This window comes from Aristolochia californica, unplaced genomic scaffold (assembly GCF_029961685.1).
Source record: "Aristolochia californica isolate CCGP_79_NKW_82.1479 unplaced genomic scaffold, dmAriCali1.0.hap1 SCAF_12, whole genome shotgun sequence".
Lineage (NCBI taxonomy): Eukaryota > Viridiplantae > Streptophyta > Magnoliopsida > Piperales > Aristolochiaceae > Aristolochia > Aristolochia californica.
Window position 1 is genome coordinate 29635582 of NW_027181793.1, and position 136526 is coordinate 29772107.

At 38.8% G+C, this 136526-nt stretch overlaps 19 protein-coding genes across 23 annotated transcripts in view; 10 read left to right on the forward strand and 9 right to left on the reverse strand.

Annotated features, from left to right (window-relative positions):
- Positions 1-259: 259 nt before the first annotated feature.
- LOC137946360 (thioredoxin reductase NTRB-like) lies at positions 260-8847 on the forward strand. Its single transcript, XM_068792626.1, has 2 exons — positions 260-1448; positions 8501-8847. Exons 1-2 carry the CDS (start codon positions 401-403, stop codon positions 8569-8571), a joined length of 1119 nt encoding a protein of 372 aa, XP_068648727.1. The 5' UTR covers positions 260-400; the 3' UTR covers positions 8572-8847.
- A 4254-nt stretch (positions 8848-13101) lies between these two features.
- LOC137946150 (AT-hook motif nuclear-localized protein 25-like) lies at positions 13102-14299 on the reverse strand. Its single transcript, XM_068792353.1, has one exon. It carries the CDS (start codon positions 14289-14291, stop codon positions 13419-13421), a length of 873 nt encoding a protein of 290 aa, XP_068648454.1. The 5' UTR covers positions 14292-14299; the 3' UTR covers positions 13102-13418.
- Positions 14300-26505: 12206 nt separating this feature from the next.
- On the reverse strand, positions 26506-29738 carry LOC137945666 (3-hydroxy-3-methylglutaryl coenzyme A reductase 1-like). Its single transcript, XM_068791631.1, has 4 exons — positions 28650-29738; positions 27993-28174; positions 27214-27560; positions 26506-27132 (listed from the first exon to the last, which is right to left on the reverse strand). The coding sequence occupies exons 1-4, from the start codon at positions 29525-29527 to the stop codon at positions 26890-26892; spliced, it is 1650 nt and encodes a 549-aa protein (XP_068647732.1). The 5' UTR covers positions 29528-29738; the 3' UTR covers positions 26506-26889.
- Positions 29739-33546: 3808 nt separating this feature from the next.
- LOC137945768 (cinnamoyl-CoA reductase 1-like) lies at positions 33547-37164 on the forward strand. Its single transcript, XM_068791784.1, has 6 exons — positions 33547-33748; positions 35173-35342; positions 35524-35709; positions 36106-36268; positions 36688-36877; positions 36960-37164. Exons 1-6 carry the CDS (start codon positions 33634-33636, stop codon positions 37096-37098), a joined length of 963 nt encoding a protein of 320 aa, XP_068647885.1. The 5' UTR covers positions 33547-33633; the 3' UTR covers positions 37099-37164.
- A 3221-nt stretch (positions 37165-40385) lies between these two features.
- LOC137945769 (uncharacterized) lies at positions 40386-46233 on the forward strand. The gene is made up of 8 exons (XM_068791785.1): positions 40386-41090; positions 41550-41673; positions 42497-42629; positions 42920-42956; positions 43076-43313; positions 45047-45177; positions 45277-45374; positions 45906-46233. Exons 1-6 carry the CDS (start codon positions 40860-40862, stop codon positions 45145-45147), a joined length of 864 nt encoding a protein of 287 aa, XP_068647886.1. The 5' UTR covers positions 40386-40859; the 3' UTR covers positions 45148-45177; positions 45277-45374; positions 45906-46233.
- Positions 46234-46930: 697 nt separating this feature from the next.
- LOC137945333 (brefeldin A-inhibited guanine nucleotide-exchange protein 1) lies at positions 46931-60772 on the reverse strand. Of its 2 annotated transcripts, XM_068791178.1 has the most exons (11): positions 59605-60772; positions 55694-56011; positions 53329-53662; positions 52785-53207; positions 52393-52685; positions 51913-52186; positions 51005-51510; positions 49573-49894; positions 49122-49479; positions 48319-48989; positions 46931-48018 (listed from the first exon to the last, which is right to left on the reverse strand). In XM_068791178.1, exons 1-11 carry the CDS (start codon positions 60639-60641, stop codon positions 47410-47412), a joined length of 5145 nt encoding a protein of 1714 aa, XP_068647279.1. In that variant the 5' UTR covers positions 60642-60772; the 3' UTR covers positions 46931-47409. The 2 variants fall into 2 exon arrangements, with proteins under 2 accessions (XP_068647279.1, XP_068647280.1); XM_068791179.1 differs by lacking the exon at positions 59605-60772 and having other exon boundaries at positions 53329-53672; positions 55694-55821.
- A 1110-nt stretch (positions 60773-61882) lies between these two features.
- On the reverse strand, positions 61883-67881 carry LOC137946057 (uncharacterized). Of its 2 annotated transcripts, none has more exons than XM_068792229.1 (9): positions 67310-67881; positions 66700-66761; positions 66310-66424; positions 66098-66221; positions 65599-65679; positions 65105-65437; positions 64785-64969; positions 63868-64706; positions 61883-63788 (listed from the first exon to the last, which is right to left on the reverse strand). In XM_068792229.1, the coding sequence occupies exons 1-9, from the start codon at positions 67645-67647 to the stop codon at positions 62311-62313; spliced, it is 3555 nt and encodes a 1184-aa protein (XP_068648330.1). In that variant the 5' UTR covers positions 67648-67881; the 3' UTR covers positions 61883-62310. The 2 variants fall into 2 exon arrangements, with proteins under 2 accessions (XP_068648330.1, XP_068648331.1); XM_068792230.1 differs by having other exon boundaries at positions 67336-67452.
- Positions 67882-68648: 767 nt separating this feature from the next.
- Positions 68649-74845, forward strand: LOC137945509 (glutamate--tRNA ligase, chloroplastic/mitochondrial). Its single transcript, XM_068791433.1, has 13 exons — positions 68649-69009; positions 69601-69719; positions 69992-70113; positions 70227-70409; positions 70606-70724; positions 70831-70879; positions 72340-72441; positions 72570-72672; positions 72791-72854; positions 73062-73176; positions 73352-73452; positions 73607-73763; positions 74193-74845. The coding sequence occupies exons 1-13, from the start codon at positions 68708-68710 to the stop codon at positions 74421-74423; spliced, it is 1767 nt and encodes a 588-aa protein (XP_068647534.1). The 5' UTR covers positions 68649-68707; the 3' UTR covers positions 74424-74845.
- A 1408-nt stretch (positions 74846-76253) lies between these two features.
- LOC137946322 (psbP domain-containing protein 3, chloroplastic) lies at positions 76254-78434 on the reverse strand. The gene is made up of 10 exons (XM_068792564.1): positions 78347-78434; positions 78174-78240; positions 77974-78068; positions 77810-77875; positions 77468-77548; positions 77308-77390; positions 77137-77212; positions 76934-77052; positions 76783-76827; positions 76254-76574 (listed from the first exon to the last, which is right to left on the reverse strand). Exons 1-10 carry the CDS (start codon positions 78429-78431, stop codon positions 76548-76550), a joined length of 744 nt encoding a protein of 247 aa, XP_068648665.1. The 5' UTR covers positions 78432-78434; the 3' UTR covers positions 76254-76547.
- Positions 78435-80135: 1701 nt separating this feature from the next.
- Positions 80136-85372, forward strand: LOC137945337 (AT-hook motif nuclear-localized protein 10-like). Its single transcript, XM_068791184.1, has 5 exons — positions 80136-81504; positions 82133-82185; positions 84224-84355; positions 84469-84630; positions 84795-85372. Exons 1-5 carry the CDS (start codon positions 81015-81017, stop codon positions 85056-85058), a joined length of 1101 nt encoding a protein of 366 aa, XP_068647285.1. The 5' UTR covers positions 80136-81014; the 3' UTR covers positions 85059-85372.
- A 22-nt stretch (positions 85373-85394) lies between these two features.
- LOC137945338 (expansin-A20-like) lies at positions 85395-86933 on the reverse strand. 2 transcript variants are annotated; one of them, XM_068791187.1, is made up of 3 exons: positions 86636-86933; positions 86145-86463; positions 85395-85870 (listed from the first exon to the last, which is right to left on the reverse strand). In XM_068791187.1, the coding sequence occupies exons 1-3, from the start codon at positions 86763-86765 to the stop codon at positions 85567-85569; spliced, it is 753 nt and encodes a 250-aa protein (XP_068647288.1). In that variant the 5' UTR covers positions 86766-86933; the 3' UTR covers positions 85395-85566. The 2 variants fall into 2 exon arrangements, with proteins under 2 accessions (XP_068647288.1, XP_068647287.1); XM_068791186.1 differs by having other exon boundaries at positions 86597-86933.
- A 383-nt stretch (positions 86934-87316) lies between these two features.
- LOC137945925 (uncharacterized) lies at positions 87317-90760 on the reverse strand. The gene is made up of 5 exons (XM_068792026.1): positions 90352-90760; positions 89699-90041; positions 89219-89490; positions 88844-89040; positions 87317-88114 (listed from the first exon to the last, which is right to left on the reverse strand). The coding sequence occupies exons 1-5, from the start codon at positions 90539-90541 to the stop codon at positions 87674-87676; spliced, it is 1443 nt and encodes a 480-aa protein (XP_068648127.1). The 5' UTR covers positions 90542-90760; the 3' UTR covers positions 87317-87673.
- Positions 90761-95981: 5221 nt separating this feature from the next.
- LOC137945200 (uncharacterized) lies at positions 95982-97869 on the reverse strand. The gene is made up of 2 exons (XM_068790976.1): positions 97436-97869; positions 95982-96317 (listed from the first exon to the last, which is right to left on the reverse strand). Exons 1-2 carry the CDS (start codon positions 97762-97764, stop codon positions 96095-96097), a joined length of 552 nt encoding a protein of 183 aa, XP_068647077.1. The 5' UTR covers positions 97765-97869; the 3' UTR covers positions 95982-96094.
- A 1050-nt stretch (positions 97870-98919) lies between these two features.
- On the reverse strand, positions 98920-107485 carry LOC137946210 (uncharacterized). Its single transcript, XM_068792427.1, has 16 exons — positions 107292-107485; positions 106338-106502; positions 105682-105765; positions 105510-105581; positions 105342-105413; positions 103960-104196; positions 101944-102054; positions 101743-101853; positions 101296-101421; positions 101020-101088; positions 100803-100909; positions 100600-100683; positions 100418-100505; positions 100094-100213; positions 99601-99785; positions 98920-99492 (listed from the first exon to the last, which is right to left on the reverse strand). Exons 2-16 carry the CDS (start codon positions 106449-106451, stop codon positions 99198-99200), a joined length of 1875 nt encoding a protein of 624 aa, XP_068648528.1. The 5' UTR covers positions 106452-106502; positions 107292-107485; the 3' UTR covers positions 98920-99197.
- Positions 107486-107845: 360 nt separating this feature from the next.
- Positions 107846-113675, forward strand: LOC137946515 (uncharacterized). 2 transcript variants are annotated; one of them, XM_068792846.1, is made up of 4 exons: positions 107846-108877; positions 109155-109292; positions 111718-111966; positions 113304-113675. In XM_068792846.1, exons 1-4 carry the CDS (start codon positions 107999-108001, stop codon positions 113415-113417), a joined length of 1380 nt encoding a protein of 459 aa, XP_068648947.1. In that variant the 5' UTR covers positions 107846-107998; the 3' UTR covers positions 113418-113675. The 2 variants fall into 2 exon arrangements, with proteins under 2 accessions (XP_068648947.1, XP_068648948.1); XM_068792847.1 differs by having other exon boundaries at positions 107848-108877; positions 111727-111966.
- A 704-nt stretch (positions 113676-114379) lies between these two features.
- On the forward strand, positions 114380-118014 carry LOC137946962 (beta-mannosyltransferase 1-like). The gene is made up of 2 exons (XM_068793250.1): positions 114380-114929; positions 117619-118014. Exons 1-2 carry the CDS (start codon positions 114750-114752, stop codon positions 117790-117792), a joined length of 354 nt encoding a protein of 117 aa, XP_068649351.1. The 5' UTR covers positions 114380-114749; the 3' UTR covers positions 117793-118014.
- A 792-nt stretch (positions 118015-118806) lies between these two features.
- Positions 118807-121546, forward strand: LOC137946854 (exopolygalacturonase-like). The gene is made up of 7 exons (XM_068793142.1): positions 118807-118936; positions 119705-119772; positions 120019-120159; positions 120289-120462; positions 120585-120874; positions 121008-121236; positions 121322-121546. The coding sequence occupies exons 1-7, from the start codon at positions 118807-118809 to the stop codon at positions 121544-121546; spliced, it is 1257 nt and encodes a 418-aa protein (XP_068649243.1).
- Positions 121547-128075: 6529 nt separating this feature from the next.
- Positions 128076-135455, forward strand: LOC137945870 (damage-control phosphatase At2g17340-like). The gene is made up of 12 exons (XM_068791939.1): positions 128076-128484; positions 129632-129697; positions 130296-130362; positions 130515-130583; positions 130690-130830; positions 133692-133820; positions 134031-134117; positions 134186-134260; positions 134455-134532; positions 134680-134757; positions 134885-134947; positions 135053-135455. Exons 1-12 carry the CDS (start codon positions 128315-128317, stop codon positions 135134-135136), a joined length of 1107 nt encoding a protein of 368 aa, XP_068648040.1. The 5' UTR covers positions 128076-128314; the 3' UTR covers positions 135137-135455.
- A 242-nt stretch (positions 135456-135697) lies between these two features.
- LOC137946855 (pentatricopeptide repeat-containing protein At1g79540-like) overlaps positions 135698-136526 on the forward strand; it is a 2235-nt gene continuing 1406 nt past the window's right edge. Inside the window, exon 1 of the mRNA XM_068793143.1 lies at positions 135698-136526. This exon is cut by the window's right edge and continues 1345 nt beyond it. Coding sequence (XP_068649244.1) covers positions 135976-136526 — 551 coding nt within the window. The 5' untranslated portion in view covers positions 135698-135975.

The window sequence follows — 136526 nt, forward strand, 5'->3', positions numbered from 1 at the left end:
CGATACGTTTCTGTTGTTTTTAACGACGTTGGTTTCTTTTAATTTTTTATAAACTTTGGAATAGTATGCTTCAGATTCATTTTTAAACTTCTGAGAGAGGCTAGGCATCGGTTCGTTGGCATCCTATTAGGAACAATCGGAACAATAGCCATGGATGCATCATGCATGAACGCAACGGCCCTCTTACTTCTTGTCAATTGCTGTCGCAGACGCAGTTTTGAACGTCAGACTTGGGGACTGAGTCACAGGCACGGTTGAAGCGGCCTGCTACTCGGTTTGAACCAGGCAACCGGCGCGGTGAACCGGACGAAGAGGTGCTTAGCGCGGGCGATTTCGCGCGCTAAACACCGCGTCCACAGGACCACGGCCGAAGCAAAACCAGGTTAAAAACTGGGCGGCAATGCGCTGCTGTTTAGGCTTCCTGTCGTTTCTCCGCAGAGCCACCGGCAGAAACGTTGCGACCATCTCGTCTGCCACCGCCGCCGCTGCTTCCGCCGAAGTTCACCGACCCACTATGGACGGCCCACAAACCCTACGGACGCGCGTCTGCATCATCGGCAGCGGTCCTGCCGCTCACACTGCTGCTATCTATGCCGCACGGGCCGCCCTCTCCCCGGTTCTCTTTGAGGGTTGGATGGCTAATGATATTGCTCCCGGAGGGCAGCTGACGACCACCTCCGACGTCGAGAACTTCCCTGGTTTCCCCGATGGCATACTCGGCATCGATCTCACTGACCGCTTCAGGAACCAGTCGCTGCGGTTCGGTACGCATATCATCACCGAGACTGTCACTTCCGTTGACTTCAAGTCCCGCCCTTTCAAGGTTGTGTCAGAGAATCAAACCGTTGTTGAAGCGGATTCTATCATTGTCGCTACCGGGGCCGTTGCCCGCCGCCTCAAGTTCCCCGGTTCCGGTGAAGGAGAGGGGGGATTTTGGAACCGTGGGATTTCTGCTTGTGCTGTGTGTGATGGCGCGGCGCCCATCTTCCGAGACAAGACTTTGGCCGTCATCGGTGGAGGGGATTCCGCCATGGAGGAGGCGAACTTCTTAACCAAGTATGGGTCTAGGGTTTACATTATCCATAGGAGGGATACTCTAAGGGCTTCGAAGATTATGCAGGAGAGGGCAACGAAGAATCCGAAGATTGGAATGATTTGGAATACGGAGGTGGTGGAGGCATATGCGGACGAGACGAAAAGGGTTTTGGGAGGGCTGAAGCTCAAAAATGTGAAGAGTGGGGGGATCTCGAATTTGAAGGCTTCCGGGCTATTCTTTGCCATTGGTCACGACCCTGCGACCAACTTTCTGAACGGGCAGCTGGAGCTCGATTCGGAGGGATATATTGTTACGAAGCCAGGGACGACCCTCACGAGTGTAAGGGGAGTGTTTGCAGCCGGAGATGTGCAGGACAAGAAGTATAGGCAGGCGGTTACAGCTGCAGGCTCAGGTGAGAATTATTCTTTCCCTTCTATAAATCTCTTATGAGCGTTACCAACTTGCACCATGAGTATACTTTGCTTCAGTTTCGTATCATTGCTTTCAATTATCGTGATAAATTGGTTATTGGCAGAAAACGATGCGTCCAGGAAGACGGTTTAGTAACTTTAGTTAATTGTAATACTTCACACTATTAGAGTCTGATTGGAACCCCTAGAAAAGAAAAGAAATATAAAAAGAAAAGAAAAGAAAGATGAAAAGAAAAGAAAAGAAAGAGAAAAGAAAAGAAGTTTTTTTTTTCTTGTTTGGATGTCCATGGAAAATAAGAGAGAAAACAAAAGAGAAACTTGATTTCTCGTTTGGATGCACAAGGAAAATGGAAAAGAAAAGAAAATTAATAATTTTTTATTCCAAAGATATGGGAGTACCATGATGTAAAGGTTTTCCACAAACTATTCCTAGAGAGGATCAATCCTCAAAAACTGCATTTTGCTATCTTTTTGTGTGGATGGGAGTGCAACAAGGTTCAAAGAGAAGAGGAAATTGGGATGCTTACAAGAGCGGTACATTCGCCAGCAACAAAAATGTTGCCGGTCACGTAAGCAGACCAATCATGAATAAGAAATTGAACAAGAGATTTCAACAGAGGATCTGTATAGCCCCAAGTTCTTACTCTACTGCTCTTTAAACCCATTCTTTTTGCAGAAGCATCTCCGTTATCTCCAACCTGAACAAACTTGGAGCTATCGAGTTCATTCTGATCTTGTGCACACCCGACTCCAGCGCCATCACCTGTTGAGACACAACGCCTCAATCTCTCAAAAACCATTACAGGAAGAAAAGACCCAATTATAGGCCATTGAAGAGATGAAGATATTAACTTACCTGGGTCATTAAATCCATACCAACTTTTGATGCGCCATAGGCGACCCCTCCGAGTGCAAGGCCACGACCAAGAGCAGAAATAGAAGAAATATTGACGATTGAACCTTCCACATTAGCATTATGCATGCTACTGCAGACAAATTTTGCGGTTTGCCATGATCCGGTTAAATTGGTTCTGAAAACTTTGTCCCACTCCCCTTCTGTCAAATCCAGAGTAGAACGAACATTGCCTGGTATAGCTCAAATGCTCAGATCAACAAGAGAAAATGAAATAATCTAACACCTTTGTCGTGAGATTTTAGGAAAAAGAAAAAAAAGTTCAATCCTTCCAAAGGTGTCCCATGCTTTCTGCACAGTAACATCGATGATGAGTTCTACTGTAGTCACATCGAGCTGCAGCGCAAGGGAAGATCTCACCGTGGGGCAATTTGGGGTAGACGAAGAAAAGAGTTAAATTGACCAATCTCCTTGCACAAAGAGTTCAGTTTATCTATTCTTCGAGTTGCGACTATGATCTTGCAACTGGCCTTTGCAAAGTCCAAGTAGAAGTCTCGATCGAGGCCGGACGAAGCTCCGGTAACCATTACCACCTTTCTCTTACTCGTCAAAGGGAAGGGGCTTCTCTTACTCGTCAAAGGGAAGGGGCTTCTCTTGCTCGTCAAAAGGAATGAGCTTTCTCTTACTCGTTGGAGGGAAGGAGCTCGGTTGAGGATGATATAGGGCTCAACGATAGAAAGGGGACGGATGAAATGTCTAAGATCTCAAATCACCCCGATAAAATTTTCTCCCTACTCTCTATTTCTTTTCTGTTCTCTCCAAATTCTTTGATTCTTTGAGAGAAAAATACTAAAAGTGAAAATGGTTTTCCATATTTTTTTTCTTTTCTCTCCACGATTCTCTGCTGCCTAACAACAAAAAATTATTTTCTTTCTTCTTTTCTTTTCTAGGGGATCCAAACAGACCCTTAGTGGAGAGGTCTCGTTTTCTTTTTCCGTACATTTGGGCAATGGCGTAACTGGTGAATGATTTGGGTTTACTGTGCTTAGAAAATATAGCTCACTTGGACATAGTTGACACCTTCCTCAGTCATCATCAAAGGACTTATGTAGAATTTGGGATTCGTTTCATGTGAAAGTTTCTCATCGTGTTGTTTGTAATGCTCTGGAAGTTTATTTGTGCTTCATGTCTCAGGAAATAGTACCTTTCTTGAGGATTAGTTTAATATTAAATGTAGTTTGTCAATGAGTCTTAATTAGGTTCATTTGGCCTATGTATGCAGCAGAATTGATGCTCATAGTTCCTCAGATTGGGAATCCATACCTTATCAGTTATCTAAACTTCCTACGATATAATATGGGTAGCATACCCAGTATAGATTGGTCTGTACAACCATTATGCTCTCCTAATAGACTGTTGGCTAATAAAACTGAGATGTTAATCTGTGAGCAAAGTACCTGGAATCTTCTACTGATCAGCCCATTTGATAGATTGAATAAGTACTCTTCCTTGGAGTTTGAATTATCTAAGGATTTTAAATTTAGAAAATTACTTCATTTTCGATAGTATTTCTATCTCATTTTCCTTGATCTACACAATTCCTTGCAATTTTCTTACACCCCTCTAGAAGTTGCTGTAGCTTTCCTTTTGTGCTGCTGATGTTATCAAATGGTGAATTGGTCAAGTCCAGATTGCAAAATTTCACTTATGAACCCGTTTTCTATCCTGTAGATGTAGGCTGCTGCTGTTGGCAGTTTTCTTTCAATTTCATTTTTAAACATAATATTCTATTTAAAACAGCGGTGGGTGTATTAATGTTTTGTACTGTGTAATGTCCAATACATCTCGCATTTGCAGGATATCATTATGTTACACCTTCCAGCTTAATCAAGTGTCATTACCAGTGTAATGTAATGTCTGTTATGTTTTTTATTCGGATTTTGGACAGTCTGATACTGGCGCTGGCAACACTACAACCACCCTTGTGTAAAATTTGAATACATTAAGTACTGGTTTTTTAGTTTGTGAGGTTGATTGAAGGAGAGAATATGATTACCATCAGGGAGAGGGAGAGCATCTAATATGTTTTCTATGAACATCTGTTTGGTGGCTTGTAGGAATAGCGTACTTGTAGTCTGTCAATATAAAAAGTTAATCAATACAATTGAAAACCAGAGTTGAAATTCAATCAGCCAACCCCTGCTATTGGAATGGAAGACACTTTCAAAATTTGCTATGCATTTGTAAATCTGTCAAATTCTTATTGATAGAACATGTGTTTTTTTCAAGGGAAATCATGGGGATTCTATTAACAAAGCAGGAAAAGCAGCTTTGGATTTTTTTTCTTCCAGTTGTGTGTGTCTCAGATTTCTGAGACATCTTGTCCACACCAATATCCATGATGTCTGAGGTGTCTGGAGACTTCCCATTATGCCAAGAGTTTTTTATACTGGGGGTGAGATGTCTTGTTCCCCTGAAAATCCAGGGCATCTCAACTGATATACGAGATGTCTTGGTGAGAGAACCACCCCTGTTGCTTTCTAAGTTGAGTTTTAGAATACTACTTAACATGTAGAACAAAACTCGTTGTAGAAATATGTTTCTTTATTGTAATTGCTTGTCTTAGTATTGGTTTGGTAATAGCATCTGAATCCAGTATACTTCAATTTTTCTAGTTAAATAGACAAGAAAGTCGCTATATCATGTGGTTGTGAGTATCTGCATGCTTGTTATTCTCACCAACTTGAATTTTAAAGGAATTTGAGCACTAACAAATGTGAGGCAATTATCGTCTCATTTTCAGATTTATGTTTTCGCTCTTACATTTTTTTTTTAATTCTCCAAGATAACAATATTTTATATTCAGGAGGCTTTTATGTGCACTTTTGTTGGGATAAATCTTTTGGGAGCATGCTTTCTTCTTTTTCCTTTCCTTTTTTTCATGGTCCTTATTGTATCTGGTTTCCTGGAAAAGGGCCCAAAAGAGCTGGAGACTTTTCTTATGGCTTTTACACATACTCCATCCCTTAGAAATGATACTTTTCCTTGATGGAATAGCTTCACAATGGCAATGACATTTGTCTTTGTGTATATTTTTTGGATCAATTTTATGCCTTTACTTTGTACTTTTAGAATATCATCTCGTGGTTCCAACTGTAGGGTTTAGGGCGATTCCTGCTTGCCATTGGGACCCTGCAGATGCTGAAAACTTTGTTAAATCATCTGCTTTGCTTCATATTGAGTGGTACTGAAGGTGTATGGGTGCAAATACAATTTAGCCAAAAGCACACTATGAAATTCTGAAGAATTAACCAGAATATAAGAAAAATTAACCTGAACTAAGCATACAATGCGTATACTACTGGCAAAGGCATTTCCTATTGTAATCAGGTGGCTATCATAGCACTATCCTCAGTCTAGGAGGCTATGATATGATTTTATGAAACTGTAGCAGATGGCTCGAGAATAGATGTAGTTTGGCTGCACAGTTTGAAAGCTGCCAATATCATTTCTGATAGTCTTGAAAAGGATGGTGTGAACCAGTGTTGTAATTGTGGTGGAATCTTCCCCCCTTCTTGGGTTGAGGCTTGGCCTTTTCCTGGTGTTGTACTATTCTTTAATTGATTTAATGAAAAACTATGTATTTAAAAAAAGAAAAAGATCTACTACGAGCAAAGGTATTGGTTTGCAGAAGATAATTAATCCTATAGATTGGATTAATATATTCAGTTTTTTTTTTTTTTTTTGATAAAGATGTAATCCATTAAAAACAAAAAATTACAAAGAGATAGGGAGCATATCCGTAACAACAAGATGTTGAAGAGATGCTCCCTGTTTGGCAAGCACATCTGCTGCCGAATTTGCAGATCTCGGAGTGTGAGACCAAATATAAGAAAATAGTGAGGTTATCTCTAAAATCTCCTGGAAAATTTCCCAATGCCTCCTTGGCGGAAATGAGGTGCCACGGCCCCATCCAATGACTACCTTGGAATCCCCTTCAATGTGAATTGGGCCACTACATTTATCTTTGAAAATCCGGAGCCCGTTGAGAAGACCATGAAGCTCTGCAGACGTTGAGTCGGAGATGCCTAATGGACCCGCATAAGAAAACCACTGATTGCCAAATGAGTCTGAAATCACACCTCCGAAACCTGCGATCCCCGGATTACCGAGAGAAGAACCATCGAAATTCAATTTTAAGTAGCCAACCTCTGGGGGCGCCCACTCTTTCATAACTTGAGTCTTGGTCCCCAAATACATCCTTGCTAGATTGCTCTAGTTTTCACGAATAGAAGTACCCTTGAAAGAACTAAAAGGTTTTTTTGTCAAGAGCCAGATGGATATTTGGCCCATCACTTTGTCCGCTACATTTTTTTCAGATTCAAATTTAGCCTCGAACCGCCTCCTATTCCGTTCATTCCAAATCCCCCATGGCAAAAACTAGCACATGCCGATAGCATCATTTTACCGAGCCCAGGAAGGGGATAACCATAAATTGACTTGCTAAAACTGAACAGATCTGCAGAGATACATATTTGCAAGTCGAAATTGCAAAAGATAGAGGACCAAACCTTCCAAGAATACGGGCATAATAACAGGGTATGGCTGGCGGATTCTTCTTCAATGTTACAAAGAGGACATAGCAAGTCTATTGAGGGGTGACCCCTTCTTCGAAGCACATCCGCTGTAAGGATCTTATTTTGGCAGGCACTCCACATGAAGAATTTTACCTTTGGAGGGCAACAAAGACGCCACACAAAATAAATATCAAGCGCACTATGCGTTGAGTCCCAACCATTAATGTGTCTGTATGCAGATACAACTGAGAATTTTCCGCTTTTGTCAGGCCACCATATGAGCTTGTCTGCATTAGAAGGCCTCATCCTGACACGATTCAAAGAATCTAGTAAGCGGCTTGCTTCCATCACTTCTACATCAGAAAGACCCCTTCTGGGATGGAGACTCAAAACACCTCCCTCGAAAGCATCTGCTACTGTTATCTCCCTTTGAGTGGAGATGAGAAATAGACTGCTAAAAGAGTTTCTCAAAGGTTCCTGTCCTGTCCACCAATCGTCCCAAAATTTAAGAGACCTGCCGTTACCCACAAAGAATCTACAAGCTGAGGAGAAAACTGGAAGAAGTAAATGAAGAGATTTCCAAATTGATGATAGCCTTCTTCGATTTCCCCCTGACATCCACCATAAAGAATTCCAACCCAACTTGGTACGAACCATATCCTTCCAAAGGTTTGATGAATTTGTGTTAAACTTCCATATCCACTTAAGAAGCAAGGCTTTGTTCAGTTCTTTTGATTTTCGAATCCCAAGTCCACCTAATTTCTTAGGCAAACAAACTTCATCCCATCTAACCAGGTGATATTTAAAGGAATCACTCGAACCTCTCCAAAGAATATATATTCAGTTTTGAAAGTTTATGACCTGATAGAAGCTGAAATTATTGCTTAAAAGATTAAATTTTACTCATCAATTTGGATTATATGCAATCAATCTTGTGGGTTTTATTGAATTAATGATTTCACTGTTCATCTTAGCTTGATTTGTCCGTCACTTGAATAGTTTGAAAAAACGTCACTTTAATCTTACTGATGAAGTTATTGTTGGCTTTGTTTATTTATTAAAACAAAAACTCAATAACAGTTTTGTCTTTTGTTAAAAATAGAATGAGAATATGGGTATGGTTGTTGTATATATTGAAAGAAAGTAGTAATCTGGTGAATGATACATGTTTTTAAAGAGTCTTTGTTTGAGGTGCATCTACTCTCTCTCTCCCTTTCTCTTGTCTGTGTATCCTTTTTTCACCATTGTCTGCTTTGATGAAATGATAGAGGTTGATGAGTTATTAATAGGCTAGGTGCATGATAAATGAAAATAGAGGAAACAATTCAATTCATATGGCAAAGCTGAGTATAGTTGGGATAAGTCTTTGATGGTGCTGTGGTGTGCAAACCTTATATGTAATCCTGTCTAACTACTTGTTGTAAATGCAGTGAGTTCTCATTATAATTTTTTAAATGGTTAAGTTACCCACATCCAATCCGGCAGTACGAAGGCGACACTGATAGCCACTAGAAACCGTTAATATGAGATTAAACACCAAACATTTTGTTCTATATCATGCTCATGATAAAGCTAATCAGCTTACTATTTTATGAATGTGCAGGATGCATGGCAGCCTTGGACGCAGAACACTACTTGCAAGAGATTGGAGCTCAGGAGGGAAAGACCGATTGACTATGGTTAGGCTCTGCCGAGGAATCAATGACAAGAGTTAAGACCAGTCTGTAGAATGAAAATCATAGGCTGGACATCCATCAATATTGATTTGGTAGTAATTATTTGGATGAATCTTACAAGTTTTAGCAGGTCGTCTATTTCAATTGATCCGCCCATTTGGTATAGCAGTCGTTCAAATGGGTGGATTTCCATTCGTCTTCTACATTCACATCTTTGTTCCATTCACTCTAAACGAGTGCTGCTGCACCGACCCATAAAAATTTCAATTTCCTGCTTTATGTGTGAGTTAAACTGCTACCCATCGGCCCAATTTGATAAGTCTGTAACAAATGCTTGTTCTGAAGCATTCGAAATTCTGTTCCAGGATCCCTCTAATGGCAATCTTGGCTAAGCATTTCTAGATAACTATCGAATTGGATCTTAACTTTCTTATCATGATACATGGTGGGGAACGGGCGCATTGCTGAATTGGTAAATTCTGTGCAAAGTGTTCGGTTTTCTACGTCAGAAACAGCAAACACGTCTGCTGTTTTACTCCCTTGTTTTTTTGTTCTTGCTTGAGGCAATTGGATCGTAAAAATGGTGGAATTGCTAAAATGATCGGAACCTGGTTAATCGAAGAAAATAAATAAGGACATCTGTATGTATCCAATCAATACAACTTATGGAGGGAAATTTACAGTTTGCGGATGATTCAAGAGGATGAGTAAGAGCCAATGCTGCCAGAGCGACAAAGACAAGTTTGTTGAAACGCAAATCAAGTATGAGTGAAGTAGGTGTAATACATAAAAGCAGGGTTCTCATACATGAAAATAAACCTAAGTCTATGGTGGGTGGCAGATATTTCACTGTTTAGAAGCCTAATTCTAGTTTTTGCAAATAAGAAAAAAAGGGGCTTAAATATTAAGAGTTTCAAGTGAATATGATTTCATCAGAATACATGATTCCATGAGTGTTATGATATGAATTGAAGCTTTCAGTTTCTGCTCTTACTGCTTTTCATCGTTTAACATCTCTAGTTTCAAGGAAACCTTATAACATTTCACGCATTCCCCTATCTGCTCATGTGAGATTACATCTCTTTGGTCCCTTCAATTACTCTGAAGAGAATATATGAACATTGTCGACATTGAACATGCAAATATTTGAGAGAATAGAAGAATTTACTATTCTGAATCTTTATAGTGAATGCTTGTTAAGTGCTCTATCAAAGGTTTTGGAGGGGGGAAGAGAGGAATTATGAGACTAGCCCCATGCTTATCCTTGAAACAAACAGATCTCATCTAGCAAGTTTGTCCTCTACCTGTGAACTATTAAACAAAAACTAAAACTGCTCCTTGCACCAAAATTTACAGCGAAAATATGAACTGGAGCTGTGACTATGTACAGCCACAATGTTGAAAGGAGCTGATAAGATTTGAATCATGGAGCTTTTAAATTACTCGTTTCTCTATTTTTCTGTATCATTTGTTGACTCCATTGCTGCATCAACTTTCTTTCAACTCACTTTTTATCTCTTTTATGAATCAAAAAAAGCTTAAAACACCATTTTCATTGCTGATTCTTATTTCTGATTTATTCCCGTTAATTTTAACTGCTTAATAAGTTCATTTCTTATTTGTACATTCACGCAATGATCTCTGCTTTCTCATCACGACTTGCCTACATATTCTTTCATGTTCTTTCATGGCCTTCCATTCTGATCCAAGAGCCTTTTTTTTTTTTTTTTAAGTAGAATTTTGCCGTTACTAAAGTTAATGGATTGGGTTGATTCCTGTCAGTGCAAATAGGAAGTTAATGCAGGGTTGATTCGAGTTGTTAATTTATTCTATGTGCCTGATGAGTCCCTTCTTTAAAAGTAAGATATTAGATAATAGGAGAAAAAATAACTAAATATTTACACAAAATCTTCTAAATCAGTAAGTTCTGCTGAACCAGTTTTGTTGCGTTCATTCGTTATTTACTTTTAACTGCTTATAGTGTCTAAAATGAGTTGTTTTTTAATGTTCCTTTAAACAATCTGTTAGGAATTAAATACCTTAATTCTAAACTAACGAAAACAATAATAATAATCACAGAAGAAAGGAAAAACAAGTATGAAAACAAACAACAAGATTTATACAAATTTGCCTCAAAGTGAGACTATGTCCTGTCTTCCACTGCTGTAGTAATCCACTATGAAGATGAAATAGTTTACAATAGAAATCACACACTTATAACTGTTTCTCTCTAACCTCTCGTGCTGCAACTCGAGATGCTCCTCGGATTAATATGATAAAACCCCAATAGTGGTGGTCCTCAATTATAAAGAGAAAATTAGGGCAACCGCGATACGAGAGTAAAATTCCAAAATTGCCCTTAATGAAACAACAACCAATATATCGTGGATCGAATGGGGGCTTCGCTCCCGCACTCCCAAGGGGGGACTTCCCGCCCCCCATGGTGACCTTACCGTGAAGGTCAATCCGTGACCAACTCAGCATAAGGCGTTAATTAGATTCCACAACTTAACGCAATCAAGCATACCCAATAACTTCAGTCCAACACCTTTTCAAAGAGCTCCTAGGGAAACAAATCAGGTTGATGATCTGCGATAAGAAGATTCATGTAACTCTGGGAAAACCCATTCCTTTTCTTTCCTAGAATGTGAGTCATTAAGAAGATTCATATGTTTTTGGTTTGTGATAAGAGTGTAGAGTGATGAGAGCTAATGTTTTTCTTATTGAGGAATGTTGAGAACATTTACGATAATATAACTTGTTTCTCTGAATTTCAGTGAGCAAACTTGTTAGCAATGTAATTAGATGCAGATTTGCAGGTCTGAATCATCAGCTAAGCAGAAACAAACTGGGAAAGTTTAATGTTTAATCATTCAGAAGTTTAGCTGCTCAGTTCTCTTGTCTTCCCTTACCTCTCTTCCAGAAAATCAATTGATTCATATTGATATCCTCAACTAAATGGTTAAACAAACAGTTCTTTCGAAATCAAGTTTTTCCATTTCAAGCAAGCATAAAAATTCTCCATCATATATATGAGAGCACTCTACCAGTTATGGCTTCCAATGGGAATGAATCATCATCTTGAGTTCCTCACTCAGCCTTGTCCCTTGCTATTGAAGTTTCAATCAACCCAAGGCTGGAAATGAGACAAAAGAAAAGGAAATAAAGAAAATAAAACTGGAAAAAAGTTAATCTGGTCCATGATTTGCATCTCGGGAAAGATCACTTCGTGAAGAATCAAAGATAAAACGACATTGCAGATGATGAAAGATGGAGAGAACTTACATTTATCTTTCATGTGATATATGCGTCCATCTTTCACTTCATGCATGCATGAAGACATGCAAGTATGGGTGTGGAGAGCTGTTGAGCTGCAGCAATTTCTGCCAATAGAATTCCCCAGGACATAGACTTTGAGAGTATCAAGGATGCTGAAACGCATACTGGGGAAGGCAAGCAGAAACGGATGCCCACGTACCCAGAATGAAACAGCAAGCCAGGTTTGGATTTGAGTGATTAGTGGATATAATCAAAGTTTTTAGAGCGGAGGAAGAGACAAGATGACCCTGATTAATTAAGAGAAATTCGTGCTTAGAGAAGTGAAGATTTGGTAGTCAATAAGTAGCAGAAGATAGGAAAAGAGGAACTCATCCATTGAATTTTTCTGTTTTATTTTTTTTATTTTTCTCGTTTTTTTTAATGAGAGAGAAAGAGAACTCGTCCTTGTGAATTTTCAAGTTCCAAAGTTCTTGTTGTTTTAAGTTACTGGCGGGTTAGGGCTTGCTTTTCAGAACTCCTGTTATTTTCTGTAATCAGGAAAAGCAGGAAATTCTTTTGAGAGACTGACACAAAATTCCCTTTTCCTATAAACGTAGTCGAATCGATGGATAACAGATGAAGAAAATCATGCAGTCTGCTGTAAATGTTTTGACGACAGTTTCCATCCTAGTTAGGTAAATGACAACGGAAGTTTCTTCTTTCTCTGTAGTAACGTTTGGTCAGCAAATTGGAGCTCCGCAGAACTGCAGACAACTCCAGTTCCCTTTGCCTTTGCTCCTCTCTGTCACGAATATGCAACCGGGACTTTTTGCAGGGTGTGGGAGAAGAGATGCAGGCTTTTTGGAGCTTGTCAAGACTGTTAGAATAAGGAACTTTTGTTTTCCCATCAGATAAATAGGCATTTTTTTCTTCGACCGATGAGAAGAAATTGATTAAAAAAGGGGAAAGAAACACGTAGTTCATGCAAGGAATATCTACAGTGTAGTAGTTGAATATGAAATTAAGATTATCAGTGCTGACTCTTTGAAATCGAGATTTAGATGCTAGGAGCAGAAGCCTGTAGTTATGTGTGTGGGAATACAGAAAGAGTACCCATCATCAGCACAATCTTCTTCTTTCCGCGGTTTGGTTTCTTCTTTTCTGTGTTTACAATTAGAAATTCGCAAAGTAGTTGTTGCTATTGAATTGAGAAGAGATTTTACACTGAAGTGCTACATAAGAGAGAGGAACAAGAGAGAATATTGGAAATGTGCAGACTGCACGATTTCAAGAGGAAAAAGAAAGAAACAATGACAATGATTCTTTACATGATTCATGAATTCACTGACCTCAGAGATCGGCTGAGTTCTTGTTTGCCTTTTTATTCCTCTTCTTTCTTCTTCTTCAGTCTCTTTCTCCGACTTCATCTTCAACATCCTCAGCTTTAATTTCTTCCTCTTTTCTCTTCCTCCTCTTAAAAACAGCTTCTCCTTGCTGCCGCCACTGGTTCAACAAATCATGGCCTAAATTCCAAAAGAAACCTTCTCGAATCAACCCATCATGCTATCACAATCCTTTTAAGTATCATCAAAAGGGCGACCTCGCGGCGTTATTCCCCCACCCAAAAACATCTCCTGGGAAAGCGTAACTCGGCACATTTACACCCAAATTATAGAAAGAAACTCCGCCGGGGCCGCCTCCACCTTCACCCAGCTGCCCCGTGCCACCGACGCCGCCCGTCACTCCAGAGGACTGTGAAGCTGTGGGACCCACCTGGGCCGCCGGATCCTCTTCTTCCAGAGGCAGCCGTTCGAAGACGGCATTAGCAAAGGAGGCTGCCATCAAGACGACAGGTCCCGACGCCATGAGAGAGCCCACCACATTTCCTCCCACCACTTGCCCCTGCACCCCTGCGAGGAATATCGTCAGCCCGCCCGCAGCGGGCGGTGCCGGAGGTGGAAGCACTGTTCCCGTGAGAGACAGAATCTCAAACCTTCCGGGTAAAGTCGCGACACTTCCCGGCGGGGTTCCTGGCTGTCGAAGACTAACATTCACCACCGTGCCTCCGCCGCTGAGAATACACACTCCCCGGCCCCGTCGCCGCGCATAAGTGGATAGACTCTCCATGATGTCGGCGCCGGTTGAAACTTCCAGCACGTGGGAGCGGAGGGCGTTTGGGCTGTCTCTAGTGATTATGACGGGTGGCTTTGCCTTGTTCTTGGAGCCGGGCGGTCGGCCGCGTGGCCGGCGGCCTGATGACGGAGCTGCCCCGGAGCTCGTTGTTGCAGTGTCTGCATCAGGCTTTTGATCCATCTCGGGGGAGTCACTGTGATCCTCCATCTGGGTCGCATATTGCTGTTCATGCTGCTCCGGCTGAGGCGGTGACCTTTGCAAGTGCAGTTCGGGTCTGAGCAGTTGATGGAAGTAGCAAGAACCTGGACCTGGTTCCATGCCCGCCATCGCCACATCTACTCTCTCCCACCACTTGCTTGCCAGCTTTTTCTTCTTTTTTAACAATCACTCTCCCACTCCAACAAGACCTTTCTAAATTAAAGAGAGAAATCAAATAAACTAAGAGGGAGTTGCATCTGACCTTGGTTTCTTTAATTCTCCTTTCTTAATTTACGCAAGAATAAATCTTCCACTACTAAAATTTTCTTTTATTGACGCAAATCCCCAACCAACACAGAGAAAAATATAAGAGGAAGGAGACTGATACAACCTCAAAACAACAACAAGTCTCCCTTTAGAACAGCTCCAATCTTCTTTCCCTCGAACTTCTCTCAAGCCTCTATGATCTCTTTCACCTCCCTCTTCCCAGTGATCTTATCGTTATATGACCCCAAAACCCAAATAACTCAAGCATCCAAAAATCCAATAGCTAGATCTTTAGCATACACTGAACATTCATTAATCTTCTACCTCCGTGAGCCTCTGCAACCCGTTATTTCAATTCCGAAAAAAAAGGATCAATCGAGCAATCGAACCAGAGTCCCCAAAACAAGACTACAGTTGTTGAAACAATCCAAACCATGAACCCATGGATCCCTCAAAGGTACAAAGGAAGCTAAACGAACTCGAATTCTTTGAAAACCCGATTCCCATGCATCTCATCGACCAGGTTGCAGATCTCGGCATACTGCAGAAGCGTAGGGAACTACACCGAGATCTACACTAAATGAAAGAAACCCAAGAAACCAGCAAAGCCGATGAACATGAGCAACCAGTGCGAAGTGCAGAAGGTATAGAAAAGATCAAACAGCTTAAAAATTCAGTCGTCATCGGTGTCTGAACGCGAGGGCGAGAGAAGGTTGAGAGGAGGAGGAAAAAGGGTACAGACGGTGGAAAGCTTGCACAGGAGGATTGAAGGCTGAAGCAACTACAAAGACAAAAGCATTGGCATATGCGAAGAGAAATAAAATAATGATCAAATTGTTTAATAAAGACACTAACATGGATCTGTATATGTAACCGAAACGAGCAGCACCAGATCAGCGTTCATCGCCCTCTACATTCTACATACGTTGGATACGTACGTTACGTTCGCTCATAATGCATCGATGGTTCTAGCGTTAGGGTTTTCACTTTCAAATAATGTTGTATGCGGGGCCCACTTCTGACAAATTCCGGGCCCGCCAAATAAGACCGCTCCATGCTGAAAGTGGTCCGAACCCTCTTCTCCACCCAACCCAGCTTTGGTCTGGTCGTTTTATTTCGTGAGTTCGTTTTTCAGTTTTCTCTTGTGAAGGAGAACCGAACCGAATCGCCGAACCGGTGGGGTTTAGATAGTATAAATGGGAGAAGGTGGACCGGAGGCGAGTGCCGGCGTTTCCTACTGCCAGATCCATGCGCACTGGAGTTGTCTCCTGGAGAAAGCTCAGCGTCACGTGCGGTCAACGAGTCAAAGTAAATATTAAGCACCGTACAGCTGTCAGAGATGTCAGGGCATCGGAACTTGGTCAACCTTATCTCTGTGCTTTTCTACTCGGCCCCTCCATCTTGCTCTCTCCTATTTCATGCATGTGTAACCCTAGCGGAGGCCTAAAACCTCCGCCACTTAATAGCGGCACTCTTGTCCTCATCAAACACAACCTCCCCCTTGTCCCCACCCGGGGGAGACCGTGGTCCCTCTACCACGTTGGTCCGAGCACGTTCGCCTCCCAAGAACAGGTGACCGTAGCTGTTAGTTTTCTTTGATACCCGCAGTATGTTCTTCGTTTTCCTTAAAAATCCAAAACTGCTGCGTCATCTGTAAACTATTTAGTTTATTTGTTTTTTTTTTTTTGGTTCTTGAAAGGTTCATCTATCAACCGCGCGATCTGTTCATATGGTGCTTGATCTGACTGAACGATTTATAAATTTCTTCTACGCTCTACGTACTTGTAGCTCTGGAGTTGGAGAGTTTAGGTGATCCAGGGGAAGACGATGACAAAGAAAGAACAATGGAGTCGTTTTGCCACCCTGAACGTTCTCTTCTTTCTCTCTCTCCTCAGTCTAATACCGAAAAACTATTTTCATGGAAACCTAGTACATAGGAAGCAAATTCCATCGTGCCACCTTTCCCGTCTTTCTTACATAATTTATCTCTTTTCTGTGGGGATAAATTAATGGACATTTTCCCGTCCCCTCATAAACTAATGCTGCGAGTCCCCGCAGACTTTCCCATGTAAATGGTTTGTTTAAGAAAAAGTAATGCAGAGAAATCCCATCCAAACGAAATATTTTTATATTTTTGTCTATTTGTTCTCATTTTCGTACCCAACAAAAGTCTAAAATAAGTCGATTTGATGCTTCTATTCAATCATTAAAAGGTTGACGCCTCTGAGTCCTGAGAGATGCACAGCCACAGATTTATTCTAGTTTTTCTTCTTCCCAACTTCAATGTCCCTTAAAACCAAAAAAGAAATACAAATAACCATAAGGCAACATCATATTCTATTCCTGTTTTTTTGGAGACTTCTGGGTTTGGGTGCTCTTGTATTTAACTTTTAAAAAAGCCAATCAGATTATCTAATCCATGAACTGAATCTCATTTCATATCAGCAAATCCTGTTTTTCTTTTCTTTTTTCTTAAATTATAGCTTCGCCTGTTTGAGCTTCATGTTTCTTTAGATGAATGAAAACTACATTCCCCAGACATGAATAGATAAAAACATCCTGTCCATCATGTCACCAGGATTAACATCAGTTTGGTTTGGTTTAGATTTTTAAGATTTAAGTATGTATTATCAGCTTTTTAGCCGAGAAAAGACACAGAACATTAAGAATACTAAACTAGTTGATAAACAGTGGAAAAAAGTGAAGGTGTGGAGAATATCTGAAGAGGTTGTTTTATAGTTCCAAAATCTAAATAGGTTATCATTAACACGATCATCAGATCGGCGGTAGACCCAACTGGGAACCCACTCTTGTTCTTAATGGGTGCTTTTGGCATAAGCTAATCAAGTTTCTGTAGATAATTAACAGTGACGAAGCTAAAGCTAATTATTTGACTTCAAAGTGACAAGTCCCATGATTTGAAATGCATATGTGCACATAATGGAATTGCTCAACACTGGAATAAACTTGAGGGATAGATTGGCTTTCCTGTAGGCAATGGGACTGGTTCATTCAAACCTGAAAGGTTGAATTGGAACTGTAGGAAGGGGGAGGGAAAAGATGATGCACCTTAGACTTGACAAAACCCTAGGGACACGAAATGACCTAATTATCAAATTAAAGCCTAACCAAAGTTGTGCATGACTTTTAATAATATTTAGAGAGGCCGGTGCTAGGCCACATCAGCATCGACCCATGGCCATGATACCGACCCACTTGTCCTCTTCTAGGGATATAAATTTCAACGGGACACAATCCCCGGTTCCGAGACCTTTAATTTGGCTGAATGTAACCTAATTCCCCCATTATTTAATCTAATCTGTGGATGGGAATGGAGGGAAATGATTGCAACCCCCTCCAGTGAACGCCCTATTCACCCCTGTTTTTTTAATCCTTTAGTTAGGTATGTACTAGTAATCTGTGTACATCTTAGCAATCTTTAGTTACTTTTTCTAGGCCCACATTGGACTTGGGTGCCGGACGTGGTGGCCCACCACGGAAAAAGAGGACGCAGAGTGGGAACGCCACGTGTCAGACCATCGCACGGCGCGTTCACGTGAACGAAGCTGCCACGTCGGAAGGGATCGGCGATCTAGGTGAGATTGCGTGAAGGATCGGAGTGGGACCGGATTCACGTGCTTGGGCCGGGGGGTGGGGGCCATTAAGAAAAGCCACGTGAGCCGCGCCGACTTGACTTTATCGGTGAGAGATGGATGGAGAAGTCTGACGTGGCGCGACTATTTTAGCTTTAGTGGTTGCGGCACCCAATGGCACGTCCGAGGGAGAAGGAAAGGACGAGGTTAATGTCCGAGGGTGAGAACATCATGGGCCGTCCAATTAGTGGGCCCTAATAAAAACGTAATGACCAATCATCCATCTATAACTTAATTCTTCCACTTGTCCGACATGGCATATCACATGCATTCCTTTCCCAGAAACATAAAATTTACTTTAAATTTCCATCCAAAAAAAAAAAAAAAAAGGTTTATCTACCAAAGTCTAATAATTAAAACATACATCGGATTCGGTTTGGGTTCTTGAAATCGATGCTACATCTTCACATGAGAGTCCTTCTTCCTCTATTCTGATTTATGATACGGAGATCTGCTATTTAATAGGACTCTTTCACACCTTTCGTCACTGCTTCGATCAATATCAACTCCCACCTTCCCTCTAATTCTTGCAAGTCAACTTAAAAACCCTTCACACGATGCCCGAGCCATGTTAAACATTTCTCTCTTGCTTCTCAGCCAATTAGTAATTGTCATAATTGTGTCCTTTTTCACTTTCTTCTTCTAAATCTGACCAAAAAATCCTCTCTATGCCATGCATCTTCTGCAAATGACCACCCTTCAGTGCGTTTGTATTCAAACAAATCTTTGGGAAACACCCAACCTCTAGAGTTTGGCATGGTGATAGGTTTTAACTTCTTGGTACTAAAACAAAAAGGGGAAATTTTTGTTCCCACAATTGGCTTCAAACACTAAGCAGGAACTGCCCCGCTACTACAGATAGGAGCATGTTAGCAGTTCTTGCTTTTCAGGGACAACCATTTATCCCTTTAAGAATTAAGCAATTCCTGTCTTTTGATGGAAAAAAACCGACTTAAGAAATTTGGATCTGGTTTAGCAGAAGTGTCTGTGACTTCTCCATCAAGGAACTTCTGAATAGATGAGACACTTTTCTGCAACTTCTGGAATTTGAACGTTCAAGCTTCCGTTTATATTCTGATTATGTATGATAGAAATCCATTTCTTACAGAGCATTCACCATTCTGAACCACAAAGTGCCTGGTTTATCTACCAATTTATAAAAGATATCTATTGATCCATCTTAGAATGTCGATCACATAGGCACTAACAACAATGACCATCTTAACATCAAGCATTTATTCCTTAACCAACACATTCAAATCCAGCTCATTCTGAATATAACGTTTACAAGTAAAACATTTAACACCTGCAAAGAGACTGCAAGAAGATCAGAACAGTCGAATGTATGAAAAGGCAATTATAAGTTTGAGGTCCAAAACCTCCAAATACAGAATTACCTTGAACCTTTTTAACTTACGAAGCATGACTAACAAAATAATTGGTGAGACTTTGTTTTCTAAGCATCTCTTCAATTTAGGAAAGTCTCACCTCCTTTAAGTTGAATATTTTGTGTGCTTCGTATTTCAATCAACCCATACATCTCACCCACCAAAACCCAAGAAGTCCAAAATTTTGGGAACAAATTATTTTTCATCTATCTGCTGTGTCAATGAGTTTACCGTATCTGAACTTTTCCCCAATAAGCATCTTCTGAAAATTCCTGAATCTTACCAACCTGCCCACGGGAAGTGCTTGGGCTTGACAGGGAGCCATCACCAGGTCTTCCAGCTTTGGATACAAATCCAAGTCCCAAAAAACAGAAAAACAAGATGACAAAGTCTAACACCATGTTAGATCTTGGCAGGGCACACTTTAAGGATTTTAGGAGAAGAGAACCGAGTTCTCCTTCAGGTGTCTTCTTAAGGACTCTTATTTCTCCTTGTTTCAAAAGTGAAATTGAAAATGGTATATCTTGCAAAGCAATATTTTTTATTTGTTGTTTCTCTCCAATGAAAACTAAATAGCAATTGGCCTGGCAGGGTAATAAGGAACCAGCACAATTTTTGAACAACCCATCAGGGCTTGCATTAATTTGATCACAACCTTTACAACAAAGAAAAAAAATAGTCCAAAGCATTAACACTCATCTAAGTTGCATACCACAAAATTCAGGTTACTGGGGATTCTTTGAAGCCGCATCTTCAAGAAACATTAAGATTAATTGGAACAGTACAGCAATTGCATCTGGACATTTTGATAACCATGGAAATGAAACGTCTGTTTAGAAGTTTCACATCTGGATCAATTCTAGAAACCGCTAAACTAGTTTTTATAGAACAAAAAAAACGACCAAGAAGGGAAGCTACCAAAAGTTAAGGAATTTTTGAATGATTTTACTCCTCTTTCCATTTTAAGGATCAGTTGCTAAGTGCACTTGCAACATCAACCTGTGACATGTTATCCGATATGCCAGCCACACATGACCCTATCTGGTGCAGTCACACCAAGATTAACTCCCCTTCCACGACTCAAGCAAAGCTTTAGTGGAGGAGAGCAAGTATCCCTCTGTGCCACACCTCCCTGCCAGTGAGGATGGGGGCAAGTCCTTTCCCTCACACCATCCAACAAGAGTAAGCCAGGGAGGGCCTTGCAGTCCAGAGAGGAAACAGAAGGCAGGGCTGCCTGCCTGTGCAGGGAGGGCTAAAGCTTTCCCCTCTCCCTTCTCCCTTCTATCTGTCAAGAAGGGTGGAGCAACAAAGCACAGAGATGGCAGGACCACGGCATTCCCTTCTCTCCAGCCTACAAACAATTAGGTGGGAGGCCCTCAGCTCTCCCTCCAATCCGCTGCTGCCGCCTAGAAACCGGAACATGGGAGAGCCACAGTCCCCCCCACCCTGACCTCCCACAGGCCAATGGAGATGCAGAAGGACATCTGCCCTTCCCTCCTGCTTGCTACCAGGTGAATGGGAGCATTGTAGCCCTCCCTCTCTGTCTTCCTGCTTGCTGGAGGGCTTGGCTGCCCTTCTTTACAAGCAACCAAGAGATATCCCTCTCCTCAATGCCATCACATCTGTAACAGGGGTATAGATGGCGATTGAAGCAGATGACAGGGTGGTCTGCCCCTCTCTCTGCTCATCTTTTTGGAAAGAAAAACAAAAATAAAAAAATTGACATGGCATACCACATGGGCAACTGCATCATCACAGATAAAATTTTTTTACCTGCTATAGAAAAGTGCACTAAGCATTTTTCTTTTGGGGTTTAGACTATGGATTAACCAACTTTACCCTGTCTCGTACTTCCTTTTTCAGTGTACCCATCACCTAAAAACTCAAGGATCTTATAAAGGAAAGAAAGAGGCCAGAATCTGTGTCTTTCTACATTAGACAAGACATTACCAGCACAACTTTATTATGCAACCAGACTGTTTGCTAACAAGATCAAACACATAAAAAACAGGAATTCAAACGCTCTTTCAGTGAAAAAATGTAAAAGTTCAAGGTTCCAAACGTTCATTCAAGTATTAACAAAATCTAATCAGTCACAGAACGCATACAGCCTAATCAATGTCTGTAATTGACAATTACTGTAATGCATAAAATCTTTGGTCATTACATGGCAAAGATGACTTATGCAAACTTCAGATGGCATAGGATGATTCAGCCATACCCGGCTTAGAATAGGAGTAAAGGGAGAGAGTGCCAAAGTACATCATTGAGAGTGTAAGATACCCAATTTGATGAGTAGTTTTTATTAGTTTGAGGCTTTTGTCACACGGACTAGCACGATTCGTCTCCAAGAATAAGATGTCATATTTCACATTAGAAAAGCATGGCTAACAGATTTAACAGCGTCCAACAAATAATAGTAATAAAACAGATTTCAAATAAAACCAGATGCTCCTAAGATCAGCAACTATTGGTGTCATCAATCTTCTGATTTCTCTACATCTCTTCTCTTCCCATATATTAAACCACCCTCCTGTAACCACAAATTTAAGTTTTTCATAATTACAAAAATCACGAATTATAGAAAATAAAAAAAAAGGTTTGAAAGAATTCAGGGGAAAAAGACGATATTACCTGAGGATCTGGAATTGGTTTTCTCCTCTCGACGTAACGGAATCTATCCGAAGCTGCCGCCAAAGCTGCCTTTTCCTAAAATCCATTAAAACCAGATTCTCTAAACCCTACACTCCCAAAACAGCGACCAAAAAAAACTAGATAACTGAAGAAATAGCAAAGTGAATAACAAAGGAATTATGCTACCTCCTGCTCTTTCTTGAGATCTTGAGCTGGTTTGACCCAAAGGAAATAAGCTAGAGTGCCAGCAACGACCCAAGAAGCTATATTGCTCCCTCCTCTCAAGCCACCCAAGGAATTGTTGACGAAGGATCTAACGTTGCCAAAGGATCTTTTCCAACTACTCGTCATCATAACAAAATTACAGGGATACCAAGGGTTGCGAACGTCTTAGAGTCTTCTCGAGTCTCAACAGTTAACTGTTCAGGAAAGACGCACGGAAACAAAGAAATTGTGGAGTTCTTGGACCGAAGGATCAATATCAGTCCGTGGAAGTTCGTGCCTCGTGGGTGTATGAAAACCGGGCAAGCGAGCCGCTATTGCAAATTCGTCGGGCGCACACAAACGAATTATTCCATATTTTGTTCTATTTATAAACTATATATCCCCGTATAGAGATTTATTAGTATAAAGGATAATTAATTTATTTATCTATTTGTCATTAAAATGTATAATAAAATACTTAAAAGTGTTAAGGAATAATCCCACATAGATTAGTGATTACAAAGATCTTGAGTTTATTAGTTGGTAAAAAGGTTTCCTAACTTGGGTAGTCATTTTGGGATAGGGCTTTGGATCCAATCCAACTTAACATGGTATCAGAGCAATAACGCAAGTCTTAGGTAAGTTTCTTTGAATTTTATAAATCTTCTTTCCATTTTTAGCAATATCTTTGAAGGTTTTTCCCACATTTATGAACTGATAGGGTAAAGTTTTCGTTTTTTTCCTTTTTGTGCCTATCTTAGCCTATTGGGTAATGATTACTGTTTCTATTTGACTGAGTGTTAAGTTTTAAAAGTATTTAATGATCCTAATTTAAGGAAATTTCTCAAATCTGCCTGTGTCGTCAACTTAATGCTTGCATCATCATCCATATAGCCTACACTATCTTGATTTCTTGCAATTAGGTCATTTTTTCATTGATGAATGGTCTCACTTGTTGGAATTGATCACTATTGGTTCTAAATTGAATGAATAATGAATTGGGTGTTGTATTGTCCTAATTGAATTCAGTGTGGGGCCCACTTGACCACACAAATATTGAAATTTGGGGAAAGTGTTTTCCTTTGGTTAATTGACGATCTAGTGTACTGAAGTTTGGTGTTTGGTGATATTTAATGTCTGATTCCAACACACAGGTTGTTGTCCAAATGACCGCTGAGAACTCAGATGTGAAATTTTCTCAGTCTATTCAAATAACTACAATCCGATTGAATGGATCGAATTATGTAAACTGGTCTAGATCAGTTTTGATGTATTTGATGGTCATAAGAATGGCAAAATATATAAATGATGATCCCCCAGTACCTATTACTGAAGATTGGGTGGCAGAAGATAATTTAGTAATGACCTGGTTAGTAAATAGTATGGAATCCAGATTTAGTAATCAGATTTTGAGTTACAATATTGTTAAGGCAATGTGGACTACATTGGCTTCCATTTTGTCTCAAGAAAGTAATTTATCAAGGATCTATGAGTTATATGTGAAATTATTTAATATGAAACGTGGAGGTAAATTAATGACAAATTATTTCACTGAGATGAGGGGAGTACTACATGAGATTAGTACATTCCATCTTTTGACTATGAATGTTGAAGACATCCGTAAGAAAGAAAATCAGATTCAAGTAGCCCAGTTTTGGATGGTTTGGGGCATGAGTATGATGCTATTAGAGCTCAATTGTTGGTTAATGAGGATGTGACCACTCTTGAGTAAGCTTTTAACAAAGTTCTTCGAGCTGAAAATGTACTTGAAAATAAGAATGAGTCAGGTGGAGCGCTCTCAGAAGCAGTTGCTCTTAACCTTCAATCTTCTACTGGTAAGCCCGACTGTCAGTTTCATGGTGGTAATAATAGAAGTAGAGGTCGCTCTTACACAACCCATGGTTGTGGCCGAAATGGTTGGGGGGATCGAAAATGTGTTTATTGTGGTAAGACTAATCATATTTTTGAGAAATGTTGAAACAAATTTGGTAAACTTACTTGGGCCAATTCTATAGTCACAGATAAGGACACCTCCTCATACACTGGATCGTATGAGGAAATTCAACAGTTATTACAGCGACTGGGTCAACTGACTGTTTCATCTATTACTTCTCAGATTACCGCGACTCTTCCTTCCTCAGCGAGTGCCACGATGGCTAGTACAGGTATGAATGCACTAAATGTGTCTCATTCCCCCTCTTGGATCATTGATTTAGGAGCCTCTACACACATGTCAGGTATGCTCTCTCTATTTCAGTCCATTAGTCCATCTCATTCATATCGTCGAGTTACTTTAGCTGATGGGTCCACCTCTCCCATGTAGGGGGAGGGTATAGTTCGCACTACTCCATAAATATCCTTAGATTCTGTTTTATTTGTACCAAAGTTTCCAATTAATCTCTTGTCTGTGAGTCATATAACTAAATCATTAAACTGCTCAGTAACCTTTTATCCTACTTCTTGTATTTTCCAAGACTTACAGACCAAAAGGACGATTGGTTCAGGACATGAGAAGGGAGGGCTCTACATGCTGGATGATGTATCAATTTCTCGAGTTGTAACTCTCATTACTACAGATTCTTCTTACTTGTGGCATCTGTGCTTGGGACATCCCTCACCAGCTAAGTTGCGTTAGTCTTTTCCTTCTCTCGTTTGATTGTGAATCCTGTCAGCTAGGAAAACATCGTCGCTCTAGTTTCCCAATTAGTTCTAGTCAAAGCACCAAGTTGTTTGAATTAGTCCACTCTGATGTATGGGGTCCATGTCGAGTTCCTAGCCCATTTGGTTTTAAGTATTTTACGTTGTTCATTGATGATTTTAGTAGAGTCACTTAGGTGTATCTCCTACGGGAGAAGTCCGAAGTATTTGATGTATTCTTCAATTTTTTCAATGAAATAAAAAATCAATTTGGTGCACGTGTTCATGTAATTCATATTGACAATGGTTTGAAATATCTTAACCATAAATTTTCAGTATTTTGTGAGTCTCATGGTATTACTCATCCAACATCTTGCCCTTATACACCACAACAAAATGGGGTGGTTGAACGTAAAAATAGACATCTCTTTGAGGTTACAAGGACACTATTATTGCACATGAATGTTCCTAAATCTTTTTGGGGAGATGCAGTTTTAACTTCTTACTACTTGGTTAATCGTATGCCCTCAACTGTTTTGAGTGGTCAAGTTCCACTTTAGGTTTTAAAACCCAATTGTAAATTGTGTGGTGTGGTTCCTCGTATTTTTGGATGTACCTGTTTTGCTCATATGCTTGGAACTTTGGTCGATAAGTTGTCACCTCGGTCTGTCAAATGTTTTTTTTTTGGGATGGGGCCTTGGACCTAATTTAACATGGTATCAGAGCAGGTACTCATATATGGGCCTACACCTAAAAACTAAGTACTTGTTGAACCACAAAAAAAAGAGCCTACACCTAAACTGTCTACTCCTAAATTATCCACTTGTAGAGCCACAAAAGAGGGTCTACACGTGAGGGGAAGTGTTAAGGAATAATCCCACATAAATTAGTGATTACAAAGATCTTGAGTTTATTAGTTGGTAAAGAGGTTTCCTAAGTTGGATAGTAATTTTGGGATAGGGCCTTGGACCCAACTTAACAAAAAGCATTGTTCCCCAACTTGCCAATTTGACTCACAACTCAGTGATTCAACTAGCAAACCAATGAGTTGGCTCCCCTTTTGAAGTTGCCGAGTAAGGTTAGGCGTGGAATCATTTTTTCTGTTTTGGGTGGTTTGTTTTTAGAAAGCTGCTGCCTTTATTTGGTCAGTCTCATAGGATTCGGCTCATCATCTTCTAATGAAATTTGATAGTTCGGGATAACTAGGTTTTTCTAGTCTTGCCATTTGCCATGAGCCTTCCCTGCTCGGATTGCCAAGCTCGCGGGGGAAGAGACTTTCTGAACTTGAATTTCAAGGTAACGGAATTAAGAGTCTGAGCCGGAAAACCGTGCTTCTAACTGAATCGCAATTCAGCTTTCCGTAAGAAGGGTTTTGCTAGAAAACCCAGTGGAGCATGTCAAGTTGATGGGCTCAGATTCCTCTTGTGCATACTTTAATTACTGTTAAATTATATATACTTTTAATTAATTACTTCCTAATTGACTCACAGTGGAAGAAGAATTAGCCTTCCTCTCCACACGGGATCGCTGAAGGGTGATGAAGAATTAACATAAAAGCTGTTACAGTAATCAAATTTAAGATTTAAATAGAATATAAATGGATTGTCAGGGAAATACAAGAAAGTAATTAGTAGTTCAACAAATTTCAGCAATAAGGTCATAGACAGAGAGATCCAACAGAGGGTGTAGAGATAGCTTTCTACTTGCTCAAACCAGCCGAGGATGGTTCCTCTGCCTTTACATACACAACCTACCAAACATATCAAGAGAAAACAGAGAAACTCCCCCTTTCGCTACATAGAAAATGCACAAGCCCCCTGCTCTGTTTTTACCGGTGGAAGCAGACAAATCCTTTATTTTGGCTGGTTTCACCTCCCCCGGCTTCTGCATCTCACTGCCCCTTTGTCTCCATTAATTTTTTGTTAATTTGTAGCTTCCTTTCGGTCAACAGGCCGCTGTGCATACGTCCTTGCTAGATCTGTTGTATTTCATGTGGCTCTTCACCAGCTGCCCCGCTGCAAGAGCAGACATCAAAGATAACTCTCCAGCCAAAACTGCACCGGCGACTACAGTGGCCAACAGCTGGGCATTGGCTCCCGGAGATTCCATGTTTGCACCCTTCACCCCAAGTAGATTCAGGCATGCCGACTGTGAAGGTAGCTGCGTCCCGCCACCAACTGTACCCACCTGAGGAATAAATGTTCCGTTAGCCATTGAATTTCAATAACCTTCGTTCACATACATAAATTGAGAGGAATAGTGTATTACCTCGATGGAAGGCATGGTCACGGAGATATGAAGATCTTTTCCATCGTTAAGAGGCTCCAACATAGTAATGCAGTGAGAACTCTCAACATTCTGGGCTGGGTCCTGACCAGTGGCGATAAAGACAGCTGAGACTATGTTGCTTGCATGTGCATTAAACCCACCCAATGAACCAGCCACAGCAGAACCTGCAAGATTCTTCAGCATATTTAGCTCCACCAATGTGGAGACGGAAGTCTTTAGCACCTTCTTCACCACCTCCTCCTTGATGATGGCTTCACAAACTACAGATTTGCCACGCCCTTCAATCCAATTTACTGCAGCAGGTTTCTTGTCCGAACAGAAGTTGCCTGCATGGATCCAATAATCTAATCAATCAAACCGTCTGATCTAGCGAGAAACAATTGATAACTAAATTTTCCTGGATCTCAACTTGGACCAGAGGGAAGGCATGCAGAGAGGGAAAGAGCAGACGGAAAATATTATTGAAGAAATAAATGGAAGCTCTTAAATGACAATTTAAAAGAGACCAAGAACCAAATCTTCTCATAACAGACAAAACGAAAAATAGAATTAAAAAGCTAGGAGGAGAATAGAGAAATTGCAGTTATCAGAGAGAGAGAGAAAGAGAGAGATGATTCATAGAAGACTGCACATCCCTACAGAGGTCCCACAAAAGAAGAAAAACTGATGACAGAAATAGGTATTACTTTCATGGAAATGATGGATTTCTATGAAGACATGAACTTATTAGCCAACGACTGAAGGTGGGGAATAATGACCTGAGATGCTAACAATCTCCATGTCCGGGAAATCCGCCTGGAGAAAATCCAATACATTTTGGACACCTTTGGAAACCATGTTCATCCCCATAGCATCCCCAGTGCTGCAACTAAATCTCATGTACAGATTCTTTCCTGCAAGTGAGCATCGGATTCCCTGAAGCCTCGCAAATCTGCTTGATCTGCAACCAAAAAAGACAATCAACTAAAGGAATCCAGGAAACAATAAAAACCAAATGGGAGAAAAGCTTAACGTCTATTTGAGAGGATCCAAAAACAAATAGAGGAATAGAAAACACAATACCCAATAATTAAGAAACTACAGGGAATATTTAATACGAGTTATGCTAGACCAGCAAATCAACATCAGACCTATACAAACTCGGAGACATATAAAACACCGAAATACAGCAAACAACTATGCACCAAGTGTACACTGATTAGGCAATTACTGTAAAAAATAAGATACTAAAAAAAAAAAAAAAAACAGGTAAGATGAGTAATGTCCCCCATCTTGTGGGTAAAACTTTTGAAACTCCAGTTCAGGCAAGAAATCTACATCAATTGAACATTTTCTCGATCCGTACCAGGGTAACCCGAAAACTCGTTATAAGGCAAAGGATTCAGCGTTTGAGTTGAAAGGGAAATTCCACCAACCTGTTAAATACCATAGCCAATGTCTCGAAATGAATTGGATCCTCCATGAAAAATTTCAGCTCTGCCGCCCTCTTGGCTGTACCAAACCTCACCACAGGGGCCCGTGTCATGGCGTCTCTCATCAGGACGCTCGTGGCCCCACCCGACATATTGATTGCTTTGCATCCCCTGTTAGTGCTTGCCACAAGACAGCCTTCGGTAGTCGCCATTGGCACGGAAAACTTCCTGCCGTCGAGCAGGAGGGGGCCCGCAATTCCGACGGGAATCTGAACGTACCCGACGGGCATCTCGCAGCACTGTCCGAAAATGGAGGCGTAATCGAACCCATCAAGCGGCAGACCATCGAGCGAGAGTCCGGTGGTGATCTGAAGAGCCTTTCGTCGAATAGATGCAGCGCGATAGCAATCCCCGAGACGGGACTCGAGCGAATATGAAGGAACAGTTCCGGAAACGACGGAAGCGACAATCTCGGCATCCTCGCCGGTGATCTGAGGGGGAGGAAGCGGGGGAGGGGTATCAACGACGGGAGGACCCACCGGGTGGCTGATGAATTCATCCGGACGAGAAATCAACGACTGAACGAAATCGATCCCGAAGAAGCCGAGGAGGTAGATAATGGAAGAAAGGAGGGAGAAGATTGCAAGAATCTCCCACATGTTGAGCACGTGAAGAGGGGTGGAGGTACGGATCTTCTCCCTCCAGCGGCCCATGAGATAATAGGCGGAGGCGAAGAAGAGCGCGAAGAAAACCTTGTTGGTTAAATGAAGCGGGAGGAGGAAGGCATCGGAGGCCTGCGCCGGCGGGAGCGGATGATCCACCCCTTTGGCAATGGTCTCCTTGCGGGATGAGGATTTGGGGAATCTCCGTCGAACGTCCATCGGGAATTTGAAAGGAGACAAAACTCTGCAAGTCAGTTCCTCTCTCCCACTCTCTCTCTCTCTCGCTCTCGCTGCTCTCCTTCCCTGAGTCGGGGAGAAACAGGGGTATTTATAGAGAAACAAGGTATCCGACCGGAAAAAAATAAAAAAGGAGAAAAGATGAAAAAACGAAAAACGAGAGACGAGAGAGAGGCCTTCTTAGAAAAGGAAAAAGAGAGGAAGGCGAGGAAGAGGAAACCTGCGCACTTTGTAAATGTACACCAAAGGTTGAGGGGCGCGACGACCCAGGGGATGCACACGCTCCCTACACTCGCCCGATTTCACACGCCTGACACAACTAACTACGTGTTCTACCAGTGAGGCCTTCTTCCAATGAGCCGATGAATCTGGGTTCACATTTAATCCCCCCGCCTCACCTCGACTAGCCGCCTCGTCGATTCAATGACAGGGGCTTTTTAGGAAACCAAGGGCCGGGATGTTCATTGGGAGAAACGATCGACACGTGTCGAGCGAGAAACGAGAGCTGAAATCACGTGCAACGCGTCGGGTTCCGAAACTGCGGAAATCATGTGCAACGTGTCGGATTTCGAAAGTACGAACAGTGGCGGTCGTGAGAGAGACTGTTGGCCATCCTTCAATTAATCGGCAAAATTTACCCATCTGAATAGATGGATGCCAGCAAATGGTCCCTGCCATGGTCCCTAAACTGGTTGCGCCCACCACGTGCATTGTGACAGCTCATTGCGAGACGATGACAGGTCCCACCACCCTACACGAAACGCAGGCTCCGGTAGGGCTGCGCCACTGTGATTGAATGTTGTTGCATTGATATAATACCGTTGAGAGATCACATGGAACAATTCCAATTAGGCTACATCAACACATTAGTTGACGGTAATAATCCCAATTATTAGGAATTTAAAATTATTTATTTATGGTAAATAATGAGATAGCATTGGGAATCCACATTAATTAAGAAGGAATTGTCACATATAATAAGGATCGTTGGTACGACCATGACTGATTTTCATATTCATCTTCAAACGTTTTTAATATTTTCCATATATAAAAAAAAAAAAAAAAAAAAAAAAAAAACTCAACATCGCCGGTGAAGTTTTCCAATCGCAGCAGCGTCAATTGCCTCACACTTACGGAAGAGTTTAGAACTAGACAAGAATTGATCGCTGTCCAATGACATTTTGATCCAGCAATTGAATCCGATAAAGATTTTTCAAATTTGTCTTCGTCTTGACTGTGGACTAAGAAGCACGAGTATTTGAATAACCAGCGCTCAGCGAAGAATTGGTGGCTATGCAATACATGGCCTTGACTTGATGAGAAAAATGAAAAACTTTCCCGGCGTCTTCGTCCGCCAACGAGGAAGAGAATGACTACTACACAGGGGAGCAGTAATTCTTTTGCAGCGATAGTGGAACGAATCATGTCATTTTGAGATGAACAAGTCTTAATGAATCTTTGTCAGCACGATCAAACGGCGAAATGGGTTATCCGAGACCAATTTAAGAATCGTGCTTCACGTTTCTTCAATGAAAAAATGTTTTTTTTTTTTTCCCATAAAGAATATATATCAGATGAATTCAAACGTTTCTTTCTGAAAGAGCAAATCAAATCAAATTTAACGACTACACGTTTACTAAAAAATTTTCTGAACTAACGACGAATCCGTCTATACTACTGAAAATTTAAGACGGTTCAAGTATTATATATACCAGTACTTGGAATTTGAGTTTCAGTCGCCAGAAAGAAGCTAAGATTTCAAGTCGTCCAATCAGACATTGATGGAGAAGAAAAACCCCAGTTGCCTTTCATCTTCTTCGCATAAAACAAACAAAGGTCACAGCTTTGAAGTACGATTAATCAGCTTTGGCCTAATACACTGCACTCTCGGTGCAGGTCGTGGCTGCTTTGGATTGACTAAGGTCATTCCTGTCTGTAGTCATGGAGGTAACGATCATAAACGATAAAAAGTCAAAAAAAATTGTCCTCTTTATCTTGATATATTCGAGTCTTTCGATTAGATAGATGGAATTATTCCCACCCAATGACATTGTCACACAACTTGTGTATCGGAGTTGTTGAAGGATATGAGTGAAGAAGAGTCCAGAGATTGCATTTGAAGAAGATGAAGACTCATGGTGGAGATAGAATTATCTGACAAATAACCCATGGATGTGACAAAAGGAATTTTATCCCACTTGCACAAAATCCATACGAATCGACGGAAAGCAAACGCTGGAATGCATGATGCCTTCTTCTCTTGTGAATGGATCCTCTTTATGCTCTTTTATAATTGAAAACACTCCAAATAATTTTGGTTTTTTCCTTTTTTCCTTATTAAGCAAAAATAAAAATAAAAATTAACCTTTCATTGAAAGTTGTGGTAAGTTTGAATTGTATAGATTAAGTATGAAGTAGCCTTTAAAGTTTTCCATATTTGGACAGTTACTTGTCTTATATTTGCAATTTGTGATGTTTTTTCTTTATCTTCAATTATTTTATGAGACCTCCTTTCATAATAATTTTGGCTCTTCTTATTCAACATGGTATAATCGTAATTTAAAAAGCTAAAAAAATAATAATAAAAGTCAACGATGACACATGGATTTTATGTTGAGCCTTGGATTCTAAGTGTCTTTGTCGACCATCTCAGCTAGTTAGACTTTCTTAGCGGTGTCTTAGTATGCAGTAGAATTAGGGTTTAGCACCAAAAAGGAGGTTGGACTCAAGTCTAGTCAATGTAGACTGTAGCTATTTTTTATTAAAAAAGTTTTTTTCCTATTTATAAGAATGATATTCATTTTATTTTATCTATTAATTACCCTTTGTCTCCAATTTATCTTTTAAAAAGTAATAAAAATAAGAAAAAAAATCTCAAATAAACATCAACATAAATGCATGGGATGATAAATTAATATAAAATATACTTATTTTTTAAGTTAATTAGAAATTAATCAATGGGTGCATCTATAGAGAAGCTTGTTTAAACTATGCTTTAAGGAGTATAATTAAGTACCTTATAAGAACAATGAGTCCATGTTGAATAGTTTGTCTCTCAAGAGATTAAAGTTGTTCCCTTAAGAAAGGTAAAAGTTGGTATAAGATAAGCACAATTGATGAATTACAATATGTACATATGAATTTGAGTTTGAGTTTTGAAGTATTATAAATCTTTAGGGCTTGTTTCGAACTCACATAAAAGAAAAGAACAAAAAAAGATAAATATTTTTTTGTTGTTTGGCAACAAAGAACCATTAAGAGAAAAGAAAATAAGAGAGAAAGTAGTTAATAAAATTTCTCTCAAAAAATTATAGAATTTTGACAGAAAAGAAAAAGAATAGAAACTTGAGAGAAATTTTAATCATCGAAATTTAAAAATATTACTAATTTTATTTTATTTTTTATTTTCCAATTATTTCCAAACAATAGAAATTATATTTATCTTTTATTTTTTGTCCTATTTTCGGTGGACATCCAGACAGTAGAAATAATTTATCCTTTTCTTCTCCCTATAGCTACTCTCTTTTCCCCCAAAATACCTCCCTCTCTTCTCCCTCTCCTTTCCCCATTTCGATTTCAATTTTTAACATTTTTGCAGTGATTTATTCTAATCTAATTTGATTCGACTTCGATGAAGTTAGCATCTCATGCGGGGCTCGCGGGGGAACGTTGATAGGGATAACAAGAAGACAAGAATCGTGCCGAGACACATATAACTCGCTGTGAGGAACTACGAGGAGTTGAGCAAATTTATTATATTTATTAATTTTATTACTATATTAAATTATAAATTTAAGACCGGTAATTAAAATATTTTTAAAGAGAGTATTTGATCAATTATTTTGGTTTAGTTATCTCATTTTTAATAATTAATTAAACTAATTATTTTTTATTTTTTTAAAGGGCCAGATTTTGGGACTTGTCATCTTCGTCATGCTTCCAAAGCGCCACGTTGAGCTTGAGTGCGGACTGTTGAAGACGGCCTCAAATCACGGAAGATCGATCAGAGATCAGTTGAAGATAACCATTCATTGGTGAAGTATTCATTTGGGTCCGCCTCTGTACAGTTGAGGAGGCTGGCGATTGAAATGGAGACCGTGGGGAGAGTATGTGTTACGGGTGCCGGTGGCTATCTCGGTTCGTGGGTGGTGAAGCTTCTTCTCTCTAGAGGTTACTTTGTAAATGGAACCGTTAGAGACCCCAGTAAGCTTTCTCTCCTGTTCTACTTTAAGGTTTAATACGTGATTTTCCTTTTTTCATCTGTCTGATGATTCTATTTTCTTTTGGCGCATATTGAGTTTTGAAGTGTTTTCGTGTCTGTTATTGGACCTTAAAGCAAGTAGAGTCTTCCGAATCTTATGCTTCTCATTCTCTCGAACTTGAATGTATCGTTTAGCATCTTTGGTATGCTTTTCAATACTTCTACGCATTGATCTCAATACCTCTTTTTGACTTGTTAGACAATTTTTTTTATCATTTATTGTACGAATTCTCTTATGTTTGCATATTCCTTTCCGGAATGATATTAGCTGCTTGTTCTCTTTACGTTGGCTCATACTGTTGCCATTATGTAAGTAAATTGCAAAATTAGACTATTCACAACACAAGAAGAAACAGTAAAAATAAATACGTGATAATTTGAAGGGGGATGTGTTAGAAATTAAGAAGGTCAGGATTCTTGGAAGAGTCCTCTCAGTCATTGGAAGTGAGACACTGATGTTTGGAAATCCAAGGCCTCCTATGTTGCCCCAATCAATGTGTGATAATCCAGCTCCAGCAAAAACAGGGAGAGAGAATTCGGTTGCTGAGTTGAGAGCAGATACATAGGAAGATGGGAAAGGATATACCAAGAAGGCTAAACTGCCCTCTATAACAGGTGGCTCATCCATGATGCTTATTGGACATGGTTAAAAATCAGCTCCACCAAATTTTATTATCCATCTTATCCCCTTGCTAACCATCTGCGCGTACTTTGATCTCTCATTTTGCCAGCACAGTAAAGCAACACATGTATGTGTTGTTGGGCTGAGTTTGCAAGTTTGTAGCAACTGCAGTACAATAAATTTAAATTGCATATTGAGAAATGGAGAATACAATAGAGAGTTAATCCATGTAATGCGACTAATGCTTGGTTAATGTATGCTACCATGTTTAACTTGACTCACCTTCTATCAGGTGGCTATTACACTTCGTTTGTAAGCTGCTTTTAATATCATTCCTGGGCATGGTATGAAACTAACTAAATTTATGCTACCATGTTTAACTTGACCCACCTTTTATCAGGTGGCTATTTCACTTCATTTGTAAGCTGCTTTTAATATCATTCCTGGGCATGGTATGAAACTAAATAAATTTATTGTACCATGTTTAACTTGATCCACCTTCTATCAGGTGGCTATTACACTTCATTTTTAAGCTGCTTTTAGTATCATTCCTGGGCATGGTATGAAACTAAATAAACTAGTCTATTCTTGTTGCTAGAGCTGTCCTTGTGACTGCATGCATGGTTTAATTTCTGAAAAAGGTATTTTTCTCCATTTGTTCATGTTTTTTAATATGAGTACCAAAATTCTGTTCGTTTTGGTTTAATCCTCGTAGTAATGTTGGATTTTTTAATTTTTTTTCAGGTAGTGAAAAGAACTCTCATTTGAAGAAATTGGAATATGCCCAAGAGAATCTCCAACTCTTTAAGGCAGAATTGCTGGATTATGGCTCTCTTTGTGCAGCTATTGCAGGGTGTGATGGAGTCTTCCATGTTGCAAGTCCATGTCCTCCTGGAAGTGTGCCCAATCCAGAGGCAAGTTCGTATCACATATGTTAGGCCAATTTGGTTCAATTCTAACTATAAAGTTGATAGTATAATTCAATCTTACCCATGTAGTTGATAAAATAACAGATTGATCTTTTATGTTGCAAATTCGAAACATTTTAAGATGCTTCTGGTAGTCTGTTTCATCCTCAGCGATCGTTTGTTGCAGATTGACTTAATTGAACCTGCTGTAACTGGCACCCTCAATGTACTTAAGGCATCATCTGAGGCAAAGGTGAAACGGGTTATTGTTGTTTCTTCTGTTGGTGCTGTTTCTTTTACACCAAGTTGGCCGAAGGATAAAATCATGGATGAGACTTGTTGGTCAGACACGGAGTACTGCAGAAAAACTGGGGTACACACTGATCTTGCGACTTGTGATATTTGTCCTAATGGGCTATCAGCAAAACTTTTTGGGGTTGCAAACTCTTCACTGGTGGTCCTGTTAGTGAAAATTTAGATTAGCTTTTCATGCTTTGGTATGAAAAATGTTGATCAATTGACAAATTTGGACCTTTGGAGGTTTCTTTTCCCTTACACCAATTATATAGCTCCAGAGTCTGTTTATAATTTGGTTTAGTTTCTGTCATAATGATCAGCTTCCCTCATGGAATATAGTTTTCAAGTTGATGCCAATTACCATGTTTTCTGTTGATACGGAATGTCATTGTTTAGTAATTTCTAGAAATGATTGTCTTGTAAATTAGCTTTGAAAGAAATTAAGCTGAGCACTCCATTTGTGTTCTGCCAGAACTGGTATTGCCTTTCAAAAACAGCAGCAGAAAGTGAAGCTTTGGAGTATGGACAGAAGAATGGACTTAATGTTGTGACTATCTGCCCGCCTCTTATTCTTGGACCTATGTTGCAACCAACCATGAATGCAAGCAGCCTGGGTTTATACAAGATACTGACAGGTGCTCTACACCCAACTGATTTTTTAGACAGTCTTCAGTCTAGCAGAGCATGATGAGTTTCTTAATGGAAATAACGGTATATATTACAAGATTTTGTAATCTAGCATATTCATAATCCCCAGCACTTTCTGCGTGCAACAGAAACATAGTTACAGTTATTGTTTTATTTGGTGAAAAATCAGCACCTTTTGTTACTGAGTTTTTTAAAATTAAACAAACAATTTAGGCCGAGGAGCCAACATTATCGAATGTTTGTTTCAGTAGATGGTTGTTCTGCCATTCATAAGAACAGAAAGGATTATGACGGAAGTTATGGTGGCTTCTTCTCGCCAAGACCTCTGTTTGGTACTTGTGATTAGCTGCTGCTAGACCTGTTCCCAAGTCATGTTATGATTCTGATTTGTCTGATTTGTGGACAGGTGCATATGAGACAACGGAAAACAAAACTCGGACTATGGTTGACGTCCGAGATGTAGCTGAAGCTCTTCTTCTTACCTATGAAAGATCAGATGCATCTGGAAGATACATATGTGCCCCTCATGCAATACAAGCGCAAGATTTAGTTGAAAAGCTGCGAAGCATGTTTCCACAGTACAGTTATCCTCTGAAGTAAGTTGCTCACAGTTCTGAGGATTTAATTTTCACGATTACTTGGAACCACCTAAGATCTAGTTATTTTTCTGTTCGGCAGATTTGTTGATGCTGAGGATGCTATTAAGCTAAGCTCAGAGAAGCTGAAAAGTTTGGGGTGGAAGTACAGGCCATTGGAGGAGACTCTGGTTGAGTCTGTGAAAAGCTTTGAAGAAGCTGGTCTTTTGAAGAAAGATTAGTTGTTCTCAACTGCATATTTCTCATCATGTGTTTCTGAGGATGAGTTGTGTTTTTTTTTATAGATAATCAAATTAGATAAACGAACAGAAATCTGGAGGCTCTGGAGGCTTGACAGCAATAATCACACTCATAACATTGTAGATGTTCGACGTAATGCTTAAAAGACTTCCGCTGGTTTACAAGTTGAAAAGTGAGAAGCACTGGAGGAAATCAAGGCAAAGTGCAGGATTTTGTCCGAGAATTAAGGGGCTCCACTGAACAATTCAACCAGAAAAAGAAGAAGAAAAAAAGCAGAAAATGTCGGTGAGGTCATATGGGTGGTCCCCCATGAACTACCTTATTGGAGTTCCACTCAATTATGCTTTTAGCTGCAACTGCTCCGCATGCAAAGCAAGCCACCCGTCCATAAATCGTAATGGGGTTACTGTCTCCACGATTGAAGTAGTGGCGGAAGCAAGCTAATGAGAATCTTCATGACAAGATACTGAAGCTCTTCATGTTCTTCCAACTGATAAACCATGCTTTCGAGTTTTTAAAAGCAGGCCAAAGATTTTCCTCAGAAAAGAACTCTGCTGGCTTCTGATGTATTTTATGAATATAAGGGCGGCAACTCTGTAGCTATGTTGCTTCCCTGGCGTTTGCTTTTGGTCAGTGAACGGGAGTGGGCTTAACGTTTCAAGGATTTTGTCTAAATTTTAAAATATAATGGAGGTTTTGTTTAGTGAACAAGGGTGGATGCAACGTTTGTTGTTTGTTGTGTTCATATCGGATCATACTAACTGGGTACTTATCTTAGAGAAGATGGATTGAGGCTACTTCGCTTGAGTTGAGCCAACTAGTTTTGAAAGAAAATGGGTAAGCCTCAGTTCTGATCTTACCCAGTGTGATCGACTGCGAGGACTCTTCTAGTTTAGATATAATCCAGCAGATTGAGTTGAACAGGGAAGCGATTGAAATTTGAAAACTGAAACGCGAATCATTTGAGGATTGCACGTATAATTACAGAGAAATTCTTTCTTTAGCATTCGGAGTTTGGAGTTAGGCAAATGGTTTAATATTTCCCACTTACTTGGGCAATTTGTCCTACAATATTCCTCAGTTGTTCTTGTCGTCCACGCTTCAAACAGCATCTTGATCCTGGAGGTCCTTTCTGGAAATTCTTGACCCAGTGATAGGGTTCTGGAGTCTTTTACTCGGTTTCTGGATGGGATGCGTCAGATGATACCAGAGCCTATGAGGCTCAGACAGCTTTGATGACCAGGGAACTTTACCCGTCTGGTCCACTCCTCTTTCTCTCCATCAAATTTGTCAGAATTCAAAAAGGGCTACAACCTGGCTTCCGTTCATTTGATTTTAACCCATCAACTGACATTTCTACTTGCCAGCTTCAAGCATCGGTGACGCCTGATGCAGTCCCCCAAGTCTTCAGCTACCGCTTCCTATTTGATTTTTTTAAGCATTTGCATTAAGAAGAAGGCTCATTCTTGTTTTTAGCTTGTTTTTGTGCCCAAAATCCGTTTTCGTCTGCCGGGCAATTCGAGCCGATGCGTGATTGATTCTAGCAGAAAAAAAAAGAGAGTGAGGATTATTTGAAGGAAAATGATTGACAGACGCAGCTCGATGCTTCTGGCCTTCAGCAATCAATCAAATTCCAAGTACGGAGTTCTCCCGTTGCTGGCCAGTTCGAAAGCTCAAGCTTTTTCACCTTTATTTATCACGATTAGGTAGCGAGTTCTGTGCTCTTCAAGCCTGGAGTCATAGATTAGAAGAAACCAGTAGAACCGGAAACTGACTGCTTCAATTCATTAAAGAAACCAACATAACCAGTCTGAAGTCCAGAACCTCGGATCACCCAGAAAACTCTTTTGAAACATAACATTGTTGAGAACAAAAGAGAATGGAAAGAAAAAACCAAGACAAACAAACAAACAAACAAACAAAAGAGAGTCTTGAAGCCCGAAGCTTAATCTATGTTAGATGAGTGGTTACTGAACTATACTCATGAATTTTCTTTTATGTATTTGACTCTGGAATGCCAATCACTACAAAGTAAATTGTATCTTTATTGAATAGATCAGAATCTTGATTCTGGAACAAACAGGTTGTATGTGGACCCCTGTGGCAATGAGATTGGGAATCCCCACCTCAGATGGCTCCACCAGCTTCTGCACTATGTTGGTGACGGAGACCCTTTTGTATTTTTCAGAAAGCATGGGCAAAATACAGAGTCACCTTTTCAATGAGAAAACAGAAATTCCCAATCACAAACACTTTGGGTCCCTTTCTGAAGAAAGTGAGAATTTCTGCCATTTGGGCAAACTTTATGAGCTTTATCCACTGCTATGATTTGTGTAAATACTGGGAAATGTATATTTTATTGGGAAGTAGAATGCATGGTGACATCTTAACAATGGTAAAGCTGAAGCTAAATATTGATGACAGCCATGATCTGTAAGGAGCTTTCTCTGCAATGGAATTTTAGTGGTTTGTGGATTTTCTTTGTAAGAAATGAAAAAAAGAAACATGTACCTGATGTGATGATAATTGTTTATGGATGTGCAGACCATTAAAGGAGGAATGAACTGTTCTCATGGGCATCGCTCCCTCAGATTCTTCTGGAATACCAGAAAAAAAAAACACTCTTTAAACATTAAACTAGCTGCCTGAGATGATGCCCACTGCCTCTGGGTTCTGTTTTCTTAGTATTCTATTGAGAATCATGATTGTAGAATCATCCTGTGTTCCTGTTAATTATAGCTAATGAAGGTGCTTTGTCAGTTGAACTGTGTAAATTCTCCATAGGTGTCTGTGAAATAAGCAATACTTCTTTGAAAGGCTGAACAAAATATGAAACAAAACCTCACCAACTTATATTTCTATTTGTTCCTTTTATTCATTTGGTTGCAGAGAGGAAACTTCAGGTGACATTTATGTCAGAGAAGATGGATAAGTAGTGATTTGGTGTATCTTGTTTAATAGGAACTTCATTAACTCGTCCATAAATTTGGAAAGAATGAGATCAGCTGCTTTGCATAGCCAATAAATCAAGAGGTCCCACATAGTGCTTTTTAATTATCCTACAGTAATATCTATGTTTGTTCAAATGATTCAGTGATGTTCAAATGCTTCACTGAAATTTTTTTCTGTTTTATGGTAAGAATGCTCAAGTGAAAGTTGAAATAGTGGATGAATTTTGGAGAAATTAGAGAAAAAATCAATCGCTTTAAAGGGAGTGAGAACGGGTTAAGGCTAAATGGGAGAAGATTGAAATAAAGCCATCAAGGTCTCGAGGTTTTAGGCTAGGGTTTTTGAGAATGAAAAAGGAAATTGAAGTGGGTCCGAGGGCTGTTCTCTCTTTGCTTTCTTTGAGAATCCTGTAAGGGCTATTTTGCTCTTCAGCGCAAATCATTATACTCTTCAACTTCTTCCCGAGAGAAGAAGGAAAAGAGAAAAGAAAATAGAAGAAAATTTTTGCCTTTTCTCTACTGCTCTCTCTGAGATTCTTGTAAAGCTCTTATTGATCAGCTTTTTTTAAGGGAAAAAAACCCATGACAGATTCCAGCAAATTGCACCAGACCCATCTCTCCTTTGACTCAATCTCTTCAAATCTGGGATTTTTCTAGTTCCACTTCTCTAAGATGAAAGCTAGGTTCGACAGGGTCGATCACAGCATCACCTAATATCTTCTTCAAGTGGATCGTTTATTCGCGTTATCGGCGATCTGGTTCTTTTGTATTAGGTGATTTTCGTTCAGAAGTTGATGGCTTTCCAGTCGATTTCAGGTTCCGGATCGGGATCCAGCTCGAATTCCGGGTTTCAGTATGTGAATTCCCCCTTCGGAGACACGACTTACACCAAGGTTTTTGTTGGGGGATTGGCTTGGGAGACACAGAGCGAGACGATGCGTAGGTACTTTGAGCAATTCGGAGAGATCCTTGAAGCTGTAGTGATCTGCGATAAGAACACTGGGAGATCAAAGGGTTATGGTTTCGTGAGTATTTCTTGTTTTGGGTTTCTTTTGTATTTTTCCGCGAAGTAATATGGAAATGACTTTAATTTATATATAATCCTTGATTAAAGCGTAGTCAGCTTTATCTTTGAGAAAGTGGGGGTGATTCTTTTCCTGGTGTTTTGCTGTTTTTGAATGAACTCTGGCCTTTTTGTATCGAGCTCATTTGTTATTGAATACCTTTCTTAAGTTAAAATTTTCTGCGATCAAAAGTGAACTAGTGGTCACATGCTGGTTTTTTTGTGACTGTGGTAATGTGCGGATTTATTATTTCGACGTCCGGGGCTGAAACTATCATGCTATCATCCGAACAAACAGAGGAAAAAAACAGAAAAAGAAAACATGAACTCCTTAGTGACCGTGTACTAGACTTAGTACAGAATAATGTTCTGAGCTGTGAATGTGGTAATGACTGGGTTTTTTATTTTATTGAGGGTTTAGGTGACCTTCCGAGATCCTGAATCTGCAAGAAGGGCGTGCGCTGATCCAAGTCCTGTGATTGATGGTCGGCGTGCAAATTGTAATTTGGCTTCTCTTGGGCGTCCCCGCTCTGCTCCTCCATATGGTAGGACTTACGACTTTTTTGGTATTTCACTTCTCCTGCACAGTTGAGAGAGTTTGCTTATGAATTCATCTATAAGATTGCATGTGTATGGTGAATTTTGGACTGTTAATTGTATCTTCTTCGTTATGTTGGACCAACAAATGCACCTAGGGGTTACCATTTTGAGAGGGCACCAGACCAGAGATTGACATGGACTTCTCTTTGCTAAGCTTTATAGATTCCCTGGTAGTTTAGTTATTCTTAGGAGCAAATGAATTTGGTATTGAAATCAGTGTATTGTTAACCCAATAATGCTTGGATGAGAATTTGAGTTGTTATAATCTAGTCTGTCAACCAAATCAAAAACAAAAAAACTAGTTAGATTCAGACTAGAACCTGGAAACTGGAGTGGAATTGCCACCTTTGACAGGTAAAGCTGACTCTTGCTAAGAATGTCACAGCATTAACCATAGTAATAACATTTATAATGGGGACGGTGGCTGCATCTTAATTTCCCAGTTTTCTGGAGAAGTTGGTGGAAATGTTAACTCCTAGAGCACCTTGAAGGCAAACTATTTCTGTGTGGATTGTTATTGAATGAACTGCCAGAAAGGGTTAGTAGGAGGATTGTTATCAGATCAGGATCTTCACTTACCATTGGCGGTAGATATGGTACATGATTAAATAATCTTTATCACCTTCTCCTTTTTTATATTTCCTAAGGGGAGAAAGAAAAAGGAAATGAAGATCCATCTTTTACCACCGGTTGTGAATTATGTATAATGTGATCTTCTTTGAAAAAAATTCTCCTATGTGTTATAGGAACTTGGTGTTGTCCTTGCAGGACGCTTACGGCCAGGTGCACCCTTCTTCGGAGCTGTACAAGGTGGTTCTCGTGGTGCATATGTTGGAAGTCCTTCCTACCACCAATCAGTCTCTTATGGGTATCAACAAGGATTCACATACTCACCCTATGGGTTAGTCCCATTCACTGTTCACTAAGAGTAGTTTTTTTACGTAACTCCTTGCCAGTGCGTGCTGATTTCTCAATTTTTTTCTAGAAATAACTTTGTTTTTTGAGGTTCTGTTGTGTGGAGATCATTTTGAGTATTTCCATTGGCAATTATCCAATGGTAATGTGCTATAGTGAGGTCTCTTCCCCTGTTTGCATTTAGTGTTTGTACCTTCAGATTGGAATTGGATTTTATTATGGCATAGATAATAACATAACCGCCATGTACTTAGGATGCAGTTGTTTATGTTGCAGGTATGCAGCATATGGGCCCGAGTACATATATCCCCAGGTTGGGAACTCCAAACTTGTTGCTGTCACTGGGCATTTTGTGTGTGCTTATAGTGGTCTAAGTCTGCTTCTGCACTGCTGACCTCTGTTGAATTTTCTAACTTAATGCTTATTTTTCAGAACCTCTATAATCCATATATGGGTCAGCAATACCTTCAAGTGTACGGTGTACCTGGAGCAGTTAATACCGCAATTTACCCATTTGGACAACTGGGCCAGCCTCTTCCTAGTGGCCACAACTATTCCACTGTTCCTTGTTATGCTATGCCTGGTCATCACATTTTGCAATTTAGTGCACCCAATGTGAATGGAGTTACTGCTGCACCTTTACCGACAATTCAAGCTCCATATCCTGCAGGTAATGTTACTTAGACCATATTTCACCTCCTTTCGTAAATTAGTTTGTTCAATACATGAGTGGCATAGACAATATTCAGTGACAGTAGAAGGGGCTGCCTCTAGTATGTGGCACAGGCAACTTTATCCAATTGCTCATTTCTACCGAATCAACTTTATAAAATTGGATGGTTTCCCTAATTTACACATACGGAACGAAGGAATTCTGTAATCAATTACCCGATTACTTTTAAGTTGATGATATTTGTGTAATCCCTCTCTGCTATACATGCCATCCTTAAAAAAAATTATTAATTAAATAAGAATGAAATGGATTAAATTTCAATGTTTTCATGAGAGGTTTTTATACTGATAGGAATTTCAGAATTATTGGAGTTGTTCTTTGCTGCTTGCTTGTTGCTGCTTGTATTCTCCTTCTTTTGCTTCTCTAGAACTCATACATTTCAAAAAAGCAAAAAAATGGTTAATTTACACCACCTCCTGATAGAATCCTAAGTTCTAAATTGCATTACTATCATACAATCCTATCTAGTTCACATTGAAAACTACAAAAGTGATCTTTTTGAAAGGTCGAAATGTCTCTTTTACCAAGCATATCGTTTCACTAATTTAACTCTGGACTTACCTAATAAACCTCATAACTAAAAATTTAGAATAGCAAGCCCATGTTTTTGTAACATGTGTTTTATTATCCCTCTTTGTTCACATTGGGCTGAGATAAAAAGGTGGTTACCACTCTGTAATGTGAAGCCCAGTCTATGAGTCCCAGCTTAAATGGCTATGGCAATGCCCATGTTGGAAAGTGAGTAATGAATTTGCTGTTTTAATGAAGGATGGATTTCACATTAAACTAGTGATCTCTTAAGTCTATTATGGAAGAAACATAATAGCTTTTTAATATGGGAATTTTTATCATTTTACGTGAATGAGAGTGTTGAAATTACAAAACGGGGGTTTTAGTAAGTAGGGTATGGAATACAATATTTAACACTGTCTTCCTTGTATATATATATATATATATTATTATATGCTTCTGTTAGTTCTTATATTTTTCATTGTCAAGTAAAAAAGTTTACCTAATAAACCCATTTTTCATTTCAGCTAAAGGAACATAACTGGATTTTTTATCCTATTAATATAAACAGAGATGGTATAGAAAAAAGAAATAGTATAACTCTTATCAGTTCCATTTTATTACCCTTTGACACTTCTAATGGATGCTTTGTATACCTGCTGATGTAAGTTTTTGAGTTGCCCCATCCATTGCCTACAACTGTCTTAACTGTGAACAGTTTACACCTGTCTGTATAAAGATCCACAGTGGTGGTTTGGTTTGAGAACAGCACGGAAATTCATACCATGCATGGGATGATATATTGGGGTGATGTACAACCGACATAATGTAATACGTAACATCCATTACCTTTTGGATTTTGAGCAGTTCAATATGGACACTCGGATGGATACACCCATCCCTGATGCCATGACATCTCCATGGTGGAAGTATTTGAACCTTTATTGAACATGCTGCCCTATAACTGGAAAAAATAAGTCAAAGCAAAAATTAATGCATTGAACAGGTCGTTGAAAGTGCAGATCATGATAACTTCAAGACTTTGTACTTCTCTGGCTGCATCAGTTTGTTTGTTACCAAAAGCTTGCTACATACTGTTTCAGTTATAGGTATCTCATTGCTCGACTTGTATTGACATTATTGTATTAACTTTACTGCAGGTATAACAGCAACTGCAGTTCCAGCACAGCCACAGTTCATTGTTCCTGCTCATTCGCCACAGTTTACACAGGGTAGTGGTTCAGACCAAACGGCAGGTTGAAAGAAAACTTCAAGTTCAAAACATCTTGAGGTAGGTGGTGGGCTTCTCTTTCCATTCATTAAGTAAGCTGTACCAGGCGGTCCAACATAATTCAAGGTCATGATAAACGGCTTTTTCTTACTTTCATAGGTATCCTTAGATTGCAGCAGGACAAAGAACAGCAGACTGCTACTTGAGTGGCGGGCTTCAAATCTAGCCTTGCAAGTTATCATCTTTGCATTCTAGAGGTAAACGTCTATGGTCAATTTCTGTGAGGAAGTTAAACCTATATGCATGATTAAACCTATAAAGCCGAGTTACATGATGAGGAACTCAACTGATCAATTTTTTTAAGTAGCATTACCAATATGTCAGATCAACCTTTGATATGATGGACTGATTGAAGCATACGTTACAAAAGAATAGGCCTTACAGTTGGACGCTGACCCAGAAATGAAAGTAAAAAATGTTCAATAAAAAAGTGATTTATCAACTGAGTTCGAGGTTTAGGTACTCAGTTTGTGAATCTCATACTTCCAGCAGCAAATGGCCACTGAATTCTAAATGAGAAATGTTACGCACAGTTTTAACCTTACACTATCAAGTTCTTTCTTTTACAGTTGGATTTGATATAATTGGTTCATACTGATTCATCTTTTGTATGACCAAGAGTTGCTCCTCATTTCCAAGCCTTTCCTTCCACCCACAGTTTTGGATGTTGTCTATTTCAGGTTGGATACTATTTTGAACTAACTGTGTTTTGTATTTATGTATTGCAGGTCTCCATAGTCATGGTCATCAGAGATACCACAAAAGTAAAAAATGTCGAGTCACTGCACCTGTCTGTGTCGAATCCAGAGGAGAGTGTGGATTGCTCTCCCTAGTCCAACCGCCTGTGTCGATGTGTCGTATGTAAATCCTCATACTCCCAAAATATGATATAGTACAAGTCCCCAAAACCGGACCTTGAGACTATTGGGACCGGTAGAGGGTAATCCTATGGTTGCCGGAATTGGGTTCCGACAACCAACCTGTGTAGGAAAAGCAAATTTACTGTTTTGTTGAACCATCATAGCAGAATCATAAAACTGATTCTTTTAAACTCCAGATGTCCTGGTGATTGTTTGTATAGGGTCTTCATGCATGCGTTTGTTGGATTCAACTATTCAAGAAAACATTGGTTCATCGCATTGTATTTATTAATTAACTGGGACTCAATACCCGTGGTGTTGTTGTGCTTTTGTGTGATGTACCCGTCTTTTTGCCACACAAGACTGTAATTCAGACAGAGTTCAGAAGTGAATTTGGCTGTGAAACCATAGCCAACAGGAACATATATTTCCCTTAAATCTATACAAAAAAATTCTTGCATCACTTTCCCGTCTCCACTTTGGTGGTTCATATCTTTTCTGGATCAGACTAACCTTTGCATGTAAGCCATTGTTCTGCTAATTTGCTAATTCCAGGGGGAACTGTGTTAACATTCTCACTGGAAGTGGGTCATATTCATTTGTCATCTGTTCCGCAGCTATTTCCATTTTAAAGTGACAAGTTTCCAGAAAATGGAAAATGCTCCAGACAATTAACAGAAGTATGCTTAGCCAGAGCTTGACAATTGTCACCTAGGGCCATGTTTTTCAATTTTCTTGTGCATGCACTTATAAGAGGCCATTTGTGCGGTCATATGACATAGAATGACAGAATCAGTTTTTCTTTGTAAGAACGAACCCATTGTAGAGATAATTAATAAGATGCAAATTTCAAATTGCGGAGATTTTTTGAATCTGCATAGCAATGCCTCAAATTTACTAGTAATAAGATGCTTTTGCCTAATATCTGCTCGGTTATGCCATAAAAAACAACATGCTTGCTGGAAAATTGATAAGTGTTCAAGGAAATGAAACACATCCCTTCTTCTAGGATCCGACAGACCTCTATTACACACACAAATAACAACGGGATTCGGTCAATTTAGTAATTCTAAAGCTTCAAGCACTTCTGATCCACAGTTTGTCCAATGCATTGAAAAAAGCAAGCAGGCAAGTTCGAAGCAAAGTCTGGCAGTATGAGGGATAATGTTACCAAAAACAGTCGAAGAAATATGCTAGAGCATACCTCTCCTGTACAGCAAAAAGAATTTTATACTGAGTCCGGACACATGATATGCGAAAGCAGAGGTTGTCTCAACCCCAACTCTCGATTAGCTTCATAGATATTAAATGATGAGAAATATGAATATGAACACCCTAAGACCCTTCACAATACAGAACGGATCGGCATATATCACATAATCGTTATTATTGGACCTATTAATGACAGGAACATATCACTCAATATCCGCTGCACATCTCCTGAGCAGTGTTCGCATTTGATCAGATTAACTAACAAAGGGAACAGGCTTGACAAATATCTCCTAAACGATACTTTGTCCAAACTAACCAAAACCTGCAAGGCAAACACCACCAAAGAAGTACGAGCTGCCAATTCTTCCTTCTTTGCAGACCCCAGAGGCAGTATCCATCTTATACTTCTCCCGTTTCCTGATGGATGTGATGATTGGAATTCAGCACAATATAGGTATATCTGTATTATCTTTTCACAAACACCCACAAGTTGAGATTCTATGCCCATCTCCTCAGAAGCAGAATGGTTGTCTGATAACACAGTCTGCAGGAACTTGAGGAAGCTATGGTTGGTCTCATTCTCAAAATGAACGACAGGTGGGTCAGAGACCTCCAGTATGGAACAGATTTTCTGCAGCTTCACTATGAGGCTAGTTCTAGAATTCAGCTCATGAGCATGCTCAGAAGTAGATGAAAATATTTCAATAACAATCCCAGTATTGGCCACCGTCATAGAATCTTCATGTGTTTTATATAACTCCGTAATAACCTGAGCAATCAAAATGCACAAAGAAAACACTGCTTTAAAAAAGTATCCAAGATAGAAGAGAAGATACTAAACATACAACTGCGATAAAACTGAATCAATCAATCAATCAAATTGTGAATAATTATGCAATTTTGATCTGATCGATTTTTCTGAATAAAGAAAGTGAATCACCAATCAATTTTTCTAAAAGGCCTGAAGGATTTTTAAAATCAATGGCTCCTAAGCATTTTGTGTATGTCAATGCACATGAGTGAGTGAATACCAGAGAGAGCGAGAGAGAGAGAGAGAGAAAGAGAGCACCTGTAAAATGAGCAGTTGCATTGCAATGTGATTTTTCATTCTAGCAATCACGTATGCTGCAGTATGCAAACTATCATCCTCCACTTCATCCCTAACTAAGCCATGATCTGATGAGTACAAATCTGTATCAGAGAACACCTGACCCATATCAGGTACCTCAATGTTATCCATGACTTTGATAACCTTCAAAAATTCGGGTAGAGCAGAGAATGCTGCTTCTTTCAAAGACAGGAAAATCTCTCTCCATTCTCTTTCTGAAATCCTGTTGCCTAAGCTGCCAGTGAGACGAACCAAAGCAGCAACCCCTGTACCAGCAAAACCCTGCCTCGGACTTTTTATAAAACTTGTTAGAATTGATATGACTGCTGGTAGCAGAGACCGAACAATATTATAAAAATTTACAAACAAGTCCACCAGACATTGTACAGCCACTGCACAAGTTTCAGTGCTCCATCCACTATCATTGTCCAGTGAGGATCTCTCACCAAGCAAATCAGCAGGACTGACTATGTGCTGAATATTACTGAATAGAGGGAAAATAATGGAATTGAAAACACTGATCCAAAATGTGCGAGAAAAGAGATGTCCATGATCCTTTAGAATATTAAACAGAACTTCCAGTGAGCTTTTTCTGATTGCAGGTCTGGGATCCGATGTAAGTTTCGCTAAACCTGAAATGCTTTCAAAATTTCATTAGAATATCATTTGAAGGCCAAGACATGAAGAGGAACTCACTGTTCAGAAATTGCAGATTTTTACAAAAAGTTGTGTTAACATAAACCATTCAAGGACAGAAAAGAAACCTGTCAGCAAAGGAACCCAGAAGTAAACATGATCATCCTTGTCTGTGAAAGTAAGTTCATCTGAAGCATCCCCCTTCTCTAAATAAGACATATCAACCTCCTTGTTTTTCTCATAGCAGACGAGTCCTCCTTCAGCAAGTTTAACAGCACAAAACCGTAGAAATGCAATGGCATTTAAGCTTACATCACTGTTAAACCTGCTGTTTGTAAAGGTAATTAGGCATCTAACACAATCAGTGAAGATTGTTGTCTCTGTTTCAGTTATATAAGGAAAATAGTCCCTCACTATTTTCTCCATGACCTCAAATGCAAACAAGACTATGTTCTTGCGTTCATCAGCAGCAGCAGCGGTAAAAACCTGGAAATGTAAAGAACAAAAATTTAGAATCAACAAAACAAACATCTATCACTGTTCTGGTTATCTTAGGCATAAGCAAGAAGTTTAACATACCATAAATACACTTTTCCAGCCAGATTTCACGTTACTGACACGACTAAGAACCATCTGGGAGACACACCGAACAATTAACTCCCTAATTTCAGCAGAGTTGCTTTTTTGCATAACAATCACAAAAGGCCGCAAAAATTCATTCTGGAAGTTATAGTTTGCGAGCTCCTCACGCTCCAGAAACTTCATTGCTAGTTGCCGCAGTGAATCCATGACAAATATTGAAATAGAGAGATTTTCAGATAGCCCAACAGCCACAAAGAAATCTGAGAGGACATTCCATATGCGGGTCCACACCAACCTAATGCGACTCATATTGTAATGACTGCAGAACAAAAGAAAAAAATTGTGTGAATAAATGTTGGTAAACCTTCTGATGACAATTTTTTATGTAGTTATGGAAGTTGTGCCCGAATATGAATATAAGAATCGAGAAATTTTTAGCTTGCAGTCAAATATTAGCACGAGACTAGGACAATTAACTCCTGGAGTAAAACCGACATTTTTGCAATCTCCCACTCCCTGCCATAGCAACGCATAATCTACCACAAGCTTGACCTCCAATGCAATTCCAAGCTAACAGCTACTTTAGCTGTCTAGCATGAGTCCAAATCCTCCATGACTGATGTCACTAGCACCAACACCTTCACCTACCTTCATTTTCTCAGTATTATCCACACTATGACCATGTAGGTTGGGCTTTCAGCAGTCACATGGGATGGTTCAAGTGTGAGGTTGCTAAAGTCTCTCCAAGGGGTTAGGGGGAACCCACTATAGGACCATGGCACAATCCACAGAAGCAACATCTACTTTGGTCTAACATCAGCCACTTTCCCTTCCAATAGGGAACGAGCAAAAAGATCACAGGAATGCAGATGCTCGTGGTAGTTTTCTAAGCATGTCTTCCACCAACATCAACATCAACACCTTCAATTTCTGCATCTACCATTCCCACTTTCCTGATTAGTATCATTCTTCAGGATTTTTTCTTTTGAGAGCGACACTTGAACCCCAAGACCTCATACTAGAAACTCCCTCAAGATGGATATTCAAAGGCACAACCTACTTTCTTTAGGATTTTTATAGAATTCTTTGATGAAATGCTAGGATTTCAGTTCCAGGGTCCAGTAAACATCCTTTTTCTGGGCTTTGCATAAGTGGAACATATGGTAAAGAAATTGTGCACATCCAATCTAGTACAAACTTTTCAGGTTGAAAAGCACACATAATTCAGGTGTCTCTAACACAATTTTCTAAATCTATATCCTGCATCACCATCGAATATTTCATATTGTGCATGTGAAAAAAAAAAATTGGTTTCACACAAAATGAAACACACTAGAGAACCCAATAAACTCAAGAACTGCAGCATCAATTCATCAAGCTCGTGTGCTTAAACTAAATTAGATGTAAATTTTGAAAAGAACAAACTTACGCAATCTCAACTATCTTTGTAAGGCTGAAGACACGGGGATCTGTTGGAGATTGCAACTCTGCCATGGAAACCTTGCACAGTGCCTTTACGAAAAAAACAATAGCCTCGCTGTTCAACCGTTGGCTATGAGCAAATATGTGATTGAGTTCAAAATTACCAATCTGCTCTAGCAGATTTAAATTGGAAATAAAATGATTTATCTGCTCTGCAGTAACCAATCCCGAGGCTTTCACCTTAACTGCTGTACTATCATAGGAACCACCTCGGGCAGCAGCCATTACAGATGGATTCTGAATGGCACTTCCTTTCTTCTTTAGAGATGGAAATACCGGTGATTTCTGTTGCTTTTCATCATTTTCGATTGGAGACACCGTAAAGAAAGAAGCATCTGGTGGTGCACCTTCCCCTAACAGTTGAAGATGCTGAAAACGTGAAAGACATGTTAATACATGCTCCCACGCTTCTTGCAAGTAGTTGCCATCTTCAATAGCAATGGATATGATCGCCTGCTTAAAATAAAATGTACATTTGGGAGGTTAAATAACATATTTCTTATCAGAAAAATAAAAACATTAGAAGTATTATAATAAGCCATTTGAAGTTCAATGACATCAATCACCAACGAGGTATCCAGGAAACAATGCAATGACAAAATGGAATATATGTTTTACCTGAACCTTTTCTAAGCATATTCACATCAATGACAAATATTGGGTATGGGCTCAATGCTTTTACCCTTAGTCCTTCAGTGAATAGGATTGATGGGTGATGACACCCTTACATTCAAAGCAAAAGGTCCATTTTGTGTCTTCAACTTAATCTGATGAGGGATAGATCTAACATAGGAAATAAAATATGACACAAACAACTTCCAGAAACATATGGCTATTAAGCCTTCCAAATCTTACCTTGACTGCATCAACATTTTTTTGTTTCATGTCAGCAGCATTATGGAGATAGGTGAACTTGGCAATAGATGTAACAAAAGCATCTCTCTGGGTCTGCATACACATTACTGATGTCACATGCACAGCATGACGGAAACCTTGCAAACACTGAAATGTTGCAGCTTTGTCATCACTCTGATCAAGAGTCATACTAAATGCAGCCAGCATTGGAGCCCAGCAAACCTCCACCATAAATCTCAATATTCCTGCATCAGTGACTGAAAAGAAGGCAGACCTGCAACATTGACCACAATGGAACTCCAATAAGTAGTTCTCCTTTTCACAGAGATGCCACTATAAATACTTGACCATAAAATATTGAAACTGTCATGGAGCATCAAATAGATCTGTGCTCATATATTGCATCTATACACTCTATCAAAGCAAGTAGAAAACATCTTCAAATTACCTAAAAAACTTCTACTAGGTTGTTTAGCTTACTCTGATTTGCCAGACTTTGCTTTGAACTCCTCCTGAATATGCTTTATAAGTAAGCTACTAGCGCCTAATGCCTTTTCTTCCTCCTGTTTCCAAGCAACCAGATTGATTATACTATCCAGGCCCAGTAACTTGTTGATACTGTTTGCTTGTTTGTTCAGTGGAGCTGAAGAATTATCTTTCATTTTTATCTCGTTTTTCACAATCTGATCATACAGTGAACCTAGGTACTCTTCAGGTAGATCCTTTCCATCATCTATTCCCCGATTATTCCGAATGAAATCTGCCTTACACATCTAGTAACAATAAACATCCAATGCAAATGGTTGTAAGAATCAAAGCACCTAATTTGGTTTCATCAAGAAAGGGGCAAGGACGAAAAATATTCAACACACCTTGTCTTTGACCATGGTATTGTGCGCATCCGTGTTGAGCATAATCACGGAATAAGCAAGAACATAAGCAGTATCAGCACTCTTAAACGAATTTGGATTGCATTTACAATAACGTTCTGCAAACTTTTCCATGATCCTGTCTATCTTTTGGGCCTCTCCAGGTAACCTGAAACCCCTTAAGAAAAATCTAATGGCTTCACCGAAGTCTATCCCTTCAAAATTCATCGAGTCCACGTAAGCATGCATAATTTTTAAAGGGAACTCTTCCCTATCACCCAAATAATCCCCAATCATCACCTCATTCAGGCCGGAAGTGTTCTTCAAAAACTGAGCAACCTCTTCTGGAGATGCACCAATTTTTTTGGCATTGATTAAAAATTCAATGCCCTTGGATGGTTTCTTGTTGAAGAGTGAAACACCTTTCTGAATGTAAAAGTACACAAGATAATTTCACATTAAGATTTAAGATTGATGTTCATTCAAGCAAAGCATAGCATCACCAATAAGTCTTCATCCACGTAAAGAAATAAAAATACTGACTCACCAGAAACTCCATTTTATATGCTCGCCTTTGCTCAAGGGTTGAAGCTTCAGATGATTCAGAAGAAGCTTCAGAATGCAAATCATAATCAATGGAAGATCCCTCTTCTCCATTTGCTGCAGAATGATTGTCACTGGATATTTCAGATTCACTGTTTTTCGAAGGGTAGAAATCTACAATGCGCAACTGCTGGTCCATCCAAGTCCCCATGGACTTCATAATTGCAACAAGACATTTGACAGATTCAAAACGGAATGTGAGATCCTGGGACGGAGACAATGTTGAAGCAGAACCAGGAGTTGCACCTAAAGCTGTTTTGAAAAGGCCATTGACGATCCTGCAAATATCTGATGGAATTAAAAGTGTTTTAATACATCTTAATATAAGATAGCTACAAGGAAAAGATAATAAGAAACACTAGCTTCATATATAATCAGATGAATACCCAGAACTTTGTACAGCCCCTAATACTAGTTCAATATCTTAATGTCATATGGCCTAAGGTCTATAATGTAACTACCAAAGATATAGAGTATTTCTGGTCCAACAGATATAAGAAATCCTAGTTAAGTTAGTAATAGCAGCACGGTCTAGTTGATAGTTGATAAGTTATAGATCAACTAGGACCAGCCAGTTGTTGGAGTGAAGTTCAAAATTATATAAACAGTATGCTTTGAGAAGGGAAAGGAGGTTGGAATCAGTCCAACCAGCATTGGTTGATGATGATGACTCATCATGCCACTTCACATGATCATAGTGGGTCCCACCAGCTCGTGTGATCATGGTGGGTCCATATCGTATTAGCTTGGGCCCATCTTCCAAAACTCTTAAATATGTGGACCTTCCTTGGTCGTGTGGGCTTGGGCCCATCTTCCAAAAAATACCATTTACTTCAGTATTTTTACAACAATGTCATCATCTCCATTTATCATTTAAAAATGATAAAAATTAAGAAAAGCATAAACATAAACATCAATTATGAATCCATGGGATAACAAATAAATGCACAATAAGAAGAAATTAAATTTTAAGTCTCTCATTTCAATTATGAAGGTTAACATAAAGTTTGGGTGCACATAACTTAGATGGACTTAGGTCCATACTCTTTTTCCTCTCTCTCTCTCCCTCTCTCTCTCTCTCTCTAATATAATGACCATGAGAAAAAGGATTCAATTCAGAGGGCTCCAAGGGAGGAGAGAGCACAAGCAAAGGAACTAGAAAACAGAAGCTAAAAACAAAAAAAAAAAGAAAACTTCCAAATGGAGTGTCAGAGGATGTATGAGGCTTTTTCCTCAATTTGGTCAAAACACATTAAAAAACACCCAGGGGCGCTTTTCCCCTAGTCCTCAATTTTGAGTCTGTTTTTCCCAATTTCTTCATAACGAGCTTCAGTCCTTATTTTTCAATATTTGATTTTGCTCATTCACTCCAAACTCTTTTTAAAAAAAAACTTATTCCACTCCTAAACCCAAATTCTGTTCATTTGGAATAAATAAATCTTAGTTAAAAATTAACTATTTTTTTTATTTTTGAAATAGAAAAAAAATCTTTAGTCAAGAGCAATGTAAACAATAATAATTTACAAATATGTGAAGAGAAAAATAAATAATAATAACTTTACGTTAAACCAATTTTTTTATTTTAAAATTCCTATCCTATATTTTCAAGAGCAATGTAAATGCATGGTTTAATGTTAAGTTTACATAAAGCACTTAAAAGATTCAATAGGAATCGACATGCATCTTTCTATAGTATACTGAGTTCCAATGCAAAGATATTTTAAACATCAAGCTGGTATGTTTACTCAGCAGTTAGATATAATTTTGTCGAGTTCAAAAAACTCAGTAGCATTATAAACCTCTGTAAGCATTAAATGGACAATTTTTTGTTGTTGTCCGGAGGAGAAACAGACTTTCTTTGGTTCACTAGCTGATATCAGAAATATTACTAACAACTGCTCCATAAGAAAAAAAATTAAAATACAGTGCATACTTAACATGCATAGAAAGAAAAAGATGCTTCATATACTTCAAAGTGGATCAATTTATGATGTATGTAAGAATTCAAATACCAAAGTCTAATAATAAATGACACTGATTACTAGATACTATTTGGTTGACAGTTATGTGAAAAAGTTCAATTGCACCTGTCATTGAGAATCTTTATTCATGAGGTTGAGGAAGGGACTTAGTTTACTGTTGGATCCCAATCTTGAGTTAATGAGGACAAATCAACTTTCATACCAAAGATAAAAAATTTTAGGCAGCACACTCAGTAACACTGCAACTTGAATTTCTCTACTAAAGTTTACACTGTAATGAGTACAATAAAGGCAGGAAGCAAGAGAATGTGAAAGTAATTACCATACCTTTCAAAGATATTAGGGGCATCAACATCACAATCATAGTTGACAAAAATATCAACCATAAGTTGTGAATCCTGGCACATCTTTCCAAGCATGTTAAGGACAGTCATTTTCTGTAAGAAACTTGGCTGCAGTACATTTTCAAGAACGCGAAGTATGAGCATTGGGAAGAAAATCCCAATTTCTGACTTCAGTTCTGATCTGAACCTTGACAATAAGTTTTCAAAAATTGAACATAGAAGCTGAAAAATACTCATTGCCGACAAAGCACTGTTCTTCAATAATGATAAGCACAGGTACTGCTTGATCGCACCAAGAAACCTGCCAGCAATATAAAATGTACAAAAAAGTTTAATTTGAATCAATAAGGAGAAGAAAGAACACTCGACAATATGTTAACAATCGAGTAAACCAAGAACCTAGGTATTAGCATCATAGAAATTGCAGCTACTCTTTTTTTTTTTTTTTTTGCCCATGGGCAATAGGCATGTCAGTAGAAACCACATCATCAATATATGGATCAACATTTTACCCTTATCATTGCCACTTTGACCAAAAGCATTCTATCATCTGCTACATAAATCCTTTTGTTCTTATTTTCCATTGGTTAAATCCATCATTTTTAACCTCTTTTTTATGTTTTCCCCTACAGCTTCAGACCATGTTATTTGCTGTCTTCCTCTACTTCTTGTTAATCTATCAATCTCCATGGATAGAAGCCTTTCCATTGATGCACTACTAGATGTAGATCGAACACATCCGTCTCAAACAGCTCCTTTGTCTCCATTGCAGCCACTCTAAAAATTTTGTATTACATTAATTTCTGAATTAATCTAGTTTAAGCAAACATCCATTTCAACTTTCCCTTGTACTCTTTTGAATGTTATCTATCTCAACATCCTCATCTCAGCTACACCATTTCATAAGAACTTCGCATTTTATGGCCAGTGGATATTTATGTTGATTTAGTGAGATGGATAACAAAATAACTAGGAGGAAACCAGGTTAAAGAATGATTGAGTTTGCTCAAGGGGCAAGGCATTTCCATGGAATCACCAACCAAGAGTGCATCTACAAGAAGCAAAGAGCTGGAGATTCAAATGGCTTACTGAGGAGAACACGATTATGAAGTTCTTTCACTTGGCCGCCTTAACCATTGATGGTGGAACCCATGCTTTTGGCCTTGACCTCTGATGTTTCTGTGATTGCTAATTCCTCGAGTAATTTCTTTGCAAAGCTCTAAATGAGCCATATTCAGGCAGACCTCTGGTTCTCCCACACAGCCTCCAACTGTGTTCCCCATCTTCTGCATCTAAATCTGCCATTAACCTAAGATGAAATTGAAACAGCCATCATCTCCCTTCCCATTAACAGGGCATCTAGCCAGACAAACTCATCGCTGAGTTCAACCAAAAGGGATAGACTTTCCTTCATAATGACACCATTGACCTCTATCAGGACTTCTATCAAAACAGCATGTCTTACCACCAAATGATGAGGCACCCTTCAGCCCTCTTCTACCTAAGAAGGATGGCAATGAGCACTGAGGAAACTTCCAACTAATTATTTTTATCTCAAGTTCATACAAACTAATTGCAAAAGTTCAAGCTACAAGACTTTCCTGCTTGTTGAAGGTGGTGCCATCATCAGAGACTTTTCAGGTAACACCTTACCTTATTTTATTTGCTCCATTTGGCCATCAAAAGTAAAAAAAAAAAAAAGTAGATTTGAGGGCCCTCCCTTCAAGGTCTTCAAATTTTCACATATCACTTCACCTAAGCCCTTCAAGTGGAAGGGGACTAGGCAGTTGCCACTTTTTTATCACTGAGGCATCATGAGGGGGAAGCTCCCATCACTTTCTGATGTATTTTACAAAGTTGAGAACATTTGAAATTTCTAAATGATCACTTGGGTGCATACTCAAGAAGCACCAATTGCCTCATTTTCCTTGAATAGAAGTAACAGATCCCAACAACAACTAGTTGTGGAAATACCCTTAATGCACTTTACTCTATCTCTTTTTATTTTGCCTACCCTTTTTTTGCTTATCTGGTTATATGCCTTGTCATCCTTTATAATGTTCTCCTTTGGAGTTTTTCTTATCGAATTTTTTCTCATCATTTTAAAAAAGGAAAAATAAGATATTCTCTGTAGTTGTGTATTGTTTTACACAATGAGGCATTTTCATGTATTAAACCTCCTAAATTGCCACAGTGGGGGTTTTCAATTTTGAAGTCATGAGTTCCCAACTCATAAGCATGACTATGCCTCTAATCAATATATTAGAAAAACACATTTCTAAAGCTGATGTCTCAACATTGCCAAATCCTTTTCTTTGAAGTTATTAGATTACAATGTCTCCCTAAGACTACTCTGCCTGATCAAGATGTCAAGTTTGAGATGTATTCTGAAAAACACATTGGAAAATATAGGGAATTGAGCTTGCTTTAGTTTTTCCTCTGCTTTCCATTCCCAAAATTATGGTCCAGTGGAAGTAGTGAATCCTTCAAGATCTTTCCAAGCATTTGGTCAATGAACATATCAAAGTTGACAGGAGGTGATCCTCATGGCTGCATTTACTTATAACCAATCTGCAGCATTTTATGACTTTTCAAAACAAACATATGTTATGAATGAAAATTTTACTATAATTATCAACCCAGAAAATTTCCTCAATTTGCATTCTCTTGCCTTCGGGTTTCATGCCTTACACCAAAAAAGAAAAAGAGTCAAACGAATCTTTATAATCACAACATTAATGCCTTCAAACTCTATCACACCATACCTAAATCTTCAACTTTCTCTAGGTCGAATCCTATTTGATCATAATACCAAACATTCTTATCCTCATGTATGTTTTTATTCTTGTTTCAAATGTTATTCAGCATGGAAACGCTAAATAAAGTCAAATTAATAGGATTAATCAATTTTATTTTATTTTTGACAAAAGGATTAAGCAATTTGGATTCAATAAATTGGGGCTCTAGTTTAATTCAAATTTTTATCTATATAGTTTCAGCATGCAATTAATTTAATTCAAGCCTACAGAGGTTAGTATTAGTACTTCTATCTCAGTTCAACCAATTCAAATTAGCTCAAAAAGAGACTAATAGATTCCTTACTTGAGGAAAGAACTCACTTGATTTTTTAGAGTATAGAGGAGCAGAGGTATCCCTTCTGAAGCTCCTGCTATGCAATTGATCAGAATGGAAAATAAAACCAAAAATAAAGAGGAAATAGACAGCGTTCTCCCATGATCCCCACTTGCAACTTCCAACTGATGGAAGGACATCAGATAACAGGAATGATTTACTCACACATACCAAACAAGGCAGATCAGGTCAATTTTTGTTTCCTTCATGATAGGCTCCTTCCAAAAGTTTGTACTTGGTTCAAAGGCAATGAAAAGTTTTTAATTTAGAACCTATAATGCACCCTTTGCGGTTTATTAAACAACAGAATCATATTCCAGAGACTGTAAAACAAGAAAAATCAAACTATAAATACACCGATTTCACATCCAGTGGACTCAAAACTCTTGAGTAGCAAAAGCAGCTCCCAGGCTGCATCCTCAAGGTTCATGGACTTTATGCAAATCAGTGAATGGAGACCGAAACAACAGTGCCGAACCAATAATGCACAGGGTTCCTTTGTCAAATCCAACAGATTTCAAGCGGTAGTTTTGATCTAATGCTTGTTGAATTTTGATAAGACTTCCCATTATATTAGTTCTTCTAGTAGAAGGTAAAACATAAGTTTACCGGTGAACCTAATGCTCATCAAAGAAACTTTTCTAGGCAACAATAGGGAGAAACAAAACTCAGAACTATAATTCAAGTCCGACTAGATTCAAATAAAAATAAAAATAAAGGCTGTTAGAATGTACCGGCAGAAGTTGGTAACGTAATACTTACTTTTCATTTGTTCTCCAAATTGGGCCTGCGTTCTCCATTACAACCCTCAGCAACTCCAGAGACAGAACCTTCCCTCGCAACAGAAGATTATCATCAGGATTCTCCTGCGTCCCAAACTTCATCGAGAACTTGCACAAATTTTTAAACAGAGATAAACCATCTTCTCTGATCTTACTGTCACCACCTCCGTTCGCCACCCCGTTGCCCATCTCCTCATCACCTTCCAGTGGCCCATCACCATTTCCCTTTTCCTGTTCCGGCAACGAATTGTTTAGAATTAATGGAGGCACGCCTTCACTTGTCTCCACAATCTCGTTTATAAAATTCTGAACGGACTGCACCAAATTCCAATCATTCAACCCTTTGTCGGACAGCTCAAGCAAATCGCCGACCGAAACCGGACGAAACTTGTTATCCAAAGAATCGGTTTCAACCCGCTCAAAGACGATAGTGACGATCTGCGAAAGGACCGCCTTGGCGCAGATCTGGTTGGTCCCACTGAGACTGGATAGATACACATTGTAGCAGCTCTTGACGATCTGGAACAGCAAATCACTCCGAATGAGAAGGGCAGGCGAGCGAACGGACGAAATCGACACTTTGAGAAGGGTGTGCTCAATAGAGTCGTCACCGAGACCACCGCATCGACAAATTGAGTCAAGAAGGCGGGAAGCGATGGGAGCATTGGCGGAGTCGAGTGGGTCGACCCTGTCGATCTCTCCACGGAGGTAACCGAGGGAGATGAGTTTGAAAGTGCATTCCAGGGCAGCCTCTGCAATTTTGGGGGAGGAGGAATCGAGGGCAAGGATGAGAGGAAAGATTACGAGATCGGCATCGGCAAGGGAAAGATCAGGGAGAGGCGAATCCAGCACGGGTTCGGGAGCGTCGGTGAGGTTCTGAAGGCGGTCGAGGGCGGACTTACAGGCAGCAACGAGGTGGGAATGCTTTCGCCAGGCCACATTTTTAATGATCTTATCGAGAGCGGGGCCGAGGAGGCGGCCAGGGCGGGAAGACCCGCCCAGAGGTTGGGAGGACATGGACGAGAGAGCGCGAGAGAGGACTAGGGCTTGGGTGGGAGAGAGAGAGAGAGGGGATGAAAATGTAAGAGAGGAGGAGGAGCGAAATGGAGAAGAGAGAAACGGTGAGAAATTTCCATCTGCGTCTGACCTCGTCGTCCTCCGCAGGCGCAGAGTGGGATTTCCAGATTTCGTTTGTCCTGATGACGGGTCAGAGAAAGTAAGGGCATTTTTGGAAGGCTATCCTAGAATTCATCAAAAATGTGCCTTTTTCAGTTATAATTTTCTATTAATTTGAGAAGATGGCAGAGAAGGGGTCATAAGAATATAATTTATTTATTTATTTATTTTAATACCGTATTCTCATTTTCAAAATCATATTAAATTAATTAATTACATATTGTCCACGTGCATGTAACAGCGACCGACACAAAAAGGTCGTAATTCTTAATTCTTCTCCCCAGATGAGAAAAAACGAAGAGCTAAACTCCCATTTCCTTTTTCCCTCCCAAGTCGACGTATGTGTTCAAACCGTCTAGATGAACAGGTCAGTCTCATGATTTGCCTTAAGCTGGTGTTTTCCAGTGCTTTAGGGATCCGAGTATTTATTAACTTCTGCCCACGTGAAGAAGGATAGAGAATCGGCTTTGAGAATGATTTAACAGAACCTTCAATGACTAACCCAATAGAAAGCGGGTCCATTGTAGCTATCAGCAGCTACTGGAGAGAGAGGGAAAGCAGAAATGGATGAAGTTGATCTGCCACCCGCCAACAATCGAACCCCACTCTTAACAAAAGAGAAAGAAAAAGATTTTAGTCTCATTTCGTATCATCTTAAATGACAAGAAATCTCGGATTCTAGTTACCGATCTATACTAAGTCCAATTGAACTCCGTGAGAATTTGGATTCTAAGATATTTATTTCAGAAACATTTTACACCCGTTAGGGTAGAAAAGAAAAGAAAAAAAAGAAAATTTTGACCATTATTATTCCAAAAAATAATTTAATCACTGTCTCATTTTTACTAATTTTTTTTAAAAATAATAATGATCAAATTCTCTTCAAATTTTTTTCTATTCCATGGGTTCCAAACAGCCACTTAAGGCAAGCAATAATAGAGGGTGGCAAAACTCCTTATCCATAAGATTTTATAGGAAGAACATACTTCTCATTAACTCCTTAACCATAAAGTTTCCTAAAAGAAGCACAGTTCTCATTATCTCAAGATACGCACCACAGTTCAATGCATGAAACGGTCCAATACTTGACTAGCAGCCCATCTACACCAGCTAGAGGTAAACATTACAGTTATAAAGAGTGCACCCCAAGATCATGTAAATCATTTTGACTGTTAGTTGTATACATTTCCAGTAACCACCGGGGTGATAACGGAGGCAGTAAAACCTGTTCACTCAATTGAATAAACTACCTGTAAGACTCGTATGTCTTTGGAGTCCTTTGTCACTCCACACTGATCTGCAAAAACATGTGATATCTTCTTTTAAGAGGTTCTTTCATGAGGCACAGGGCTGATACAGGAAAGATAGCTGAAGCAGAATTGGTTGAAAAGCACAGGACAGTCCACATCATGATCCAGCACTTTTTTTACCAGCCCAAGCCGAGATAATGTGATACTGAAGTTGGATCCGAAGAGATCTTAGACCACCTTCATGCGAGGAAAAGGATAAATCAAGTGACTACTGACAGAGTCGGCCGTGTATCCTTAGTTGCCTCCAATGGTTTGATCCCCTTTCCGTCCATCTCAAAATGAGGCTGAGAAGGAAACACAAAGACAGCAGATGCAGCAATAGAAGGCTGAAGCCTAGCAGCATATCTCTCGGAGGTGACAGTAATTCGAGGCAGTTGCTGCTGGCCACACATCAATGCTACAAGCTTGTAGTAGAGAATGCCCTCAGAATTTGGTAAAATGTCAATAGTACCATTATGAGGCCCAGCCAACACAAAACTTTGAGAATCCAGTACAGAGTACCTAATCTCCTGAAGCAAATCGGTCCGGTTCTGAATTTTCAAGTAGAGTGTGAAAGGAACTCCCAATATCGTGTGAGGTGGACACACCAAACTCACCAATAATGGAGGCTTTTCCACTTTCACATTAGGAATGTTGCATTTTGTACTTATCTCAGAAGCCATCTCACCAGAATTTGGTGGATCTCTTGACCATTTAAGGGACATTGTTCCAACCCCAATGCTGGAGCCAGCTAACTGAGGTATGACTGAGAATACCCACTTGAATCCTTCACCAGGGACAAGCAGAGGTAGTTCTGTTGACACCTCACCATTAGGTTTCACCAAAGCTTCTTCTTCAGCTTCAAGAGACATAGAAACCAGCCGTAATGGCACCTCAGAGGAATTCCGAGCACTTATGATGAGAATACTAGTTTCATCTAAAGCAAGAGAGACACGCTCTTCGGAATCAGTTGATGGTTTAATTTTTGAAAGCAATAACGCTTCCTGCCTAAACGGCATCATAAAATGGTGATTGATCAGAAAAGGAGTTTTCCCTTCTATCTGCATGCTTTTATGGACATGAATTTTTTGTGCATTAGCTTCATTGCATGGCAAGTAGCCTAGAGATACATACAGCATCACCACTTTCGGTCTGTGCCACCTTATTTCAAGCTTGCAAGACCAGGATTCCCCAATGTCCAGAAAAGGAACAGACAACAACCCAAAGGACTGTTGAATATTCTCGAAATTGTCAAGACCTGTTTCTGACTTATCTTTATTTGATATCAAAACTCTTAGAAGTTCAACATGGAGGTTATCTGGTGAGAAGGGTTCCATATCCCTTGGACTAACTAAGCCTCCTCCTCTTATATCCACCAAGTTAATCTTCAGTTCTCCAGAATGGACGGGATTGCCCTTTGAAATGATGCAAACCGGGACTACAAAATCTTCCCCAACCAATGCAGGCCCAGACGAGTTTAAGAGAAGATCAACTTGAGGATCAGGCTCCTCAACTTGTATAAACTTTTGACCAGAAAATGAAAGACTTGCATCCTTGGTTGGGAAGGATTCAACTCGATCCTCAAACTTCCAAAGAGGCAACTCCTCCATCGAAGCAGGGCTTTCAGCTCGGGAATATATCTTGAAATTGTTCCCAATTTTGGCAATGACAGTCAAGCACTCAAGCTTGCCACTTTGTCCTGCATCGACCACAAACTTGTTACATTAAGGCAATTCCTCAAGAAGTTTAAAAGATTTAGAAGAGGATCGATGTCGCACCTGGTATGATAGGATATGTCAATCTTAGCCACTTATTTGTAACTAAAGTTAGATCTGGTATGGTCTGGGTTTGGATAGGTTCACTGGAATCTGCTACTGAGGAAGGACGCTGCAACTTGCTGATTGTGAAATTACACATTGTCTGATTGAACTGAATCTCTAGATGATCAATCTCAACAGGGAGAGGTAATTGTGATAGAAGTGACAAAGTAAACAAGGTGGAGGCACCAGGCTTAACAACTTGATCATGAAAAGCCACAGAAACAAGTAACACTGCTCTAAGGGGGCTAACAAGATCAATTTCAAGCTCAAGTGGTTGACTTTCAGAGATATCAATGCTGCTATTAGTCCCCTCATTCAGAAACAACTGAAGTTTCCCTGTTAAGAACCCAAAAGCTTCTCTTTGTATGTTCTCTTTCTGCCGTTGACTAGTGAGACCTGCAGGATCATATTCTCCTTGCTGATCAGTAGGCACCATCCCAGATATAGATAATATAGGCAGAGCAGCCATTTCAAGAGAGTATTCAATGAACACTTTTTGTAAGCCTAATTTCCTTGAGCACTCCCGCAGGTAACCCAAGACCTCCCAAAGCAATGTGACCCAACCTTCTTTCCTATAGAGATCAGTAATACCATCCAAAAGCTGTTTTGCTTTGCCAAAGTCTCCTGTTGCATAATACTCTCTGGCCATTTGGCTACTACAGTAAGAAGCAACCCTATGTGATCCTAGGGTGCCATATAGATCAAAAGACTTTTTGAGCAGGGCTATAATTTCATTAGAGTCCTGGATCTTCTTCCCTTCAGCAATTGCATAAAGCATATATTCTTCATCAGTAAGGCTGCAAAAATCATTGCAAGCAGTATCAGTATGAAAGCAATTCCAACACTAAGATCCTAGCAAAACACTCAAGACTTACGGTTGCATCATGAATGTCTCCTCTTGTTCCAGTATGCGAGAAAACTGCCCCACATATATGGAAGGTACCACAGATTCCAAGCTACTTTCACCTGCTTTTGTTACTCCAGGCTCTCCAGATGTTTCTGATAAAGACAATGTCAGATCCAAGCACTGTTTCTTCTCCCTCAAGTAGTGTGCTGCTAACTGTCATGTCAAGGAATAATATAGACTTACTATCATTTTCTCTCCCATCTCATAGAAAAGTATAGAAGGGAGCCTAATAAGATTCTTTTTGTTCAAACTGATCTCTTACAAATATTTCATGAAGCAAAATGGCACCTGATAGAAGTAAGCTGGATGGACTTCCCATTCTGTCAAAGGTTTCTTGGACAAGGGATAACCAGTGTTTTGGAAGGTTGCCGAGCTAGTCTCCAGTAACTCGGCAAAAACCAAAAACTGTCGGCTCACCCACTCCCAGTGAAGGAATGCAACATCCAACAACCCAGTCAGCTTTTTGTAGGATCCTATATGCTTCCAGAACCATGAGATTGCTTCTGAGACCTTGCCTCCATGCAGCAACAAGGTTGACACTTTGAAGTGCAACTGCTCAGCCACAGCCTTTATCTCAACCAAGCGTTGGGTTGGTGGTAACCTAGTTGATGTTCCAACCATCTAGAAATTGGAATTCAATTGTAAGAACTTCCACAGGAAGGGAAAGTTGACAAAGGCAGCTTTACCAATGCCCACGCAGAAGTCCCTCGACAATTGCCAGTGATAAAACAAAATGAAATCTACCCAATAAATAAATAAAGATGTGAATACAGGCAATGTACCTCACGTAGAGCATTGTAGCCTTCCTCATAAAATCTCAAAGCTTCAGCCCAATCTCTGCGAAACTCCGCATATACTGCAACCTAGCATTTCAGAATTATATATGAGGGATCGATACGACATATTTAATCTTCCTTACTAAGCCATCATAATGTAGTACTTTTGGGTTTGAATACTTTCAAGCTTTTTTTCACGCATCAATAGCTCAAAAATTATAGTCAGCATGATGTCATAAGGTTTTGACCAAAATTTTATTTCAGTTGTTCAACTGACTGGTAAGTATAGATTACAGTTGTTATACAGATAATAATGTCCAGTACAAAAGAGCTCCATAGATCATCTTATGGTAACTATAAGGTGTGTAATTGTGAAAAACAAGTGGTTCTGAGAAGGTAACTAGGAAAGCAGTTTCTATCATAATAGCTGTCTGAAAGAACCATTAAATTAATGTGGAACTCAGGATATTGGTAGTAAAGAAGAATGAGAAGTGTAAACCCTTGCCTTGAAGCAGTAGCGCACATACAATTCAATAAAATTGAAGTTTTTTTTCTCAATACGAGTTCTTATCCTTCTTCCTTCCTCTCTATAATATGCATGTGATAGTTCTGAAAATACTGTTGCCAGCCTGCACAATATTTTTTCCAGGAAACACAATCATAAGTTTAGTAAGTCCATACAGAAAGCTCAATGTGGATAGTCACACTGTCAAGTACCTATTGAGAGACTGCCTTAGCTCTGAGGTATCACTTTGAACAAGCACAATAGTATGCTTTGCATCAATTTCTGCACGCTTTCTCAGAGCAATTAAACGGTCCTCACTGCCATCAGCTACAATGAGCATCACATTTGATTATTATATTTTTTTCAGAGTTTTAAAGAAGTAACAAAGCACCGTTCTTTTCCATCCATCCCCATGAAGCAGTTTAATTTTATTCAAAACACCAAAATGACTTCCTGAAAGGGATGAAAAGTGGACAATATCTCCTATAAAATGCCACCCATGGATGCCAAAATAGCAGCCTCAATAATGAACAGTTGAACACTATAGTCCAGGTAGACGAAAATTTTCAATATCAGATATGACAAATAAATCAGTTACTTACCATTAACCATCGACTGCACAAGCACTACAACCAGTTTGATGTTCCTTCCTCGAATGACAGCTCTGTTTACAAACAAAAAGATAGTCTTACACTTACATTAGCAACAAACAGAAGTTCTAAAGAGCGAATATGTTCGTCCCAGATCATTCTATCACTATTGTGCTATTAGCGAATGACCATCATAGTGAAGTTCCGCAAATTAGAAACATAGGGTAGTTTCGGCATTGTCCGGTGGTAAATGATTATATTAAGGACTCTACTATAGTTCAACCACATGAACCAAAAACCACTAAATTAGAGATCGGACGATTTGCCTTCCGAGATCGCGATATCTTTTCAAGTTAACCAGCTGAAATATTTACAATATTTAGTAATAAATTTCAATGATTCATGAGGCAGACAAAATTTATCGGGACTTTGCAGAACAGAAGCACTAAAACTAAGAAGCGTATGAGAGCTATAGAAACTGCGACAAGTCAACCCATCTGTGTCGATTGTTGCACATAAAACTACATCGGTAACGCTAAAGCACACTGGCAAGTAATGCACGAGAGACAAAAACTGTGAAAACCAAAAAACAAGGAAAAAATTAAAAGGAGCGAATTCGTACTTTAGGTTCTCAAGATCGGTGCAGACCTGTAGCCACTGCGCAGGATCCCCACAGACATGATCGTAGCTGAAAAGCGCAGCAACGACGGCTGGAATCTTCGTCCGATGCTTAGCTAACCAATCTCTCTTCAAGATTCCACCTGGCGGGCCCGAATTTAGAGGTTCCCTCTGCTTTGACGCCATGATAGAAATCCTCGAGAAATCCGGCAATGCAAGAGTGTTGATAGGCGGTTGCTCGGAATGGAGAGCCGAAGAGATCGTCAGATGGAGTTCCGGAACCCCTATCACGGAGACAAGAGCAACTGGTGGAGTTCGAATCTCCTCAGCGTAATCATCCATTTCTGCTTTCGGTCTTGGCTGCAATGCAAGGTAATTCCCCTCAGAATTGGATGGCGGGGCGATTCTCCTCTCAGACTGAGATAGGGTTTCCCTGCACGAGATCCACCACCAGTGACGGAGGGACACAATGCCGGAGGGAGGTCGATCTGACTTCTGAATTAGGAAATTAAGCACCTGCGTTCGCTAAAATAAAATGTGCATCTGGGATCCCTCCACTCACAACATCATATGGCATGGTTCGGTATCGATCGTTCAGTCCTGAACAAAATTTCTCTATTAGCAAATAAACTAGAAAACGAGCATTAATATTTGTACCTTTACCAAAATAAAATACTTTTATAAATTACTATTGTAATTTTAATATTTGAAGTGCATTATATGCACATATATATTAAAAGTTATTAACACTTAATATTTATTTATATTAAACCACATGAATGTCAAACGCCTAGTCAATACAACCCAAAAGACCAATCTATTAAGTGCAGAAAACAGATTAATTAACCCAGGTGGACCGGAACTACCTCACGTTACCCAGCTCTGATATCATATTAAACACTTAGCTAATACAACCCAAAAAATCTCTCTGTTAGGTGCAAAAATTAGAGTACTTAACCCAGGTGGACATAACCTAACCCAGGTGGACTGGAACCACACAATAAAGGTGAGAGAGAGAGTAATCGAAATTATATATTTATTTTTTAATTAGAGTAATCAAAATTATAATTCATTTTTTTATCCTTTTTCCTTTTTAGAGTTATATATTTATTTAACTAGAAAACTTTAGGCATTAACTTATTATTAAAATATTATAGCCGAAATGGCAACTCCTTTATTGTATTACTAATAGTATAATAATTTAATTCATTTATGTGAAATAGCTTATGAATTATATAATAATAATCTGTATGAAAAGACAATAATATTAATTTAGACTCTCTTGTAAAAGCTCTGAAGGACTTCTCTGGAAAAACCTAAACGTCTCGTCAACGGGAAGCAACTGGTTTTCGCCGTTACTTAACGGCAAAGGATCAGATAGACTCCTCTTGCTGCCTCTTCCATGATCTTCAGCGGACAAAGCTCCAGTTTTTGCCGAAGCATGGCATCGATGCTGGGTTCCCCGTGGTTGAGAATTAGAGCGTTCCCTGAAGTTGCCCCTCCTTTACTTCGACATTCGTTCTATTGTCCAATTCTACCGTGTCCGCAGAGAAAATTCTCTGTCGTTGCCTGTTCTGTTTTGGAATTCGAGGATCTCAGGAAGAAGGTTGAAGGACATGTTCGTGTACGTTTTGCTCCTTCTCCGACTGGAAATCTCCATGTTGGGGGTGCCAGAACTGCACTTTTTAATTACTTGTTTGCGAGGTTTGTTTATTCTCTTCCTTGATTGTTTCTGTCTTATTTTCGTCAACAGTAGTGTATTTGTTCTCGCCGGGACACATTTGAACTGTTCTCTGGTTGTTTTTTGACGAAGAATAACTGAGGCGCAAGTTTGTGTAACGCCTTTGCCAGGATAGATTGTCAATGCGGTTGAGCTCCACTTTATGGTAGTCTGATTTGTCAATGCGAGCTCAGCTCTACTTCGTGGTTGTCTTGTTGCCGTTATCTGAAATAAAAAAGAAGAGAATATTATAGCATTCTGATCTGTTATGGAAGAGTTCCTTGAAAAAACCTGGAAATAATTGTCTCAAGCAAATTTTGCTAGTCATTACAGAATTTTCTGTGATGCTTGTTTAGAAATATCTATTATTTATTATTCAAGCTATTTTTTAGATTTTAATGAGGTAATTTTCAACATTATATCTTTTGTGAAAATCATGTTACTTGACTTCTATCTAAAACAGCACCACTGACTCAAGTGATGGTCTTTATTGCATTTTACTTCTACATAAGATTGGGTCGGAATTTTTTTGTTTTTTAGTTATATATTCTCTGAATAATTTGTCATATCTACAGGTCTCAAGGTGGAAAGTTTGTCCTTCGTATTGAAGATACTGACTTGGAGAGGTCTACAAGGCAGTCTGAGGAAGCAGTGCTACAAGATTTATCATGGCTCGGTCTTGATTGGGATGAAGGTAGTTATGCTACCTTAACTGATATTTATTTATTTTAAAATCCTACTTTTGTAAATCATGGTCCCAAAATATGAAAGTAATTTGTTTTTCAATCTATATGGATGAAATGTTTCTATCTTACATGCATTTGTTTGTTAACCTTTGTGAGATTGAGAATGCTGTACCATAGTTGATGTAAACAAATGCTGATGGTGGTTAGTGACTACAATTAAGTTCTAGTATCGATAATCGCCCCAGCAACTTATTGAAAACGCTGTAATCAAAATCTGCAGGCCCAGGTGTTGGAGGAGAATTTGGACCCTATAGACAGTCAGAAAGGAATAGTTTATACAAGCAGTGTGCCGATAAACTTTTGAAATCTGGTCATGTTTATAGGTGTTTTTGTTCTAATGAGGTAGTTATGTACCTTATTATTGCCAGTTACAGCTTAAAAAACTAAGATTGTCATTGCCACCACAATTCTGTTACTTATGCCTTATCAAAGAGCACTATTATGGATCTCTGCAGGAACTGGAGAAAATGAAGGAGATTGCAAAATTAAAACAGCTGCCTCCAGTATACACTGGAAAGTGGGCTAATGTCACTGAAGGAGAAATAGAGGAAGAGCTAGCAAAAGGGACGCCTTATACTTATCGATTTCGTGTTCCAAAGGAAGGAACTCTGAAAATTGATGATTTAATCCGTGGTAAAGTGAGTCCATTGTTCAGAATTGTTTTTAGTATTAATTTCGTGTTCTTGGTTTATTTGCTTTTATGCCATTTTTGAGTTTTTAGTGCCTCATCTCATGGAACTTGCTTTTTATAATTACTTTTTTTTTTTTGTTGTAAAGGTCGGTTATATTTTCTACTATTCTATTGCTTGTTAATTTTCTGCTTGTGTAATGAAGGTCAGTTGGAACTTGAACACTCTTGGGGACTTTGTCATTTTGAGAAGCAATGGCCAACCTGTGTACAACTTCTGTGTCACAGTTGATGATGCAACAATGTGTATTTCACATGTTATAAGGTGATCTTGATTATTTTTTTTAAATCATCATTTTTCAATTCGTTATATCACAATGTGGGTGTATGTAGTATTACCAGTTATGACTGTCCTGCTACCTGAGCTGCAGGGCTGAGGAGCATTTACCTAACGCATTGAGGCAGGCCTTGTTATACAAGGTGATTCTTCATGACTGCAATGTCATATTAAACCTTTTTATTGTTGTTATATGTAATGTAACTAGCATCTTCATCATTGTTGTTGTCATCAATTATTATCATTAAGGTAGATCACCATTACAAGGTGTTACTGCCGTCCATTGTTTGTCCCATGAAGCAATGTGGAACCTACTGAATTCTCCTTCGTCTACACCGGCTACAGACGTGGCATCAAATAAGTGAATGAGCAGACATCCCAACGAGTCAACAGAAACTCCATATAGTTCTCTTTGTTGCAGTAAATAACATTTCTAGTTCTGGCATATCGCTGAGCAGGGAAAAACTCAGTAATTAATTCCTTGCTGCAAATCCCAGTAAAAAGCTCTTGAAAGTGTTTATTCACAATGTTAAAATTTTTTTGTTTATTCATAAGAAAATATGGTCTAATGTCTAACTTTAGATACAAGAAGCTGGTAATGTTCAAAATTATTGGATTACCTCTTAGCAATACAACTTACCTCAATGTCGGTTCTGATGCATAAACATGTATCAGTAACTTGTAAAAGAAATGCTACTGATCTTGGAAGATTTCTAAGCTGATGGCAGGTAGAGGTTGGTTCTCTTCTTATCTTCCTTGGATTTACAGATCTCTGTTTTCATACTTTTTTTATAGGTACAAAAATTTGTGAATCTGAAGAGACATATAAAAAGTACAAATTAATTAGCATCTGTGTAATTTGGATCCTCTGATTCAATTTAGTTTTGTTAATTTGATGGCTGGGGAATGGGTTGGTTTTGACTCCTTGATCAGTTGCCAAATGGGATGGTTGCTTTTCACCATTCATTGCCTGATAATTGCTACTTTCTGTTCATCATTTGGAGAGGGAGACGATAGTCTTGCTTTATTTTTTACTGCATTAGGAGAAAAATTTAGTGCTTGGAGATTGAAGTGAAGCTATTACAAGATTTTTGCATTCTTAACTGTTTTTCTTCCCTCTAAAGATTTTTCAACCTCTTCACTTGAAGAGGTTTCTTGGTTTTTTTTTTTATAAGATTATTTAGGGTAATAGCTCAAATCCTTGACCTCACTGTTTGATTCAATTTGTGAACTCCTTATTCCTTTTTCAAGCTATGCGAGTTGCCCTTCTCTTGTGCGTGGTAAGTGTCCATTCATGATGGACGTTTGTCCGGCCTTGGTGGTCACATGTGTACTTGCTTGATTAAATCAGATGTAGGCACATGCGACCTTCATCAGTTGGGATGTATACAGCTAGGATTAGTAGGTGCTTTTCTTATGATCATGTGATCTTGGCTATTTGATTGATAGTCTTCCTCATGATCACATAATGTAGGTCATTTATTTCATGGGAGTATGCTAGTATAATTTAAATGTTTCATAAGCATTTTTTGCAACATTTTCCATCCATATTGCCATATCCAGGATAACTGGAGGATTTCCTATGTTTATTTGTTCCTTTCAGGCTTTAGATTTTCCAATGCCTCAGTTTGCTCATGTTTCTCTAATCCTTGCTCCTGATCGTAGTAAACTCTCAAAACGTCATGGTGCAACTTCAGTGGGTCAGGTATGTTGTGATAATTTATTTGGAGTTCGAAGTTCTGTGAAGAGGTTTCTGTTTTTTTTTTTTTTTTTGCTTCTGTTTTTTGGAAATTGATTTATTTATTTATTTTCTCTTTCTTTTTGTTTAACCAGTTCAGGGAGATGGGATATTTACCCCAAGCCATGGTCAACTACTTGGCACTGTTGGGGTGGGGTGATGGCACTGAAAATGAATTTTTCACAATTGAGCAGCTGGGTTAGTTTTGCTTATGGCTTGGTGATTACTTCCCATGTTTGATGATAATGGAAGCATCTCCTTTGCTGAGTATGTTGTCCAAGTTATTTTGATCTGATTAGGAGGTCACGGTTTGCAGTTGAGAAATTTTCTATTGATCGTGTCAACAAGAGTGGAGCTATATTTGATTCAGCAAAGTTAAGGTGACTGTCTTCTTAGTTTGATCTATCATGATATCATTAATTCGGTTCCAATTCTTGTTAGAATGTGGTAAGTTTACACCAGAGAGGGAAAAGCTGCATTAATTCAGATTTATGGGGCCAAACTATGCACCATGTTTGTTGGCCAAAACCTTTCTTCAGAAATTGTCTGACATAATGCTTTCTGCATTTGCTCTTTTCAATTCAAAGATGGATGAATGGTCAGCATTTAAGAGCTATCCCTTCAGATCAGTTGGTTCAGATGTTAGGAGAACATTGGAAGAATGCTGGAATTCTCACAGAATCTGATGGGATGTTTGTCAAAGTAAGGCTCATAATCTTCCAGTTCGGATTGTCTCCTGTACATGTAATACTGATTGGGTAAAAGATTGAATGAAAATGGTGGCAATAATGACAAAATAACAGTACTGTTCAATAAAGCTGCTATTAGCAGCAATTTCTTGCTGGACGCTAATATATTCAACTAAAATCATACTCAGGATGCAGCTGAGTTACTGAAGGATGGAATTGACATAGTGAAGGATGCAGAAAAAGCACTATCGAATTTGCTCTCATACCCACTACTTTCTACTTTAGAAAGGTACCTGTCCTTAAAAATTACTCCAGTCATATTATCACTGAATAATGGGCACATGATTTGCACAGACAGGAATTGTTATGTGGGAATGTGAGTTCTTGCTTTGAGCTGAAAGATGTCATAAAATTCATAGAAGCTGTTATAAATTGCTCTGCAGTCCTGAAGGGAGACCCATTGTAATAGACAAATTGTCTGAAGTTGCAACCAGCTTGCTTTCTGCTTATGACTGCGGAGATCTCCAGAATGTGCTTGAAGAAGGTCCTGCTGGTTGGCAGAAGTGGGTGAAGAGCTTCGGCAAGCTTCTAAAGCGCAAGGTTGGTGTAATACCCTGGAAAAAAAGACAATATAACATTTTTAGTGTTTTTTGTGTGTTCACTTTATTCACCCAAATTATGAGGGGAGCCAATATCTTCACAAAATTGTTCCTTAAACCAGTGTATCTCATTGAAACCAATAATAGTTTTTACTTTTATGTTTTTTTATTCATAATCATGTATATGTGCCATATTTCCAATCTGGTATAGTTGATACCATGGCACGGATGTTAAAAAAGATAGAACAGCAAAGATGTGGGGCTTAAATCTCTTAACTGTACGATCAATTAATTGTCAAATAAACCTTTTCTGTTAGCCACAGGTGATCACCAAAATCTGTTCCATGTTTTTCCCAGTAAACAATATAAACACTATTAGCTATTTGGAGTTTCACCTCTGTACTCAAAGAGTTTTGCTTGTTTGGTGCAGGGAAAGTCTTTGTTTATGCCTCTCAGAGTATTGCTGACAGGAAAACTCCATGGTCCTGACATGGGCTCCAGTATTCTATTGATTTATAAAGCTGGAACCTGTGGCATTGTCTCTCCAAAATCAGGTTTTGTAACATTAGATGAGAGGTTTAACATAATTAGGGAGATAAATTGGGAAGCATTGAGCAGTAACCAGCCTCAGTTGGAGTCTTCAGCAGTTGCCTCTCACTGAGATTTTTGAAGTCTGTTTAATGATTTAGAGCTTACACTGAAACAATTAGCTCTTGTGTTATGTTATTAGTGTTTCAAAAATAATTTATCACCTTTCATTTCAACATACCGTTACTGATTCATCTTCCCGTTGCCATGTTCGAAGCATTACTACATTATTATATGTGCAACAGCTCAATAACAGAGCATCTGGGTTTTTACCAGATACTGATATTGGCAACAAACTTATATGTTTAAACATTCTGAAGGAGGTATAGTACCTGGCTCCTGTGAATAGTCATCTTAGTGTTTGTGTTGTGCACAGTCCTAAGGAAGCAAAACTACTATACCTTTGTGTTGGCTTTGTAATGGTGAAAAATTCTGCGGCTTCTTGTTGTTGATCACTGCTCTGTTTGGAATCTTCATCTTCGTGTAACATTTCCTCTTGCAAGGCCAGTCAGGAAAGGAGATGGTCCGTCTTTCCTCTTTGCTTCAGTCACGAAATAAAGGAGAGGGAAGGGGAATGGCTCTACCCTTCCCCAATCTTTCTACAGGTACGAGAGGAGCTCCGCCTGCCTTGCTTTTGAGCTGGTGAGCTTCTTCCCCCTTTTTTACCCAGTTCATGTGACTCAACTGGCTATCACAGTTTAGCAATTCAACCATCTAATCCGTCTGTCGTCTTTTTTGTTTTTCTGCTTTGAAGTTTTTTAAAATTTAAAACCCAAACCCGGCTGGTACAGATCTAGTTGAATCTGGTACAATTGACTGATTTTATTTTGAGTTTGATTGAACCTGATTCAAGGCAGTAAGTTTAATTTAGTTGCAAGTAAACTCAGTTCAACGATTGAACCAGTCTAATAACATTGATTGAGGCTGTTCAAAAAAAAAAAAAAAAAAAACATTGCTGAGATCCGATTAATGTATTTCCATATGCATATAATTTGAGGTTGAATCGTCGCTACTTCCAACTAACAATCCATCTATAGTAGAACAACCTCCTCATTTCAAAATATGCAAAATCATTATAATCGACTCGCAATCAATGAATTTTTGAACGGTTTGCGAGCCGATAGTTCGAAAAAAACTTGGGCTCTGCGTACCCGATCTTTGCAACTCCGCTATTCAGTCGGTTGACATTTCCATTCATATTTCTTTTAAGTTTCTCCAAAATGGCACTTCCATGGACATTGCCTACAGTTCTACCAAACTTACAAAAAGATCAAATCAAATGGGGCAGCTTAAAAATGGAGGCATTTTTGTATTTGCTTTGATCAAGGAAATATACAGAGACTACGTAGAAGAGGGTGAACAGACAAGGCAAGCAATGAGTAGAATTGCAGAGGAGGTTGCTTCAACTTCTCCATCTAAAAAGCTTCTCTTAATCTTGCATGGTTTTCCTTTGATGCACCGCAAAATTTCCTTGACTTTACGTTGTTGCTGTTTCTGCCGCTGCTTCTTCCAGACCTCTTCCTTTCCTCTGACAATAGCTGCATGAAGATCCTCGGACACCATCCCTCGCTCTCCTATCTTTAATTCACTGCTACGGAGATATGGCTGGAGAACGGGGGGAGAGGATATATGACCCACCATTTATAGGCACGTTGTTGCTGAATTGCCCAGAATGTTTTTCTCAACATAGCCGTGCTAAGCAACTACTTTTAACGGTTTTTAGATGGTAGGTGCCTTCGGTGAGGTCAATAATTGATCCAATCACCCATCAATGAATCTGAAGTGAATAAATTGGACCATAAAACTGTCTTTTATCTGCTTAAAAATTTTATCGCCACCTCTTATGTATTCTGTTACTTGGTTCAGAAAATTCAAGATCTGATGAATTCAGATGGTTGAAGAATAAGAACTATGTCATGGAAACAGCAAACTTTTACTGTATTAATGGAGCTAACCACTAAGAGAAGCAATATTGGTTTCTTAGCTATTTTAACCACAGGAGTCAAGTAGTTTAACGGTAGACAAGTGGCCGCAAGAATAACATCAAAACCGTTTCACATAGATCGTCGGATAAGACAGAATATCGAAGAGGACAGAAACAGACATGGATGTACAACACTCACCAAAGAGGTTGAATTCAAACCTCCAAGCCTCTGGAGACGAATTGAAAATTTTCTTGCTCCAGCTTCTATGCTGCTCAGGTAAACCTGAAGGATGAAACAGCCTGCAGGAGAGAAGATTTCTTAACTAAATTAAAGAGCAGCTTTTGACGATCAAACATCAGGATAACTTGAAAAACTTCTTATCATGTGCACAGCATCAGTCTAATGAGATCAATTTTAAGGGAAACTTCTATTCCTCATCTGTTGAGAAGCAAATAAATAACTAATCCAATTCTACTGCTTCTCGAACACCTTTCAGTTAAAGCTTACCTTTTCAACGAGAGATTTATATTTATCTGATTCCTCCTCCACATACTGCAGAAAACATTGTGGATATGTAATTTGATAAGAAAGTTCATGACAGGTAGCTATAGCTCAAAAAATGGAAATATGATCAACCAATTTAGGAGGAAACACCAACCTGCCCTGTTACAGTATATAGTCTGTTGTACCAACCATTTGATGCCATGCCAATTGCTGAAAATAAGTGCCTACAGCTTTCCCCCGGGTTTTGTAGAGAGTACTCGATGAAATAGAAACCTACGAAGTGCCACGAAGAGCCAGTAGAAAATGTTCAATAGGCATTGAGTAATTTAATGCCGAGATAGAATCAGATGAAGCTACCATTTTTTGCCCTAGAATCAATGAGCTTTGCAGCCACTCCAGGAGGCCTCTGCCAGCTTCTGTCCAAACCACCAACCTAGTTATACCAAATACCAGAGATTAACTTTCCTTAAAGCGTATATCAAACGAATTTCCTTCAAAGTACTAGAAAAGTAGAGCACATTGACCCACCAGGCTTTCTGCAAAAGCATCTACATTACCAAAAGACTCCAATCTGGTGAAATCTGGACCAAGCCCCGTGATCACAACACTAACTGACGAAATCTACTGAGTGAGTTTCAAATTCAAGGAAAAAGTTGTAATTAAGGAATCAACAATAAGCCATAAATACCACTAGAATTAGATGCTTCCTCGGGATAAAATGCAGTTACTGATTTGAAGCCATTAGGTTCTCCAGAACCTACCTGCCATTCTGCACGGGAGCAAGCTGCCTTTCAGTTATGAACATAAACGAGGCCGACAGCTTGGTTGAGAAAACGCTTGTCTACTGTCTAGTGAAACTCATACGAAAGATGATCAAATTTAATAGACATATTTGGTTATTATCGGGGTAGGCAGGCAGCGAAAGACAAAGATTTGCACAGAGAGATTTTGTGTGGTTGTTGCCAGATATCCTATTTACTTTAAGAGTAAATGTCAGTGTAAACTGTAAAGAGAGGAACAAATAAATCACCTTGTGGAATAGCTATCTCGAATTTGTTCTTCTCATCCGTGTAAGTGCGAAAATTGTTTTCAGAAACTGAAAACAGGAAAGGCAAATCAATAAAGCGATGTTTACAATTTGAACTACAGCCAAGTAATCTTAGTAGACAAAAAAAAAAAAAAACAGAGACCTACCACTACCGGTCTCCGCCGAGGCTTCTTTACTAATCAGAGGTAAAGAAACAGAGGAGAGGAAGATTTGAACCAAAGTATCTCTCCTTCCGCCATAACTTGCGTTGATAAAAATCACGGATAAAACGAAACAATGTAGGTGTAACAAATGGCATGAGAATAATTCGATAGTAGTTTGAAGCGAAAAAAAAAAAAAAAACTACCTGGAGTTTTTGTTCGAATCAGTTTGCTTAAAGCAGAGAATTGAACGACTTCTAGACTCAGAAATGCCTGGAGAAAATTGAAGTAGAGATGCGATCGAGACTTCAGAATCAAGTAGCTAAACTAAAGAACTAAACGAGAAAACGGATGATTAGCTCTTGCTAGAACGGTTAACCTTTCGCACGCGTAAGAGGTTTCGCACGGCCGATTCCGACAGACGATAAGCAGCGGGACTGAAGAGTGGGAATCGAAGACACCATTTTTCTTCAAAAAATCTTCAGAGACAAAAGCCCCCTCCACGGTGAGAGAAGATAACTGGAGAACAATTTAAGTCAGGGGCGAAATCACTAAATTGACCCTGACGCAAATCTGCCGTGTGGATATTCGTAATGTTAAAACTGACATAAGGGTAAGCTCATGTAATTTCACACAGCGGGTACGTGAGGCCCGTCTGAGATTCCTTGCCGTGCGTCTTCCTTTGTAGAGGTGCACCGTGGACCAATGACACCTAGTGGACTGTACACTAATGTAGAGATTGGTTAACCAGTATGATCTAATTGTTTCACCATGATTGATTAGTTTAAGAATAAATTATATTTATATATAAGTCTTTAAGAATAAATATTTTTTTAATTTTAAATATTTTGTTAGAATCTAGTGTGGTGTATACTTAATTATTTGTTAAATTTGGATTAGTGGAAGTGCGATATCTAGGAAGCCACGTTTGAAAATACGAATTAAGATTAATTTTTATATTTTTTATAATTATATAATTAAAAGATTTGAGCTAAAATTAGTAATAAAACGAGCCAAGTGCAATGGCTCTAATCAAGAAGATGGGAAGAATTTTCTCAAAGTGGTGGGGCAATGTTGAGGTTGGAATTAGACTAAGACAAATGTTAAGGTGAGGTTTGTGGGGGGTGCAACCTGACCTCATTCGCCGTTGCTTGAAAGGAAAATTTCTAGCTTAGATATTTTAATACACTTGGTGTCGTTTTCGTTCATTCAGTCCCTTTGGTTTGATTTCTTTAATTTCACGCTTCCATTTTTTAACATTTCCTTTTTATTTCAATTTCTCAGCGTAAATCAAAAGACAAATTACGTCCTTAAATACCTTTTTGTCCCCGTATTCTTTTTCAAAAGGGCATCAATAGATCTGGAGTGGGCCCATGTTGACAACTGTCGCCGCTTTATGGGACACGTGGCGAAGAGGCGGACCGCCGTGGGGGTAGGGGGAATAAAGACACGACTCACGGCGAGTCACAGGAAATAGTCTCAGGCATTTTGGCTTTGATTTGACTCAGTTTCTTAATAATTTCCATTAGGGGGAGTCATCAAGGTCAAGATAAGGTTGATTAGTTGGTAATATCTGTTTTCCAGCTGGGGAAGGAGCACAAAAAAAAAGGTCGTCCATTACGCTCGTCTTTTTCCTCGCTCCTCCAAAGATTCTCTGGGAATCACGCCTTTGGATTTTTTGGCCTACCCTAAAGTGTGGTCCACTGCCGCAAAATCACCCACTAATTTCCATTATTTTATACCTAATATTTTTTCCTTTTTTTTTTCAAGATTTATTAGAAATTACAACTAAAAACTAAAAAAAATAAAAAAAATATTATAATTTAACTTAACAAGAAATTATTTCGACAACTTTGGTAGGTGGGGCAGGTTGGGATCAGAGACGTTGAGAGTTAGTTGGACGGATGGGATTGTGATGTGGAGGACCCACGGTGACAGCGGCGCAATTTGCTGGAGAAGAAACGGATTGCTTAGGTTGGAAAAAGGAGGAGGGGAAAAAAAAAGTCACAAGGGGACGCTGAAGTTATTGCATTTAATTATTTTATTATTTTGTACGAAAGCAATTTCGGCCTGCTTTACTTCCTTTTTTAATAAAGCCCTCCGAAGAGGGCATGGAAAATTAAAGGAGATTTTTTTAAAAAAAAATTAAAGAGAAATAACGCGAATTCCATATTTCAGAGCTCGGAAGCAGAGGTTTCTTCGAAAACCGAAATTCTCTCGTCCCTGTACCTTCCCTTTTCCTTCGTTCTCTCCTGCTGGATTTTTATATTTTTTCTTTTTTTTTTCTGCTACGAATATCTCTTTTGGTTTTCCCCCTTTTTTCGCTGTTTTTCACTAGAATTTTCTGCCGGTTTGTAATTTCGAAAAAGGTAAAAATCGAAAAAAGGGTGAATTTCTAGTGGTGATCTCTGCCTATATGGATGAGTTTAACGGGTGTTGTTTGAAATTTTTGTGCTTTTTTCGCAGGATTTGAACTAGGGTTTGGTGATTTCGGCTTTTTTTACTCGAGGGTTTAGAGTTTACTCTTCTTGTTGTAAAATTTCTTCTGTTTTTTCAATTTCCGGTTGTGTCGTCGTTGATGCTCATGTTGTCTGAATTCTCTATACCCTTCTCTATTTTTCAGTTTTACATCCGCACTTCTTCTGGAAAAACGCAATTAGCTTAGTTGTACAATTAGTGATCCAAGATCATTTTCTGTTTCTTCGTTTAATTTTTTTTTTTTTTTCTAGTTCGTTCCTCTTGTATCCTATCATTTGTCTTGCAAAATCAGTGATTTTGTGTACTAGATAGTACTGTCCGAAGGAGCGCAGTGATCTCGAAGCTGAAGTCTTCAAGTCTCAAAGTTAGCTCTTGTCTTGAGATTTGGCTTCGATTTTGATGCCGTCATGCTCTAAAACAGGCAACTTGTCTATTGTTGTGAAGGAGCGTAATCCGACTTGTTTGATCGTTTCGACTTGTTAGTTCACAGCCGCGTTTTTTCATTTCATGATTTGGTATTTCTGGTCTCAAGGGTTTAACAATTGTTGAGGTTTTTCAAAATTCTATGCATGGAGCTGGGAGAACCACCATCTCATTTGCCCGGATCTTCCAATAGCGGAATCATGTCAGGTAGAGAATCATTCGGCATCGGTCTACCAAAAAGTCCGGTCCAGTCTCAGCCGCCGGCCATGCAAAACATGCGATTAGCCTTCAGTTCCGAAGGAACTCCCGTCTACAAACCCGTCACTGCTCCCTCTCCTCAGTACCCGGGAACAAGTCCCACCGGAGGCGGCGGAGAGGGGTCAGCCGCCCCGCCCATGGTTCAGCACGGCGTTAACATCAACATGGGCGAGCCTGTGAAACGGAAGCGAGGCAGGCCTCGCAAGTATGGTCCCGACGGCACGATGGCGCTCGCGCTCACACCTGTATCGGGAGCTGCTTCAGTCCTACAATCGGGTGGAACAGGGTCCGGATTTCCGTCCCCGACTCAGTCCTCCATGAAGAAGGCGCGCGGCCGTCCGCCGGGCTCTGGGAAGAAGCAACAAATCGCTGCTTTGGGTACTTCTCTTTCGTCTCATACCCCATTCTTCCCTGATTTCTTATATGCCTCTTCAATGCTGGTTTGTTTTACCGTCTCCTTTTCCATTACATTTGCGCTCACGTGATGTTGTGTTTACAGTAGAACTTATGGGATCTTATTGCAGCTGGGTCCTGCGTTCTGACTTTTAATGCTTGGTGAAGCAAGATTGTTTTTTAGCTTGTTATCCCTGGAGGAGGCTTTTAAGCTTGTTTTCTGAAATAATCTCTATGGATCTGGCTTTGTTTCGTCTCTGTCTATTAATGAACATGAGAAATGACTTATGTGCCCTTTTAATTTCCATAAATTTGTATTATAATTAAGAGCAATTTATAGTTTTATTTATGTTCATGCCAAATTCGTCATGTTAAAGGGCGTACGCGGTTGATTTTGTGCCGCCGATTTTTTTTTTTTTTTTATGAAATAGAGCAAATTATAAAATGATATAAAAATATGCTGAAAAATGAAAATAAAAATAAGCAAGTGCCGATATTTAAAAATTAAAGAATTTTATATACTAGAAAAGAAAATCTCTTTACGGTTTAATATTCTATTCTCTGTTTTAGTTTCTGATAACAAATCCATAGTTACAGAATATTCTCTGTGCAGGATCAGCAGGAATTGGTTTCACACCTCATGTTATCACAGTAAAAGCCGGTGAGGTATGTTATTTTTGCTACTGTTTTCTCTTTTTATATACTTGCTTGCGTTTGTTTATTCATTTCCTTGTGATTTCAAAAGCCACAGTGCTTGTTTTCAGTTGTATCTGATTTACGATTACACTCTGCTTTGTCAAAATGAAAAAAATTACTCTCTGTTGATAAATTTTACTCTGCTTTGGCAAATTTTAGTTGGCTTAGGGCTGTATTACTATGCTGCTTGTAGATAGAGAAATATGATCGTCATACTAGTTCTCTTGGGTGTGTTTAGAACCCTAGTTAAGAAAATGAGAATTTAACCATTATTTTCCTTTTCACTAACTATTTTTGGGAATAATAATGGTTAATTTTTTTTTTTTTCATGGGGTTCCAAACTGACCTTAGGGACAGACTCTTTTCTCCATTTGTTAGCAACTATCTCGGAGCTGAAGTGGTAAGGATGTATCTTGGCATAAAACTAAAAGTGAAAGTCATAAATAAACTGCTTTTGACAGAAAAAAGGGGGATAAAACCTGTAGTTTTTTTTTTTTTTTAATAACTTTGATTACAACAGGTTTGTACCCTAGTTACTCTTGAGCCTAGGGGAGTCTCTCCCTTGAGACCAACTTCTAGTAAGATCATTTTGAGTCAGAGCATCTCCTGTAAAACCACTTATTGGTCCAGTTTAGAAGGCATAGTGACTCTGCATTCTTTTTCTTTTTTCTTTTTTTATTTTTGTATATATATTGCAGCATCCTCTGTTGCAGTGTGGTTTTGTGATTATATCTGCGAAACAAATCTACTTTCTATCTCCTTGATATTATGACAAAAAACATGCTAAACGTCTGAATATCAATTGTTCTGAGTGCTTAGTCCATTTTCGATGTCCTTTTCTTTCAAAAGATAATACAGTGGATTAGTTGTGGCATGTTAGTGCCTTATGTTACAGTTAACTACCTATTGGCCTTGAGAAGTAGGTGATTACTGTTTAAATTGGTGATCAAGTATTCTTTTGTTAATTCTTTAGGTAAGGAAGGATTAACCCTCAATATCTCATTGTTTGAGGGCCTCTTCCTGGCTTTGCTTTGTTGCTTTTGCCTTTGTCTTTAATGAAATCACTTACTTTCTTACAGTTGGTTAACTAGTAATTAAAGTCTTCTAGTTTTAGTTTTAGTCTGTTTACAATTTCTCTTCATTGTTTTTCTGATTTTGAGATTACTGAATTAGGGTGGTGATTTTCTGCTTTTTAGATTTTTTGAGTTGAGCTAAAGAAATTTCTTTTATTTGAATGAATTGTCTAAACCTAATTGTTTGTATTTCATTTTCAAAAATAGAACAAAGGAATCATTTCATTTTCCCTTTTAAAACAAGAAAGATAAAAGAGTTTGTATTCCAATTTTAAAGTTCAGTTGGGGGATTTAGATCTGCATTAGGTGGTATTGTATTTTGTCCATTTTTCGTTTTTGAGCAGTTGTATTTTATCTTGTTGATATTAGATCCTAGATAAATTTGCAGTGTTTGCTTGGATCTGGTCAACTTTCTCCTATTTAGCATTTCTTTTTATACCGCACTGTGATCTTTGACCTGGTTTGGTGGAACGACGTGAACAATAAGAGTTGGGATCATTGTTAAGAAATTTTCAATCACCACCAAAATATTATATGACCTGCATTCTGTTCTTTATCTGTTTTTTTGGAATTAAAAAACATAAGTATGAAGGGACAATCTAAGTTTTTTAAAATACCAAATTCTGTTTATTTGTTTATTATTGGCATAAAATTGATTAATTCATTTTTTGTCTAGACATTTAGTCTGCTTTAACTTCTAGTAAGCACTCTGATCCTGAAAGATCATGAAATTTGTTGTTAAATGGAAGTGGTGGTGGCTGTATGTATAGCTTACCATACTTGCTTAGATAATAATTGGATGAAGATTGACATAAATTTTTTACTCTTTCAGAACCCATTAAGTGTAATCTTGGTTTGGTATATTTTTGGTGTCCATGGATTCTGTAACATGTCAAGCAGTTTAAAATTATCTACTGCTTATGATTATTCCTCAGGATGTATCGTCAAAGATAATGTCATTTTCTCAGCATGGACCACGGGCAGTCTGCATTCTGTCGGCAAACGGTGCTATATCTAATGTGACACTTCGTCAAGCTGCAACGTCTGGAGGGACTGTGACTTATGAGGTTTGTTACGAAAACTCATTTTTACTGCTCCTGCTAGTTTTTCTCCAGTTACTTAAAATGAATTCGCAGAGAACAGTAAGTCCCTAATTAATTGTTAAAATGTTGGCAAGCAGGGAAGGTTTGAAATCCTCTCACTTTCTGGCTCTTTTCTGCTCTCTGAAAGCGGAGGCCAGCGCAGCCGAACTGGTGGATTGAGTGTATCCCTCGCCGGCCCTGATGGTCGTGTATTAGGAGGTGGAGTAGCTGGGCTTCTTACAGCGGCATCCCCTGTGCAGGTTTGTCTTTGATAATTCTATTCTCGAAGTGATTTGTGCCTGTGTTTTTTCTGCTGTCGTTAATGTCTTGGTAGTGTCAATCCCATACTCTGTTTTGAAAATATAAGCAGTTGGGCTTCTTCCTTTGGAAATATGAAGTGTTCAATGGGATACTCGTCTTGCAGGTTGTGGTAGGCAGTTTCATTGCAGATGGCCGGAAAGAATCCAAACCAACAATCCCTACTGAACCTTCCTCAGCACAGCCAAAGGTCGGCCCTGGTGGGACCTCGGGAACCGGCAGCCCTCCGTCTCGAGGAACACTAAGCGAATCATCAGGTGGGCAAGGAAGCCCGATGAATCAAAGTACTGGTACGTGTAATATCAATAACAATAACAACAACAATAACAACAACAATATTAACACCTTGGGGAATATGCCATGGAAGTAGACGCAGATGGACATGACTGGCTAAGTCTCCAGGACGTGTTAAAAGCCAAAATGGAGGCGTATCATGTAATTCTAGTTTTTAACTTAGTCGTAGCTAAATAGTTGATAGGGGACCTTTTAATAGGAAGTAGAAGGGCGTTTGATTGTTTATATTGTTAATTATGTGGCCTGTGTGTTCTTTATTTTTTATCCATTTTTACCGTTCCTTCAGCAGTGGATATGGTGCCAGATGCTGAACGCATTTAATTTACGACATGGAGATCTGATTTTCCTTGTGTGAAAATTGAAAATTTTACTATATCAAGGATGTGAAAATATTGGCAAGAGTTTCTAGTGATTATAATTCTAAAAAATATGTCTCATATTCACTGCACAGGGTGAAGGTTTTAGACCCAGAAACCTGACTTGGGTTCATGATCCATACTGCATCAGATACCTCACTAGCAATTTTCACAGTTCATCCTTTTTCTCCCAAAACATCATTTATTTGCTGCTGAAAATTCAACCACTCAGAACTGTTTTCCTTCAAAAGTTACACCGAACTGCCAATGAGGAGGGGTAACACTGTAGGAGGTTAGTGTTTTTGCACTGCTAATTGTGACCTCAAAAGACAGCGGCTGGCCGCTGAGATAGGAATTGCATTGCCAGTTCTGTCCCCAGTTTCGTCCCATGGGTATCCATCCAGTCTTGGATCCTTTCACTTTGACTGCGATAATTTCCCCATCTAAACCAACGTTGCTGATTAGCACTTGAAAGAAGTGCGAGCTCCCGCTAACTGTGAATCTTATTCCTCCATTCCTGATACATTTCACCCTGCATCAAGCCATAATTGTCTTTCTAAGTATAGATGTTGAGTAAGTTACCAGTCCATGAACCATTGGTTTATAAAAGAATCTATATGTAGAAGAAAAATGTCCATTCAGAAAAGAGCTACAAAACCAGAGGAGAACAAAAAGAACTCTGCTCCATCATAAATAACTGCTTGAGATTTCCTAATTTGCCTAAGAAAACTTCAAAGTTACATCTATTTGATAGCGAACATGATTTTCCATTTTGAGGGACAGGTAGGTTTCTCATACACACTAACCTCCTGTATTGAACTGGAACAATGTCAGCTCGTTTCTCTGCAATTTCTGCAAAGGCCGCTTCCGACATCTCAAAATGCTCTCGTGGGTAATTACACCAACCCCCATATTCATTAGGGAGGCCATAATTTGGCGGACAGAAATCTGTTGCAGTGACTATAATCGAAGGGCTCCCTTGTTGACACCAGAGGATGTGATCCACGCACCTAAGCTCGAAGCAGGCTCCACAGGTACTGCCTCTGTTGAACAACCCCGTGCTCAGCGCAGTGCTGTATCTTCCGTAGGTTGCCCTGTGGAGGTCTCCATATCCGCAGGCACCCTCTGTAATAACAACAATAAGAATGACCACTCAGCAGTTTATCAAGTCACTTCAACTCAAAGAGCATCGGAGATGCTCAAAGCTTTGTGAAAGGGAAGCATTCTGTTTGGGTTTTTTTTTCCTTATGTCCACTACCTGTTCTGCTTTGTGAGTGGAAGGTGAGGAGGAGCGTACCAGTGGTGATGGACCCGTTTGCTTCTCTGGTGAAGGTGGCAGTCGCGGACTTCCATCCATCATCCATGGCCACTATTCTCCCAACATTTGCGAGAATGAAACAGAAGAGAGAAGCTCGGAATAGGTTCATCTTGAAGAGTGAGGGAGGGAGAAGCGTCTCCGATGTTCTTTACCCACTTTCTTCTTTGCTACTACCAACTTTCATATACAGAGCCTGAGGGAACAGGCGGTCACAGAACAACTATTGAGAGAGCCTGCGGAAGGCTTTTTTGTTCGTTATTGGGATTGTCGTAAGAGAAAGAACCTTTTCTTTTTAAGAAATTACCGGAATCCTCTCTGTGACTGCCCCTGTGGTTTCTGGCGGGAATATCGGCCGGAGAACTCGACAGATTGTGAACCGATTGTTCATGGCCGTCTGATTTTCGAAATTATAAAACGGATTCCCACTTCAGAGCAAAAGTGCAGTAGACAGCTCCATAAATTGGGGGAAGAAAGGTCAAAGACAAGATGTGTCATGTAAATGGAGTTCGGAGCTTTGTCAAAAAGCGTGCCTTTAGCTCGAGGAAAGAGAAAGCCTTTCGGCCATTTTTAATTGCAGGACTCAAATTGAAATTCAGAATTGGTTTATTGTCTATTTACTTCAAGAAGAATCTCGCATAAGCATTAAATTCATAAACATGAATGATCTGAACTTCGATCATCGATCTACATAAGAAGAATCTCGCATAAGCATTGAATTCATAAATATGAATGATCTGAAACTTCGATCATCGATCTTACATAAGAAGAATCTCGCATAAGCCTGTATTTTCATAGTTCGCCGCCTTCTGTGTCTGCAAGCTGGTTCATCTACTGCTATCCAGGGTTAAGCACCCAATTACTCTAAATCAAAGTTTACATTCCCAAGATTACTTGTGCAATGGTCTAAAACCTGACCTTTACTGAACTTTCCTTTAATCGAAATCAAGACCCATTGATTTGTTTTCATTTAAAGATTAACCATAAATAATAGACAACAATGTCAAGGTTCAGAGATACCTAATCGCCTTTCTTGCTTCTTTTGATCAGATAGCGAAGGGAGAAGCCTCCCAAGGCCAGGGTCTGCCAAAACCATGCCCTTGAGTTTGAAGGATCCACTCTCTTAGCCAGGTACCAAGCATACGCAGCCTCACAGATATGGACAGCAGTTGCTATAGAAAAAGCCACTCGCACATTCCGCAGTGACCGGAAGAAGAAGAGGCTAAGTATGTTTACCCAATGTAGTGGCCAAACAGCCGGCAACCAGGCAGCATAAAACAAAAGACACATCCCAGCCGTAGCAAATAACCAAGCATAAATTGTGGGGCCATCAAGCTTTGCCCGGACTCTTTTCTGCCAGTAGGAGATTGTTGCAGCCATACCCTCATGTGGACTAACCATGGGAACGTAGCCAAGCTCAGCCTTTGCTTTCAGCAAAGAGAAGTAATGGGTGACACCAACCTGTTGCCACCACATTAGAAAAGTAAAGGATCAATAAGCATGCCTGTAAAAGCATTGTAGAAGCCTCAACATAGGCCTTTAATTTTAACATTTATTGAAAATTCAAGTTTTTCTCATCAATAAACTTGATTGATATTACCAGTCAAGTATGATGGGTTGGGAAAACAATTATAGGCAATGAACCTACCAAAACTTTTGCTACCAACCAATAGGTTCTTCAAATTAACTTCAATCCCTCCAAAGCAACCACCTTTGAACTTATTATGAATATTTCCAAAGAATGTCTACTTTTGTTTTTTTAACTATATTTCACTCACTAATTAAGATAGTAGCCTGAATCATGTTGGCCAACTTGCTACCAGTTTCATAAGATGTGACAGCCAACCTTTGTTCATCTTTAGGCATCCATACAAGCTCAGAATGGCGGGAAAGAAACTCATTCTAAATGAAATATCATAGAATATACATGAATGAAGTAAGTAATGAAGGCAACATTGTGTAAATAGAGACAAACAGTCACAATTACAGTATAGAAAAGTATGCAAGAATATATTTTAAGATTTTAAAATGCCATGTAAGATAGCAAATCGTTGGAGATGCTCAGACTGATGAAAATAGCAAACAAGAGACCTTGCTAATAGCATATTCATGCAGATAACATCTATTACATAAAGCAACATGTACAATGATACTTCTCCATTGCTGCCAAAACAAATATTGTGAACAAACCTTATGTACTTCTGCAGGAAGTATAAATGGCTGTGGCAGCCAGGAGCGATTTAACCATGGATATAGAATGGTATAAATGGCCGAGAAGAATGAAGCCAGTAGAAGGGCATGTTGGGCACTTAATGTACTGTTTGGAATATCACACTCCACACTCTTTAGGAGTGGACGGATAAATTCAAAGGTATTAACAGGGGAACCTAAAAAGGAAGAGAGAAACTGTCAGTATGGCTGGGACAGATGTTTGTGCCATAGGTTGAACATTAGTAAAACCCAAGATGTTGATTTTTTTTTTGTTTCTTACACTAAGAAACTAGATTTTGAGATGATGAAACTACTGAAAATTAAGTTTACTTCTAGGATCAACTTAGACATTACCATCAGATATAAAATACGGCTGGCCAGCAGCTACAGGTTGACCCACTTTACCCGGAATGTCATCCAGTAGTCCCATGCTTGCCAATATTAGAGCAAGAACAAGGTTGTCCAAATATACCCAATCTGTCTTAACATTAGCTTCACCTATTTTGAATACTACAAGGCCCCACTTTGCCATGGAGACAATCCTAGGAAGATGCCTCTCTTCACCCGGTCCATAGATAGCAGCTGGACGAATCGCACAGGTGTATAAACAGGCTCCTTTCTTTTTCCTGTTCCATGGAAAAAATGATCCCTGCATTCATCAGCAGTCTGCCATAGTTTCGAACAAACTAAAGAAAGTGATCAAGGAGAGTACTAAAACTATAATGGATAATTACCAGTAAACAAACAGCTCCAGCTAATTTATACGCTTATGCACAAGTTTTGGGGGATGATATATACATTATAATTCTTGACTCCAATTTAAATCTAACTTACTTTGAAGGGCGTCCATTACTCTTCAGAACCAATTGCTCTGCAAAGGATTTGCTCCGGCCATATGGATCCACGTGTTCATCGACAGGAAAATACTGCAAAGCTTCATTACCATTCACAATCTCCTTTCCCCCAAATACCACATTGTATGTGCTCACGTAGACGAGTCTCCTAACGCCAAGTTCAAGGCACATATCCAGCACATTGCATGTCCCATTTATATTAACCTCATCAACACGCCCAACTTGAAGCATTTCCTTGCCCGACATACCAAAAGCAGCTAAATGGAAAACACAATCTGCTCCACGTAATGCTCTTCCCACATTGGCTTTTTGACAAACATCTCCTGTAATGTAAGATTTAGCCAACTTTATATGTTAACTACAAGCAAAGAAGATGAATGAAAATTAGAAATAAGAAGCCCAGACATAGACGTTCAAGGAGCAAGAAGCCGCTAAATTTTCACGAGGGTTTGACTTTTAATCTCTCCTTTTAACTTTGATAGTAGAATCCATCTAAAGACACAAACACCAACCAATAGGGAAGGTAGAGAGAAACCAGTCAACAGAAAGCGAAGTGCATAATTAACAAGCTAGCACAGAAATCAAAAGGGATTCAGACAATTTAAAAATTGAATTGAAGGGATTCCTGATTACCTTGAATACACCGTACTCCGCTCTTCTGAAGATTGAGAGACCAGGGAGAGCATTTACGCAGGTCAAAAGCTCGAACCTCCTGAGCTTCCCTTCTGACAAGCTCTAAGCAAAGGGCAGAGCCCACAAAACCCAACCCACCGGTGACGACGAAAACTTTTCCCTCGATGCCTTCGTTCTCGCTCAGATGCATTTTCTGCTCCGTAATTTTTCCAACCCTCTACTATATCATCTAAGATTAGATTTCCTTATTCCTCGAAATAATTTTTTTCGTCCTCCTCGTCGAAGAGCCACCGCCGGAGTTGGTCGTGGCTGACCGCAAAACGACGATGAAGTGACCGGCAGAACGGCTACTGTTACTGCAGAGGGAAGACGAAAGCGTTTCATTAATGGAAAAGACTCGCATGCCGCGTCAAAGGGATCACAGGATGTCGGTATTAAAGAAAAACTAAAACCACGATCCAGGCGTGCATTAGAGATTATGATTTGGATCCTTAGCCGCCCTTCTCTTTTTCAGATCCAAAAATGCCCTTATTGCCATGCTTAGCATTGGATAAGCATTCAAGGTCCAATCACTACTCCAAACTCTACAGCCCATTCCAACTTTACAACTAGCAGAGTCCATGTAGTTGGCTCGTGGGCTCCATACCTGCACATGTTCCTATTTAACCCGATTCAACTGGTTGGAAAGGGTCGCATCCTGAGCCAAACTCAAACTTGCATGTATTCAAAATTTTAGTTTTATCTGAATATTTCGAACTCGAGCTGAATACCATTGAATACAAGTTATCTTAGAGAAATCGAAGATTTTGCAATGAAGCATACTAATGTATAATAACCAGCTTAATAGACTTAAAAGAAAAGAGTAAATACCTCCATCAAAAGTATTTATTCCATTGACAAACAGTAACATTAGATGTTAAGGGACCCAAAAATGTTGAATTATCGATAATCTTTGAGGTTTGAGGTAAATAAGAGAAATTATCAACCAACTAAAGAGGAAATTAACGAGAGTAAATAATTTTTTTTAAAAAAAATCTATGCTAACGGACCGATTCATGAGTTAACAAACATAACTTAGAAAATCTTGAGTTTGGTTTGATATATTTAACGATCTTTATTTTAAGTTTAAACTCGAGTCACTCGAGTAAAAACGAACTAAACTGAGCTCGAACGATTTGCAAACTGGTTTGTGCCACCTCTACCGATCGGTTCTTTCTATTTGGAAGAAGTCTCATTTTGAAATTAAGAATCTAATAGAGTATTTCTTATTCAATATAATCGGATCAGATTCAGGTAAACTGGATTATTAATTATAATTCCTTTGCAAGTCTTAAGATTCAGTGGGGGCACCATCAGCAGAGTCTTTAGATTCCCAACGCCATTTGAGTTGTGATTACTATTTCCACCATGAGATTAAGAAGCTGATTTCTCTTTTTATACATTTTGCCTTTTAAAGTACAAATCCAAAAGAAAGGAACGGTTTACAGCACAGGACTGTACATCCCCCCTTCTTCTCGCACACCCAAAACGAAAAAACAAAAGAACGATCTATATCAATGAACATATCAGAAACAGGCAAAAACACAAGGCCAGGTTCCTTCACAGCTCTTCTCCTACAACTACAGCTAGAAGAAGCTGAAGTTGTTGATTCTGAGTCCTCCGAAGCTTCCACTGGCATAAGCGTTGAGAAGGATCTCGTTCTGTGCCGACCAGAATTCTGCTTTCAGTCCACTTCTTCTCACTGCCTTCAAGATTTTGTTCTTGTGTACATAACCAGTCACCACTACTTTTTGGCTGCTTGCCTCCACTTCTACCTTTTCGATTCCTGTTATTCGTCACAGACCCACGTTAAATTCAATGAAGATTAGCTTATTTTTCAGCAGAATGCAGCACTGAAACATTTGCCGGCCGGCCTAGCGCGGGACGATAGAGACCATTGGGAGAGAAGAGAGAGAGAGAACACACCTTTTAGTTTGGACAAGCACTTTCTCAGTCTCTTCTCGTGTATTCCTACCATCTCTACCTTCAGTTCTACAGTCTGAAATATAATTTCAAGAAATGTTAAAGAAGGAATTAATTGCAGTCGGTGTATGTAATCGAGAAACTATAAACTGGCTTTTGTAAAGGCGATTACATATTATGCCAGCCAACGTGAAGCGTAATGAAATACAAAAGAATGTAAGGAAGCGTACGTAAATCATAAAGCCAAAGGTAGACAATTCTAATAGCAACTGGCTCAAGAAAAGGAAAAGGAAAAGCCTGTAGTCGAAGAAATCCATGGTGGAATCATGAGCCGAACATGGGAAAAGATGAACATGAATAAGAATATATTGAGGAACTACAGCGATAATAATTGAAAGATTATGAAGACCGAGAGAATGAAAACCAATGTTGCTGGAGAAAAGATATCTGACTCCATGAAGACATATGCAGAGAAGTTTTCTAATCGGAAATCTGTCGCAAGAATCGACTGTTATGGAGACAGATCAAGAATGAACTCTGAAGGAAATAAAATCCCTTGGAAGGCTTGAGCTGAATACTCTCAATGAGGATCTTACTAGATAAACTGTCCAGCGTATAATTACGATCATTAACCCAATCGAAACAAAAGAAACAGAAATTAAAAAAACAACTCGATATGGTGAAAGAAGAAGAGAATTATGTTGATGAAGAAACAGAGAACGCACCCACTCGATGAAATTGATAAATAGGTTAGTTTCCAACAAGACTTAGGCTATTCAACCTGATCTCTTGAAAAGCAAACGATGAACAACAAATAGAAAAACGAAGAAATCGCAAGCTGCTTACCTCCATGAATAACCAAGACAAAGAAAATAGTGATCGATGAGCTAGGCAAGGTGACGACAAGAGATGAGCAGTGAGAAGGAAACAAAGGCAGGAAACAAAAGGAATGTTAGTAGATAGAACAGAGGGAATGTTGTCAATAAATACTACAAGGGAACATGAGAAAAGCTAGCAAAGTAGGTCCTCTCATGCTGCTGCTATAACCAAGCTCTCTTTTTCTCTTGTTTTTGCTTTTTCAAAGCGGAAACTAGGGCAGAAAACAAGAGAACGACTAAATCGAGGAGTAGGGTAAGAGGGAGTTGAGCTCAAGATTCAAGGCCGGTCTGTAGAAAGCAAGTTAAGGTGAATTTTGATGATGGGTGAGTATTTGCATGGCATGATAGCTTTGACGGGTCCAAGCTAGCTTTATCGGATCTTGGATTTTGGTTTTTGAGGAGAGAGAAAGTTGGCTATCCCCTCTCTCTCTCTCTTCTGCATTCCCTATATCTGGTAGCAGGAGAAGGGACCCACAATTATCTTGTAGGTTGGCTGGTTGATTTCAGTTTTTGACTGGTGAGATCAGACGAGGATCGGATATATCTCTTGTCTCGGATGCTGGCAAAGAGGCAAAGGCAAAGGCAGAGAGAGTGGAAAAGGAAAAGAGAAGAAATGGAAGGGAAGAAATAGACTCAGCTGCAAGTTTGGTATTTTTGGGTAACGTGTGCATGCAAATTTTCTCAAGATGAAAATTATATATGTGTTCGATGGAGAAGACACAGAACAGTGCTTTGGTGAAGATGAAAATGACTGTGTGTTTGATACGTGGAAAGTTAAGGCCTCCACATTGTCTTGTTCAACGAGAGTTCTTTTTCGTTGGTCCCGATACCATGGGGCTCCATTTTGATCATACGAGTCGGATTTAAATGTTAAAGTGGCCGTGGGTCAGGGTCGGCTCCGGTTAAAGTTCCGATCGATTCGATTCGAATCCGTCGTTAAAGCTGGTTTCTCCACCTGGAATCCGACTAACATCCACTTCGACCTGCATGTTTCTTATCTGGATATCTATTTTCTTCTAGCTCGTTTCAGCAGACGGCCATTTCTTCACTGAGGTTGGTGTCTTCTATATTATCTTTTCAGCTCTCTTCTCTGTTGCTTTGTCGTGGTTCTCTGATTGAACGGTCAGCCCACAGAGAGCAGTGACGGTGAAGAAACGACCACCGTCGTTCGTTCTCGTTTTGTTGCTATAACTTTGTTCCTGTTCGATCCCTTTTTGGTTGTTCTCTGTGCTTCTACGTTTTGGTTCTCTGGATTCTCAACATATACGATAATGTCTTCTCTATTAGCCGAACTGACAGGCATATCCTCATTGTTCCACTGTTGCTTCGCCCGTAACGGTGAGACTTATAATCCAAATTCGAATTTGAAACTATCTAGCAGGTTATCTTCTCTGTTTGCTCATCATCCCTGCAACCAAATCTCTAAATTCTGGACTGTTCTACTTCTCCTAATCTCTTGAGATTTCTCTCTCCGGAAACAGAAAAAAGATTACCCAGCTCGCTTTCTTCTTCAGCTATCCAGTACTAACCGATGATTATTTACAGAAACAGAAACATTTGGATAAAAAGACGGAACAAATCGACGCGGGTAAAATTTTTAGCTGCGTTTCCTTCGGTTTTATAGGAAAACTGGAGAGTCAAACCATCACATATTCAATAATAAAATTTTCTGGCAATGATCCAATGTGGACTGCTTTTATCTCATCAAGAGAAAATTTTTTTTATCAAAAAATGGGTATAATGATTTGGCCTTGGAACTTGGAAGTTAGTGTCAAAGGTGGGAATAAGTGGATTCATCCTCCCATAAGATTTGATGATATTTGAAACTGTCAAATGTTATGAACATTACAGGATGGATGTTCAATAACACTTTTCAGAACTTGCAGATAAATTTCTCGAATCTTTTGCAGAAATTTTTTAATGAATTTTGTAAAAAACAGCTACTCTATTGCAACTCTGTAGAACCCAATTTCTTCATCACATATTACACAACAGCCAATGATAAAATCAAACGGAAAGAGCAAATTGGGATAAAAATCCAAATTCTACGTCGCATATGATATCACTCAAGAGCCAAAGAGAAAATAAAACCCTTGGATCATTTTGTTTTTGCTGGCACGAACAAAAATTCTTCCTCTGCTTTCATTTTTCATTTGCTTCCTTAACACCTAACAGTAATCTAGCTGAGAGAAGCAAAAAGTTGGTTCGGAACCTGCGCAGGCGAAGCCCACCCAACAGATTTCTAGTCTGTCGTAGGAACAGTGTCGCTCTAATGCGAGAACCAAAAAGGGTATTCCTAAAAAACTTCATGAAAGCCATGGAACACTACTTCCCCGGATTCACACAACTGTTCAGAGAGCTCTTAGACCCATTATCCGATTGAAAAGCAACTCGAAGGCGAATCAGGAGCCGTAAGAAGACTTTAAATGTTGAGATTATTCATGATGTCATGGCCGATGGTGCTGTGTCGCAGCCAGTTGTCTTGTTACTCTTTATCACCACATCTTCCAACCAGAAAACAACGACTTTCACTGTAGGATAATGCTAAACATCGAATTGAATAATCTATGATTCCCCATTTGAGCGGACAGAGTTTGAGGTCAATTTTATTGACATCGTCTCCTTCGCTTTACTGGCAAAGAATGGGACGGCAACAGCTTTTCTTTGTTTATAGGGTAACAAAGACAGCATTTGGTTAACAGTGCTCAGAAAGGATCAAACAATCAAACTATAGTAAGACTCGTTTCCTGAAAGGAATCGAAAAGAAATTTTTTTACCTGCTTTAGTTTCTATAGGCGCAATGAACTGGGGATGCTTGAAACAAAATTCTCCCCAAGCTTTTAAGCTAAAATAAACAAAAAAATCATACCAAACAACAGAAAAAAAAAACAGCTCCACAGTCATTATGTAACTATAATGTCTTTCAAAGCAACAAGACAGATTGGGGTGGCGGTGGCGGTGGCGGTGGTGACAGTATTGCTGATACTGCCATTGTTGCCACTGCAAGCCATCAGGGTCGCTTGATCTAGAGTCCCGTCCCTGTAAACATAGACCCCTTCTCCATCATTCATCGGACGAAATATCTTCTCAAATGTCCGGTCATGAACCCGTTGCAGAGGCATTCCCCTGAATTCACATACACAATATTCATCAAAATCCATGACCGATAAACCGACAAGATTTTGTGTTAGAGCGATGAAAAGATAGTAAGGCAATTTTCGCAACTTGAAGACCCTTCACGGCGAATTCCATGGCAGTGTAAAATCCACAGATAATCTAGAGTTTTTTGTCTGAACCGTCTGACAAACGAATAACAGAGTATCATATTGGAACTCGACAATTGTTTACTACATTTCACCAGGTTCCTGGTTCCAAGTTCGAAACCGAATTGTTTACTTCTTCCGGTGCGTTAGTACTGACTGAATACTAACAAGCAACGTAATTACATAATAAAAAATCAGCAGCAGTTCCGGGAAAAAAAACAGAATCAAAGTAAAAGAAACGGGCAGACGACTGCTACCATCAAAATAGTAAACGATTCAGCTCAAACAGGCGCAAAAATATGAAGGGATAAGCATCCACTCACTCCCAAAAAAAGTTTAAAATAGCATCCCGCAAAATCGGGCGCGTTTTTGCGACTCGCTGACGAGAACATAAACAAACTCGAAAAAATTTCGGTTTTTTTAATACTCTTTTCATAATTTTTCGCTTGCGGGGAAGGCTGGAACTGGAAGACAAACGCCGTCAAGAAAAGGCGCATGCGTGTTTTTATACGCATTTGACACTTCATTTTCGAACGCCATTTTTAAAAGTAGAAACGGGTTTTTCAACCGAAACAAGATTCTGGGAAAAGAACGAAAAGCCTTTCCACCGTGCTGCGTTCCCAAGCAAGCGGACCGACTACAATGATCACGTTTGTCGACTTCATACATTTTCCCGGCGAGTTTCCTCACGATTCCCGTCGCATTTTCCGCCTCTCCACGTTTTTCCGTTGTTCGCTCAAATTCAAAAAGGAAACGACAGCTCGATGGCGTTTCTGAAAATTACTCGAAACATCGAACCATTGCACACAGACAAACGAAAGTCTTTGAAAGAAAACGAAAAAGGATGAAAAAGACGGAAAATTGAGAAACGAAAACCACTGCCGTTTTCCCCGCGTGTTAGCGTTGGAAAAAAGAAAAAAGAAAAACAATAATAAAAACGAAAATAATGGGAGAAAAGAACAGGGAAAAGGAATGACGTACCTGACGTGAAAGTGATCGGCAATGTCACGTTTGCCGAGAAAATGAGCGACGGCGTCGAAGAAAGCGCGATAGGTGTAAACATGCAAGGCGTCGATTCTGGGGAAAGGGAGACGAGGACGGGGAGGAGGATCGATGGTTCCGTTAGCGCTCGGTTTCTGGCATCCAGCTGCGGAGAAGACGTACTCCTTCCATGGAGTCCCACCGACTGTGCTCGCCGGTAGCGACACGAACCCTAGTGTTGTCATGATCGGCTCCAGCTCCTCGTGGGTAATAATGGGTCTGAATGTCTTTGTGTGCCAGAGAGCTAGTTTGCGTAGATATTCTTCCATAGTCGTGCGTGAGGAGAGTGAAAATGTTTGAATTAGTTCTTCTACTACGGGGAGCGGAGGAGGAGGAGGAGGAAAGGGAAAGGAGATCGAAAGTAAGCGGTGAAGCGATTTGGAGTTCAGACTCTTCAGAGTCTTCAGACCTATGAATGGATGTTTCTCAGAGTTTCCTTATATTAAAATCAGGGACATGGGAAAACGACTATAGACAGTGGAGAAACTACGACAATACCCTTCTTCTGATTCTGAGAATCTCTGATCGTCTCCCAACTTTCTGATTTTGAAGGACGACGAAGAGACGCGAAAGAAATATGAATTGAATGAAGACAGATCACAAAGGTGCGGAGGGTGGCGAGAGATAAATTTTAAAAGTTGAAACGGCGGAGGAGAGTTGGATAAGGGGAAAGGATGGAAGGAAGTGGGGGCAAGAAGCACGATCAGAGAGGAGTTATAATTGGATTCGTGATGTAAAAGAGATGGATATGATTCAGGAATGAGGTGGTCATTAACAGCGTAGTGCTTTAAATCAGATTTTTCATTCGAAAGGTTGCCTAATTTCGTTAAGGCTTGTTGCCCTGTTAGGAGAAATTTGTTTCCGAGTTCCTCGCACTCGCGTCTCTTCTTACTTTGGAAACGACGTAGGGGTATACGGCCGAGGTCGAATTTATTGAAAACCCATTAAACCCCCCATGACACTAGCCCTAAGTCTTAGCAAGGGGTGGGCATCCCGAATTCGAAAGACTCTTTTACCTTATACAAGATATTTGTCCGTGGCATCTAAGGGTATACAAAGACAAACCTAATTAGAAGAGGAGAAGAGGGAGTAGAATCTGCAAGACGTTATTATTAGATAACCAAAATTTACTACAAATATAAAGAACAGGCCCTAGTGGTAGATTTTCGCTTTGGGTGCGAGAGGACGCGAGTTCGATTCTCGCAACGCCCCTCCAGTTTTACTTAAAAGTTCCTAAGCTTTCCTGTTGGCACAAACATAGCCTAAGAGTAGAGACTAAAAAAGAAATTTATTTCTATTTCTATAAGAAAATCGAAGCAGTGAGTACGCTGGTCTTGTACACTCCCAACTCTGAGAACTTTCAATCCGTAACAAGTCGTCGCACAAAACTCTCAACCATTAATATCATCTAATAGGAAAGAAACTTTAAGAAGAATACGTATACATTCTCATTCAAAATGAGACGGTCACAATTAGAAATGATGATTACTTTACAATTAGACTAAATTATTTAAACACGTAGGACGAAAAGCAAAAAATCGCATCAAAACTTCAACCTTCCAATCACATCATCAACCTGGCGCCACGCATTCTAAGAGAACGAGCTTGGGCTTCCATAACAAAACTGCCTTTTATGCTCGCTCTCTTTGAGGTCTTCACATGGTGCCAGACCGCCATTTAGCAGACTCAGGGGAAAATGCATCTACCAGGGACTTGTTGAGGGCTGAATTCGAGCAGGCATTCTTGCAAGGGGCAGCCCATTGGCTAATATATCCTTCGTAGGTGTAATGGACATTTTGTTCAAGGAAGATCCAAAATCATCCATGTCAAGATCATCAGCTTCTTCTTCTGAACTCTCTTCCAGTGTTCCAATATGCTCTACTGTTACTTCATCATCATCATCATCTTCTTCATCAGGGACCTCAATTCTATCAAGGCCTACGTCGGCATATGTAGTTTTTACCATCGACCAAAACGTGAAGTTTGGGCGGATAAATCTTTAACATATAAAAGACCAATGAACAGGTCAGAAGTATGATAGCCGTCATAGCAACTGAAAGATTAATTAAGTAAAATTAAAACTGAACTTGGAGGTGTAAAATAACCTGTCGGTATTCTTCAGCATGCATGGATCAAAGGGAAAGAACATGTCCAGCCTTTCTTGCCCGCCGAAAGCTTTAGAGAGATCAGACTCGAGCAAGTCATTGAAAATGAACTCCTCTGACACCATGAACAACCTTGCCGCTTTGGCTTGCCGTAGAAACTCCTCTACTATGGAAGGCAAGCACACCTGTTTACAGAAAGATACAAGCTGACAAATTTAATTTATACCCAAAAATTAACAGAAATAGCAGAACTCAACATTGGTCATTACTTGTACTGCAAAATATACAAGCACAAATAAAATGATGCAACAAATCTCCAAGCCAGGTAGATTTTGAAATATCAAGTCACTTTCCTCCTAAAAACTTTGATTTGACTAAAAAGATCCCATCAACAAGGTGAAGTTTCATGAACCATTTGACAAGTGGATAGAAGATTATCCTTTTATAAAAAATTCTGGACAAAAGAGTCTGGAGGTTTCATATTGTAAAATACCTGGAGAGGATTCCAAGAGTGACGGAGGATGTGCTCTAAGGGCATGTTGAACAGCTGCAACTTCAGATGAGGTATATCCATCATAGACCCCATACGAAAGCAAAGAACATACATGATAGCCTGCAATAAAGAAGAAACAGAGAAGAAATCTCAAAGATTTTTATGAAAAAACAGAGAAGTTCCCATCTAATCATAAACAAAGAAAAGAAAGCAAGAATCTTGTTCCTCTATCTTCTCAATTAATAACTAATCATACTGAAATCCATAAAGAAACAATTCTTTGAATATTAAAAGAACAATTTACAACTTTAAAAAGTCATATACCTGACAACAAGCATAAAAAGTTCTATAAGTTGTAGGTTTCATTGCACCTTCTCGAAATTGACAATAGTCCCAACACCAATCAACCAATCTGAATTGCCAGATAAACAAAATCATCTTAAACATCGACATACACATGAAATTTCCAATGACAGCAAAGTAAAATCAGAAAACATTCAAGACACCTTTGCAATGTTTTTGCAACAAATGATGAAGAAAGAAACCTCCCACGAGACAAGTAACTAGCAAGGTAAGACACAGCAACCATCCTGCACACAAGTCAAAGTACTGATCAGAAGTTGTTCAAGTTTTCAACACAGAATGCTGCCAACTAGAAGCACCCTAAGAAAACTGCTGACTCTCAACTAGACTCCAGGTTCTGAATTACCTGATCTCAACTATTCCGCTTTTGTCTAAAAACATATCAGCCATCCGATTTGCAAATTTCACCCCACATTTTTCAGGATCAAGTGAACAGGCATAAAACACCACAAACTGCAGAGAAGCAACCAAGATTGACAAGGTAAACAAGGAAAAAGATATCCAGCCTGACAAGCACAAAGCAAGAACAATGCTCAAAACTACCCTGATGAAGCGGATCTTACCTGTGCAAACTTAGATTTTAGGGCAAGCATCACAGTACTCTCAAAGGAAACGATAAGTGTTTCAAAAACCTAGAAAAAGTAATAACATCTGTAAAAATGATATGACATTGACCACGCAATGTACTTAAGAGTGACATAATAGTTCAAAGAATAAAAGAGATATAACCAACAAAAAATTATAGAGAACTCATTTTAAGTGGAACGCAGAGCAGTTTACAGCTATTAGAACAGTAGGAATAACATAAATAAATCAAGTATTTCAGAAATAGAAAGCACCTCATCAAGACGACCAGCATTGGCGCAAGATTTGAGATGTTCGCAAGTGAGAACCATCAAGTTATCTAATTTGTCAGCAAAATCATTGGCATCCAGGCTCCGTCGACTCAAATTACCCCTTGAAACCTGTACAGAATTAAAAATATGAGATTTCACATGAAGCAGGGGAACAACAATAGGAAGGCATGTACGACACAAGTGCCTGCAGCTCTCCCTTGACACAAGGATCTGTTCAGAACTCTTTCGCCAAAAAAAATTACATTCTTACAACAAATGAAATGCCAGTTAAATGATTTTTCTGAAGCATGTTATGGCTATTTTGAGAAGTATTTCAGATGTATACATACCTTTTTTTCATTTTCAAAATTTTTAATCGAAAAATCAATGTGAAATCATTAACCCAACAACCACCATAGTGGAGGGATACATCATAGGTAGAAAGCATACCTCATGACCAACTTTTTCTGCACCATCTTCATTTTCATCAATATCTTCAAAGTCCATGTCAAATATGCCTTTGCTGGAGGTTTCCTCATTGGGATCCAATATTATCTCCACCTAAATATTTACAAGGAAACTGGTTAGCTTTTTGCCAAAATAAATGCACAAGAACTCCTTTAGATAGAAGCTACTGTACCATGTACTCACGTCTAAATCAACAAGTCTATCCACAAGAGCTTTAAGTGCCAGGGTCCCAACAAATTCACCAAGCTCGCCAATCTCCAGCCTCAGCAAATTCTCCACATAAATTGCTATCCACTAACACACAAAAAATGAAAAGATACCTAAGTTTCAGTTAATCTACAATAATAATTTGCCCAATCAAAAAAGCATGCACTTCCTGGAGCAACAAACTAAAGCATCAATTTGGAAGATAGGATGTACAAGTAGGTACAACTTTTTAAGATCTACCAGCCTAAGTTTTAAATAAAGTACTACTAAATAGCAAAAATAGAACAACAATTAATGAGAGAAGTGAAGATTCCTAGAACTGAAAGATGTGAAGACCATAGGGTACCATCAAGTTACAGCACAATTTGGTTTTGGTCATCACAATCTGCCAGCAAGTCATAACCCAGTTTAACAACATATAAGCCCAAGAGAAGGGGGCCAGATCAGCTATGGTCTAATTCTATGACTGAAGACCTGCTAGGGGAGGATCCTAACTTTTGATTCTATAAAGTCACATATTGCCTTCATATCTTTGAGGATTCCCTATGGTCTAATTCTTTGTTTAGAGTGCTGCTAGGGGAGGATCCTAACTTTCGACAACCTCATGAGAAGAGGGACTGGTATTTTAAACATGGCACCTTTTGTGGTGCCCACTGAGATACTATTGGTCATAGATTTGTTCACAGCAAACATGCATACCAGGTTTGGTCCATCTTTGTTTCAAGATGAGATCCCCAGTGTTGTTTCCACGTTATCTTTCAAGGAGCTCATCCACCAGTTTGCCTGTAGAGGCTTTACCCATCTAGGCAGGCTGTAGTGATGGGCTTGCCTTGCCATCACCCTTGAGACTCAAGGGCCCCCAAGGTCTAATTCTTTGTTTGATAAGCTACTAGGTAAGGATCATAATTTTTAACAATCTCATGATAAAAGATCAGTATTTTCAACATTGCAATCTGTTGTGCCCACTGCAAGATTATCCACCACATACTTACTCACTTCAATCTTGCATATCAGGCTTGGTCCATCTTTTTTTCAAGATTTGATCTCCAGTACTGTTTTCCCATTATCTTTCAAGAAGCTTATCCCCCAGTTTCTTTTCAGAGGCTTTCCCATCTAGGCAGGCCAATGTGGAGGGCTTACCTTGCTTTGATCCGCAGAGGATTTTGGCTGGAAAGATATAGACATCACTTTAACAATAAATTCTCTTCAATGGATAAATCTCTCAGATATTATCTCTTGGAATTTCAATCTTAAAGAGTTTGGCAGCAACTCAGGTGGGATGACTAGAAACGGCTAGAAACTACTTGACAACTTCTCATCCTCCTAGCAAAACCAAATAATGCCTTGGTTCCCTCTGAACAGGGGAATATAGAGTTAAAATTTGACAGCACTCTCATGGTAACCTAGAAACTACTTGACAACTTCTCATCCTCCTAGCAAAACCTAATAATGCCTTGGTTCCCTCTGAACAGGGGAATATAGAGTTAAAATTTGACAGCACTCTCATGGTAACCTGACCCAGCGGGTTAAAGAGGTCTTTTTGTTGGCCTGACAGGCCTATTACTCATTAATTTGATGGCCCTTTAGGTCAGTTTCAAGACAGATTCATGTGGTGCTTGATAGTTTGCATATTCTTCACTCATTTTTCAGTCCCTCGAGGTTAATGGAGTTTCAAATGCTATAACAAGCAGGTGCTGCATCTCTTTAGACCAGCCTTGGGAGGCACTGGAACATATTCCATAAGTTATGTTATTAGTCTCCAAATGTTGCAATTGAATGTCTCCTGTTATGAGATCTTTATTTATTGCTGGCCATCTTGCTAAGGAGGGGGTTGATCACCCACCTCCCATTGTTATAACCAACCAGCCCTCTTGTTTTGCAAGCTTGCTTGTTGACCTGTCAGGCTCTCAATAAAATAAAAAATAAAAAATAATAGGAGGTGTTAGAATTATTAATATCATTGATTTATCACATACTGAATGCAGCACTTACTGCTGCCGGAGCAGTTATCTTTGGCATCCTGTTACTAATTATGGACTCCAACCTCTTGGGAGTAAGAGGCACCAAAGCAGCAATATCATGCAAGGCTGAATGCACCCGATTGAGAACTTGCTCCTTCCTTATGATACCCCGAGGATGCTTCAGGAAGTTTAGCATAAATATGGGAGGTGAGAAATTGTACACAAGTGTGTCCAAACATGCATCGATAAATTTTCCACTGGAAGCAGCCTGCATAGAAGAACAAAGTAGCATAAAAAACATGATTAAGTAGAAGCAAAAATCGACAAATATGATTAAGTACAAGCAAAAAACCAGACATGTAGAGGATGCTCTGGACCTAAGAACAATTTTTCTTTCAACAATAACTCAATATCTAATATTAGAATTTGAATCATAATATCAAAAATTTTTGTTTTTCCTTGAAGTCCCTAAAATAAAAGGAGAACCAAACATAACTCATCAAGTCACACGATTATGCAGCTTCAACAGATATGTAACCATTAAATTTTTTGTTTCCAGAATAAAATAAATCATCATTTTTGTCTTAATAATTATAATACATACTTTTAATTAAAGAAAAATAAGAGTTATTTTTTTTAGTATCTTCCAGCGCATTGACTATTTCTACATAACTCCAGGGCATTTGAAGAACAGAACAGCAAACATCACCTTCTTTGATTAACTATAATGTATCTTGAAAGTTGAGTAACAGAGTTGTCTGTCTAAACAAGCATTTTGACTATAACTCTGACAAGAGGTCATCGGACCAACAACCCAAAAGTAATAGTATCTCATCATGCCCACAACAAAGATAAGTGACCAACCTTCACTATTCAAGATAAAAAATTGTCCAACAGATAAGTTTTTAACCAGCAGTAAGTACAAAACTAATTGTTAAATCGATTCGTGTCAAACAGATGCAATGCTATCTTTTAGGTGCAACCAATATCAACAAAAGAACAAGATATCCAACCCCACCTGTCCATTTATTTAATTTTCATCCATGTTTCTTCCACAGACTTTTTTTTTTTTTTTGAAATGTGGTGTTCTTTCACAGTCAATAATACAGATTATAAATAATAATTTGAATTTACAACATTTTTGCAGTAAAAAAAATTGTGTATCGTTCAGATTTCATTTAAATAATTCAACGGAACAATTGGCCTTCCTATTATCAACCTTACTGTTCCTTTTTCCATCATCAAAACTCTAATACTTACAATTTCCTATTTTGTATGCATAATTAATTTTGCTAAATCCAATGGCTTACATCAATACATGATATGATCTATTTTGTTCAAAGGGTTGAAAATGATTACTGATTCATAAGGGCATTTCCGTTTCATGTAACGAGCAATAACAAAAATACATACCAAACATATCATCAGTTCAACAAATGCGTCCATTACGTCGGGCCCATGGTTCCAAATGCTCAACTGGAATATCTGATTAACATTCAAAACTGAGCAACATTCAATATGTGTTACTCCAAACTGAGTTCACAAAAACATAGGACTAGTTGTACACTACAATGATCTTACAGGAAAAAGAAGCTCCTCATGTCGAATAGCATCAATATGTGAGACGGACTCAGATAATGCCCTTAATGTTGTCTGAGGGACAGAATAAAACACAATATTTCAGGAGGAAATACAATCAATTGAAACCAGGATCAAATATGTGAGAATTAACACTCGAGAGGAGATACAATACCGCAAGCATGGCCTCATCATGAGGTGTCCTTTTATCACGATTGCTTATAACTTCTATCAGTTGGTTATAATATTCACCATCACCCTGAAACAACAAAATTAAAAATAAATATTAGTAGTCGAGCCACGTCTGTTGTAACGATGCGATGTCTTCAACGAAACAGAACCATTCCTTGGAATTGAACTTAATTATCAAAAACTATACGATGAGGCACAACGTGGTCGGACAAGAGACCTGAAAAATCCTTCACAAGATTATTCTAGGAATAGGAGGTGACCCAGCAATTCTTCACTTGAAGAGCTCAAATATTCGAAGCCATGCGGTTTAACAAGCTCTTCAAAAGCTTACATTTGAGACCAAACTCTCCTCTTGGGCACTAGTTTGGTAAGAGGGTTAAAGCTTCTCCAAAGAATTTAACTTCAAAAGAAATAGGATTGATGTTTTCTACCATTTTACCTACACCAATCATGTTCAAATTATAAAAAAATAAAAAATTAACCTAAGATAGTAGTTTGAGGTGAAGTAAAGGAACTCTGCAGCACTTCTAAAAAATAATAAGAAGAATAAGAATAATAATTCAAATAAGTAAGAAGAAGAAGAAATCCGACAAAAAAAAGTAATTTTGAAACATTTTCCCTGAGAACTGAGATCATTACCTGGGAAACAGACTTGAGTGCCTCTCGAACATAGAAGGCAACTTCAGAATCAGGAACATAATCATCTAGCATTTCATTCAATTCTCCGCCATTAGTTCTGATGTCCATCCCCATGATCTCCAGTCAAAGCAACTTTATGTCCCAGGTTGAATACCTCAGGACAGCCTGACCCACCACCAGAAAACAACACGTACAGAACAGCTAAGCAAATATCTACTTTGATGCGGAAACAAGACTCTTGTCTACAATGTTTCAGCGTGTTTAGAAATTCCAGCAACGTTGAGAAAAATAATATTCAAAGATATTATGCCCAAAGACAACATTTCAAAGAAAAATAATATTGAAAGATATAAAAAATAAAAAAATAAACAACCAGGGCAGAGCATCCTGAAATAACAGGACGGCTGGTATGCAAAATTTTCAGTATTTTCATTAAATTATAGACTTTGTTTAACAATGGTAAAAGTAAGAATTTTTCGTGTTATATCGAAAAACGTAAAAATCACCAGAAGAATAAAGACTAGACAGTAAAAAATGGAGGAGTCAGTTCCTGAAGTTAAGGTTAAACATCCACCACTTCCAATTAATTCATCAATGTCAGCGTGAGGATACGAATGCAGATTAAGACAAAGACAGTTACATGATAACTAATAACCTTACATAAACAAATAAAGGATAAGTTATCCGTGCCATTCATGCTAAAACCGAAAGCGCTTTCAACACAGCTGCTTTCTACCACCTCGATTACATTCGACGTAATTTCGGATAAGAGATGGTTTTACACAACAATATATAGGACAAGTAGTTTAACAAATAAATAATTTCACTTTCTCGGATGTACCGGATAGGTTATTTATTTCTCACATGGACTGTCACGACTGCAAGGATAAATTTCAAATGAAGTAGCCAGACGAATCAACGAGATATAATTGGATGGAACGTTTCCACTCTTACCTCTCTTGTTGCTCTTCAAGTTAGCTTCCTCCGTCTCTTCGATTTCTTAAACCTCGACAGAAATTTTTCTAGCACAGGGTTCCAGGCGGACCTCTCTTCACCCCTCTTCCCGCCGCGTCTTCTCTGAATTGCAGAGCAGACACGCGCCTCCAAGGTTCAAGGTCGCCCTTTTAACCACCAGAGGGAAGAGTGCTTAGAGCAGCGGGGGTTTTAGGGTTTTCGGTATGGGAATTGCGAGATTATATATACCTACCTCGTCTATGGGACCGGGAAGTCGTTATATCATGTATGGCTTGGTTTTTCCAACAAGAGGCACTAACGGGGCCTAAAGGTTTTACTAGCTTATTTGTGTACTATTTATTAAATAGAAGAATATCTGTAAAAAAATTAAAATCAGTAATTATATAATTTTGTAAATATGGTATTATTTATACCAATAGGGAATAATAATAATATATGTATATATGGGCCTTTGGTTTTTTTTTTTTTCTTTCTTTTTTGTCGTTCACAGGACTGGAGGGTGAGAGAGCAAGCATCAAATGGAGAAAAGAAATAAGCATCCGCCTCTCAACGAAGACCTGTGTCCATTGGCCAGTAGTCATCTTTGTCTAAGAACTCGGTTCCAAACTCGAGTTTTCGGAGTTGCATCTGAGGTTTGGAAATTCGAATCGCCTATAGCAGAGAATCGACTTTGACTTCCAATCCAAATGAAGGTGAGCAATAGATACTTTCGTGAGTGTTCTCGCCCTCTGATTCTCTATGCTCTCTTACTCGCTCTGTTGTCGAGTTTCAAAGCACAAACCGTCGAACCCGAAGAAGAAAGGACATCCGTTATTTCCCGATTCCAGCAGTATCTGCGAATCAATACGTCTCAGCCGAACCCGAACTACTATGAAGCCGCCGATTTCATTCTCTCTTTCGCCAAAACCATTAACCTCGAATCAGAAACTGTAGAGTTTGTCATAGGAAAGCCCCTCCTCCTCCTCAAATGGCCAGGTAAAGACCCTACTCTCCCTTCTGTCCTCCTCAATTCACACACTGACGTCGTCACCACAGAGGACCACAAATGGGTCCATCCTCCCTTCCTTGCGCACATAAATTTCGCTGGCAACATCTATGCCCGCGGGTCTCAGGACATGAAATGCGTCGGTATGCAATACCTGGAGGCCATTCGCCGTCTTAAGATGTCCGGTTTTGAGCCAACTAGGACGGTGTATTTATCCTTCGTCCCCGATGAAGAAATTGGGGGTCACGCAGGGGCTGAGCCTTTTGCTCAGTCAGACATGTTCAAAAAGATGAACGTTGGAGTTGTTCTGGATGAAGGTTTAGCTTCCCCTGACGAGAACTACAGGGCTTTCTACGCTGAGAGATCTCCAAGGTGGCTTGCGATTAAGGCGGTTGGGATGCCAGGACACGGTGCTAGGCTTTTTGACAATAGTGCAGTGGAGAACTTGATGAAGAGTATAGAAAGTATCCGAAGGTTTCGAGCTGCACAATTTGATATGGTGAAGAGCGGGGCCAAGGCCGAGGGTGAAGTTACTTCGGTCAATATGGTTTTCTTGAAGGCTGGAACTCCCTCTCCTACGGTAAGTTTTTCAACCAACTCGTTTCTCAACCTTTTCTTTTTAGTCTTATCTCCAAGCTGCAGAGTTCCTCGGATTGATGCGGGCATATCCAAGGGCAGTGATTCAATCACAAATAAAGCTTGTACATCCCCTTTAAAACTGTTACCAGTGATGAACCATCCGTGCAATCTAAAATATACCTTAATGAAATTATTTGATATTAACGAGTTCTATTATGAGTTGATATTAATTTTCTTTACCAAGGATATTCTCTCTCTCTTGTTTCCTGCATTGTCAGGGTTTTGTCATGAATGTGCAACCATCTCAAGCAGAAGCAGGATTTGATATCCGGGTTCCTCCAACTGCCTCTCCCGAGCATCTTGAGCAAAGAGTTATGGAAGAGTGGGCTCCATCTTCACGTAATATGACATTTGAGGTATGGAGCTTTTAGAAAGTTTTTAGCTGGCTTACCAATCTAGATCTCTTTAGCAATAACCTTGTTATGGTTAGTGAACTGTAAGAAAAAGATAGATGCACAAGGCGTACAATATGTTCAATGTTTACTGTATATTCCCACTTTAAAGTGTTCAATGTGTTTCTTCATGTAAAATGGCTAATATAGCAATTATAGGGTTACCTTGATGTGCCATCTAATATTCCTCTCTTTTTGAAAGTCATATTGAGTGACTAAGTTTCATGCATATCAGTTTTTGGCATGTTGATGCACAAAAACTTGGATTTAGTGGGTAAATTTTGATTATCATTCCCCTCCAGACGTAGTCTTTAAATTATGTGCTTCCAAACAAGTGTGCTAGCAAACCTATAGCAAAAATTTCTGCAAAACTTGATTATATGCATCTGAATTATTTGGTAATAGTTGGCTTTTGTGAAATTGCGGCTGAACTGTATATTTGGGAGCTGGAAGCAGCTCGATGTGGGATTGATTCGGCTGCTCACTTTCTCTGGCCTTCAGTTATTTTCCTCTCTATCTTCATCCCTGTGTTTCGTGGATTTATCACTATCTCTTTTTCCACATTTTTGAAACAGCTTCAGTCAATGGCTCAACAAGATATAGGACTATGAAAGTGCTCGTTTTGAGCTTGACTTGCACTATCACATACACCATTGATGCAAACCATTTGATTGAAAAATGTAAGAAACCTGAGAGTGACAGATCCAAGAATAAATTTGCACTTCTAATGCTTATTATTGTTGATTCATTATATGTTAGATGCCTATCGTGGAGTCACTGACATCACCTAAGCTATGAGGTTGCTATATATAGAGTTCCCGATGTATTTGGTTGAAGAAACAAGAAAACCTGAAGAGATGTATACAAATGCTTAACAAATAGCTATTTGAAAATGATCATAACTTCGATTGGTGGCTGCTTAAGAACTTGAAGATGGAGAGTACTAATCTATGGAGAACCAAAGATTATAAAAAATCCTTTTAATGTCTCACTTGTATTTTATGCCTCTCTAATTTCCAAAGTTTCAAGCCTCCCTGTCAACTTATGTCTGTGTGCATGTGGTTTTACACAAAATGTGATCCCTGTTGGACCTAAAGGTAGAAATACATCTAGTTTAACTAGCACATTTTGTAAGAAAAAAACTTGGGTGAATTTTCAGTTGGCATTTACTTTAATTTACTGGGACGAATTGGACTTTGAATAAGGGGAAGGAGAAGGTGCCCTAGACCCACAGCAGATAGAGGAGGATTTATTCAATCACATAGTTTGGGCTCCTAGAATATGGCGCCTTGTGGAAATATGTTTGATTGTATCGAAAGGCCCAATGAATTGGGATTTCCCTATTGGTGTGCCAGGTCATTTCGAGGCAAGCGGATCATTCATCATAAAGAGGATGCGCTTCAAGAGAATGGTTCGGAGTTCTTGCAGAGTGGAACCATACAGTACCAGACACGAGATAGATCTTCCAAAGAACAAGGCTTTTTTCGAATAAGCCAATTCATTGACTAAAAATGATTCTAATTTTGTCTAGGAACAGGTTCATTCTGATTTAATTAGAAATCACCCCTTTTTTGCTCTACTTTAGTCTTGTGTGAATCTGAATTTTGATGTCCCTGCTTTTTGGAAATTGTGGAGAATTTCATGTGTTGCTTGGCTTTTCAGGATCCTCTTTTGTTGTTCATGAAGATTTTTTTTGTTCTTCTCCTTTATGCCTTGAATAATTCATTTCTTAATGTGTATATCTTGCATCTCCTTTTCTACCTTGAATTAGTTTTTCCATCTAATCATTTTTATACATCAGTGCACCAGCTGAGAACTGATCCTCAGTTTCGGTAATCTTCAGCTCTGATGTCTACTAAATAAACGGATATTTCATATTAAAGAATCCATGATCCTGCTGCAGGTTGGTGAATTCACCCACTCAATATTGTATCCATACTGCTATCTCTATATGTGTTGATAGCTAAAATGTTCGGTGGTTTTTACTTGGTGTTGTTTGCGTTCGAGATTGTACAGGATACATTGGCAGTTCTTTTGTTTTCTGCAGTTGCTCTATAAATATAATTTATATATTTATTTTTCACATTATATACTATGTTCATTTAGATTGTCATGCGAGGGTTCATCTGCATAATGGGAATGTGTGACCTTTACATAATTATTTTGAAGTTAAACTTAGTGAACTTTTCTCCATCTTTGTGGCTTTGATTCCATTTCCCTATTAGGTTTGTGCAATGTTGATTCATGCCTAAAGTTTTCTTTGCTATTGGTTCTCATATCTATCTAATTGTATGGGACTGCTTGTAAACTGTGGTCTGTCATTTACACTTTTAAACTGGTGATGGTAGTAGATGCAATACAAAGTACAGTGATCTAAATAAGCTTGTAGTTGTTACAGTATAAGCAAAAGGCCTCAGGTCGTGATATGTATGGGAGGCCAGCTGTCACTGTTGCTAACAATTCCAATCCATGGTGGACACTATTAGAGGAGGCAGTGAAGAAAGCTGGTGGCAAACTCAAAAAACCAGAGATCTTCCCTGCATCAACAGATGCCCGATATTTTCGTGAACAAGGATTACCAGCGATTGGCTTTTCTCCAATGGCAAACACCCCCATTCTACTCCATGACCATAATGAGGTATAAAAACCTGCTCTTCCTTACTTAAAACTCAGATGTCATAATCCATGCATAATATTATTGTCTCTGGGTACCGACTGCATGTATTTGGATATGGATTCTGAAGTTTACTTTAATACTCATGAATCAATGCATTCCATTTCTATGTGCCTTTTTTTAATAAAACTTAGTGCTTTTTTTTTTAAATGTATTACTTAATACTTGTGTTAGATGTTGTAAATTGACTATGACTTTGTCTGTGTTATGGTTTTATAATTTGAACCAGACTGTACAACCAGTATGTTTACAGCATAAAATAGAATGTCTAAAGGATCAAAATTTTGATTTGATTCTCACTTTATACAAATTCTAAAACTATTCGCGCTGCTTAAAAGCATTGATAGTAATATCCTCAAGGATCAGTGAGAGAACAAAATATGCTTTTGAAACTATGATAAAAAGAAGGTAAATAGCTGATTATTAAAAATGTAAAAGTTTCCCCCTTTCTCTTCAACATCATGGCTGAAGGTCTTCCCAGTCTATTCAGATTTGCCCAGGACTTGAATTGGCTCAGCCTCCTCCTTCCAGATGACCTTCTTAAAAACCCTTCATCCAATATGCTTGGAGATGGCTCACTCGAACAAGTCACCCGAATCAAAGCACTTCTCCACATTTTCAAGATTATGTCCGGGCAGAAAGTGAACTAGGTGAAATCCAGATTGTATGGGTTCTACTTGAATCATGCTGACTTGGAAACCTTAGTCGCTCGCCTGGATTGCAGCTCCGCGTGTCTTCCTGGGGCCCATCTGGGCCTTTCCTTTCAATGGCAGAATTGATAGGAATCTTTAGAACTTAGTCATTGAAAAATTGCACAATCAGCTATCAACTTGGAAAGGAAAATTGATCTCTGAGAGTTTTTTTTTTGAGATAAGGATGGAAAATTGATCTCGAGAGTTGGAAGGATAATTTTGATTCGTGCTTTATCTATCTTTTCTTCATTGCCTGTGAAGGTTACCACAGAGCTCAAGAAGATAATGAAGCCTTTCGTATGGAAAGGCTTGCGTGTTGGGTTCAAACACCATGTAGTTAATTGGATTGACGTCTGCAAAGAGAAGAGTTAGGGTGGTTTGGGTGTTAGAAGAATCAAGGAGACAAATAGTGCTTTTCTAACAAGATTTGAGAAGACCTTCAGGGGGGTGTTGCAATTTATAATCAACATATTCATTAAGATCTGAGTAAAGATGCACCTTGACTGTTGCAAGTTCCTAATGAGGCTTGATTTACTTTTCCTCCAGTGTGCATATTATTTTTCCTAGGCTGTGATTCTTTTAACTGATACCTTTTCTTGTTCTATGCAGTTTCTGAACCAAGAAGAGTACCTGAAAGGAATTACAGTATATGTGTCTGTCATAGAAGCATACGCATCCTTTGTTGAGCGCACAGCCAACGAAGCTTCCAAGGATGAATTATAAAGCATTCGCAGAGAATTGCTATTTCCCCAATGCTAGTGCTGCAGAGCAAAAGGTTCGGACCGTCTGAGAGTATTAATGAATAAGAGATACGTTTGTTCCCTGCCCCATTTTGGGACCAAAACAGCTGATACTGTAGGAAGAACTGACATATATAACATGGACTTGTCTAAATATCTTGTATCACACCCGTAAGGTTTTCCAGTAGAGGAGCTTGGAACAAAATTGATGCATTTATATTTCGGAATCTTTCCTTTGGGATGCCTGTGGTAGTGTCCTGTAGAGTTTTAGTCTCTGTTGTGAGTGCTGATTTGTTAGTACATAAAGTAGTTACTGGTTAGTTCTTTCTGATCATATGGAGGGGATGAATGCGACTCAAATCTTCTTCATGTGATTCGATGATCCAGCTAGTACTAATAATATGTACCTAGTAGCAAAGAGAAAGTAGGGGTTTTTTCCTTACTGGCCTCAAATGGGGGAGGGGAGGGGTCCTTTACACTTTTCCTGAAGGGGAGAGGTACCTCCATTGTTTGAGGAGAGGGTAGTCCCTCCTTTTTCCTTCTCGTATCTCTTTGTAAAAACAAGAAAGAGAGAGGAAAAGGGAAAGGGTGCCAGCACCCTTATTCTCCTTGGCCTTCTTTGCTGTAGAAAGGGTGGGGACGAACCCGTCTTTGTTCTTTATGGCCTGAATCTCTTGAGTGTTCCAATTGATTTACCGGTTTGGACCAGTCACCTCAGTTTTGTCGATCAGATTTTGATCACTTTCCGACCTTGATATGAGATCGGGTGTAATTAGACCTGATTCAATCCGCTATGCGGTTCGGAATCCGGATTCTATACTAAGGGTCAAAATAAATTTTTAAAATTTTGATTTAAAATAAACTAGCAAGGAGTTTTGAAACAACTTAGCAGATTGGCCGATGAACGGGACTTACTACGGGTTCAAATTACAGACCAATCGGCAGAATGTGTTCCATCAGATGAGTAAAATGCAGATTCGAGCTCCAACATTTCAGGGGCTGACGTAATTAATTTTTTCTGTTTTTTCTTTTTAATTTTTTGTTTGCTTCTCCCGTAACAAGGGCACTTCAAGTTCAACGTTGTGATTCCTGGTTACTGGTCACCTATGACCTAACCCTTGATTTTCTACTATTCCAAAAATTCCAATTCGTTTCTCCCCGTACACGCATTCTTGCTGAGCCTAAGCATCTGCGAGTCTATCCTAATTTCTTAAAGAACTCAATCATTTGAAGCTCGAAGGCCAAAGTTTGGCTGGAACCAGAGCACCAAGCTAGTCAGAAACCTGGCCGCTGGAGATGCGAATTTGGTTACGGTATGTCTCTGAGAATCAAGGCCGTTGTCGATAAGTTTGTGAAAGAGCTGAAGGAAGCACTCGATGCCGATATTCAGGACAGGATCATGAAAGAGAGAGAAATGCAGAGCTATATCGAAGAGAGGGAAAGAGAGGTTGCCGAAAGGGAGGCAGCTTGGAAGGCCGAACTTTCCCGTCGCGAGGTACTTTCGCTTCCGTTATTTCGTTATCCATTACTAAAGATATTAAATTTTAGGTTTAAGCAGAGCATGTTTTGGTTAAACATCCTTTACTGATTCCTCTTTATGATTGAATTTACAAATTTGATCTTCGTTCTCTGAAACTTTTTGGGGGTGTTCCGTAAACATGATTTGTCTTAATAGCTGTAACTTATTTGAAATCTGTCCAATCATCATTGACTTGCGATATCCAGGTTCCCCTTGCCTGTGCACTGTTTTCTTATACTAGTTATGTAGCAGCTCTGGTTATTAATGTTGTGATCCTAGCAAAAGCATGATTGGGGTCTCTTACAAAGTGGGTCTTCTGCATCCATCTAAATGGGAAATTTAGTCAGTATTCATTTTCTAAATGATACTTATCTGCTGCTCATGAGGGTTATACCGGCAGTCAGCGCCACCTTTCTTTTTTTCTACTCCTAAGGAAGTTTTTGTTGCATCTAACTCTATCCTCATGTAATTATGACTATTCACCCTCACTGTTGTCATTTGATTCATCTGTCATGCTCCATTTTGGTCTATTTTTTTTCTTTTGCAGTTAATGTCGATGTAGCCTTTCTATCTTGACGTTGGGAATGAGCTTGTGTCTTCTTAGTGGTGATAGCAAAGTAAAAACTTTCTTATATTAGCCCTCACATAGTCCTTAGAAGGTGGTCTCTGTTACCCTGAATTAAGAGTTCCAGAAGTCATCAGTGAGAATGTGTCAGGTAATCGGAGTACACATTTTTTTTATTTATGGATGGTCCAATCTCCATTTGGCCCAATGCCTGATATTGGCATTGATTAGGACATGGTTCAAATGTTTCATTGGCCAATTCTGTGTTCTCCTTGCATGTGGAGGCTATCAACCTCATCTCCAGTCTTCTACCCTGTCTTTCTCTTTTCTTTCTATATTTTTTGGAATGATGGTTTTATCAAAATAGAATCTGATTAGTTATGATGTATAAGCGTTATTCTTGCTTACTCCCACTGTACCACAAGTTCAAACGTTAGTTTCATGTTCTATTCTATTTTTACTCTTTAAATTCCTTTTGTTTTTTAAAATATTGGCTGTTAGAAAAGCAACACTTTTAGCTGTGATCTTATCCACTACTATGTTGTGGTGCATTGCAATGGTTTTCAACTATGAGAAATTGCAAAGTTTGGTTGAAAACTAAAGACAGTGAAAATTAAATTTATCCTTATCCAATTATTTTTTCACTACTCTGTTTGTGTCATTTTGAGCTTTCCTCTATTCCTTACTCATCCTTCAATTTATTATTCACATGTCACCTTGTAGGTGCTCTCAAGGTCTTGGTTGAACATATTTAAGCCATCTTAAATGGCTCTCTGATTTTCTCGTCTATTTGACTTCTCAGAAGTGTTCTATTTGGGTGTAATGAGTCTTTAGCTCAATGACCACACCTGAGGACATATTTGGTCTTGGGTTCGAGTCTTATTGGTGTTTGTGGAATCTTGGATGTGTGTCTATAACACCGCTAACTTTTTCCTTTTTATCTTTTTTAGTTTGCCCCTAGAAGCATCTTCTTCTTGCTTCAGGAACATTTTTACTGGGATACAGGAAAATTGTCATAGTGTTGCTGGCTTCTTGTTTCCTTTCGGATACAAAAGTGGATATGCTTACTGAAAACAAGCATTCTTAAATGTGTAGCTGTCGACTTGTTAGGTTGATTGTGTTTATGAGAGAAGTACTGGAGGAAGCTCTTTTGGATTGAGATTGGATTCATTTTGCCAGTTAAACAATGTTTAAGGTGATTTCAATGAACAGCATTCGTGGAGAAGACATGGGAGATCTTTGAATACTTTTTTTCTTCTTTTTCTGAGGAAAGCAATTGAGATTTCATTAAGGGGGAAGAGAAACAAACTGCAGTCCCAACAAAACTCAACGCCAAACTAGACAAGGTTGAAAACAACATACATAACAAATACATGAGCTTTGTTATGGATAACTAAGGGTAACAGAGAGGATCCTTTCTAGCAAGACTGCCGATCCCTGACTTAGCTGATTGTGGAGTGTAGAGCCCCGCTTGATAGAGAAATTTTTGGACAAGTTGCCCACTTGTTCCATTTGAGCCAGGAGCCTTCAAGGAGGGTTAACATTTCTCTAACACCAAGATAGAGCTGTAGACAAGTCCTCAACAACAAGAGGGAGATTAAGACGATTCCTAAGGATTCAGATGTTGTGAAGGAGAGCATGAAGTAGATCTTTTGGTGCATTTTAAGTCTATAAAATAATTCAAGTTATGAGAACTTCACAATGATTGAAAACGAGCCCCAGTGTTTCTAAATTGTTGAGGAACATTCTGGGCAACTTCTATAGGCTATTATTTTCTGTTCAAGATCAAAATCAAAAGCTACTAGTTGCCTGATAATACAGGAGCTGTTCCTCTATATTAGACGTATAAATATTGTCATCAGCTTCTAAAAGAATGTATTCTTACAATCTTAATTGTTTGGGCTAATTTGGTCATTCTGAAAACTATTTCACTTCTTTTGTTGTTAAGTTGGTTTTTATGATTGTTGTTTTGAAGCAGAACTAGATATGATTTATTACAAAGTTGTATTTGGATCTTTGTTGGTGAATTAAACTTGGGCATTTTTTATCCCTGACTTGTTCCAATCCGTTACCTGGATGGTCTGACCCATCTGTCTGCAGGCTGAGATCGCACGCCAAGAAGCAAGATTGAAAATCGAGAAGGAGAATCTAGAAAAGGAGAAGAGTGTCCTGATGGGAACTGCATCGAGTCAGGATAACCAAGATGGCGCCCTGGAGATTACTGTAAGTGGTGAGAAATACCGCTGCCTCAGATTCGCCAAGGCCAAGAAATGAGGTTTCTCCGCAAAAGAAGTATTTCAGAACGTTGTTCATCATTGGTGGAAGACTAGCAATCATTGCCAAGTGACATGGGGAAATATGGCAGCCATCGTGTTGTGTTCTATCATGACCTCTGGCCTCAATACGGCATTACGCTATTCTTTATTCCTTTTTCTTTTATTTTCCTCCCATTGAGAAATGGATGTGTCAACTGTAGCAGATTGGGAATAATCCTTGGAAAGGTTTTTTATTTAGAAAAAAGAAATTCGATTTGATTTCAAGAAATGAAACAAGTTTCCAAGAAACTGATTTCTTACTAGGAAAGATTTGCCTTGGCGAAACGAGTTCTTGGCTCCCATAAACCCAACACAGGTTGACCCCTGAACTCCTCTCCCCTTAGCTTAGCATATAAATTTCACTCCCAGCATGCCGGAAACCCTAGTCTGCCTTCCCTTCTCCACTCTTCCTCTCCTTCTCTCGTTTCTTTTCGCTTAGTTTGTGATTGGTCCGTTCAAAAGCTGGTAAATCGGCGTCGAGAACGATGGAGTGATCGAGCGCTTTCTGAGACCAGCAAGATGAACGGGATGCGGACTCTGCATTCGATTCTACGAGGCTGTTCTTCTGTAGATTCAATAAGACCATCTTTTGATATCTCACGTTTTTCTCTCTTACAAGTCAGAAGAGATTATGTAGCGTCCTGTATCAGTTTCTTCATCTCCGGTTAACATTTAGGTCTTTCGTATACGTCTGAGAAAGGTTTTACTACAATGAAAGCGATAAATTCCATTATTTTGTTTGATTTCTTTCTCAGTCACAATGCTGGAGATGTTGTGTTGAGAATGTTAGGGTTTCTTCCGGCGAGATTAGAGATCCATACTGGGTGATTTTATCTACTCTGTTGCTTAATCATCCCTGTCAAGGTCGAGAGATTTCTGTAGTATCTTTTGAATTCCAATTGCCTGAATTCACCTGATATCTCAGATTGGTTTTAGTTATCAGACTTTAATCAGGTATCTGCCCTTTAAATCCATGGTTGATACAGTTACAAGTCTGAGAAATCAAAGGAAGAGTTCGTCGTTACACGTGATTTTCAGCTTCACGCTCTCACGTGCTCCATTCGAGCTCTACAACCATTCTTCCTTGAGGGCAACACAAACAGGTTTTGCAAGCTTATAAAACCCTGATTGGGTTCCTATTACTGAACAATTTTCAATGTTAATGGCGATTGCGGATTGTTGATTAATGGAGCCAAAAATTTGAGCATCAACTGTTAAAAGCACGTCCAACTTCGTGCAGGCGAAGATGTATGTAGTTGGTGCGCTGAACCAACGACATTATTGCGGAAACCCCACGACCGGTTGAACGTGGGAGCTTGACGACCGGTGTATGAACGGAGGCCATTACAGTGGTGCGTCTGACCTATAACTATCAATTCCCCTTCCCGGATCACTTCAGCTTTGCAATTGTCTCCTTTTAAGGGTTTTGGATGTGGATTTTCTGGAAATTTGATGGTCGAGTTAAAAGCCTGGACACAGTAGGCAGAAGACCATAAGATATGAGGAAGAATGGTAATGGAGAAATTTTAAGAATAAAAGCCCACGGCGTTCTTTCTCTCTGCTATTCTTGTTTTGTCTACTTAGTCTTCTCCCGATAGAAGCGGGTAATGGGGGATATTTTAAGAGAAGAGAAGTTGGCGGTTGGAAGCGAACAAAATTATGAAATAGTGGTGAGGGAGTTACGACAGTTAAGGGACTCCGGAGGCCCTCCGTTTCTTTTGCAAATTTTAAATTTTCCCATTTCCATATCTGAAAGAAAAACATATGCTGGATTTCTATCTGTTGACGGAAAATAAGAAAGAATAAGAAACAAATGAAAGCTCCGACGACATTGTGGTGTTTTCTGCTCTGTTTCTTCTGCTTTAATGCAGTTAACGCCGGAACTTTCAACGTTCGGTCTTACGGTGCCAGAGGCGATGGACGAACGGATGATAGTAAGGTGAATTAATTCTCTCAATCTACGAAAGCCTTTTGAGGGTCAAAATTTTGCAGATGTTCCTGTGTCTCAATTCATCTTCTTTAATTCCTCAGAACCATGTAGCTCGGCTATTTAATCTGTCTAAGAATCTGAATATATAAGATACTTTTTGCTTCTTGTACTGTAAATCGTTAGCCTAATGCTTTCCCATCAAGCTCTGCTCGGATTGTCATTTGGTAAAGCGGTTATGCCGATTCTTCTTCGCAGGCTTTCTTACGGGCCTGGAAACATGCATGCAAGTCCACAAGCAGGATAGTAGAGATCTATGTGCCAGGGGCGACATATCTTGTCGGTCCTCTATCATTCAGGGGGCCTTGCCGACCGGGATCGATTGTCTTCCGCATGCAGGTGTGTCCTCTCTCCGATCATCATTCTCACTTCAGGTCATTAAGCCATTGTTTAATCACTGCTTAGGATGATTCCCTTTTCTTTCTATTTGTCTTGTAATCATGGAGGGATTTCTGTTGTTCTCTACAGGGTTATCTGAAGGCATCAACTAATCTGAAGCGGTACACTCGAGACGTGTGGGTGGAGTTTATTTGGGTGAGTGGGCTGACTCTCACCGGCGGCGGAACTTTCGATGGTCAGGGAGCCTCTTCTTGGCCTTTCAATAGCTGCCCCAAACAATCCAGTTGCAAGCTTCTACCAGTAGTGAGTAATTTCTTAAATTTTCATATGGATTTAAAAAATAAACCCATAACAGGAACTGAAAATTAATGAGAATCTGTTGTTGGGTATCCTTTCTTCTCCTTTCTACCCCCTTTCCACCTCAGAATTTGAAGTTTCTGTCGATGAACGACACGGTCATCAGCGGCATATCTTCGGTGAACAGCAAGTTTTTCCACATGGGAGTGGTGGCGTGCAAAAAATTCCAAGCGAACGGCCTCAGAATCTCTGCCCCTGAGAACAGTCCCAATACGGATGGAATTCATATCGAACGATCTTCCTCTGTGACAATCTTCTCCTCTTCCATTGCAACTGGGGACGACTGCATTTCTGTCGGACACAGCAACTCGGACATTCTGATCAGTGGGGTGACTTGCGGCCCTGGCCATGGCATCAGGTGAACTAATGCTTCGAAATTATCAGCCAGGCTTATAAGCATTAATGTCGGGCTGTCATCCTTCGTTTTGGTTGATTTTAGTTCTGTTCCATTTTGCTGCAAATGATCAGAAAACCTATTTTGATTTTCCCAGCGTGGGGAGCCTGGGGAAATACCCTAACGAAGGGGACGTGGAAGGACTGGTAGTAGAGCGCTGCAGTTTCACCGGAACCACCAACGGCGTGAGAATCAAAACATGGGGCAACTCACCAGTGGCCACAGCAGCAAGGAACATGACATTCCGGCAACTTGTCATGAGGAACGTGAAGAATCCCATCATAATCGATCAGACTTACTGCCCCTTTTCTTATTGTACTAACAAAGTAAGAGCAGATCGACACATACATATAGTGAATTTAAAGCACAACAGCTTCGTTTGATTTGATCCTGTAAGCTAACAACGTGCAGGTCCCGTCTCGGGTGAAGCTTAGCGACATCTCGTTCCAGAACATCCAGGGGACGTCGGCGACGGAAGTGGCAGTGACGCTCGACTGTAGCAGAGGGGTTCCCTGCAGAAACATCCATATCCAGAACGTCAACTTGCGGACCACTAACGGAGCTCCGGTGAGGTCCTTCTGCCAGAACATCAAGGCCATCTACCACGGAACCCAGAGCCCTCCGCCTTGTACATAGCAAGACGTTCTGATTTGTGCAGTAGGAAGGCTAGGTGATCACCATGGCTGTAAGGGAATCTGCCAAGCCGTTCTTAGCCTAACCCAAGTTTTCTTTTCTCTTTCTTCCAATTTTGTAACAGGAGAAAGTGAGTTTTCCTTTCAGAAGGGCATGTTGATGTCGTCTTCGAGAGGGTGCACTTGTCTCTCAATTTTCACGTTGTATACTTTGTTATGTATATATTCAGTGGTGCGATAATTTTCTCGCAGAAAGATATGCTTCGCCTTCTTTCATGTTTTTGATATAAATCGAAGGATTGATCGTAACGAGGACAGATTTGCATGTAGAAGAGTTTTTTTGCAGTTTCTCTTCCATTTTTTTCTCATAAACACAACATAAAATCAAAATAATCCCTGTCAAAACGCATACTGTCACTGTTAATAAATTAAAGGGACATTTAGGTATTTACCAATTTTTTAAACATAATTAGATAGATGACGAACTTTTGAATTTTTTTAGGGAAATGCCCAACTTTGACCGGTCAATTATATACGCGCACAATCAAAAGTAACACGTAAGTTTTAAACGATTGCGTGTGGCCATGTCATCATGCCACATCAACAATTAAATAATACATAAATTGACACGTCATCACCCATGTAGAATGCCACATCATTAAATGACACAAAAAACCCTTTGTTTAAGATATAATATGGCAAACCACGTCATCATCCCTGTGGTACCTTTTATCATCGAAATTTAAAATATTTATAAATTAAAAAATATTTTAGAGTTTAAAAATTAAATTTATCGATACATTTTTATTACATTATATTTAAAATAATAATTTATTAAAAATATATATTAATTAATTAAAAAATCTTACTCTTACCTATTAAACATAATTTATTATTGATTAAAATATTTATTAATTTAAAAAATATGAAATTCTATATTAGAGTTTAAAAACAAAATTTATCGGTACACTTTTTATTACTTTATATTTAAAATAATAAAAAATAAATAAGTATAGTAATTAATTAAAAAAATCTTACTCTTACCTATTTAAAACCTTTTATTATAGATTTAAAATATTAATAAATCAAAAAATATATTTTAGAGTTTAAAAATAAAAAAATTATTTTTAATACCTTATTTTTTAAATAATAAATAATTAATTAATAATTAATTAATTAATTAAAAAATCTTACTCTTACTTATTTAACACCTTTTATTATCAATTTAAAATATTTATCAACTAAAAAATTTTGAAATTTTTATTTTAGAGTTTAATCATCAAATGTATCGGTACATTTTTTATTACCTTATATTTAAAATAATAAATTATTAAAAAATTATATTAATTAATTAAAAATCATACTCTTACCTGTTTAATACCATTTATTATCGATTTAAAATATTTATTAATTAAAAAATTAAAAATTCTATTTTAGAGTTTAAAAATCAAATTTATCAGTACACTTTTAATCAAATTTATTGGTACACTTTTTATTACTTATATTTAAAACAATAAAAAATAAAATTAGTATACTAATTAATTTAAAAATCGTACTCTTACCTATTTAAAATATTTATTAATTTAAAAATTATTCAAAAATTTTACTTTAGAGTTTAAAAATCAAATTTATCAGTACACTTTTAATCAAATTTATTGGTACACTTTTTATTACCTTATATTTAAAACAATAAAAAATAAAATTAGTATACTAATTAATTTAAAAATCGTACTCTTACCTATTTAAAATATTTATTAATTTAAAATTATTCAAAAATTTTACTTTAGAGTTTAAAAATTAAATTTATCGGTACACATTTTATTACCTTATATTTACAATAATAAAATTTAAATTTAGTATATTAATTAATTAAAAAATCTTACTCTTACCAATTAAACACCTTTTATTATCGATTTAAAATATTTGTTTATTGAAAAAATATTTGAAAATTTTATTTTAAAGTTTAAAGTAAAATTTTATTTTAAAGTTTAGAGTAAAATTTTATTTTAAAGTTTAGAGCTAACTACTTGGTATAAAATTTTGAGGTGAGTACTGTACTTAGAGCTCTATTGGATAATAAGATAATCAGTAACCAAACGAGATCATGCGGTCTTGATGTCAAAGCTGGAGCACGAGAGGCGAGACAAGTAGATAACAACAACAATAATCAATTACCAACAACATTCTCGTAAACAGTGTTCTTGAACAACAAGGGTTTATATTGAAGCATTAAACATGAATATATTAGTAGTTTCTATTAGTCGTAATAGTTTATAAACCTAGAGCTGAATAACTGAAATAAAAAACAGAAATATAACTAAAGGACTCAGTACCCAGTGACTCAGCCACGATACCGCTGAGTTACATAACTTGCTATCGAGTTCATAACATTGTGCATAGGTTCTACCAAAAAGTGTGTGCTCACGAGCATCTTGTTATTTCATTTCTCCTGGGTGTTGGGATCGGCGAACACTATCCGTTGTTGCCGACTATCATGTTGGAATTCGCGAACAGAGGCGCTTCTATAGCTGTAGTGTTCTCGATGCAGGGGTTCGGAATCCGCATTGACGGTGGCTTTAGAAAATCACAATGCATGTTTAAATATATTTTATCGTGTTTTACATTGATACGTGGAAAGTAATATTTGTTCGGAGGACTTACATTTATTCAATTTTTTTTTGTTTTAATATAAAAATATTATATTTATGAGAATTTTTTTAACGATATATCAATATTATATGATACATATTAAGTATTGAATGGGTCAAGTAGTAAAATATTAGACACATCCTTTTAGTTGACCCATTGTTAGGTGGTTTTTCCATTAGATGTTGGGATAGTATGACAATTATGTAACTACCCATCAATTACAAATTATCATCTTTGATAAAAAGAAACTTAGTGAAGTTGTACGTTAAGTTTTCACGATTAGTAAAAAGATATCTCTGGTCTAACAAGTACATGAGTCCCTTGGAAACAAGAAACTTTGATTGCAATTTTTTTTTTTTTTTTGTCATTTTGTTTCTTTATGAAAGTACTTGAGTCACTTGGAGGCAAGAAAAATACAAGGCATTTGATGTAACTCTTATTCATGCACTTCCAACAAAAAGACTGACATAAAATAAACTTTGATAATTGCATAGCATTGACACTCAAAGAAGATGATAAAAGGTTTGACATGGTCTTATGGAAGATTTTGGTGCCTCTAAGGTGCTACAATATCAAAGAAAGTAATTATTGAAATATTTTATGTTGGACTTTGTTTTTGTGTTAATTTTTAGGGATAATTTCTTTTGTTTGATTTCTCGAGCCCTTTCAAAATGTTACATACATATATAGAAAATGAGAATGCTATGATACCCATTAGGAAACCATGAAAAAACTAGTTTGAGAAGCACTAAATGGTCTTCATTCACCTCCTACCTTTAATTAGTAATTTATAATTTATTATTTATATTACATTAAATCAAAGTTAGATCATTTATATGAGTCTCATGCAGGGGTGGGCATTAGGTCAGGTTTTACAAGGAATGCGAGACGACATGATCCAAAAAATCTAACTTCGAGTTTCTAATTTAACAGGGTGGGGAAAAGAAACCTATCGGGTTTTGGGTTTGGGAAGTTTCCAAACCCAACCCAAATATGAGAAAAAAATATAAAACAGGGTTGAGATGGGGCAGAGACGGGTCGAGTTTAACTCGATTTTACGGGGAAGGGATGAAGTTGCAACGATAATGATCGGGTCGAAGGTTTACAGAGATGGGGTAGAGATGGCTCGAGTTTAAGTCGATTTTATGGGGAAGGGATGAAGTTGTGAGGATGGTGATCAGGGTGAGTTAGGTTTGATGACTCGGGTTTTTTCTAGGATTTTTCAAGTTTGGGTTTTGAGTTCAGGGATCAAGTTCAAGTTCGGGTTTTGATAAACCTGACCCCAACCTGATCAGTGCCCACCTCTAGTCCCATGTAAAAAGAGGAACCCTAGTCTGACCCGAGTCCTATCTAACTCGGGTTCAAAAACCTGAGTCGAATCTGGTTCCTTGTTCGTAGGGGTGGCATCGTGCCGAGCCGAGCCTGAACCTGCCTATGTTCAAGCCGAGCTTCAAGCCGAGCAACCTCTCGAGCCTAAAATTGTTATCGAGCTCGAGCCCAACGAGTTTGAGTCGAACTCGAGCCTCAACATACATTTAAAACTTTTCAAAAAATATATACCAAATAAAATATATATAAAATTATGCATACATTTTACATAAAATTGGGCATAACCTATATATACAATACATGTATAAGATTGTGCATAACCTCTACTTAATATTAAGCATAATCTATATATATAATACATGTTTAAAATTCGACACGACCTCTATTTAAAATTGGGCATAATCAACATACATAATACCTGCATAAATACTCCATAAAATTGTTTATACTTTCTATAAACACTCCAATAAATTATTTATACATTCCATAAAATAGTCTAAACACTCCATACACTGCATAATATTATAAATAAATTCCATACAATAATCAAACACAACAAAATTAAATGAAATATCACTATCAATTTACAATCACCCAAATAAAAACTATAAATCCATTATAAATTTACAAACTATAGTTATTTCTCTTTATGCTAGAAAATAATATACGTCCTTGCTTGAGCAAAATCTCCACCTATGACAAAAACAAAAAAATAAAATTAGTTATTGTCAGATAAAAAAATACTCTTCCACTAATAGTTACTTAATGTTGTTAAAAATATTAAAATTACCATTATGAGAAAAACATGAAAAATCATGTAGCAAGTAGCATTATCTCTGCACTCTTCTTCTTAGGCTGTAATCATAAAACAAAAATTTAATAAATAAAACTAAAAAATATCGTAATAAAGAATTAATCAAATAAATTCACCTTTTGATTTTTCTTTATACCATGAAGAGTCCGAACCCAACCAGTGCCACAAGTCAAAGTTTGAAATGTATTTGGTACCAAGGAAGAACGATATGTGTCTATTACTCTACCACCAGCACTAAATAATGACTCCGAAGCTACTATGGATATGAGAATTATAAGGGGGGTTAGTCAACAAACTTAAAATTTGAAGTTCATCTTCATCTCCTGCTTCAAATTCATTTAATTCATCTACATGAAATTCAATTTCAAACTTGGTGTTAGTGTGGACGAGTTCATATACATTGGAAAACAGTTTCCAGTGTTAGTGCCCCAAAATAAGAAAAATATAAAAAACAAGAAAATGAGTAACTTATAATAGTATACTTAATTAAAATATAATATTTAAACCCCAAATTAGGTAAAACAAACATGATTACAACACAAATAAGTAATTTAATGTATAATTAAAATAAAATAAAATATTAATTAATTAAATTATATATTATATTATTTAATGATTGCAATTTATTATACATTAATACAATAATTACGTGAGCCAATTAATTGTGTACATGATTAATTATAAAAAATAAACAGGAAAATTTGATCAAATGCGTTAACACACTATATTTTTACGTATTATTGCATCGTCCAAGGAAAGACAGGCTGAGAATAGGATTTGCAAATTTTTTTTTTTTTTTTATAAAAACTACATGTGCGAAACTCGCATGTGTGAACTGCACGTGCGGGACGGAGCGTCGAGGGGGGAAAATAATCTCCCCCCCTCAACTTAGGTCTCCGAACTTTAGGTATCCGGGGGTTCCCGTTTCGGCGAGAGCGGTGGCCGGCTGATTTGACGGTGATAGCAAGCGGTGGTAGGGGGGTGACGACAACGGGAGAGGGTCCAGAGCAGCCGCTCTAGTTGGGGTACGACGAGGCGAGGGCGACGCTATGAGAGTCGACGACGACGATGATGAGAGCAGAGAAGGCGATGAGCGGGGGGAAGGATTAGGTGCGGCGACGGAGAGAGGGAGAAGGGAGATGGAGGCCGAGAGAGGGAATTTTGGAGGAAGAAGAGAGAAGGGAAGGAAGAGACGAAGAGAGCAAGGGAGAGAGACCGAAAAAAAATATTTAGGAGAGAAGAGAGCGAGGGCGGGAGAGAGACCGAAATTTTTTTTTGGGAGAGAGAAAGTGCGAGACTCCCAAAAATTTGCCCTATCCCACCGCTCGTTAAATTAACGAGTCGGCTCGCGAGTCGACGAGCCGAACCTGGCTCTGCTCGAGCTCGACTCGTTAACCTAAACGAGCCCATTTCTTAGTTTGAGTTCGATTCGAACTCGAAATATAACGAGTCGAACCAAGCCAAACACGAGCCGCTCGCGAGTGTTCGAAGCCACCCCTACTGTTTTTCGTAACGGCTTCTTCCACATATTGGGAATGAAATGTAACAAGGGATTTCCATGGTTGAACCTTCGATACGAAGACCCAGGAATATACAGTATTGTCAATTGTTTAAATCAAGCACGCTATTAAGCTTAGATTAAACGCGAGGGTACGCCGGTAACAAACTACAATTCTTGGACTTTAGATGGCAAAGATCCTGGACACTTTTTCAGCTTTTCACTCTCATTTCTCCGCGGTTCCCTTGCCTGCAAAAAGCTATATATATAATTTCCCCAGGAAGTTGGCTTCTCCCACTCTGTATCGCTCTTCAGGTCCCAACCTGCCCGCCATAGACCTCATTTCTTCTTGTACACGAAGGAGAAAATCGAGAAAAACAAGCAAGCGGAAATAGAGAGATAAGGCCGGAGAAAACGAAGGGAAGAATCTTTTTAGTCTTGCACGGAGAATATTAGTCTATCAAAGAAGGTCGAGTGAAATCATGGAGAGTGCTTCATCCATGGTGTCTTTTCCATTGCTCATGACACCTATTGAGTCGACTTACAGAGCTTGCACGATCCCTTACAGATTCGATAATGATAATCCGCGGAAAGCAACGCAGACTGAGATTCTTTGGATCGATCTATTCCTAAATTCGGTTCCGTCTTTCAAGTTACGTGTTTTGATGTTTTTTCTTAGTCAATTTATTTCACATGTTGTCTAGCTCACGTTTTATCTTATTTACGGGGATGGTTTAATTATTTGCTTGTTTTTGCTAATCTGAGTGGCGTTCTCTTGATTGTCGGGCTCTTTTATGATGCTAATTTTCCTAGATCTTTTTGTACTTTATTTTAGTTATACTTTGTTGGGTTTTTCCATTTTCGTTAGTTTTTCGAAATTGATTAACTTTCCAGTTTGTGGTAGAGAATAAGTGAGAAGTAGATTGCTGCAAGGCTGCTGGTATTCTTAACAAACTTAAAAGAGCGACGCAACTGATTTCTGGTGTAATCTAGAGATTTTGTTGCTCGTAGTATTGTCTCTAATACCATGCCATTATTGCGGGATTCTGCATGATTGTGGATAGCCGTAATGTATTCTAAAAGTATATGTAGAGTGCGACATTGTATTTCTTTATCTTTTAAAATGGTTTAGTGGCTCAAGACTTAGATATGAGGAATGAGTTCTATTATCGAGCAGCTTATATTTGTGTGGCTAGTGGATGCAAGTAATTTTTTTTAGCCATTGCAAGATGTGAAAAAGAGACGATCTTTAACTGGCACAAGTATTTGCTTATGTCTATTGTGTTTGGATCTCCCAAATTTTCATGCTTCTGTTCTCACTTCATCTTTGTTCAAGGGAGAATTTGGCAGGGACTCCACTCTATGGATGAAACTTCGGATGTGATACTAGTGTTTCATAATGCTCATGCTTCAGAATGTGTGGAAGCTTTCATCCATCTCTGTTCCATATAATCTTGAAGCCTGTCTATGGCTTTTTTCATCCCATTAAATATTATGCAGGATTATACAGTACATGACTGAAAAGACCCAAATTCGAGTCGACTTTCAATACCTGAATCATAAAATCTAATCCACAATCCAAACAGATTTCTGACTTGGTTAGATTGCTAATTTGCTTGTAACTATATAGTCTCTAATTTCACTTAACCATATTTAGAAGTTATCGCTATGCAAACTATGATGATAGACATGCTTGAAGAGCATACTATTATGTCATATCGAAAGGGTTGGTCATATTGCTGTATATCATGGCGCTGATTTGGAAATCATCATGATTCTGATATATACTTCTGACTCAGGAAACGTGCTGAGAGTGATGATACAGTTGCGGATGCTCCAACTAAGGCCGAAAAGTTTGCCCAAAGGTGATCTTGGATTCAAGCCCTTTATTTCAGAGGTTCTTTGTCAAGATTCCCTTCCATAATGATCTGATTCTCAATTCAAACATGTTGCTGTTTGGCTTCTTTGAGAGGATAGTAACGTGAAGTTTGTTTATTTCTTAGTTCTATAATTTAAATGTCCCATTAGTTCTAGCACTGAATTTATTTGTACGGACTATCTGCAATTGCCTGAAAACCAAGCTCAGAATTCTCGAATAAACTTTGATTTTCTATTCTTTATTTTGCCATTTGCATTTGGATTTCTGTACACATGCTTATCTGTGGGTTTTAAATCAGGGTTTCATTATTCTCAAGAGAAAACCTTTCCTTTGTATATCCTTGGGATGCTTGAGGATTGGATGTGTATTCTTTAACTGTTTCTTTGGTTTTCTCATTCCGCTCTTCTTATTTATCATTGGTGAGAATGTTGAGGTGGAAAATTTTATGTGCCTTTGCACTTGCATGTGCACTAATTAAGACTAATTAGCTGGTTGTTTGAGGAAAAGACAATTACATTCTTAAGGTGGTTTAATACCTTGTTTTAATTTAATTATGCTTTGCTATGTGCCGATGAATTTTGAAGGTACACAACAATACTTGAGGACCTCAAAAAAGATCCACAAAGTCATGGCGGGCCACCAGATTGCATTGTAAGCATACTCAAAACAAATAACTTCTTCAAGCTTTAGTCTTTTGTTCATCTATTCTACCTCTTGATCTTAGTGGAACATTAGTTTGTTTATGGATATGAGCTTTTTATGTCTACGAAACTGAACTCATACTGCTCTTGTGATAATTTTAGCTTCTTTGCAGGCTTCGTGAGCAAGTCCTTAGAGAGCTAGGATTCCAGGATATCTTTAAGAAAGTTAAGGTAGATATGCATTGGATAAATCTGAAGTTTATGCCTAATCTGCCAGCAGTTGCTTTAAACTCTCAAAGTGATTTCCCTTCATTTTGACCCTTTTTAAACGTACCAGGAAGATGAGAATTCTAAAGCTATATCCTTATTTCCGGATGTAGTTCAGCTAAATGATGCCATTGAAGATGCAGGCAAGCGTGCGGAAAACTTGGTTAGGGGAATACTTGCTGGAAACATATTTGACTTGGGATCTGCACAGGTATTTAGCTTGTTGATGCCAGTGCCTGCTTACAATTAGATTGTTGCAGAAATGTTGTTATAGTTACTTTTACTTCTTTGTTGGTAATGGCTCATTCAAAAGGTTCTTATTAATTCAAAACTAGGATAAAAATTTACTCAGGTAAAGATGATAATACTTACCTGCCTTTAATATAGAACTCATTGAACAGAAACTACTCGAATGCTCGTAGCAGAGGACATTCCATGTAAGAACTTAAAGTATTGTAACACTTTTACATACTTGTTACTTGAACAGATATAATTTTCTCTATAGCTGGATAACTGTGAATCTTTTTAAGCAGCATTATTTTTGTGCATTTTAGGTAGGCTGGGAACCTTAACAGTACTTCAAATTGAAGGTTCTAAAACAACTTTTGTAAGTCGTGGTCGAGAACTAGGAGGTCAATTCAAACAGGCCTGAAGTCCTCTGAACAGCTACATCCTCGTCTGTGATACACAATTTGAGGGTTTTCCTTTGCAACTTTCATTTAGGGCCTGTTTGGAACCCCTAGAAAAGAAAAGAAAAGAAAAGAAGGGGAAAAAAAAGAAAATAAAAGAGGTTTTTTTTCCCCTCTTGTTTGGATGCCCATGGAAAATAAGAGAGAAAACAAAAGAGAAACGCGGTTTCTCTGGTTTGGATGCACAAGGAAAATGGAAAAGAAAAAAATATTAATAATTTTAAATTTTTTGTCAGACCATGGGCTAACTGATATATTTTGTCAAATCATGTTACCTGCTTTACATTTTGGCTTATTTCAGTCTTTTAACGTGAGATCGCCTATACCAATTTGGTCCAAAATTTTTCTAGACCACACAAATCACCTAGCTTGAGGTGATTGAAATCAGGCCCCTTCACCTAGAGGTTTGGTCAAACAAATTCCTGGACCATGTTGTACAGGATATCCCATCTCCTCGCAGCCCATCATAGATTATGATTAGTCTCCACAAGGTCATGTCTTCTTCACTTTTTCACCTTCATTTACTGAGAAAACACTTCCGTTCAAACAGATGAACCAATCTGTCCTTCTCCCTTCAATTGTCTATTCATTTTTTTCTAATCCATCGGTTCCTTCTCATGTTCACCCTCTGACCATTCATATACTTCTTGTCAGTCGTCTTTCGGTTTGAAGGAGCCAATCGAAGAGAAGAAATAGAGAAGGAAGAACCCCTTCGGTTGCACGAGGCAGCCACTGCGAAAACCTGTCTAAGTTCTCAGAAGGTTCCACTCGTCTGTGGCGGAAGGGGACTTTGACCCAATAAGAAACACAAAGATTGGTAACCTTGGCACCTCACCGGCCTCGCCATCTTCACTTCCATCTGTGAGTACTCCCTTGGTGCCGTCACCCTGCTCCTTGCCGGCCATGTCGGCACCATCGACCTTGCTGCAATCTCCATTGAGAACCTCTGGCATCGCTGGCTTCTCCTACAGCGTGTCATGGTGCGGAAGTGAAGCTTAGAAATGATGTGATTTTCTCAACTGTATAATCCGTGCCATTTACTCTGATTTTTGTGTTCTCTGCATTGATTAGTTGGGCGCAACGAAGAAAGGGAACAGATGAAATGTCCAAGATCCCAAATCACCCCGATAAAATTTTCTCCTTTCTTTCCATTTATTTTCTTTTCTCTCCAAATACTTTGATTATTTGAGAGATTTTTTTAGCTAAAAGTGAAAATGGTTTTCCATCTTGTTTTCTTGTCTCTCCATGATTCTCTGCTGCCAAACAGCAGAAAATCACTTTCTTTTTCCTTTTCTTTTCTTTTCTGGGGGTTCCAAATAGACCCTTAGGGAATCTGCAGAGAGCAGATGTGCTTGCTGCTATGAGTAGCGGTACATGCCCGCAGGCAACAGGGGCTTGTACAGTTTCTACCGTTCCCAAGATATTAGTGGTTTTCAGTGCACTGTAATTGATGTGATTCTCATGCTTAATGGATGATCAAAAAGGAGTCGGAAGAAAGTGGAAGTAGGCAAATTGAAGCTCAATGTTGATTGGTGGTTATTCATAATGTGGTCATGACCATAGTGGGGTATATGCTAAGACTGGGTTATGAATATGTAAATGAATGGAATACCCACACATTCATCCCCTTAATGCGTATGTGATAAATTTGTGGGGAAGAAAAAAAAAAGGTTATTGGCTGCTTTGATAGGCTGCGTGAGCTCACTGGTTCTGATAATATCTTTTTAAGAGTTTGGGATGTCTTTTCCCCTTATATTTTGGCCAGGTTGCCCTCATTCATGTATGCTGCGCTAGTAAATGGGAATAGGTAGTCTGAAGGATATCTTTGTCACTTTGCACTCTAGATCCTATAATAATCTTCAAGATTACAAGGCCATTTAATAACCAAGAAGAAAAGATTACTTGGTCATTTACAAATATTTTTATCTATGTTAGAAGCCACAAAAATTTCTCATTTCTTAACCAAGTTCTGTGAATTTCATTATCTTACTTGAGCCTTTTTAATTGGTAAGTTAAGCTCTTGTCTCACGCCTGTATTGCCATGCTAACATTCCAAAATATGCCCACTGAGTTTGAAGCACCTTGTCTGACAATGTAGTGTCATCTGAAACTGCCTAGCTTTGTGGCCTCCAGTTAGTTGTGGGACTTGAGGCATTTCCTAGTTTCGAGTCAATTGTTTATGATTATTAAATTGAGATATGAGAACAATCATTTAGAAAGTCAGTAATAAAAAGAAGTTTAAGCAATGTACTTGGTATCATCTAACACAAGGCCTTGCTGAAAATTCTTTACAATTTTTTATGTTTCTATTGTAAATTAGGTTTCTTTTACAATGATTTGTTGCCAAGAACTCTTTTAGATACATGTCCCTTTCTTTGTGAAGCTTGCAGAGGTTTTTGCTAAGGATGGAATGTCTTTCTTAGCAAGTTGTCAGAGCCTTGTGCCTAGACCTTGGGTTATTGATGACTTGGACTTTTTCAAACTTAAATGGAGTAGAAAGTCTTGGAAAAAGGTAAGTTCTTATCCGCTCTTATACCTTCATTCAACTTTTGCGCTATTTTCAACTAAGCACTCTTCAAACACTTGAGTTTTCACTTTCTTTGTTATTGCATATGTTATATTACCTTGTTGTGATACTTCTTTTAGTGGAATTGAGAAATGCTTCTATATGAAATTTGTTTAATTGAGCATCTATTAAGCTTCTGGATTGGTTTTATGATAGGCTGTGATCTTTGTTGATAATTCTGGTGCGGATATTGTATTGGGTATATTGCCTTTTGCTAGAGAGCTTCTTCGGCGTGGTACACAGGTTGTATTTTCATCTTCTTCCATATCTTTATCTGATTCAAATGTACACTGAAATAACTTGATGATTAGGTGGTCCTTGCTGCTAATGATTTGCCTTCAATTAACGATGTGACATACTCCGAACTGCTTGAGATTGTTTCAAAGGTAATGAAGAAGCTTATGAAGTTTTTTTTTTGCCTCTCTATCTCTCCCTCTCTATTGTACTCATATGCAGATACCCGTGCACAAAAAACTCTTTCACAAAGACATGAAGTATAGATGATTGAGGAGAGGAATGGTGCTTTCTTGTTGGTAAAAAGATAAAGAGGATTCAAATATTTCTGGTGTTCATGTAACAGTTGAAGGATGAAAATGGGCAGCTCATGGGTGTTGATACATCAGGTCTTCTCATCGCTAATTCTGGAAATGATCTCCCGGTAGGAAATGATGCTTGGTGTAAATATTTTGTGTCATTCTGTTCTTGTTGTTTATTTTGGTTTTTGGGAAATGTTATGGGGTCGGGGTCAGAGGAAGTTATGTGAAGGACAGAACAATTTATTTAACTATTTTTTTTCCATGCACAGGTCATTGATCTTACAAATGTCTCTCAGGAGCTGGCATACCTTGCAGCTGATGCAGACCTTGTTATTTTGGAGGGAATGGTAATGACTATGTTAGCGTTGTCAATCAGAATTAAAGAGAAGAATACAAGTATTTTTAGCCACTTTAAAGGGGTATCAAATGTTTTTTTCCATTTCATATGTAGCAATTCTTGGTACTTGTGTGCAGGGACGTGGAATTGAGACAAATCTTTATGCTCAACTGAAGTGTGACTCAATAAAGATTGGAATGGTAATTGTTGTCATCTCTCACTACCCCATTTGGCGCTATCCTTGTTCTGTTTTTTTCCTTTTAATTGTTTTCTTATTATGTTATTTTGTGTTTGTTCCTCAACAGGTAAAACATCCGGAGGTAGCTCAATTCTTGGGAGGGAGGCTTTATGACTGCGTTTTCAAGTATAATGAAGTTTCCAGTTCTTAAGCAGTCTTTCACCTGCCCAGATTTTTTTTTTTCTCGGCAGGACCTGAGAACATTTACATGATAGGATTCATTTTGAATTTTGGTCTCATGTAAGAGGTGCACGGAGTGTGCTCGATGTTGTCAGGGGAAAATCGTATACGATGTATGGATCCGAAGGAGTTGAATATGATGTTATTGGGGGCAATAAATTAGATCACATAAATCCCTCCCGAGTTATTCCATGCTTGTGTTACCTCCAAAGGCTGGTGCCCAAACTCTTGATGGCAAAGATTGATCTATTGATGTTTGGCTTCAAATTAAACAGAGGATGAGAGACCGGATTGGATGGATCTATTTCTAAAAATTTCTTAGTGTCTAAACTATTTTAAGGATAATGTGATTTAGAATAAACTTTATATATTTTACTAGATTTAATGTTTAAAACATTATATGCCGGTTCAACCGGGTCAAATAAGAACCGCCTGACTCAGGTTGGCCAGGTTTTCACAACACTGACCGTTACATTGCGGGAGGTCTTTTTGAGTCTTTTGCGGGAAGTCTCGGAGTGGGAGATCTAACACTTGAATGTAAACTTCTTCTACTTCTCTTCCTGCTGAACTTTTCTTGTTCAGTTTTCCTTCATCAACCATAGAATCAGCGTAAATAAATAGCTTAAATTTGGCGCCTTTCCAATACCTCGCTATGTTTCAGTGCCCTCCTATGACTGTATGAGATCGGCAAATTTCTATTTGGGCAGAAGTCAATAAGTCTCCTATGGCCATGTGATATTGAAATCATCTTCATCTCTCTTCAGTCCCATCTCTTCGTCTAGCATCAAATCCAGTTCCTTCGATGCTCCCATGTCCCGCTTGAGATTCGCCATTTCAAAGATCAATTCCATTCTCTCCAGTGATTCCCCCATTGAGAGCTCCTTAGAGTTTCTCGTTCCACTTCTTTCCCGGAGCATTGTGAACTTGGTCATCATTCGACAACGTAATGTTCAGCTGGGCTTTCGATTCTTCATCTGGGCAATGAAAAGGAGGCAGTATCGGAGCTGGTTCTCTCACAATTTAATGATTGATACCCTTAGCAAGAGTCGTGACACCTTGGAAGCCGCGTGGAATTTGCTTGAACACCTCCGTAGCTCTCGTATACTTATTGTTCCACAAGCTTTCACAGTCCTCATTTCAGCCTATCAAAAAATCGGAATGGTCGAGAAGGCCATTGATTCCTTTGGCAGAATGCAGGAATTCGGTAGCAGGCCGAACACATTTACTTACAACACCATACTTCAAATTCTCATCAAGCAAAAAGTTCCTCAGTTGGCTATGGCCGTCTACTATCAGATGTTAAAGTCGGACTGTCGCCCTGATCGATCGACATTTGGCATTTTGATCCATGGATTGTGTAA

What these genes read in the sequence shown, in the direction of transcription:
- LOC137946360 (XM_068792626.1), top strand. Translation starts at nt 401, where the DNA reads ATGCGCTGCTGTTTAGGCTTCCTGTCGTTTCTCCGCAGAGCCACCGGC. An exon ending in GGTTACAGCTGCAGGCTCAG is followed by an intron (nt 1,449 to 8,500) that starts GTGAGAATTATT and finishes ATGAATGTGCAG; the next exon opens with GATGCATGGCAGCCTTGGAC.
- LOC137946150 (XM_068792353.1), bottom strand. Translation starts at nt 14,291, where the DNA reads ATGGCGGGCATGGAACCAGGTCCAGGTTCTTGCTACTTCCATCAACTG.
- LOC137945666 (XM_068791631.1), bottom strand. Translation starts at nt 29,527, where the DNA reads ATGGACGTTCGACGGAGATTCCCCAAATCCTCATCCCGCAAGGAGACC. An exon ending in TTGGCTATGGTATTTAACAG is followed by an intron (nt 28,175 to 28,649) that starts GTTGGTGGAATT and finishes TTTTGGTTGCAG; the next exon opens with ATCAAGCAGATTTGCGAGGC. An exon ending in TGACCATGCCTTCCATCGAG is followed by an intron (nt 27,133 to 27,213) that starts GTAATACACTAT and finishes TTTATTCCTCAG; the next exon opens with GTGGGTACAGTTGGTGGCGG.
- LOC137945768 (XM_068791784.1), top strand. Translation starts at nt 33,634, where the DNA reads ATGGAGACCGTGGGGAGAGTATGTGTTACGGGTGCCGGTGGCTATCTC. An exon ending in AGTACTGCAGAAAAACTGGG is followed by an intron (nt 35,710 to 36,105) that starts GTACACACTGAT and finishes GTGTTCTGCCAG; the next exon opens with AACTGGTATTGCCTTTCAAA. An exon ending in TTTATACAAGATACTGACAG is followed by an intron (nt 36,269 to 36,687) that starts GTGCTCTACACC and finishes ATTTGTGGACAG; the next exon opens with GTGCATATGAGACAACGGAA.
- LOC137945769 (XM_068791785.1), top strand. Translation starts at nt 40,860, where the DNA reads ATGGCTTTCCAGTCGATTTCAGGTTCCGGATCGGGATCCAGCTCGAAT. An exon ending in CCGCTCTGCTCCTCCATATG is followed by an intron (nt 41,674 to 42,496) that starts GTAGGACTTACG and finishes TTGTCCTTGCAG; the next exon opens with GACGCTTACGGCCAGGTGCA. An exon ending in TTCACATACTCACCCTATGG is followed by an intron (nt 42,630 to 42,919) that starts GTTAGTCCCATT and finishes TTTATGTTGCAG; the next exon opens with GTATGCAGCATATGGGCCCG.
- LOC137945333 (XM_068791178.1), bottom strand. Translation starts at nt 60,641, where the DNA reads ATGTCCTCCCAACCTCTGGGCGGGTCTTCCCGCCCTGGCCGCCTCCTC. An exon ending in ATTTGGAGAACAAATGAAAA is followed by an intron (nt 56,012 to 59,604) that starts GTAAGTATTACG and finishes TATTGCTGGCAG; the next exon opens with GTTTCTTGGTGCGATCAAGC. An exon ending in TGCAACTGCTCATTTTACAG is followed by an intron (nt 48,019 to 48,318) that starts GTGCTCTCTTTC and finishes TTGATTGCTCAG; the next exon opens with GTTATTACGGAGTTATATAA.
- LOC137946057 (XM_068792229.1), bottom strand. Translation starts at nt 67,647, where the DNA reads ATGGATGATTACGCTGAGGAGATTCGAACTCCACCAGTTGCTCTTGTC. An exon ending in ACCGATCTTGAGAACCTAAA is followed by an intron (nt 66,762 to 67,309) that starts GTACGAATTCGC and finishes GTTTGTAAACAG; the next exon opens with AGCTGTCATTCGAGGAAGGA. An exon ending in ATCCAGCTTACTTCTATCAG is followed by an intron (nt 64,970 to 65,104) that starts GTGCCATTTTGC and finishes TTGACATGACAG; the next exon opens with TTAGCAGCACACTACTTGAG.
- LOC137945509 (XM_068791433.1), top strand. Translation starts at nt 68,708, where the DNA reads ATGATCTTCAGCGGACAAAGCTCCAGTTTTTGCCGAAGCATGGCATCG. An exon ending in GTGCAACTTCAGTGGGTCAG is followed by an intron (nt 72,442 to 72,569) that starts GTATGTTGTGAT and finishes TTGTTTAACCAG; the next exon opens with TTCAGGGAGATGGGATATTT. An exon ending in GCAAGCTTCTAAAGCGCAAG is followed by an intron (nt 73,764 to 74,192) that starts GTTGGTGTAATA and finishes TGTTTGGTGCAG; the next exon opens with GGAAAGTCTTTGTTTATGCC.
- LOC137946322 (XM_068792564.1), bottom strand. Translation starts at nt 78,431, where the DNA reads ATGGTGTCTTCGATTCCCACTCTTCAGTCCCGCTGCTTATCGTCTGTC. An exon ending in CGAGATAGCTATTCCACAAG is followed by an intron (nt 77,549 to 77,809) that starts GTGATTTATTTG and finishes GCTCCCGTGCAG; the next exon opens with AATGGCAGGTAGGTTCTGGA. An exon ending in GGAAGCATCTAATTCTAGTG is followed by an intron (nt 77,391 to 77,467) that starts GTATTTATGGCT and finishes AGATTTCGTCAG; the next exon opens with TTAGTGTTGTGATCACGGGG.
- LOC137945337 (XM_068791184.1), top strand. Translation starts at nt 81,015, where the DNA reads ATGGAGCTGGGAGAACCACCATCTCATTTGCCCGGATCTTCCAATAGC. An exon ending in GCAACAAATCGCTGCTTTGG is followed by an intron (nt 81,505 to 82,132) that starts GTACTTCTCTTT and finishes TTCTCTGTGCAG; the next exon opens with GATCAGCAGGAATTGGTTTC. An exon ending in TCACAGTAAAAGCCGGTGAG is followed by an intron (nt 82,186 to 84,223) that starts GTATGTTATTTT and finishes ATTATTCCTCAG; the next exon opens with GATGTATCGTCAAAGATAAT.
- LOC137945338 (XM_068791186.1), bottom strand. Translation starts at nt 86,765, where the DNA reads ATGAACCTATTCCGAGCTTCTCTCTTCTGTTTCATTCTCGCAAATGTT. An exon ending in CCACTCACAAAGCAGAACAG is followed by an intron (nt 86,464 to 86,596) that starts GTAGTGGACATA and finishes TTGTTATTACAG; the next exon opens with AGGGTGCCTGCGGATATGGA. An exon ending in GTTCCAGTTCAATACAGGAG is followed by an intron (nt 85,871 to 86,144) that starts GTTAGTGTGTAT and finishes GGCTTGATGCAG; the next exon opens with GGTGAAATGTATCAGGAATG.
- LOC137945925 (XM_068792026.1), bottom strand. Translation starts at nt 90,541, where the DNA reads ATGCATCTGAGCGAGAACGAAGGCATCGAGGGAAAAGTTTTCGTCGTC. An exon ending in GCCGTATTTTATATCTGATG is followed by an intron (nt 89,041 to 89,218) that starts GTAATGTCTAAG and finishes CTTCCTTTTTAG; the next exon opens with GTTCCCCTGTTAATACCTTT. An exon ending in TTCCTGCAGAAGTACATAAG is followed by an intron (nt 88,115 to 88,843) that starts GTTTGTTCACAA and finishes TGGTGGCAACAG; the next exon opens with GTTGGTGTCACCCATTACTT.
- LOC137945200 (XM_068790976.1), bottom strand. Translation starts at nt 97,764, where the DNA reads ATGGAAGAATATCTACGCAAACTAGCTCTCTGGCACACAAAGACATTC. An exon ending in GCCGATCACTTTCACGTCAG is followed by an intron (nt 96,318 to 97,435) that starts GTACGTCATTCC and finishes ATGTGAATTCAG; the next exon opens with GGGAATGCCTCTGCAACGGG.
- LOC137946210 (XM_068792427.1), bottom strand. Translation starts at nt 106,451, where the DNA reads ATGGGGATGGACATCAGAACTAATGGCGGAGAATTGAATGAAATGCTA. An exon ending in TTGAACTGATGATATGTTTG is followed by an intron (nt 104,197 to 105,341) that starts GTATGTATTTTT and finishes TCTTCTATGCAG; the next exon opens with GCTGCTTCCAGTGGAAAATT. An exon ending in CAGAAAAAGTTGGTCATGAG is followed by an intron (nt 101,422 to 101,742) that starts GTATGCTTTCTA and finishes AATTCTGTACAG; the next exon opens with GTTTCAAGGGGTAATTTGAG.
- LOC137946515 (XM_068792846.1), top strand. Translation starts at nt 107,999, where the DNA reads ATGAAGGTGAGCAATAGATACTTTCGTGAGTGTTCTCGCCCTCTGATT. An exon ending in CACGTAATATGACATTTGAG is followed by an intron (nt 109,293 to 111,717) that starts GTATGGAGCTTT and finishes ATAAGCTTGTAG; the next exon opens with TTGTTACAGTATAAGCAAAA. An exon ending in TACTCCATGACCATAATGAG is followed by an intron (nt 111,967 to 113,303) that starts GTATAAAAACCT and finishes TGTTCTATGCAG; the next exon opens with TTTCTGAACCAAGAAGAGTA.
- LOC137946962 (XM_068793250.1), top strand. Translation starts at nt 114,750, where the DNA reads ATGTCTCTGAGAATCAAGGCCGTTGTCGATAAGTTTGTGAAAGAGCTG. An exon ending in CCGAACTTTCCCGTCGCGAG is followed by an intron (nt 114,930 to 117,618) that starts GTACTTTCGCTT and finishes ATCTGTCTGCAG; the next exon opens with GCTGAGATCGCACGCCAAGA.
- LOC137946854 (XM_068793142.1), top strand. Translation starts at nt 118,807, where the DNA reads ATGGTTGATACAGTTACAAGTCTGAGAAATCAAAGGAAGAGTTCGTCG. An exon ending in GTTGCAAGCTTCTACCAGTA is followed by an intron (nt 120,463 to 120,584) that starts GTGAGTAATTTC and finishes TTTCCACCTCAG; the next exon opens with AATTTGAAGTTTCTGTCGAT. An exon ending in TTTCTTATTGTACTAACAAA is followed by an intron (nt 121,237 to 121,321) that starts GTAAGAGCAGAT and finishes AACAACGTGCAG; the next exon opens with GTCCCGTCTCGGGTGAAGCT.
- LOC137945870 (XM_068791939.1), top strand. Translation starts at nt 128,315, where the DNA reads ATGGAGAGTGCTTCATCCATGGTGTCTTTTCCATTGCTCATGACACCT. An exon ending in ATATCTTTAAGAAAGTTAAG is followed by an intron (nt 130,584 to 130,689) that starts GTAGATATGCAT and finishes TAAACGTACCAG; the next exon opens with GAAGATGAGAATTCTAAAGC. An exon ending in ACTCAATAAAGATTGGAATG is followed by an intron (nt 134,948 to 135,052) that starts GTAATTGTTGTC and finishes GTTCCTCAACAG; the next exon opens with GTAAAACATCCGGAGGTAGC.